Raw genomic sequence first — 144,179 nt, 5'->3', positions numbered from 1 at the left:
GACTGTATGTGCGTTTGTATGTATGTATGTGAGTATATTGTTCACACGGAATCATTTTCTAAGATTAAAATTAATAAACTTATGTATAATGAATACATATGTATTTAAAAATACTTTGTAATAATAATAATAATAATAATAATAATAATAATAATAATAATAATAATAATATAATTTTATTATGTCAGGTTACAAAAATAATATTATTAATAATAATAATAATAATAATAATAATAATAATCATAATAATAATAATAATCATAATAATAATAATAATAATAATAATAATAATAATAATAATAATAATAATAATAATATTATTATTATTATTATTATTATTATTATTATTATTATTATTATTATTAATATTATTTTTGTAACCTGACATAATAAAATATATTGATTAATAAATCAAATATCTATGAAACATAGCAATGCGTATTTTAATTTGGTCCGGAAATTAGGTAAACTTCCGAACGATTTCCGTAATAGTTCGGAGATTTCCGTTGGTCCTGATTTGGTTCGGTCCGGCCAGTCTTTTATACCAAACATACATAACACGTTTTACTTTTTTATGTTGAGAAAGTGATCTTTACCATTTGGATCGTAAATTATCGCGTCGTTTTTCACAAAATTGTATTTTTTATGCAAGTTGAATAAACTCAAGAAGTATTTTTAACTATTTATGTGTGGGTTTCTATAACTCCAACTCCTTCGGCATCATTGGATCATAAACAAATGCATTTGACCGAAAAAACAACAACCCTGATTATATTACAGCTTTGAAAAAGTCCCCGGACCCATCTTACGACAAAAAAGATGAAATAAACTTCAAAGAAAGACAAACAGGGAATGACGACACGAGTAAAGGTACACTTTGTTTATTTCACTATAATCCCGAAACCACTTTGAAAGAAGCAAACGTAATGAAGATTTATTTTGTTCTACAGTCTAAGTAGTAGTAACTCAATTTAAAACTAAAAGCGCCGCAATGCGACGAAACCAGGTTTTTGTTATTGGCAATCAGAAATTATAGTCAATTTATTTGTTGTATGACTTTATCTTTACTTTTATCAAAAAGAGAAGTAACTGAAAATTACTGTTGGCGAAAACCATTTTTCTATTTTTAGTAGCAGTGACCTTGACCTTAGCCCCTCCCCACTCAAAAGCAATTCCAAGCTAGCTCTTCACATAAGCTACCTACACACTAAGTTTCATCAATATCTATCAATGCGAACTTATGTTAATGGGCAGAAACCATTATTCTATTTTTAGTAACAGGCGACCTTGACCTTAGCCCCACCCCCCTCAAAAGCAATCCCAAGCTAGCTCTTCACATAAGGTACCTACACACCAAGTTTCATCAATATATATCAATGCTAACTAAAGTAATTGAACAGAAACCAATGTTTGACGGCCGCCCGCCCGCCCAACGACAACCTCATTCTAATAACCCGGTTTTCGTTGAAAACATGGTTAACTAGGAGAAGGGACATGTACGGCAGCTGTACAATAAATGAATTATAAACATTTTGGAGGGCGTAAAATGTATGTTATGTTGAGTTATTATATATTGTAGGTTTTGTAGAAAGTCATGCAGATTGCTTTGAAGAAAATAGATCCGAGACGGAACCGTCATTTAACACAGGAAGCCAACAATTAGACGCTGAATGGCTCCCGGAGAACGAAAGTATTTTACGGCTTCACTTGGATCAAGGGGTTCGAAAGAAACAACCTCCAAGAAACGGTAGATAGACTAAGTACACACATTTTTAATCAGACATATACATGATAACTGTTATACTTCTTTTCGAGTGTTTAATAATAATTACTATATGTTTTCTTTTAAAATACATGAATTGTGATTTATCATATATTCGACCCATCACGTGTCGTCCTATCATTTTAAAAATGTATTAACTTAGTTCACGACGAATGATGGATTATTTATATAACAGGCTTTGCCGAAAGGTGACTGTTTCCTATTCCTCACTGATAAGCCGCAATAAATGCCGTTTGTGGTTTTGCAGAGTCGTAGGTTACCCGATGAATTAAAGATCTTATTACAAATACGTTTGAAACACTAGTAAATAATGAGATGAAATCAAATTAGAATAAAATCGTATGCAGTAAAATATTGGTAAATGTTCAGCTTTTTAATCGCGAAGTCGCTTTGGAAAATATGACGTGATGATTTAGTTTGTTGATGATAACCTCAGAAAGCGAATGAATTGATGAATAACAGGATGTCTCAAAACATGTTTTCAAGATAATATCTTCCAACGATTACGATAAAAATCTATTTACTCCATTCAAACAAAGATATGTTATAGAACGAAAGAAGAAAAAAATAAGTGTTGCTAATAATATTTATTTCTAGATGTTAGCTTTCGTTTCAAGCCAATCAAATTGACTATCGGACTATAATAAATACAACACTAATTCGTTAAAAAATGCAATTTGGCAACTTTACGGACATGAGGTTATAATATGGTTACCTTGTTTTGGTGTTAATCTAGGAAGCGGAATCGAACATTATTTATTAGTATATCATCTTATACCACAATCATGCTAAATGTGGTTACATGCAGTGAATGCCTTAGTCAAAAGTCAATTTCTTGAACAATCTGACAACACACATTAACTTTTACTTACATAATTATACCTTACATTATACATTATTTATCAGAAAAGAAGACCTAATTATGTCAGAACTTCACTCATCCAAAAGTACGTTGTTCAAAGTAATTTTTCTTCGCGTAGGCGTTGACATTTCATTCGGACTTTATTTCGAAACAATTAAAACAAGATGTTAAAGGGTGAGGCTGTCATGCATAAACATAATGAACGTTAGTGCAGCAAAAACGCCACGTCTTGCAAATGCTGTTTCTCTTTTGTCATTAATTCATTAACATACTATTTTATAACAACAACATGAAAAATAAAAGATTCTAGGACGCACATTTAAATGTATGCATTGATTGAACGTATAGTATAACGTCCCTGGAACTTAATGCTTACATAATATAGAGTACACCATATACCCAATTAATACTTATTAATGTAACATTTTTGCGAGTATATGTTTTGGCAATATTCAATTAAACAAGGTAGAATAACAGGTAGTCCTACGTGTAATCAAGATCCTGACTAAAAGCACACATGTCAAGGGCACATACACTCTAACACATATACATTTTACATTCATAGACCACACACACATCACACACGTACCGAGATATTGTCACAGGTGAAGGTAGAATGAACAAAACGACGCAAAGCACAAGAAAAACCACCGTGTTATTTGTCGGCTTAATTGATACAAATGTGCGTTTCGGCCGAAAACGACCAGTCGAATAATTGTTTTTGAATAAATCAAACTGGCAGACGAACATTTTAAGTGCAACATACATTAAACATTCAATATACATTGGTTTAAAGGCAGATATATCAAAAGGTACCATGTTCTCAACGAGAGACAAACAATGTAGCCAAAGCAACAGTACAGTTATCATACATCTTTATATATTCTTATCAAAAAAACCAATTTTTGAATGAGCTCGTACATAACACGTTTTATTTTGTTATGTTGAGAAAGTGATCTTTACCATTTGGATTGTAAATTATCGCGTCGTTTTTTACAAAATTGTATTTGCTATGCAAGTTGAATAAACTCAAGAAGTATTTTTATCTATTTATGTGTGGGTTTCTATAGCTCCAACAGCAACAGTTAGTAGAGAGTATCGTATTGGAGATATTTATCAATCATATTCTTCGGCATCATTAGATAAAAAAATGCATTTGACTGAAACAAATCCCTGATTATATAACAGCTATGAAAAAGTACCTGGACCCATATTACGACAAAAAAGATGAAATAAACTTCAAAGAAAGACAAGCAGGGAATGACGACACGAGTAAAGGTACACTTTGTTTATTTCACTATAATCCCGAAACCACGTTGAAAGAAGTAAACGTAATGAAGATTTATTTTGTTCTACAATCTAGTAACTCAAATTAAAACAAGACGAAAGGGACACGTACGGCAGCTTGACAATAAATGAAGTATAAAAAAAATTGGAGGGCGTAAAATGTATGTCATGTTGAGTTATTACATATTGTAGGTTTTGAAGAAAGTCATGCAGATTGCTTTGAGGATAATCAATCATCGACGGAACTGTTATTTAACACAGGAAGCCAACAATTAGACGCTGAATGCCTCCCGGACAACGAAAGTATTTTACGGCTACAATGGGATCAAGGGGTTCGAAAGACACAACCTTCAATAAACGGTAGATAGTATACACATGTTAAACAAACATATATATGATAACGGTTATAGGACTTTTCGAGTGTTTAATAATAGTTAATATATGTTTACTTTTAAAATACATGAATTGTGCTTTATCATATATTCGACCCATCACGTGTCGTCCTATCATTTTAAAAAATGTATTAACTTAGTTCAAAATATATTTTGCTTTATATGAAGACGAGAGATGGATCATTATATAACACATTTTACCGAATGGTGCCGGTTTCCATTTTCTCGCCGATAAGCCGCAATAAATGCCGTTTGTGGTTTTGCAGAGCCGTAGGTTACCCGATGAATTAAAGATCTTATTACAGATACGTTTGAAACACTAGTAAATACTGAGATGAAATCAAATTAGAATAAAATCATGCGAGTATGCAGTAAAATATTGGTAAATGTTCAGCTTTTTAATCGCGAAGTCGCTTTGGTGAATATGACGTAATGTGTTGCTGATGACCTCAGAAAGTTAATAAATTGATGAATAACAGGATGTCTCAAAACATGTTTTCAAGATAATATCTTCCAACGATTACGATAGAAATCTATTAACTCTGTTCAATTAAAAATTTGTGAAAGATCAAAAGGAGAATTAAAAAGTGTTAATAATATTTCTTTCTACATGTTAACTTTCATTTCAAGCCGATAAAATTGCCTATCGGACTACAATAAGTACAACGCTTATTCGTTAAAAATTGTAGTTTGGCAACTTAACAGACATGCTATCATAAGTTTGTTCCCTACTGATATTAAGTAAATCAGGGTTGGCTTCACTCGACCTACCCTGCTACATCATTAAGATTTCTTATATTACGTTCATACTACTACTTAAAAAATCGGACGGACATACTTTCGTACCTTTGACCATGTCTGGGTTGTATCTTTAAATTTTTGTTATTGGTAAACGTATTACATGTTGGTATGATATTGATAAAACAAATTTTAAAAAATGCTACGCTGTTGTTTAAGATTTATTATGTTGAGTTTAACAGCCATTCTTTTGTATCTACAGTGTTTACCGATTATTCTTGTAAACGTTCGGCTTCTTTATGTATGTTTGAATGCTATACAAAATAAGTTTTATATTCTTTTATATGCTTTATAAGCATTTATTTGTAAAGCGACTTCGTTTTAGAAATCCAGTTATATTTCTTCTGATTAAAACGATGTTATGCATTGCTAATCTTTATAACGTATGTTATTTTATATTACAGCGTCAAGTGGGTATCACAGTTATATAATGGAACGCGAAGATGGCAAGTTGACAAATATAAGTTTGATAGAAAGTAGGCGGGTTCTTGTTTATTCCACATTTTCGTTTTTCAATTTTTATCTGTAAAATTGAAAGAAGTAAAACTATCACAACTCATTTTTTTGGGGGGAGGAGGGCAAAAACGTTAGCAAAACCACTATCACAACAACAACCACCACCAGCAACTTCACTATCTGAGACCTGATCTTGGTGATTAGCTACCTTCATATACACGGACCGAACTGTTATGAACATATTTAAAACAAATGATTCACATTTCTCATGTCTAAAAATGCACACATAAACTTAAAGAAAGGATTTTTTATCACAGGAGAAAACTACAGGGTACTCCGTCATTTTTTTGGGTAAAATATTAGTTGAAGCACAAGGACCAAACGTTTTGCAACAAGATGTTTCGAACAGTTCAGTTTGATCCAGTCCTTAAATAATGACAATCTTTGGATAATTTTGTTGTGAAAACAAAATAAAATGCGTGTTTCATGTAGTTCATATTGATGTTAAACATTTTATACAAATTTATTAGTACTGACATAGAATTGAATCATTGTATTTGCCTTTATCTATTCTGTTTTCTCTATTTTTTTTCTGGTTTGTGTAACGTAATCTTAACCTTATTTCTACAAACCGGTGTATTTTGCACATATGTATGATTTAAACTACCGAGGATCTTTATTTACGGTTTTTCTAGAAGGTAAAGATTGCTTTGGAAGAGATCAATCGCAAACAAAGCTTCCATAAGCCGCTGACTACTTCATTGACACTGAATGCGTTGTCGGAGGACAATGCTAGCTAGTGACTCGACCAAATACCTCAATAAATGATTGACAACTATTTAAAATTATGCATTCACGTACCAGAACAGTCATATTTCAATGTGTTTACTAACATAATGAGCATTAATTCATAAAGCATATAATATTCACAATAAAAACACACACTTATGAATGCAACATTTTTCTATATCAGATTTGGTAATTTTCAAACGAAAGTATAAGTTTTGAATTCAAAGATTAATACTATAGGCTTATGCAAATACACGGCAGTATTAAGAGGTGCTTAATCAATATAGGATACTTTTATGATATAAATAATGTTTAAAAATAATATCGACTTCACACAATTGGCACACTATACCATGAATGATATGATCTAGGAGTTGATGGTCTGGGCTTGTACATTTTGATAAAAACTAAAACCAATGTATACACATTCATGATTACTTATTAAACTTACAAGAGTTATTCATTTGACATAACACACATGATAACCGTTAAAATATTCCCAATGATGCTATTTAAGACAGCAAATTCCAATGATACAGTAATGCAAAACAGTGAAACCAGTCCCCGATAACTTGGGGATAACTTTTTAAACGAGTTATGATCGACTTATCAAAAACAACTCTCACGTTTGTACGAAGACAACGAGTTGAATTATGAATTATTTTACAGCATCTTATTCCTCTTTTTAGACACGTCTTGTAATGAGAGTTCTCCTGATGACAACAGCATAGATACTGACACAGAAAGTGTAAATGAATATAATGCGGACTATAAGGACCAAATCATTGAACACTACAGTTTTTTGAAGGACAACATTGATGCGGACAGTGCACTGGATGTTTTAGCACCGTTTTTATCAGAAAGAGATATAGAGGATATCAATGCCGTCGGCCCGCGATACAGAAAAGTTGATAAAATGTTGCAAAAATTGACGCGAATTCCATGGGGATTTGACGCATTTCTTGCTTTAATGGAGTCCTTCAAGAAAAATGGCTCTTCATTTATCAATGAAGAACTTCAAAAACAAATTCTCCAGACATGTAAATACCCTTACCATAATTTATATTGTAGGCTTTAAAAAATAATCTCTAATACCATGTATTCATGTTTTTGATTTCTTATTCTTTATTTACTTTTTTATGCTTATTTTATTGCATAAAGCATTTTAAGACACTTTATGTGTGTGTGTTTTTACAACATATGAGTTGCACTTGAATTGGTTTATTATGTTAAAATATGTCATTTTTGTGATTTCTACATATCTGCGATATGTCACATGTTTAATTGTAAAGCGCCCTTGAACGTATTTTTATGGAAAGGGCGCTCAACAAATCTGGTATAATAATAATAATAATAATAATAATAATAATAATAATAATAATAATAATAATAATAATATTCAAATTGTCAGCAATTGTAATTTAAACACTTCCTACTAATATATTAAATAAGATATATTTCCAGTATTAAAGATGCATCTAAAATAAATAAAATGCAAAATACACATATAAAGATGAAATGCATCTGTGACATCGTGGTTGTGATGAAAGATTTACATAATATATACCATTTAACTACTTGCAAACCAAGAAGTCAAACAATGAAAAATAAACCATGCATATAGCCGTAAGAGAAGCACCCAAACGACAACGAATGAGATACACAGACGTATACCAACAGTAAACCGACCACATACGCGTCAAAAAAGCTATATCAATAAATGATGTGGTATAACCACATGGAACGGTCAATGAAATACGGGTTCACTGGCTTCGGAACTTATATAATGAATTGATGAATGAGCTTTTCACTGCGAGCCTGATTTTCTCCTTGTTTAAATAAGTGTATGTTAAACGTTTTAAAACAGTTATTTGCAGATTATCGCTGAACAGATATATTCGACACTTTTTAGTGACGATAGGTTACATTTTCAAATGAACTAATCATACTTCAGTGTTTAAAGCATCTAGCTCACTGACACTTACTATCGAAGAGAAAAGAAAAAAAAATGAGAAGATACAACAAACAGCTGAGGAATGAAATAGACCCGCACTATGCTCATGAATTCTTTTTGATGAGAAAGGCGATTTCAATGGACAAATATGAAGAAATAGAAATCGAAACAACATCAAAACAAAAAATTAAACGATTGCTTGAACATATTGGCAAAAATCTGACAGAATGCTACGACGTGCTTGTAGAGTATCTGACGGAGAAACAACAAAAGGAGACAAAAGACACTACAGTCTCTAACACCAACTGTCTTGCGTTTCTGTTATCAAGGCCATGGGCAGAGGGTATGTAATTATTGGCGAGTGTTTCTCGCGAATACTTTTGACCATTCTACTGATATGTGTTTTCATGATCATATGAAGATGTCTAAGAAAACGTTCTTTAGATCGGAATGGACGTTCGTAAAGGCTCACTTTATAAATAATGCATATTTATAATATCATGACTATTGCAAAAACAATAAAACAGACTATAGTTATGTGCTAGTACGTAACAAGTTACGCTGTTAGAAATACGTTGTCTGAATACTTGGTTAGTGCAAGGTTTGTGGAGTCTGAAAGATTTAATGGTATCTCTTTTTAAGAAACGACACACGTTTCCGTGAAGAGAAAGCCGAAGAAGCCTTCGAAACCTAAGCGCCAAGTAAAACGGGAATATGATCAACGTAGACCTGGGTATCGTAACATAAAACCAGGTATGAATCATTAAACTTTTTAAGCCACAATTAAAAATACTTTGTTCAGCCTTAGCGACCCACATAATGCGGAATTGGGAGGTAGGCATGAATAAATATTGATTATATTTATATACTGTCGTCCTAATTAAACAACTTTCGGGTTGAGGAAATTAAATGAGTCATTGGCATAAAAAAGGCGCCATTAGTCCACACTTATTACCTACCTACCTTCCTATCCAAAAATGAAAAAGTCGGTAATGTGAAGCCGAAAAGGATGTTTTTAATGGTTTCCTAATTTCAAAAAGAGGGCTTTTGCAAATTGTAACAACATCTCATAAGAAGTACTTTTTCTGTTTAAAATATACACAACTAGCTGAAAGTAAAGGAAATATCTTTATTGTTGTTGTTGCTTAAAATAAGGCTGAAGTTATGCATTAGTTATAGACAGAAGAAACTGTCTGCCTTTTTCTTAAATTGTCCAAAATGTTTTTGTATCGATTATCTTTTTCAATGTTTTAATGTTTCAAACAGTATTTAATAACTTTAACGCTTTCCATTGTCATTACTATAATGTTGTTCAGATTAACATATGACTCTTTCTTTGCACTTCATATAAATTCCCCCAATATAAACCCAACGTCATTATAATCCTTTATATATATATTCATTTTAAAACACGGAAAATACGGAATATGACTACTACTGTCCGAATCATACACCACAACTGGTAAAAGTAAAACATTATAGTCTCAGAAATGGTGTTACTTCTTTCAGGAGCAGAGTTCAAGCTTCACATTACATTTGACGAAAATAAGCAGGATTCAGAGGTTTCAGAAAGAGTTGTTGAGTGCTTAAATGAGGCGCGCATTAAGCTCGAAATAAATGACGAACTGATACCATTAACGTCATGCTCGATCAAGTCGTCTTCTTCTGGTTCAATTGTAATTTGGTTCAAGAGGTTAAGACTTCGAGTTCGGAACCTTTGCAAAACAGATCAATTATCATTCATAACAACTATTATTGAAATGATCTTTAACCACAAAGGGGTGTCGGCAGTTATTCCAAGAGAAAATTTTAAGTTTGGCGTGCAGCTTGAATTTCAGACATCTTCAGAAGGTATATTGGGATATTTTATATTTCGAAATATAACATTAGATATGTTGCTGTACATACATAGACTCTGATGAAGTGAATATTTGTTTTACAACACCGTTTTGATGTACTTTATGGACTAAACTTTTACCCAAAAGCCACATGAATTAATGCATGGAACTGTATTTTGTTACAATTGCGTACTTTGCATCTCGTAATGAACCAAAAAGGTTGGATGTATATTTAACCCTACCAGATGCTCGTGAAAATTGTTTAGAATGAAACGGCATGATGCAATAGAGCAAAACAATAATTACTAGAAATGCCTTATTTCAGGATGAAGCATTTTAAGAAAGTCTGTCGCTACCCCGATATCGATAATATACTGAAAATTATAAACACACTGCTTATTCTTTTTTAGAAACGTGTTGTTCAATTGCCATTTCCGAGCTGATACAACGCTTTAGACAATTTCTTATCGAGGAGCTAGACGGACTTAAACTTCTTGCACATTTCAGAGGAAAGTCACTATTGTCAAGTGATGAGGAATGTTTCATCCTGAAACAAACATCCCGACGATCTCGTTCATCTGCAATACTAGATATTTTACTCGGAAAAGGACCTTCGGATCTTGAAGATTTTCGATCCTACCTCGAGGAATATGCAAACAGTATTTATGTACTTATATGGCCCTCAAAGGAGAAAGGTTACCATTTTATTAAAAGTAGCATTATTTTAAAGCTGTAATGAACATGTGTGCTACGCAACATTATGTATGACCGTTTGTGGAAGAAAGAAATAATTTTTCAAAATTGATCTGGATTTTTTTTATATCTAAGAATGTAGAAGTTCAAAAAATCGAGTGGTTTGCACTTTTCCATTTGTATTGTAAAGCGATGGTGGCGTTTATAACATATTTTAGAAACTGAGCGATACATAACATCGTTGGCACTTGACCTTGATCAACGTTACCCAGAACTTATAGAAACAGTGCAACCTTCGATGTTCCTCAAATTCGATAAAGATCTTCATATGCCAAGATCTTTAGTAGATGAGCTACTGAGAAATCCCAACAGAAATGATAGGGCAAAATTGATTCTGCAACATTTTCTATGCCAGAATATGTCAACGAGACGTCAGTTTATTCAAATGCTTTTGTTTTACCACCAACTGAATAGAAGAAATTTGCAGAGACCACAACCACTTCAACAATTAGGTATTTTTAACATCTACCCATCAGTGATATGGTTATATTTCGTTCAATAGCTATAGTTTAAAGTTGATGACTGTATTGTGATTACCGATTGTTTTACGTGTATCTTGCATTTCAGTTTACAAGAAAAGGAATATTACAAAAGTTCGAAGATCGAAGTTAACGAGGGTCCATGCAGCGAGTGACAGATTACCCGTACAACTTGGACAGTTTTGTTTAAAATCAGAAAAGGGTACTTGTTTTCAGCATTTTATTCAATTATTCAGTGTTTTCCTACAGTTCTGTTTGATTTTATAAAGATGTAATACTTTTAATATGTTATTTGATATTGATATCTATATCAATTAAGCATAAAATACGGCGCCATGTGCAAAAAAAACAACAGTATTGAATTATAAATTGTCAGTTAAAACACTATTTGAAGTTGTTATGTTTGCTTTCCTTTCCAATTTCTTTCCTGTCTAATAGCTCAAGAAATACCATGGCAAAACATTGGTTGTGTGGAAACGGGAACTCCCCTCTCTCATGTAGAAAAATCATCGGACAGTGCATGTAAGATGGAATTATATATCGTCAGTTGAAAATCTACTTAAAGTTGATATTCTTGCTTTCCTTTCTAATTTCTAATAGCTTAAGAAATACCATGGCAAAACCTTGTTTGTGTGGAAACGGGAACTCCACTGTCTCATGTAGAAAAATAACCCCACAGTGCATGTTAGATGGAAGTATTATTCGTCAGTTTTATCACTACTTTAAGTTTTGTTTTGCTTTGATTTCATTTTTATTTTCTAATAATACAGACATACCATGGTAAAACAGTGTTTGTGTGGAAACCAAATAAAATTTACTTCTTGTATTCCTTAAACAGGCTACAGACAAAGCACAGCAAAACATGAAAGCCCAGGAAAAAATATAAAGGAAAGCTCTATCAGTTCAACACACATTGTTAGAGACGAATTAGACGTTACAATGACACCTCTTGGTAGGTTTTGCCTAGTATTCTTTGTGTTTTTTCTATTAACGCATTGATATCCTGTGTCGAAGTGGATCATGTATAATCTATGTGATTTAACCCACAGTTTTCTTCACAGTTTAAGCAAACATTCAAATCAAGCTACAAACCATAAGTCTAAGTTTCTATATAGCTTATACACAAAAATCATTTAAAAAGCTTCAGCATTTCAGTACTGGTCATAGATCAGGCCTATATCCTATATAATTAATGAATGTCTCAGGTATTTAATGACCTACTGCTTTGGACTTACATTTACTTACGAAATAGTAAGGACAATATAAAACGTTTTTGAATGTTTTTTTCATAAAACTGCATTCGTTTGCAGAATTTTCTATATGTAATTGATGAAGCAGTCTTAAAGTGTTTATTTTTTCTTAATTTTATTAAAATAATGAAAACTGCACGGGACCATAACCTCCTCATTTCACGACTTCGGTCGAGCCTAGTTAACATTTGTTTCTCCATTACTCACGTATATTAAGATAAAGTTTTATTTTTGTTTCAAGAATGGTGCAATGGATGGTATTAAAATGCAAAACTGCCATATTAACTTCTATCTGACGATATCGACTCCGCCTATGGAATTCTTATGACCAACAAAGAGTTTTGATTGTATTTTACAAATGTATGTTACAAAATAAATCTGTCAATTTATGAGGGACTAGTTTCTGCTAAATTAATACTGACAATTTATTTTCTTATTCGGATATAATAATAGTTGACAAAAATGCATTTTGTGGTTTTATATAACAGTCCAATCTTTCATTCAGTATGAATGAATTATGCGTTCGGAATTAAAACTTTATGGACTGCTACACCTTATGTTAAAATGTTAAAGCACGAATTTTGTGTGTACCAAATATATTCCTCAAGCCTTTACGTAATTTTGTTAGTACGAAGTTGTGTGCTGTATTGCATTCGTCCTTTGACGCCATTGATCAACTAAAATAAGTACTCTAAACGACAACACCACACGAGCTATTTGTCGTATTGTACAAGAATGCGTTTTCTACATTTCGACTAGGTATTCTTTTAGATTTGACAGGCATTATGTATTTTTTATTTTGTCACTGTAGTTTGCTATTCATACGATTATTGGTAGCTTTTTATACTTGATTTTGCATTGGCTATGTACCAATGGAATGAGCTCATTTGTCTTTAAAGAAGACTTAGTTTACATCAGCCTGTGGTTTGGGATCATTAGTCCCTTTATCTGATTTTTGTCATTCGGCAATCATGTTTCATGTTTTAAAATCTAAACGAATACATTTTAACGGAGTGCTAATAGTAATTTGTCTTTTTAGGTATAATAAAATGTATTGTTTAGGTTTGGGATACGATCGCTAATCGTATGAATGTAATACGGATCTGATAGTAGATCTACACTATTATTGAATGTGAATGCAGTTTTGAACATCGATCGTTCTATATATCCACACAATGGCGAAAAAGATATTTAACAATTGTTAAATCATTAAAAGAAATATTAAGATACTTTAACTTTTTGACTTGAAATTAAATTTAATAATCACTTAAAGTTGAGCTCTTATATATAATTGTATACGAAACATTTACTTAAATGTTATTTGATTGTTGTTTGAAATGTGACTATTAATTTAGATAATGTTATAACCAAGTGATGCATTCCAAATAGGAATTTTAATACAAAAGCAATTTAAGTTTCAAATACGCATACTATTTTCGGTATCGAAAATCTTACAATAATGCAGAAAACAGCAACATATATCCAACGATTATAAAATCGTGTACCATATTTGGTAAACGTAGCATCTTTATGTTAATCAGTTTCGAGTTGAACGCTTTCAAACTGCTTTTGTTGTTTTCCGACGGAATGTTATGCAAACGTAAAGGTCAACGTGTACCAGGTCAAGCATTTCGTTAGTAGTTTCAACCAGAGCAGTACTTTTACACGCTCTGACTACTAGCGAATCAACCAATGTCAACTTATTTGATACATAATAAATAGGTTAATTGTTTGCTCCATTGCCAGACCGAAGAGCACCCAAGGCTTCATTTACTTTTGGTGTTTACGAGGCAAAATATGTTGCGATCATACACTTGGACAAACAATTGATCTGTGTATTATATGCCTAAAAATGGTATATTATCCCAACCCTGTACGCGCTGATGTTTGATCTAAGAGAGAGGCCGGGCTATCAGTTCTAAACTATGAATCATATCATGTGTTTCAAGTAGTGATATATCATTTTTTGTCAAGATGAGAAATATCATATTTATGTCACTGATAAATCTCTATAAATCACCGAAACGCATAAATGCATTGTACTATTTGATGCTATCAAATCGATTCGATTATCGAATACTTCAGTTATTTGTGTTACCATGATGAATGTGTATATTCATGTGTTGATGAAGTATAATATATGATATCATTGTATAAAAATGTAAATATATTTATGATGTCCAAGTAAAACAATATGTGTGCTGATTGTTGTTGGTATTATTAGTAAGTAGCTGATCACATACATCCTTGGTAACTTATTATGTAAGGTTTTCAATTAACCGACTACCCCTTTTTATTCGAAAGACAACCGCGCATTATTAAATTTGCAACTAAGTACTCGTTGAATGATATATAAATATTACTTCCAGTGTATGAACGCTCATGCGATTCATCAGGCGATTTCCAAAGCTTATTGTTTGGTATACACAGCATTCAGTTTGGGTCTAGAAATGTGTTTCGCAATATTGCATTTTTATTTCAAGTTGGATAAATCAATGTCTGTGTTACAAGCTTATTCTTTCTAACTTATGCATGAACTTTCAATTCTTCTGTCCTGATTTTCGATACATACCTGGTATCTAGTTTGCACATGTTAAGAAGTAACTTACATGTAGACGTAACTGAGTGATAAGACACTTTTACTTGCAATTCGCTTTTTACGTTACTGTTTCCAGTGAGGTCACCAATAGATATATATTTCTCTGTACTCTGAATTACATGATAATTTAAGTACCTCCTCTAAGCAATACTTACCGAATAGTTTGTCTAAAACGCTATAATTATAGAAATATATGATATCTTTTTTCCCATACAACTACAAATTACTATTGTTTGCTGTTATTCCCATGTACATAATGTTTCAAAGAACTTTGCTGTTTAAAGTGTATGCTTTTATTATTCTAAAGATGTATTCTTGAATGAACTAACCATATACAGTGATATGTCAACTAGCGGAACTGTGCGCGTGTGGACTGGTCGTACAGCCGGGAAAACCATTTAAAGTTATCGTCGTATACAATGCTCTTGTAAATCTTGGCTTTTGTAGTTGTTTTTGGTAAAATAAAAAATGTGTTACCTATTTAAAACTATATGCTCTTATTTCCAGTTCAACAGTTGTTATGTATTGTTTTGTTATGTTTGTTTGTTATTTTTATCGAAAAATAGCTCACTGGGCTAATGATTATTGGCATATACCCGACTATAAATATTGATTTTTGTATATATTCAAATAAATATTACTAAGCGAAAACAATAGTTGGTGATCATTTGATAGCATGCAGATGTCATGACTCATGAAGTCATGGTTGACAATGTTTTAAATAGTGGGATCCCAAGTTTATAATTGATAGAGCTGATAATCTTCCTTATTTGTTGTGCATTTCTATTGTATATCTATTTTGCTTGGTTGTGGAATCCGCTCTGAATTAAGATGCTCTATGTTTGTCGCTCATTTTTTGGTATGGAAATCATTTTCTTAATACTATTGAACAGTGATGTATCTCAATATTAAACATAAGAGAATGCATGTTTAAAAATGAAAAAAAAACAACAACAAACAATTTCGAATCATGCAATGCTTTTTATGTGGAAACAATGAGTTGAAATGGAGATATGACTAATTAAAAAGGTATGTTTGTGATTTTTGGTCAAGGTGTTCTACTGTCCTTTAAGTGGCCAAACATACATTGACTGTTTTTAATTATGTATATCATAAGCGACAAAGCACCGGTAATAAATAACAAAATATATTAGAAACCGTTTATTTTCTTAAACATGATTTATGAACTTATAATGAAGAGCGCTCTGCAGGAGATGGTACCTATGCATTTGAGATATTCTCATTCTTATGGTACTGTTCGCCTTAGATAAAATGAGACTCGGGCACAATTGGAATGTTTAATATTTTAGTAATTAAATGTAACCACTACCTCTAACATACTACGTATTGGAGATTCAGTAAACTAACACATTCATTCATTGAGTAGAATCATTAAAGCATGCTGAAGCAAAAAAATAACTAGAGCTGTCACAGGAGAGACGAATACCCCCAAATGCCGCCTGGACACAGGAATGGCAAAATATCCCATTCAGAGCGGATTCCACAACCAAGCAAAATAGATATACAATAGAAATGCACAACAAATAAGGAAGATTATCAGGTATCATTTTTTGCATGCTGAAGGTTTGAAGTAGCACATCCATTAATGATATCTTATTATATGAAGTGTTAGGATCACAAATTTATAATTGAGAGCAATATTTTAATCAACACTGCGGTAGGCGTTACTATCAATGCGTACAATTCTCACGAGTCTTGGTGTCTTATAGTATTTAATGGCGCTTTTAGATTATATCACTTGGTTTCAACATGTTTTGGTCAGACTAACATGTCAAGTTGAATATTTGTTACATAGCTTTCCAAAACCGTACATTTAAAACATGTATATACAAATATTATACAATGGAAATTTTGGAAATAAGTATGGTTTAGTTGTGAATTTCTTAACTGGAGTTACCAATTACATATCGAGACAGTATTTCTTTAAAACACATGCACACTTCTATTATAGTTTTTTTATTGTATAACTATATGACAAAGTTGCCTCACAGGGAAAAAAGGGTTTGCATATTTTAAAGGTTTAGAATGATTCTAATTGTGTAAACTAAGCATTGTTGTTGATCATTTAATATTTTTCGGATACCACCGCTCGTATTATGTTTGTAAATAATGTGAGACATTTGATATATAATTTGCTCTAACAACAATAATTCATTAAATGTTACCCGTTAGAGTGTCAGCTTTATTGAAATCGTACACTTCCAGCACAAAGTTATGCATATCAGTCGCGGGAATCGAATGCAATTGCTATGTTATCTATCATTTATTCTATCTTACCGTGCAATAAATAACATACGTAGTTTTAGATAACGCTGTAATATGTCCGCAGGGTGTTACTGTGTAGGATATCTTCCCCTCAGATTACGGTTCTGTTATGAGAATAAGTTAAAACAAATAAAACATCCCCAAGTGTACAAGTGCAATTTGAATGTTTGGATACCCTTATTATGTTGGTATACTATCTGATCAACGGGGGAGGGTTGCATAACAGAAGAATTCTCCGTCCTTCTAAAATTGTCATTTTTAATTTGTCAATGGTTTGGGAAAACCACCATCAGAAAACACCATTTGAGACTAAACATAGCCATATCGACTTTCAACATTTAAACCACATATGTATATGATTTCTTAGTTGCGCAAGGCCCTAGTTGGAATTGCAGTCAAAATAACACAATAAGCAACATACTTTTTTATATTCCCGAAATGTTCGATCCTTTATATTTCTCTAAAATAATACAGTGAAAACAAAAAGAATCGCCGGTAGCTTCATATATCTTGCATAACAGCGCAAATTCATTGTAGGAAACCAGAACAACTGTAAATAACCGTCTGGTACGCTTTAAGTTCTCAATAAAGGATTTATTTAAGGTATATTCGATGCTTCCTTAACCTATAAGGTTGAATCTGAGATTTAAACAACAATTCAGTACAACTTGGACAGGTTATTTTGTAATTAAGAGCAGTTTTAAGAAAGTTTTATGAACTAAACAAATATTACTACATTCTTATATCAATATCAACTTAAGACCTAACTGAAATGCCATCACAGAGCAGATAGTTAAGAATACAACATTGGTAGAAATGTGTTTAACCTGATCTTGCGTCATGTGCCATCAACAGTTTTGAGTTAAATGCAAATATTTTTATTATTATTAACTAGTTCACGATTAAAAGGTAGGATAAAATGATTGGTACAATTCTTGCACGAAAAGTGCCATTTTAAAATCGAGGAATGTCTCCATATGGAAATCTTATCAAAAGTATGATAACAACATTTTTCAAATATATTGCAATAACGGAAGGAGCTATGACGAAATGCTTACGTCATTCCTAACCATGCTCAGATATATAACGTTTTCAATATGTTAAATTGTAAGTATATATATTCGAGTGGATATGCAAGTTAGTAGAATTATGTATGCTATTCACATTATTTAACTTTATAAGATTAGTTTCTATTGTTTAGTAAATTTACAACGATTGTAAAACAAATTATTACAACATTATTTTAATCACTCTCGTTGACACGATTTTACGCGCCATATGTTTAAGTGTAGGTACATACTAGAGCGGATATGCAAGTAAGTAATACTTTGTATGCTGTTAACATTATTTACCTTAACAAAATTGGCTTGGTTTTGTAAATTTAAACTTATGTATCTTACAACGATTGTGAAACAACATCATATTAATCACCCTCGATGTTACGCGAGAGTGTGGTCTTGTGTTGAGGGGGAAACCGGGGTACCCGGAGGAAACCTACATGTCTGGCTTAGTGACCATAAAGCAAATTCACATGCGCCCAGGCTGGGAATCGAACCCGGTCGACTAGGTGAGAAGCGAATGCGCTAACCACTCCTCTAACCGAACAACCCATTTGTTTAGTTGAGCAGGACGATATGGATTTAGATTAAAACGAAAGTAATACAATTTTATTGCATGTGTTTCCGTTGTGTATGTGAAGATCTGACCCTCCTCGGGCACGTGTGTAAGCCGGTAACGAGGCTTTGTACCTAAACATGGTAGATAATTCTTCATGCATACCTCAGATTTGATAACTTTTGACAATTTGTAAACCTTTGACAAATGCGTGTATGCGTGCGTCGTTGCTTACTGAAGTCATAACGCTGGTCATAGTTGACGTCAATATGCTTTTTCAAAACATTTCATCTTTACAGCGTTTGGAAACATTTTGTAAATTTGAACACATTGTTTTGAAATGTCCTTATTAAATTGCTTATAAATGTATACTTTTATATTAGGCACTTTTGACCTTGAGACTTGAAGGACAATTATATTTCACATACTAATGGTGTTCAAAAATATAGCTCTTTATATAGCACACAAACAGCACACACAATCCCATTATGCCGGGTGGCGCTGCATGGTCATTGTTATTCATTAATCGTATATACATTTGTTTCCCAATATTTAAAGCTTCCAAAACGTTGGCTCATCCGATGTTCGTTCGTCATGGAATACCCGTTGAAGATCGCAATTTGATTCTTCGAAATTTTCGATATTTAAAAGATGAACTAGATTCTGATGAATTGGTCGAAATGAGAACAAGGCTTGCTCAGTTAATACTGCAAGATATAATAAAATATGCATCTGTTAAAGGCAGGGAACTATTTGTTAGAATTATGGTATACTACGAACAAATACAAGAAACTGTTTTGGAAGAGGAAAGACAACGTGACGTGAAGACAACTGGTATGTTTTTATAGTGCTGCATGATGGCTCTAACAGTTCACCTTTTACTTCGTAAACAGTGTACTCATTTACCCTCTGATCCTTCGCGATCGGTAATTAGGCTTTACTCATTCATTTGAATATATAACTCCGCTTAAGTCGGCTACAGAGGACTCTAACTTTTTCTTTTATATCATAAGAATAATAATCAGTGAGCAACTAAAACTAAATAAATGCTGTGCTCAAACGTTTTATGCTATATGTGAGTCTTTATGAGTACAATCCAAGATTCATTTTGTCATGTCATTAGTTATATAGTTTGTGTGTATGTATTCTCAATGCTGCATCAACCGTACGGTATTATGATTTCGGTACCGTTAATAAAGCCTAGGGTAGATCTTTGCTACTAGAGGAACGAATAGGGGCTTATCCTTAATAAACAGGTTTACATTTACCAATAAAAGTCCAACCTTCATTTAGCTGGAACACCAATATTCATTCTGGACAGGAAAAATATCAGTGATATGTTACGCTACAGACGTGTATAAACACATAAACTTAATAACTAAATGATATATTGCTTTGTTTTGATATCAATTATAAGCTTGCTATCTACACCGTACTTGTATGCAACTTGAAGGTCATGCAACTTGAAGGTCATATATTGTGTGTTTAACAAGTAAACAATTATTAAAGGCATGAGCTTGAAAGTTAACAATCTTATTTATTGGTCTTTATATTAGTTATTTCACGTAGATGTATCTTGTATGTATTGTTTGCATTCTGTTTCATTCGGTAGTTGAAGAGCATTTGAGTAAAGTTTAGTTCTGAAAGTAATAAAACTACTTTTACTATTTGTACAGAAAGAAAAACGTTGGCGTCGACCGATTTCCATGTTGACAGAGAAACTTTCCCAGTAAGCTAGGTTCCTTTCGAATGCGTACTGAAACAGGTAAATGCCACAGTGAATTTCATTCAAGTAAAGTAATATAGATACTATAAAATCAACATGAAAGAAATAATGATTGTAAATAATATTTTAAAACATTCATGGATGAGATCTTTTGATATCATTGTTATCATGTTCCTAGTGCTAGTTTTCCTTTAGAGTAAATATCAAAATAACAACAACATACTTTAACTGTAAAGTGCTTATTATTGTGCTCCTAAATTGTTTGTTCTTTCAGGTGGTTTTCGAAAGCAGTGTCAATCTAATCGATTATTCTGGACTTCTTTATTTGGTCAACGACGAGGGAATATGCCAAACTGAAGAACTGAATTTTGTTAGACTCGCTAGAAATCACAAGATGAATTCCTGTTTTACAATAGAATGGAAACCTATGGGAGAAGCCTAGTTGCGGACCCTGTTTAACATTAACATACTTCAAAGACACTTAACGAAAGACTCGCTTAGTGACTTTACAACACTTCAAATGCATCAAACGATATTAATTATTACATGTCGATTGCTGTTTTAGGCTAGAAATAATATTGAAGACGTAGTTTTCATCACGTGATTTTCTTCCTCAGTTTGTCTACGCTAATGATATAAGACGTAACCGGCAGACAAGACCACTCGGATTCTGTGCTCGGTTGTATTATTTAAACCTTTAAAACATTCTATTATCGAGGTTGTTAAATAGATAAGGGAGTACTGGGTTACGTTCAACGGTTTATCTGTAATAGGTTTGTTAAATAGATGAAGGAAGTCCCGGGTTATGTTCCACAGTTTATTTGTAATGAGGTTGTTACATAGATGTCTGGTCACCTTCTATGGTTTGTTTTCAAGACTTATAACTAATGTGCCCTGAAGTTATATATATATATATATATAACACTTACGAAAAACATTGCAACAAAAGTTCACAACGAAATACACACGACTGTGTCCTAGTGTCATCTGCGACAATAAAACTGTTAAGCGATAACTATTTGAATTTATTACAATATTTATGTGAACAACTGTAGAAACAAGCTCAGAAGCAAATTTTTTAGACACAAACCCGGTTTAATGACACAGGGTAAACCCCATTGACAAAGAACACACAAACAAGAAACATAGAAGAATAGCACAAAACTCCAAAAACAGCACAGTGCATACATACTATATATAAAACCTAGATATATTTATCAATGATTGTTAGGTACCGCTTTGGAACGGTCAGTAAAATGTAAAGTTACTGGGGGTTTAAACCAGTTTACGTGCACAAACCTCACTCTTATCCCAACAATCCTAAATAAAGAAAAAAACGCAAAAAGGATAATCTTATCAAGTATACATTTACTTGAGGAAACTTGACAATGAAACAAAAAAAAACAAACTTATAGGTAAACCCCAGTACTTCAATTATTAGAGATCAAAACTCTATCTGCAGATGGAAGAATACAATTCAGTGCAACTGATGCAAAACCTTATCAAAGGTACGATACAGTCATTTTTTGAAATTATGAGCATCACACACAGCCTACCTTATAAAAAAGGTTTAAAACTGTGTGACCAAAGAGTTTCATAATAAAAAGCATCATTGTAATAAAACTGGGAAAAATAAAGAAAACGTCTTCGATAAAACTATCCAACTTATCACAGTTCGGTAAATAAACAAGCGGGGCTCATTAAGCGGCATGGACAGCCCCTTGTTTCATTTAAAATGGTGTAGAGTAAGAAAAGTTTTCTTTGTTTGAAGTCTTTATTCGAAACAAACTATTGCCTTGTGACGTAACATATATGACGCAATTTATCACGTGGTATACACACACTGTAGAAGGCAAGTACTCTTCAAAGTATTGCCTTATATCAACGGTTTAAATAAAATCCAAGTAATTCATTGAGTCTATCTGCCCAACTACCTGCTGGAAACATTTTAATTTTACGAATTTTCTTTAAAACATCACCATAAAAAGCCATTAGCAATCAGCTAATTAAGACTAATATTGTACTTTGATATAAGAATATGATGTTCATTAACAAAGTTCGAGAAAGTTTTCATTATTTTATAATATCTGAAACCCTGTTTAGAAACCATGCAATATATTGTACACTAGAAATACGGCATTTGAAAGCCATGTTCAAATAATATTACTCAAACTGTAAACTAACAAAGCATTGTCTTTCCTTGAAAAAACCAAAAGCTATTTAGGAAAACACTAAACAAAAATATATTAATACTATAGCTACATTATAAATAGATATGGAAATGACCTTTTCCTTCTTTTAAAACAATCATGTCATTTGACTAATTTAAGGATTAAAACCAGAAAATGCGGAAACTATCCGAGCCTGATTAAATGTAATTACAAACGAAACAGATAATGGTTAAAGGGAAATAATTGGATAGCTCTTGTCAAAGTTTAGGTTAAGCAGGTTAAGTAAATTACTTAAAATTAATTGAAAATCATTAAAAGTTAAAGCCGGCCACAAACATTCCTTCTTTTTTAAATACTCCTGTCATTTTGACGGAATTTTATATGTTTAAATGTTCAATCGTGGCAATTGGTGGAGGTCAAAAGCCACCACTATATATGTACAATGCAACACTTTGTTATATCTCAACTACACAACCTATCTACTATTACAACTAGCCTTGCTACCGAACTTCTTTTCTACCATAGTAATCATCTACCTATGTAGACTTCCTTCTTTTACATTCTAGCACAACTAGACATTTCTTCTATACACTTGAATACATGTATCTTGAAAGCCTGCATTGCATAGCGTAATCACCCACATATATTAAATTTGAAATGATATTATTTTTGTGGAATATTGCATTTAAAATTACTCAACATGATATTTTTACATTAATTGTGTTTACTAATGAATATGTGTTTTTAGTATATCAATACATCGCCATAGATAATAAAGATAGTAATTTGTCCATAAACATATGATTAACAGGAGATTAAATATGGCGGACATTATACACCGGCGATTGTACCTTTTAATGACCTTTTAATGATTTATTAAAGGAGACTCAGGAGTTGATTTTCAGAGCGGGAGGAAGGGTTGGAGAACACTGTCGGGTAGTCGGCATCAAGAGGGGCCCGAAGCGTAATCGTGAAGACACAGGTAGTGTCGAACTGGATTCATTCAAATCATGAGTAATCACAGTAAAATGTTCTATTCACAGTGGGAAAAGCTCAAAACTCTGTGAATAAGGGGTAGAGGCTAGACATGAACATGATAAATGCAAAATTGAGATGCATATTGATAACATATCAACTCTTACCTATAACCTCATAGATCTACGAGCAAGGGATGAACGTTGTTATGATATTATTTATAGAAGATAATCTGCAGATAGAAATTTATTATCAAGAAATAAGACCCCGATGAGTTTTATATAAAACATACAGAAAGGTTAGGTTCCCTACAATGACCCGGTCAGCGTCGAGCTCGTCCGCGTATTGTGACGTTCTGTTCATAAACGGAAATGGACGCGCCATGTGCAATGCAAGATATTTGGGTGGGTCGAGACGTGCCGTTAATAGGGACTTCTTATAGAAATTCAAAATTCAGGTAAAAATTTATGGCCAAAGTTTTAGGGAATAAAAACAATAGTGCCAACAGAGTGCAACTAATGTGTTCCGCCGAACTACTGGTATAAACCAAACTATTATGAACTATTATTCCCGAACTGGCATATTCTGCTAGCAAAACTAATACCTCGACGTTATACGCCTAATTTAACTAGTTAAAGCGCGTCGCCACGGGAGCCGTCTGCGTGTCAAGCTGTAAGTGGCGTTTTGGGTTCGATATCCAGTGAAGAGTCGCGGCAGGTGGGGATCCTGCGTTTACACAGCAACAGGCCAGTTGTAGGCCTTATCCGGAGTATGTTCCACATACAATGTAAATAACATAGTTAGATTTTCTTTCTTGGACATTCAGGGATTTAAACGTAAACGTATCGAATCTGTCGAAAATGATAATGTTGAATTATGAAATCTAAATATTTAGCCTGATGATTATATTGCAGATCGCTTTTTGACAAGACATAATCAAAATTTAAATAATTATTAGAATGGACTGCCGGTGGTATTAACAGTCAGGGATGGAAAAAGCTAAAGGTCGTGTATGCGGTAATTGTCGTCACTTTACTTATGTTAGCAGTAATGGGTCAAGCGTGGTAGTTTATTGCATTGTTATTTTTAAGATAATATTCAGCATATTTTCAACCATGGACCGAATATTTCATCTGTTCATTGTCTTATAGAATGTTCATTGTTAAGTTATTGTTATGTCAAGTTGTGCGCCTGAAAAAGACATGAATGCAGATCATAACTTAGAACATAAAGATCTTTAAAAAAAATAATGATATTGAATTTTTAAACCATGCACAACAAATTTTTAAACCATGCAGAACAAATAAATATCAATACAATAAATGTAGCTTCAAATAGTGAAATAGACATATGTATAGAGACATCATTATGTCATATTGATTGTGTTTATAAACCATTATTTCAATTTTCTTTTTGAGAAATATTTTCAAACACATTCTGACTGTTAAGATTTACATAAAAATACAAATCGTGATGACGCCTTAAGTTCAGATATATTAGCTGATAGAACATACTTCTGTAGCAAATTACTTTAATTAGATATGCATAGGCGTGAGAAAACTACAGATACCATACTTAGAATTATGTAAGCAAGCGTGTATAAGAAAAGTTTAAAATCTTTTAATTATAATGTATGTTGTATAAAAACCAAAGATTTGTCAAAAGCACGTTTAATATTGTGGTATTCAAATATGTTAAAAGAGACAGTTACAAATAAAACACCAAAGAAAATTCATTAGAAACTTTTACTGAATACTTTAAAGCTATAACTAATCATGCGAGAAGAGAAGAATTTTTCAGGCTGATGAAAATGTATTGTTTGTTATTAACGAATTATTAGGAAGTCAAATGAATACTATATTTGCTGAATTAGACATATTATTTACTACCGTTGCTAATGTAAAGGCTTGTTGGAATTGAATCCGGGGAAAAGAGGAGGCCCGGATTAAATGAATCAATGAATACTTGCAATAACTGTAAGAATATTTTGTTTTAGTTTTTATGAATCATTTTGATAAAATAATAGTATTAAGCTAATTTCCGTTGTGAAGATACAGCTGTACTGCTTAACATAGACATCCTCAGCCGAGTGCCTGTCTGTCACTGGGTGTTTCGCCCCTTATCTCGGTACACCCCTTAGATGGCGGGGCAGGTAGTGGTGATAAGTCGCTACCTCGTCTGTGATGGCTTCCAAGTCGGTTCGCTGCGTCGTAGCCAGAACCAACTGGACGCCCTCTCTGCAGCTCTCCCAAGAGCGTGGTCGGCGGTCTTCCTGACTCGTCCCTTGATGCCCACAGCTCCCAGCATTTTCCACACTGACTGATGGAAAGCCTCTGCATCCAACTTCCACTGGGAATAGCCACGTCTTCCAACCCCTCTCTCTACATGTGTCTACCAAGTCTTGGTATTTTCCCTTCTTCAGTTTGTATGCCTCCTCTCATCTCTCTTTCCAGGGTACTGTTAGCTCCACCAGTACAACCAGCTTTGGAGACCTTCACCAAAGAACTATGTCTGGCCGAAGGGTTGTAAATACTGGGGAGAAGGATATTTAGTGCCTTTATACAAGAAATGAAGTGTTAGTGAAATTAGCAATAATCTTGCTGGTGTATGCAGACAATATAGTATTTTTTGCAAATACTCCATTATATATGCAATCCAAATTAGTAAGTAGCGATAAAACAAAGATAGTGTTTTTTGAGAAATGTTTTGACTGCCTAATGATTTGTAATTACGACGTATCGACGGTGGGAATATTGAGATTATTAACATATATTGGTTATTGTTTTTCCCGCCTGGTGGTTCGTTCAAAATACATGCAGAACATTAGCTGACAAAGATCGAAAAGCTATTTTCAAGTTAAAGAGATATTTGTTTCATTTTATTAATATCTCTGTAAAACATATGTTTGATATTTTTGATAAGCTGGTAAAGCTATCTTATTTTATTGATGTGAAGTTTGGTGATTTACAGATGCATTATGTGTAGACTGCATACAGTCTTTATTTTGCAAATCAATATTAAAAGTTAATACATCAGCACAGAATTATTTTGTGTATAACGAGCTGGGAAGATAAGATTTTGTTCAACTACGTTATGTTTCGTTTTTAAAATACTGATTTAAAATGACAGAATGCTCGGATTAAAAATATTAAAAATGTGCATACAATGATGCTAAGAGCCATTGGAATTAGACAAGAAAAGAGACATAAAATGCAATTTTGTGTTCAATAAGGTATGGTTAGTACAAGGTGTTGGTGACAAAAATGTATTATTTAGCTTGATGAAGCAAAAAGGCACAGATAACTTTATTCAAATTCTTAATAGGATACATAAATTACACAGAGCTACGTTTTATAGATTTTACAATAGATTTGAACATACTTAAATATGAAAGATACATACATGCTATGTCACGGCTAAGACTAAGTTCCCATCGTTTACTCATAGAAATAAGAAGATTGTCAAATATACCAAAAAAATACGATCTGAAATTTATGTCAAGTACTTGAGGATGAAACCCTTTTTTTGATAGAATGATTTTTTTTTATAATACTATTAGAGATAGACAAAACAATATTATTGAATTAGTCATACTATGTACAATACTGCACAACTTATGCAGTCCGGTAAGATGAATGCTGTTAATAGGTAATCAGCATTCATTATTATATCTTGTTTTTGAAAAAAATGAGTGCTAGTGTAAACACGACTTAATGTAAGGTAACATTTTGTTTGAATATTAGTACTCTATATAGTAGACTTATATATCAGTTGACACACATTGACCATATTATATCGCTGACAACCATGCATAATTGTACATTCAAGCCTGAATTTTGTATTCCATAAATTATCTCTCTATTCAAAACATTATTCAACATCAGCCGTTCATAATTGTTATTATAAAAGTTATTTGTCCATAATGAGTATGATAGTATAAACGTGCATTCCTTATTAAAATTCATTAACATCATTTTAGTTAAGGTATACTGTTTTAAGTTGTACAGTAAAGATATACTTCATAATTGATAATCAAAGATAATAATTGTATATAAATATTAAATCTCTGATATGATAATGTATAATTACAGTGTATGAATCTGTTCCGCCATACAAGTATACTATTTATATATAAGTCATTGTAGTACATTAATTTCATTACGGGTCAAGTTAAGTATTGTGTGATGTATTTCTATGAATATTTTTTATCTGTTATACAATTCGACGCCTGTTATTGAATAATCACTAGTTTAGTGTTTATATTGTGAGCGCACACGGATCTTATTGACATCATGTGTTACTCATTCATTATCTGGCCTTTATGGACATTACACAAATGATAGTATTGTTCACTTGTTATCATTAACCATCGTTATGATAAAAGAATTTCGGTGTTAACTTTGATTAAGCTGGGTATAAAATTAATAATAATATCACAGTACGTGTCGGATATTCAAACATCGAAAATGTAAATTATGAGTGATGGGGACTAAACACTCTACCAACTGTAAGTGCCTTGTTTTTTTCAATATTATAAATTTTATTACACAGATGCTACTATTTTTTTATTTTTGTTTAAATTTCAAAAATGTGCTATGCAAACATATCTAAATTAGGAAAATGTGTCATTTATATATTATTAGTACTTTGCCGACGCCGAACATTGTCTGTCGACCGGAATTTTTATCGAAGGAGAAGGTTTGTGATGCGCGTTTTGCAGATGAATTCTTATAAAATATAGATGAGATATAGACGATTGCCACAACATCTTTGTTTGAGTCACTCCAATGATTAACGATTCAGTCCATAGAACCAAGACCGTATATTTCATCCTGTTAGTCTGTTTTGCTCTTGAAATATATATGGTTTAACATAAATTTTGTTGACGTCAATTTGAGACTATTTTAAACTCGCTTATCAATGTAATGAACTATTTTTATATTCAAAATGGGATTTTGTCCAGAAATATATTATATTCTAACGCCTTTGATGAATCTCTTTCTTAACAAGACTGACTGAAATCGAAACATTCGTTTATTCTCTTGATAGTAAAAAGTAAAACATAAAATTGTGAAAATCTTACTTTGAATACAAATTAACGAGAACATATACTAATTTTAAATAGTTTATTAGAAAACAAAACTTAAGAAACAAGTTATAAGTTTTTATATTGAACAGTATGTATAACACGACTGCAATTCGGACATTCAAATATGCTTAATAATTCTCTTTGAGATTAACCGAACATAAGCTTCATCGTGTTATTACTTATTCTTATTGTGTCGAATGTAGGTTAATGTAAGGCGTTTCCGAACAAAACCTAGTGAGCTAGTTCACTTCAACAAAGCTTTTCGTCAACATATATTTTCGATTTTCTTCAGTCATCAGCGGCTCACCGCTATCAGAATGCGTTTACGGCCATTAAGCAATCTGATCAGTATGGTTGCCGAGTTCCTGTGCCTAACGTCGTTTAGTTCATTTCATTTATATTTGCAATGAGATCTGGGTAGCATGCAAGGTCACATGAAGTATGTTCGAACTGCTCAGACGTGCATGGACAGCATTAGCCGCCAGAATTTTCAAATTGCTACCATCTTAAATTACGTAACAGCGATTAATGACATCAACGGTGGACTGAGGCAAAAACTTTCGAATAAATACTTAATGCGTGATCTGTACCGAGTCACTATAGAATTACGATGACTGATGTCCGATTGCTCGTTACATTTCGGGTGCTCATCACCGTTTTTTTACAAAATTTACTTTCTTACAAGAATCATCGACCGTTTAACCTATGTTAAACTTCTGCATTCATATTGATACAGTCTAACCCCGTTGGCTCGAACTCGATAGGTCAGCATTCCCGCTAGACTCGAATTCCCCGAGCATCGATGTATTTTCGCGGGTTTCAGGGACTTCGAGCAAACAGGGTTCGACTGTATAATGATATTGGACAGCGTTAAAGAATATCGCTGTTTTCCGCCAATCAAAAATAAAATGAATTTGTTAAATATGACGAAGAAAATGCCGATAAAGTGTCATGTTAATGATAACCTACAAAAAAAAGTATTTATCAAGGCAGCGCTCTTCAAATTGTTGTTATAGGTTATCTATAATTGCTTTAGATCCATACAATGCTGACATTTATATGATTTTGTTGCGAAATACGAATTTATGTAGAAAGCACTTAAGTCACAGGGAGATTCCATGAGCAACCTGTCATCACTCATGAAATATAACTTACACATATACTATGTGGTATTCATTATAAAGTATAATTAAATCAAATCAAAATCTCACTCAGCCGAAAATTAGTTGTTTATATTTATTCGTATGCGCGCTGAAGCTTTATTCGGGTTACATTCGAAACAGTCAAATTAATCTGTTTACTGCATACTAGGAGAGCGTCACGGAAAGTGTAGCGAAATCGCTCTGTCTTGTTAATGTTGTTTTTCTTTTTCATTATTCCTTTCTGTTTACAATTAACATACACGTTCGTCACTGCGAGATTGAAAATAAATTAATGCAATCGATTTGATGATGAATAGTATAACGCCTTCGGCATCCAATGATTGTTTACGACATATCGCCATGTGTTTTGTTGCGAGAGTATGTCTTTTCGTCGATTTTATTTAAACTAGATTTTTTTGTGTTATATGTATTTGACCTGTGGCTTCGACCCTGGGTCATTAAACGGGGTTTATGTTTAAACTTTTGGCTACTGAGCTTGTTTCTGTAGTTTTTCACATAATTATTTCAGGCACTAAAAGTTAAACATGTCTGGTAGTTGTAAATATATATGACTAGTTACATATTTATTGTGTAATGGATTTCTCTTTACAAAAAGTAAACATGTCTAAATGTGTTGTTAAAATGGTAATACAGGTATAATAAATAGTTGAAAGTACAGGGACGAGTCCAGCAGTCAAACCTGTAACCAATGTACTGACTTAATGCACAAGACCAATGGCATATACGATCTTCTAAATAGACACATTACAACACAATGCAACAAACACATAACACAAATACCAAACTATCGTCACGGGTGCAGATATTGACCAAGTATTACAAAACGACGACAAAGGCATCGTTAATTAGCCGAGCTGCATATCGTCTTAATTGATACAGATGTGCGTTTCCGCCCGAAAACTATCGGCGCAATCAATATGAGTTTTTGATAATTCGAACTGAATCAAAAACATTCGAGATCTGAAAGTTGAAAAAAAATAACTAGGCATTTGTTATAAGGCAGAATGATAACAAGATTCACTGAACAGAAAAATGCACCAGTACAGGATACATACATATTGATACATTTTAGTAAAAAAATCCATATATTTTGTGTTCTTGTACATTTTCAAGTCCTTTCTGTATGGTGCGAACATTACCTATAACCTTTGAAAAGTATTCTTTCCGTCGGTTTTCCTAAAACGAGATTTACTTTTTTAACATGTTAATGTGAGTTGAATATACTAAAACACTCTTTTAATCAATTTTTTGTTAGTTTTTATTTCTTCAAACATTTGTGGATAGTTGCTGATTGAGAATATCTATTTAACATACCTTACTACATTGGGATCAAAACAGAATATTTGATTACGTTTGACCGAAAACAAAGTAAAAACAAACAAAATTGCATTACAGCTTTGACAAAGGTCCCGGAACCAACTACGTCGACACAAACCGACAAAAACGAAGATGAAGGTATCTCTAAAGAAAGTCATGATATGCGCGAAAGCGCCTACTTCGGAAGCGGCGACATGGGTGATGATATGGAAGGAGCCCCTTTCGACACGCCTAAAGGTACATTTTCATTGACCACAAGACGTCAACAACCACACATTGAATGGCCCATGGAAAACGAAAGCATTTACCAGAACTAATGTGATCAAGTGTTAAGAAACAGTAGCGAATATACGCATCTCAAGATATACATTTACAGCCCAATGGGTATATGACTATTCGAATGAATGTTGAAATCTTAAGGTGCCAGTACTATTCAGAATTAATTATATGATTTATATTATTTATGTTTATTTATATATTCGTATTTGTACATGAGACAGATTATTTTATCACATTATTGGTATATTTTCTGCCTTTTAATCGAAATGTCAAACTTGTCTTGATGATATCATGATTTTATTTGTTTGAGATGACGCCATCTGTAGTTGAGGTGATGAAAAGAATGGCTTTAACCATATTTTAAAAATATTTGGCTGCAGAATATTTTTCCTTTGGAATCTTGACAAAAGGTTTTAATCAACATAGTCAATGAAAGCATGTGGTTTAAAAATATGTAAAAAAATTATATTATTTTCAATAAATGTTGATGTTACATGGTAAAATGAGATGAGATTGAGTTTGAGATTTAACTTAAGTATTTTTGTGATATTGGGGCCTGAAACCCTGTTTTGGATTTTTTTCCCGTCATAAGTTTGCTATGAGAGCTGAAATATTTGACATCTGTACATATTCTAGCAAATCTTATCGACTGTGCAATATAAACACCATATGATGTCACGTGAACTAGGAACATCGCTATCGAAAGAAGGGTAATTAATTGTTTTAAAATTAAAATCATCACGTTTATCATTTTTATCGTTTATCAAGATTGATAACTCAATACATCTTGTTTATATTTATTCGTGGTGGCTTCGACCCTGGGTCATTAAACTGGGTTTATGTTTAAACTTTTGGCTACTGAGCTTGTTTCTGTAGTTTTTCACATAATTATTTCAGGCACTGAAAGTTAAACACGTCTGGTAGTTGTAAATATATATGACTAGTTACATATTTATTGTGTAATGGATTTCTCTTTACAAAAAGTAAACATGTCTAAATGTGTTGTTAAAATGATAATACAGGTATAATAAATAGTTGAAAGTACAGGGACGAGTCCAGCAGTCAAACCTGTAACCAATATACTGACTTAATGCACAAGACCAATGGCATATACGATCTTATAAATAGACACATTACAACACAACGCAACAAACACATAACACAAATACCTAACTATCGTCACTGGTGCATATATTAATCTAGTATTACAAAACGACGACAAAGGCATCGCCTTTCACCATATTTTAAAGATAGTTTCCTCCAAGGGAACGAAAAAAAAACAGAGCAATTTTACTCCCTAGTTTATACATTTAGTTCCAGCCAATGAAATGGCTGTTGGACTTGATTAAATGCAACGCCTATTTGTAAAAAGTTGCAGTTTCGCAACTTAACAGACATGTCGTCATAATTCGGTTCCCTGATTGATCAAAACATGTACTCGTTTGGAATATATGAATTAAAATGAGGGCTGGTTTCATTAAGAGTAAACACAATATTCTTCAAAATATTGCCTTTATATCCACGGTTTAAATAAAATCCAAGTAAATCATTGAGTCTATCTGCCCAACTACCTGCTGGAAACATTTTATTTTACGAATTTTCTTTAAAACATTACCATAAAAATCGGGATTAGCATTTAGATATTAGAATATAATGACCATTAACAAATTTTGAGAAAGTTTTTCTTAATTTATAATATCTGTAACCCTGTTTTAGATTTTTTTTTCCGTCATAAGTTTAGTATCAGAGAGCCGAAATGTTTGACATATGTACATATTCTAGCAAATCTTATCAACTGTGCAATAAAAACACCATATAATGGTGAACTAGGAACATCACTATCTAAAGAAGGGTAATTAATTGTTTTAAAATCAAAATCATCACTGTTATCATAAAGATTGATACTCAATATATCTTCATTTCGATTAATGCATTGCTTATGTTCATAACGAAATGTATTTGATATTACAGCGTCATGTGGGTATCTCAGCTATACGCAAGAATTCGAAGATGGTAAGTTGACGTACTATTCGATCGAAAGAAACCGGGTTCTCATTGTTTCCACATTTTCGTTTTTCAGCTTTATTTTATGATTATTATTTTTTTTTATAATGTAATCGTGGAGTGAATTGTGATTTTAATAAGCAAAATAACGTAACGTTTGTTGTAAAAAATGATGATGATGGTTGAAAATTATGCTTTGATTTGTTTTTGTGATATCAATTGTGAGACGATTGTTTTTTAAACACGGACCTAACAGTTACGAACAAGTTTATAACAAAGGAGCATTAGTTTTTCAATCATTTACATAATTCAAGCAATTTTTATCATTGGAGAAAGCTACAAAGTGGCGTATTAACTCAAATATTAAATTAAGACAAATTAAAGTCAGTTGCTCGACTCATTTTGAACAGTTCAGTTTTAACCGGTGGAAGCATGATATATTTTGGATGTGTGAAAGCATAATAAAATATGTGTTTCATGTATAACATTTGCACATTACACCTTTTTATACAAATTTATTGAAACGTTAACCTTATTACTACAGACCGGTATATTTAGAAACTTTTATGACAACTTTACTTTTACTGATGTGCTCGATTTAATAGTTACTCTTTTTCAAGAAAAAAAATCACAAAGATTGTTCTGAAGCTGAGCAATCCTAAATAATGCTTCCATAAGCCGCTGACTGCTACGTTAAAAGAGAATGCTTTGTCGGTGGAGAATACGAGCAAGAGGCTCGACCACAAACTTCAAGAAATTGTACTACAATTTCAAATTATACAATAATATCTCATAGCTGTCATATGTTTATTTGTAAGCCAACATTACGAGTATTAATTCATATATAGAAATCTTGTTTTCACAATAAAACATAATAAATCTTTCCTTCACCTAAATGCAAAATATTTCTTTATCAACATAAGTAATACATATATTTAAAAAAAAAATGCTCTTAAATTGAAGGACTTGCCAATTGCTTGGATAATACAAATATACGGAAGTATTTAGGGGCGATAAATTGATATGCAAATATGATAAAAGATACGTTTATGATACAAACAATGTTTTAAAATAAAATTGACTATACAAAATTGGCAAAAGTCCAGATATGTTATTTCAGTTTATAACATGATCGATATGAGTTGAAGGTCTTGGCTCGTACATTTTGATAAAAAGCGTAGATGTGTTCTAATGGTTGAGCAAATGAATTAGACGCAGTGTTTATACATTCATGATTGCTTATTAAACACTTACTTTCTTTGTATAGCGCCATAACCAGTAAGGTTTCAGAAATTCCCATTGATGCCTGGCGGGAAATGCATCATCATATTCCGATTATAAAGTAATGAAAAAGTGAAACCAGTTCAAAATAATTCGGGGATAACTGTTTGAACAAATTCTGATTGGTAACCATAACTTTAAAATTCACTCTCATGTATGTACGAATACAATTATACAATATTTTATGACACCTCATTCTTTATTATAGACACGAGTGATGAGAATTCTTCTGCAGACAACACCATGGATAGTGGCACAGATGAATGTGATGTGGAGTATAGAGGCAAAATAATTGAACACTACCGTTTTTTGAAGGACAACCTTGATGCGGACAGTGCACTAGATGTTTTAGCGCCGTTTTTCTCAGAAAGAGATTTAGAGGATATCAATGCTATCGTACCGCGATACAGAAAAGTTGATAAAATGTTGCAAAAACTATGTCAACTTCCACGGGGATCTGACGCGTTTCATGCTTTAAAGGAATCCTTCGAGACAAATGGCTCTTTATTTATCCTCGAAGAACTTCAGAAACAGGTTCTTTACCCAAGTAATGACCCTTAACATATTTAATATTTTAGGCCTTTTCAATACCATGTTTTCAACATGTCATCAATTGGATTTAAAGACTTACTACTTATATATTAAATAGTATATATTTACAGTAATGAAAAATGCATATGAAAAATATATAATACAAAGTACAGATACTAATGTGCGACGTCATGGTTGGGATGAAAGCTGTCCATAGGTATAACATAAAAAAACTATTACAACTTTTAAACGTTAAAATATAAAACATACTTAAAGCAACTTGAAAGCGCCCAAGAGGCACAGAACGAGAAACACGAACGTACACAAACCGCATATTGGTATTACCACATGGAATCGTCAATGAATCACGAGTTTACTAGCCTCAGACCTTATACTAGTTGTACGCCTAAAACCGCAAACTGATGTGTTTGTCATACCAATTACTTTAACATAGATTTATTAAATTCATTTCTATGTATTTGTCGTAAAGCTTGCTATATTTTATTCTGTAAATTGACAATTGAATAAGTAATTGATCAATGAGCCTTTTCAGTGCGAGACTGATTTTATCTTTGTTTAAATAAGTGTATGTTTAACGTTTCATAACATATATTAGCAGATTGTCGCTGCCTAAATAATACTTACTGTCTTTCGCTTGCTAAAAATATATATTCTACACTTTTAGCGTCGATAGCCTATATTTTCAAGTGAACTTATCATGATTGAATGTTTAAAGCATCTAGCTCACTGACACTTACGACCGAAGAGAAAAGACAAAACATGAGAAAATACAACAAACGGCTGATGAATGAAATAGACCCGAACCATGCTCATGAATTCTTTATGATGAGAAAGGCGATTTCATTGGACAAATATGCAGAAATAGAAGACGAATCAACACCAAATCGAAAAATCAAACAATTGCTTGAACATATTGACGAAAAACTGCCAGAATGCTACGACGTGCTTGTAGCGTATCTGTCAGAGAAACAACAAACAAAGACAAAGGATCTGTTATCAAGGCCATGGGCAGAAGGTATGTTAATACTAGCGAGTGTTTCTGGTGAATACTTCTGATTATTTCACTGGTATGTTTTTATGATTACATGGAATTGTCTACAAAAAAGTATTGAATGAACTAACGTCAAGGCTCACTTTATAATTAATGCATATTTATACTATCATGACTATAGCAAAAACATAAAACAAACTGTAGTTATAAGTTTGTAGGTAACACGTTGCTCTGTTAGAAATACATTATACGGTGTATGAATATTTGGTCAATGCAAGGTCTGTGGAGTCTCGATACTTTGTCTTGTTTTATTTTAGAATCGACAGACGTTTCCGTGAAGAGAAAACCGACAAAGCATTCGAAACCTGAGCGCCTAGTAAAACGGGTATCTAATCAACGTAGACCAGATAGTAACATAAAACCAGGTATGAAACATTACCCTTCTTCAGGCCACAGTTACAAATACTTTTTTCAGCCTTAGCGACCAACATTCTGAGTTTTTGGGAGGTAGGTATGAATAAGTTTTGTTTATCATTATAACGTCTTGATTCCTTGATGGAAAACGACATGGAAACAAACACCATAGAGGCTTTACAACGTTTGTGGTGCTGGTTTTATATGAGTCAGTCGGGTATGGCTTAACAAACTATGTTATTGTAATTATGGCGTCAGTAAGTCTCCATTAGTCCAGAATTTTAACCTACCTACCTACCTACCTCAAAAAGTGGATAAGGAAAAGTGGTGTCCTTATTTCAAAAATAGCGCTATTGTAAATGAAACATAATTCTGTAACAGTTCTCGGTACTTTTATGTTTAAACCATACACAATTAGCTCCGAATCAGCGGATGATGTTATGTGCATAAGTTATAGACAGAAGAAACCTTCTGCCTTTTTCTTAAATTGAATTGATATGTTTTTCTCTTTTAACGTCTTAAATATTTCATACTGTTATTTTTAACTTTAACGCTTCTCATTGTCATAAACATAAAGGTGTTCAGATAAACTACTGACTCATGTTTTTTTTCCTTTTCATAAGGTTTACCCAAGATACAACAAACCACACCACTCTTTAATTTATGATGAACCTTGTTTGATTGATTATTTTTAAACACTGCAAAAGTTCGAGATCTTTTACTGATACATAATATACCATACACCACAACTGGTAAAAGTAGGAAATTATAGTCTCAGGAATAGTGTTACTTCTTTCAGGAACAAACTTTAAACTTCACATTACACTTGACGAAAAGAAGCAGGATTTAGAGGTTTCTAAAAGAGTTGTTGAGGCGTTGAATATAGCGCGCATAAAGCTCGAAATAAATGACGAACTAATACCATTGAAATCATGTTCGATCAAGTTGTCTTCTTCTGGTTCAATTGAGATTTGGTTCAAGAAATTTAGAGGTCAAGTTCGGACCTTTTTCAAAAAAGACCAATTAGCATTTATTACAGATATTATTGAAATGGTTTTTGACCACAAAGGGGTGTCGGCAATTATTCCAAAAGGAAATATGATGTTTCACGTGCAGCTTGAATTGCAGAATTCTTCAGAAGGTATATTCAGCCTTTTTATATTCATAATATCGCATTAGATATGATGCAGTACATACATTGACTCTGATAAATTGAATATTTGTTTAACAACACCCTGATTAATGCACACAACGTATGTTTTGATATACTTTATGTACCAATATATTCACAATAAGTTATGGAATTCACATGCATTAATCCGTTGATCTGTTTTGATAGAAGTGCATCTACTTGATCTTTTATTGAACCATGTAGGTTGCATGGAAATTAAACCTACCAGATGTTACTCGTGAACATTTTGTATATGAAACAGCATGATACAATGGAGCCGAACAAAAATAACTAAAAATGCTTTGCAGTATGAAACATTTTGAGAACGTCTGTTACTACCTCAGGAGAAACAATACACTGAACATTATTAACACACTATATTATGCATATTTCTTTTAGAAACGTGTGCTGTTTCCATTTCCGAACGGATACAATGCTATAGACAGTTTCTTATCGAAGAGCTAGACGGACAAAAACTTCTTGCACATCTTAGAGAAAAGTCACTAGTGTCAATTGATGAGGAACATTTCTTCCTGAAACAAACATCCAGACGAGCTCGTTTATCTGCATTACTAGATATGATACTCGGAAAAGGAACTTCGGAACTTGAAGTATTTCGATCCTACCTCGAGAAATATGCAAACAGTATTTATGTACTTATGTGGCAAACAATGGATAAAGGTTAGCATTTTATTAAAAGTAGCATCACTATAAAACTGTTATGTACTTGTGTATTATGCGACTTTTGGCTCCGTCAATTTGTGTAAGAAAGTAATTCTTTTTCAAATTTGATCTGAAGTTTTATCATGTAAATTTGTATATCTCAGTTTGTATAAGTTAACATTTAATTTACTTGTCACAAGGAGTTTTCGTATATACATTGAATAATTATGAGTGTTTCTGTTCTGATTATATTGTAAAAACGATGGTGGTACATATTTTAGAAACTGAGCGGTACATAACATCGTTGGCACTTGACCTTGATCAACATTACCCAGAACTCATAGACAGGATAGAAGCTTCAATCTTCTTCAAATTCGATGAAGATTTTCATATGCCAAGATTTTTAGTAGATGAGTTACTAAGAAATCCCAACAGAAATGATAGGGCTAAAATGATTCTGCAACATGTACAATGCCAGAATGAGTCTACGAGACGTCAGTTTATTCAAATGCTTTTGTTTTACAACCAACTGAATAGAGGAGATTTGCAGAGACCTCAACGACTTCTAGAATTAGGTACCTTCATAATCTATCCATGAGCGATATGGTTATATTACGTTCAGCAACTATAATATGGAGTTGATATGCGATAACATATTGTTATACATGTAATCGTGCATTTCAGTTCACAAGAAAATGAATATTACAGACATTCGAAAATCAAAGTTAACAAGAGACGTTTCATCGACCGACAGAATACACATACCACTTGGACAATTTTGTTTACAAACAGCAAAGGGTACTTTTTCAGCATTTTTATCCAATTATTCAGTTTCTGCCTACAGTTGTGTTTGATATAATAACGATTATGTACTTTTTATATGTTAATTACAATTGATATAATTTTTAATAAAATTGCAGAAATTTCATAAGCATTACGCATTGTGCAAAGAACCAGTTCTAGCAAAACGGAAACTCAAATTTCTCATTTAGAAAATCAGCTGACAGTGCATGTAAGATGGAATTATTATTCGTCAGTTTAATCACTACTTAAAGTTGTTTTTTGCTACCATTTTCAATTTTTGCTAAGAAACACCATGGAAGAAAACCCCAGTTAAATTGAATACATTATATAACTGTCTTGCTATTTTCCTTAAATAGGCTACACAGGAAGTAAAGAAACACATGAGAGTGCAGGAGACATAAGCTCTAGCAGTACAACATACACTTGTAGTGCGGAATCACATGTTGAAAGTACCCAAGTTGGTAGGTATTGCCTTGTATTAATTGTGTTTGTTTAGACGATTTTCAATTAATGTATTGATATCGGGTAGCAAAGTGGATCAGGTATAAGTTACGTGATTAAACTTTATATTTTCCTTCACATATTAAGCAAGCATTAATATCAAGCTACTACCATTACAATAGGTTTCTACACATCTTATAAACAAAACTCATTTAAAACGTTTGAGGTTGATGCTGACCTACAACTTTGGACTTACCCCCGATAGGAATAAGCCAGATATAGAACAACGAATATAGTTTTTGCATTGTTCATTTTAGTTTTTGTATAACATCTTATGAGTTATTTCACATTTGAAAAAAAACAACAACACCATCTTAACTTGTATATATCTTAAGTATAATAAGATAATGCTTTTTGTTTCATAGATGGCGCAATGCGGGATAGTATTACAATGTATGGACGTCTAAAATCATCTGTTTCTGAAGACATCGACTCCGCTTATGGAAGTTTCAGTTTCAACCAAGCGTTTTGACTATGCTTTACAAATTTTTGTTACAAACTGAATCTTTTTATCATTTTATAGGATGTGTTTCGGTTGACTAGTTTCTGCTTGTACTGAACATTAATGTTCTTATTCGAGTATTACAAAAATATAAATCATGCATGTTTGTATAAAAACAACAGGTATTGCTATCATTCAGTCAATGAAATATCCGATCGGCATCTAATATGTTAAAGCAGGAAGTATGTGTGTTTGAAAAAAAAATACCGAGCGTAAAAATAATATTGTTAGTAAGACTAATCGTGCTGCATTTTATTTCTAATTTAACGTCATTATTCAATTGAAATCAGTACCTGTTATCTAGCTTAATGACATCATCACACGCACTATTTATCGTATTGTTCACTAATTTATTTCTTAACGTTTTTACACAATTTGATAGATCGAGGTATGCAGGGAAAAGGCTACATCATGTGTTACCGGTCCGGATCGAAAGATCCGACTCTCGGATACGTTGCTTTATAAATATGTTTGACTTTTGCCCTGATGATTTCATTAAATAATAACGTTTATTCTCAGGCATGCGTATAATGTAACGGTTTTCGGGTTGACTCTCGTCCTTTTTGTAGTTTGAAACCCAGCGACGATATTTGTATAGCAATTTTGATTTCATTTGTGTCGACGTATCTAGAAATCAGTAGACAAATACTAGTTTGATAAATATAAATTATACTATAATATTTTTTTGGTGCCACTCTATTATTTGGTCATATATATATTAAAAAATGTTTCAAGAAGGACACACGTTTCTACCTTAAAATGATATTTTCTAGATTTTACAAGCTTGTAATTTGTGTTTGTAGTTTGCTATTCAAACGATTTCTGTTAACCTTTGCTATGTTCCAATATGATAAGCTCATTGTGCGTAAAAAGTAAAATCAGTTTACAATTGTGGTTTAGATCATCATTTCTTTTGTAACATTGTCATTTTACAATTATGTAACATGATCTTGAAATCTAAACGTATATATATTTACACTGTGCTGATAGATACTATGTCTTCTTATGCTTACATGGAATTTATTGCGTAGACGTAATAAATACCTTCAATGGATATACTCCTTAACAATGTGGCCACTTTTGACCAATCGGATGGTTAATTTATTTAGAGGTTGATATATATATTATGTATAGTGATGGAACGACAGGAATACTATTTACCTTACATAAAACCTTGAAACTTTGTCCTTTTGGAAGGAATTCGAAAGTATGCCATTCATAGGAACAAACTTGTCTTTTTACGTTACTGTTTCTGGTTATGTTAGCAAAATATATTGGTACCCTGATAACATGATAAATTAAGTTCCTCCTGTTAGCAATACTTCCCAAGGACTTTTTTTAGCACACTATAATAATAGAAATATATGATATCATTTTTCCCATACACGTATACGTTACTAGAGTCTGCTGTAATTCCCATATACATACTGTTCCTTATACGATTGCTGTTTAAAGTGTTTGCTTTGTTCTTATTACAGTGGGTTTCGTGATTGTTTGCGTGAATATATAATATGTTTATCCTTTTTAGATCTTTATGCTCGTATTTCATGTCACCAATTGTTATGTATCTTTATGTCATATACATGTTTTATTTATGTCAGAAAATAGCTCATTGATCTAATGATTATGTGCATAAATGATTCTTGTATTTCCAGATAAAGATTCCTATGCAAAAACCATGTTTTAAGTTTATTATTCGTGGTCTCGATCTAAATTCATTTTATAACAGCATAGTATAAGTTTGACAGTCTCTTAAATATATATATATATATATATATATATATATATATATATATATATATATATATATATATATATATATATATTCACCCTAATGCAATAACTCAATAACTGCATATAGAAATATTGTTAATAAACAATTTTCTAAAAACAGGCTTAAGAATAAAAAGAAATGAGCATACTTTTTTAGTTTTGTTCAATTATACAAGTACATGCTTAAGAGGAATTTTTCTTAAAGATGCACTCTTACTCCCAAATAAGCGCTTCTCCAATAAATTCAATTGTTGTAATTTACCCAAAAGGATAAATAATATCAAAAACAATGGTTCTAATGAAGGACACCTCGTCACCTTCGTGCAAGAACTCAATATCTGCTTTTATTTCTATATGCAGTAATTGAGTTATTGCATTAGGGTGAATTTGAAAGGAAATTTCAGAAAACACGACATTTCTAGCTCATGAGGAGATCACTGTAAATATTTTTGCATTTATAAGTCATTAAATATTTGTGCGTATTCAGCTATTAAATATTCGGTTACAATCTTGTTATCAGTTATCAATATTTTCCATAAATGCAATATTTAGTAAAAGGTTATCACTCAAACTTTATGTTTATTATAAATGTTTATGTATTGATTTTAAATACAAGTGCCACTTAAATTTAATTCAGCAATGACAAAATATTGGGGAATGTTGGGTCTTGTTCTGTGCCGTTTAAGAGGTCAAACATGTGTAAGGAAGACACAGCACATCCTGGTAAGACACCGTTGATAATACAAAGACGGCTAAATTAAAGCCTTTCTGAAGGGGGCACATGTATTGTGTTGGATACTTACAGCTAGACCCGGGCTCAAATAACATATACTATGTTAATGCAAGACACAATTGATCATGTAGCTTCAACTAACAACAAATACGGGTTTGTCGGGTGTAGTGTTAATTTTGTGTGATAGATACACGCTTATTATTATTAATGCGGTGTAGTTTTAGTATTCTTATGAAAGCAATATTATGTGCACTAATTAATTTGACTCATGAGGAGAGGTTTCAGGAGGAGAGCTATTGTTTTTATTCTTCTAACACAAATGATTTGTTAACTGGTAAAAAAAGGAGACATTTGCAATACGGAAGCTTCCATATACTATTCGAATGTTTATTATTTGATTAATCATCAAGGACATTTCCTGATCTTCAAAAGATCACAACAATGCCTGATTCTTTTGAAACTAATTGTTGGGTTTTACATGTTAAAATTTAGTAAAAACGATGAAAATGTCTGAACGTGGTTAATAAAGCAATATGTAGATTAATAACAAAATACATGTAAAGCGTTTTTATATACAAAAAAGATAGATTAACTCCTATTGCAGAGCGATAGAAAGTGGACAGTATTCATGAATTTTAAATATTCTCAATCTTATTGTGTCTTTCCGCCTTAAATATGTGACTCGGGAACCATTCGAATGCTCAATAATTTGGTGATTATATATAAAAAGTACCTCTTACATAGTACGTATTGCAAATACAGTAAACTTGTTGAATAATAATGTCATATTTTTTTTCTTAAAGTGCGCAACTTAAACGCAAAAAATGGAAATATGATAAAAAGGTACGCCTTAATTGGGAATTTCTTAATTGGAGTTGGTTAAAAGCTATTCATAGAAACAGTATTTCTTTGACAAACAAATATTCAATTGTATTATCTGTCTAAATGAAGAACTACGCGGCGATGATTCCTTAAATGAAAAATTAGATGGTTTGATTTGTTATCATTAGATCGATTTCAATTGTAAGTTGTTGACGATTTCATATCATTCATATACCATCACTCATGACGTCATGTGTGACCATGTATCGATTATTGTGATCCCGCGTTTATTATTGAAACCGTGATATTAATTGTGTTGATATATTTCAATATTTGAAGTGTATTTCTTATCTATTTTCCTATGTAGAGACCGATCTTAATTGACATTTATTATATACCACGCTCCATTCGGCATATTGGTACTGATCCCAATATCACACACATGTTTTATCAGTTCTCACCGTCAAGTAACTAGTTAACAGCACAAAATGATTCAAAATCGTTTTTGTTTTAACTCTTTTAAAAACTGCATTTTTCATAGATATTGTTAATAAAAGTATTTGCTCAATATATTCCAAAGGAGAATGGTTCTGGAATACAGAATTGTACTGAAGTTCAATCATTTTTTTTATTTAAAACATAAGGGCATGTTCTGCTCCAAAATTCATTTTTTAATTATATTGTGCGTGATGTTTCTCAATATGAAACTTAAGACAATGCGCTTTAAAAATGTAAAATGTACCAATTTGAAGCAGGCAGAACTTTTATGTGGAATGAATGAGGTGATATTGCGAAAGATGACTAATTATAAATAATTTGTCTTTGTTGTCTTGGATCTTGGTGTTCTTTTGTCGTTGAAGCCGAATATGGGTAAGGACTCCGAGCAAACCCCCCATCCGTTGAGAGGCGGACACCATTGTTATTACAATTTCGACTGATTTAAAATCCCTATTTACAACGGGAATATTTATTGTGGTTAACTACAGACAGCTAATTTATTAACTGGGGTTGAAAATATTTTTAATGCATAACATAAATAGCTTCAACTAGAAAGTCGGTTTTGTCGATCGTAGTGTTAATTTGTAATGGATACTCATTTATTGTAATTAATTCGGTATGGTTTAAGTATTCTAATGAAAGCAATATTGATTGCATCAGGTAACACGACTCCCGAGGAGGCATTTCAAAAGGCAGGCTATTGTATATATTCGTCTAACCAAAACAAATAATGTTAACTCCTAAATATAAAGACATTTGCAATGAGGAAGTTTTCATTTATAAATTGACTGCTTTTCATAATGTTGATAATAACGAACACAAATCTCATCTTCAAATGATGAAACAATACTCGATGGTGTAGAAACTACATGTTTAAAACGGGATGATGTATTTAACATTATTAAATTAAGGGAACAACGATGGATATGTCAAATCTTGGTAAATATAGTAATATAGTAAACACAAAACTATATATATAAGAGAGCGTTTTTGTTCTTAAAAATGTTTCATGAATTACTACTCCATTGGAGCGCAAGGAAGGAGACAGTAAACATGAATTCTAGATTTTTTTCACTCTTACTGGTACTGGACGCCTAAGATTAAATGTTAAATTAACCATTCAAATGCTCAATAATTTGATAATTAGCTATAAATAGCACCTCTAACTTGGTGATAAGATATTAATACTCCCACTAACATATTACGTACAGCAAGTACAGTAAACTTACGACTTCATCCATTGATTGTAATCATTAGAGCATGCTGAAGGTTTTACGTAACACTTCTATTAATAATATCTTTTTATATAAAAGACGGGATCCCAAATTAATAAATGAAAGCATTAGAGGAAATCAGTACTTCAGCAGCTGATAATAAAACGGATATTTTGCATGAGGATTTGTGTCTTATTGTATAATCATAATGGTGATTAAGGTCATATCTCTTGTTTCAACATGTTTTGATCAGAATAACATCAAGTTTAAAAACGATTATATAGCTTACCTAAACTGTACATTAAAAACGAGTATACATTAACAAAATAAAAGGGTAAAATGGAGAAAGGTACGTTTTTATTGTGAATTTCTTATTAATATCTGTTCATAGAGACAGTAATTATTTTACAAACATGTTCAATTGCATTACTTTTCTCATTGCAGATCTACGCGAGGACGATTCCACATTAACATTGGAGGGTAGGTTTTTTATCATTAGAGCGATTTTAATTGTAATTGCTTAGCATAGTTGTTGTTTAATTGATATAGTTCAGATGCCATGACTCATTGAGTCATGTTTGGCAATGAATAAAAAGATGGGATCCCAAGTTTATAATTGAAAGCATGATATTGATAGAGCGGATTACCATTTTGGTTGTGTATTTTTATCTAATTTACTTTGAAATCGATCTAAATTTAGACGTTTTATGTTTCTCGCTCAGGTTTTGCTAAAGAAATCATTTTCTGTATACTGTTGAACAGTGATGTATCTCAATGTTAAACAAAAGATAATGGACTTTTAAAAATGTAATTTCGAATTATGCAATGCATTTTATGTGGAAACAATGAGTTGATATTGAGAAATGACTAAAAGGGTATTTTTGTGTTTTTTGGTCTAGGTGTTCTATTGTCATTAAAACGGCCAAACATACGTTACGACTGCGATCCAGCACGGCGAACACAATTGTTATTATAATTTCGACTGGTTTAAAGTCCCGATCTACAGTGGGACAATGTATTGTGCTTGAATACTTATTGTTTATTATTATTATAAACACATTTGATCATGTAGCTACAACTAGAAAGGACGGTTTGTCGGTTGAAGTGTTAGTTTGTCATTAATACCTCATTTTTGAATATAAATGCGATATGGTGTCCGTATTCAAATGAAAGCAAATTAGATTGAACAAAGTAATAAGACACCCGATGAGGTGTTTCAGAAAGGAAGCTATTGTATATATTCTTCGAACCAAAAAAATATGTTGACTCGTGAAAATAGAGACAGTTGCATTGAGGAAGCTTTTAATCATTAACTGACTGCTTTTCATTACGTAAATCATTTGGGACAAAATACGGTTAGTAAAAAACAAAATATATTGGAAAGGGTTTATATTCTTAAAAATGACTTATGAATTTATAATGTTGAGCGCTCTGCAGGAGATGGTACCTATGAGATTATCTCATTTCCACTGGTACAGTCCGCCTTAGATAAAATGAGACTCGGGAACAATTGGAATGCTTCATATTTTAGTAATTAAATGTAATCAATACCTCTAACGTAATATGTATTGCAAATGCAGTAATCTTACACCTTCATACATTGAATAGAATCATTTCAGCATGCAGTAACACTTCAATTAATGATGGATCCCAAATATTTAATTGAAAATATTTTTGATCACACTTCAGTAGGTGTAACGATCAATGCGTACATTTTTAGGAGTCTGGTAGTCATATAGTATACTGATGTTTCTTTTAGATTATATCACTTGGTTTTGAATTTTAATTTCATAGCCTACAAAAACCGCACATTTAAAACATGTTCAAACTAGCAAAATAAAATGGAAATAATGGAAATTTGTATGGTTTAGTTGGAAATTTCTTAACTTGAGTTAACAATTATATATCGAGACAGTATTTCTTTGGCACACATGCACAATTGTATTATCGTTTTTTATTGCAGAACTACGTGACAAGGTTGCCTCACAGGAAACATTAGAGGGCTTGCATTTTTTAACTTTAGGATGATTTAAATTGTATACGCTAAGCATTGTTGTTGATTATTTGATATTTTCGGATAACACCACTCATATTATGTTTGCAAATAATGTGAGACATTTGATATTTAATTTGCTCTAACAACAATGAGTATAATTCGTTAAAACCTTACCCGGTATAGTAACTGGGGTAGGAGTTCTTCCCCCTGATGACCGTTCTGTTACTAGAATAAGTTAAAACAAAGAAAACATCCCCAAAATTGTACAAGTGCAATTTGAATGTTTAGATACCCTAATTATGTTAGTATACTATCTGATCTAACAGGGGATTGTTGTGCAACCGAAGCAGTCCCCGCCCTTCTAAAAGTGTCGTTATAGATTTTTTTATTTTTCAATGTACTGGGAAAACCCATCAGAAAGCACCATTTGAGACTAAATATAGGCATACCCGCTTTCAAAGTTAAAACCAGATATGTATATAATTTCTAAGTTGCGGCCGGCCCTTGCATTGTGGACTGAAAGGGTTGTATACGTAGGGAAAGGGATTATAAAACAAGATAACAAATAAGAGAAACAAGTAGAAAAAATGGTGACTCCATATTAAATTAATATAATTTAAAGAGTTTATGTACAGAAAAGAAAATATCAAAATAAAACAATAAACTAAATAAAAAAAACTTACTCTCGAAATGTTCAATCCTAAATAATTCTTTGAAAATAATACAGTGCAAACAAAAAGAATCGGCTGGGTCATTTCATATATCTTGCACAACAGCGCCAGTTTATTATAGAAAACGAGAACATCTGAAAATAAATGTCTTGTACGCGTTTGATTCTCAATTAAGGATTCATTTAAGGTATGCGCGATGCTTCCTTAACCTGTAAGGTTGAATCTGAGATTTAAACAACAATTCAGTACAACTTGGACAGGTTTTTACATCTTAAGAGCAATGTTAAGAAATGTTTATGAACTGAAAAAAATATAACTACATTCTTATATCAATATCCACTAGACCTAACTGAAATGCCATCACAAAACAGGCCCCATTTTCTCGAAACATCTTAAGCTTATCAGCATTAGGTACCTTATTTCAATTAGCCAAAATACGTACTTAATTGGATTTCGAGTAATGAAGAATTGTTTATTGTAATTATTTTAAACATAATTCCTTTTTAAAGTCTAAAATCTCTAAAAAATACAATTTGACAAAAACTTATAGGGAAACAAAAATAGTGAGATTAGCTTTATCCTGTATTGTTTTGTGTTTTGCATACTGTAGAACGAAGGTTTTTGGTGAAATGTTGGTGTGTTTCATTAAAGTAATATCAACATTGGTAGAAATGTGTTTAACCTGATCTCGCGTCATGTGCCATCAACAGTTTTAAATTAAATGCAAGTATCTTTTTATTTTTATTATCAACTTTTTCACGATTAAAAGAGATGAAATGATTGGTACAGTTCTTGCACGAATAGTGCCATTTTAAAATCTAGGAATCTCTTCATATGGAAATATATATCAAAACTAACAACATTTTTCATATACATTGCTACAACGGAAGTAGCTGTAACGAAATGCTTACGTCATTTCTTACCATGCTCAGATATATTAAGTTTTCCATATGTTTAATTCTAGGCACATATTCGAGTGGATATTCAAGTAAGTAGAACTACGTATACTATTCACATTATTTACCTTGATAAGATTGGCTTTTATTGCTTAGTAAATTTAAACCTATGTATTTTACAAGTATTATGAAACAAATTATTACATCATTGTATAAATCACTCTCGTTGGCACGATTTTACGCGTTATATGTTTAATTGTAGGTACATATTCGAGTGGATATGCAAGTAGGTAGAATTATGTATGTTATTCACATTATTTACCTTGATAAGATAGGCTTTTATTGTTTAGTAAATTTAAACTTATGTATTTTACAACTATTGTGAAACAAAATTTTACAAAATTATATTGATCACCCATCGTTGGCACAATTTTATGCGAAAATGTGTTCTTGTGTTGTGGGGGAAACCGGAGTACCCCGTGGAAACCCACCTGTCCGGCTTGGTGGTCATAAACCACATGCGCCCAGGCCGGGAATCGAACCCGGTCGCCTAGGTGAGAAGCGAGTGTGCTAACCACTGCTCTAACCAAACAACCATTTTGTTTAGTTGATCAGGACTATTTGGATTTAGAGAAAAACAAAAGTAATAAAATTTTATTGCATGTGTTTCCGTTGTGTATGTGAAGATCTGACCCTCGGGCACGTGCGTAGGCCGGTAACGAGGCTTTGTACCCAAACATAATTGATAATTCTTCCTGCATACCTTAGATTTGATAACTTTTGACTATTTTTAAACCTTTGAACAATACGTGGGTGCGTCGTTGCTTAAGGAAGTCATAACGCTGGTCATAGTTAACGTCATATGCTTTTTCAAACATTTCATCTTTACAGCGTTTGGATGCTTTTGTAATTAGGACTAATAAAAAATTGAACACATTGTTTTGAAATATTATACTTAAATATAAGGTATTTGCGCGCGCTGGTGATACTAATACTAATGGTGTTCAAAAATATAGCTCTTTATATGGCCCAAAACAGCACACAAAATCCCATTATGCCGGTGGTCGCTGCATGATCATTGGTTTTCTTTAAACGTACATTTATAAATATGTTTTCCAATATCTAAAGCTTCCAACACGTAAGCTCCTCCGATGTTCGTTCGTCATGGAATACCCGTTGAAGATCGCAATGTGATTCTTCGAAATGTTAGATATTTGAAAGATGAACTCGATCGTGATGAATTGGTCGACATGTGCTTGACTGAAGGTTTGTTTGACGAAAGAGATGGAGAAGAGCTTGCTGTCATGAGAGCTCGCTATCAAAAGGTGGATATGTTTATGCGAAAGATTTTAAGATGTAAAATACCGGAGGCGTATATGAAACCACGTATGTTTTTAAATGAACTCAACCTGGGATACATCTGTGAGCGTCAGTCAACGTCTTCTCTTGAAGGTGATTGTTTCTTTTGGATGATCTCGATTAAACACGATTTGTTTTAATAAAGTTGACTTGTTAGAGATTAATATTGTTTATTTGTATGTTTGTTTTTAGAATGTGTACCATTATCTGGATAAACAGATATACATGTCAACCTGAAACATCATCAAAGTGCGCTTTTTGAAATGATCGATCCACACAAAGTAGCAGAAACATTGTTGATATACGGAGAGTTATCTCTTGATCAATACGAGGAAATTATTCACCCGACGCTTACTCGACATAAAAGTTGTGTTGCACTTTTAAACTGTATCAAGAACGCATCAGATATTGCACAAACTTACAGCGTGCTGGTTAAAGCGTTAGAAGATGACAGTTATCCGATAGATTTTCTAAAGGAAAGATCGTCGAACAGAAAAGGAATAGGTAAAAACATGTATTCACACAGCAATTTAATGTAGCCATCAATATCGATTTAATTCTTTATTCAAACAAAATAATTTCTGTCGTAGATTTACATGTACAACACTAGTCTTATAAAGAAATATTTTGTTGCAGATTCATTAAAAAACACAGACAAGTTTTGTGCAAAGACACATCAAACATACAGCAGGAACAGAAGACAAACGGACATCTTCTGGCTGTTTCGAAATTGTCCATGGTGAGTTAAATATTAATGATACGAGAACCATAGTTGCATCTATCTGAAACATGTATAAATATATTTAACCTAAAATTGATAAAACGTGTATTTAACTTTTCCGTTAATGCCCTAAATTTTCTAATGAATCATTAAACTTGATCAAGTGTTCTTATTTGTTAAACTATAATATTTGTTCATAACAAATGTGTATAAGTACGCTCATATTTGAAAATCGAAATTTATATGAAAAACTACAGAAAGAAGCACATTAGTCAAGAGTTTAAACACAAGCCCCGTTTATCGGCACAGGGTCAACGCCAAAGACATAGAACACAAAAATCACCAACCAGAAACATAAAAAACAGCACTAAACTCCACAGACAACACTGTACATATATACTTTATGAAACAAATAAAGGGTGTTTATCAAGGATTGTTAGGTACCGCCTTGGAACGGTCAGCAAAATGTAAATTTACTGGGGGTTTAAACTTGTTTGTGTGCACTTTCTTTACTATGAACGGTTTTCTTTTTTTCACCGGTGGTCACATATTTTTTTCAGAAACGGAAACAGTACGAATGACGATAAATATAGAAAACAAAAACTCCGGAAAGGAACAATCAATTGTTGATGCCATTGAACAGTTCGATGTTAAACTGACTATAAACGATCGATTGCTAATTGAAACCAAGTGCTCCTTACTGGAGGCAAAGAAGGGGTCGATCGTTTTTGAGTTAAAAATGAGCAAAAGTGTGTTTCACCAACTGCTTACAAAGCAAAACTTACTCAAATTAGCTACATCTATTACGCAGATAGTATTTACTCACCATGAGGTTTCTGCTTTGATACCAAACATGACGTTTTCGGTCAAGGTACAGTCAGCTCAATCAGAAGAAACAGGTATGATCTTCAAGTTCTTTGTTATAAAGTCTTTACATGTTTCGTTATATTATACTATCCATTCAAATTTTGCATTAAATGTTATGGTACGAGGTATATATTTGGATCTAAATTATACCTATAAGAGTGATAACACTATTACGAGAGTAGCTACAGGAGGATAATGTACCCGCTAATACAAAACATTTCAGATGACGAAAGAAACCCTGATCACGCCAAAACAATTTATTTAAATAAAGAATTCCTGGTGGAGGAAATTGATGTATGGATCTTTATTAACAGCTTGCTTGAGAACGGTATGATATCAAGTGACGAAAAGACCATAATTTGCACGAACTCAAAATCACGACGAGAGCGTACAAGAGCCATGTTGGATATTTTGTTGAAAAAGGATATTGGTGGTATTGATTTATTCCTTGATGACCTCAAGTCAAAAAAGCCTTATGTGTATGCCGTTATTACCGGTGGCCAAAACGAAGGTAAGAAAATCTCATCAAGTGACGCGTGGCGATACAAAGTATTTTGAAAGTGCATTACTGTTCAATTTTGTTTTAATTTGTCGTGAAATCATGTATCGGTATCAGTAAAGTTATTTTCTACGTTATCTCTTTATTTTAAAATTATTAAACATTGATTCGTAGGTAAATGAACATTTCAGTTGTATAGCAGTACATGTATTTTTATTTCCAGATATGACAAAAATCGGTAAAAGCATCGCCGACAATCTTGAGGACTATTACAACGAGTTGAAACGAAACATTTCACCAAGTGTATTTCTTCAATCTTGTAGGCACCTCCTCACTCTGAGTAAATCTGATCTGCAAACACAGAACAGAACAAGGCTTGCTCAGTTAATACTGCAAGATATTATAAAATATGCATCTGCTAAAAACAGGGAACTATTTGTTAGAATTATGGTATACTACGGACAAATACCAGAAACAGTTTTGGAAGAGGCAAGACAACATGACGTCAAGAGGATTGGTATGATTTTATAATTATAGTTTAACCTCAGTGCTGCCTGATGGCTCTAACAGTTCACATTGGACTACGTACACAGTTTATTTATTTACCCTCTGATCCTTCGCGATCGGTTATCAGGCTTTACTCATTCATTTGAATATAGAACTCCGCTTAAGTCGGCTACATCGGGCTCAGACTTTGTCTTTTATATCATTAAAGTCAATGATCAGCAAGCAACTAAAACTAAAAAAATGCTGTGCTGAAACGTTTTAGGCTATATGTGAGACTTTATGAGTTCCAAGAATCCTTTTGTCATGTCATAATTTACTATGCAACATTAATTTGTGGATATATATTCTCAATGCTGCATCAACCGTACGGTATTTTTATGTCGGTACCGTAAATCAAGCCTAGGGTAAATATTTGCTACCAGAGGAACGAATAAGGGCTTATCCTTTATATACTGTTTTACGTTTTACCCGTAATAGTCCAACCTTCATAAAGCTTGAACACCAAAATTAAATCTGGACAGGAACAATATCAGTGATATGCTAAGCTGCAGACGTGTATAAACACATAAACTTAATAACTAAATGAAATTGTTTTGTTTTGATATCAATTTTAAGTTGGCGAACTACACCGTACTTGTATGCAACTTGAAAAGGATATATTGTGTGTTGAACAACTAAATACTTTTTTAAAAGCATGTGAAAGTTAACAATCATATTTATTTGTCTACATACTAGTTATTTCATGTAGATGTATCTTGTATGTATTGTTTGCATACTGTTTCATTTGGTAGTTGAAGAGCATTTGAGTAAATTGTTTTTAAGTTTAGTTTAGAAAGTAATAAAAATACTTTTACTATCTGTACAGTAGCAAAAGCGTTGGCGTCGACCGATTTCCATGTTGACAGAAACTTTCCCAGTAAGCTAGGTTCCTTTCGAATGCGTACTGGAACAGGTAAATGCCACATTGAATTTCATTCAAGTAAAGTAAAATAAATACTATAATATCATAAAGAAAGAAAATAATGATTGTATATAATATTTTAAAACATTCATGGATGAAATATTATGATATCATTGTTATCGTGTTCCTAGTGCTAGTTTTCCTTTTGAGTAAATCAAAATAACAACAACATACTTTTATTGTAAAGTGCTTATTAATGTGATCCTAAATTGTTTGTTCATTTCAGGTGTTTTTCGAAAGCAGTGTCAATTTAATGGATCATTCTGGACTTCTTTATTTGGTCAACGACGAGGGAATATGCCAAACTGAAGAACTGAATATTGTTAGACTCGCTAGAAATCCTAAGATGAATTCCTGTTTTACAATAGAATTGTAAACTACTGGGAGAAACCCAGTTTCGGGCCCTGTTTAATAATAACATGCTTCACAGACCCTTAACGAAAGACTCGCTTAGTGACTTAACAAAACTTCAAATGCATCGAACTATATTCATTATTACATGTCGATTGTTGTTTTAGGCTAAAAATACTATTAAAGCCGTAGTTTCCATCACGTGATGTCCTTCCTCTGTTTGATTGGGCCAACGATATAAAAGCGAAACCGGCAGACAAGACCACTCGGATTCTGTGCACGGTTGTCTTATTTAAACCTTTAAAACATTATATTGTATCGAGGTTGTTAAATAGATGAGGGGGTTTTGGGTTACGTTCTACGGTTTATTTGTAGTGTGGTGACAAAAATAGATGAAGGAAGTCCTGCGTTAGGTTCTACGGTTTATTTATAACGAGATTGTTAAGTAGATGAAGGAAGTACAGGGTTACATTCTACAGTTTATTTGTAATGAGGTTGTTAAGTAGATGAAGGAAGTACTGAGTTACATTCTACAGTTTATTTGTAATGAGGTTGTTAAGTACATAAAGAAAGTCATGGGTTACGTTCAATGTTTTTTGTAATGAGGTTGTTAGGTAGATGAAGGAAGTACTGAGTTACATTCTACAGTTTATTTGTAATGAGGTTGTTAAGTACATAAAGAAAGTCCTGGGTTACGTTCAATGTTTTTTGTAATGAGGTTGTTAGGTATATGAAGGAAGTACTGAGTTACATTCTACAGTTTATTTGTAATGAGGTTGTTAAGTACATAAAGAAAGTCCTGGGTTACGTTCAATGTTTTTTGTAATGAGAGTATTTAAAAGATAAGGGATGTCCTGGGTGACGTTCTACGTGTTATTTAAGGTTGTTACATAGATGTCTGGTTACGTTCTATGGTTTGTTTGAGGTTGTTACATAGATGTCTGGTTACGTTCTATGGTTTGTTTGAGGTTGTTACATAGATGTCTGGTTACATTCTATGGTTTGTTTGAGGTTGTTACATAGATGTCTGGTTACGTTATATGGTTTGTTTGAGGTTGTTACATAGATGTCTGGTTCCTTTCTATAGTTTGTTTTTAAGACCTATAACTAATGTGCCCTGAAGTTTATTAAACAATTAAGTCAATATTCGTCTTGACAACTTGAACTACAGCTATATAGTGTCCTGGTATATATAAACATCGGAAATTAATAGCAAATAGATATATACTCACATTAACAACAATATATATGTATAAAACACTTACGAAACACATCCAACACATGCACAAGTTTACAACAAAATCTACCGATTGTGGATCGACCTAAACACCGTCTCTACCACGACTATGTCCCAGTGCCATCTTCGACAATAAAACTGTTAAACGATAACGATGTGAATTTAGTACAAACCATGCAATACATCATACACTTGAAATAGGGAATATGAAAGCCATGTACAAATAATTTTACTCAAACTGTAAACTAACAAAGCATTGCCCTTTCTTGCAAAAACTAAAAGCTATTTAGGAAAAAAAAATAATCTCAAAATATATTAATACTTTAGCTTTATTATAAATCGATAAGGAAATAACCGACTTCTCCTTCCAAAAAGCCATGTCATTTGACCAATTTAAGTATTAAAACCAGAAAATGCAGAAACTATACGAGTCTGATCGTAAGTAATTACAAACGAAACAGATAATGGTTTAAGGGAAATAATTGGATAGCTCTTGTCAAACTTTAGTATAACAACAACCATATTACTTAAAATTAGTTGAAAATCATTAAATGTTGCAGCCTGTCACAGACTTTCCCTCTTTTTAAAAAAAAAAAATAACTCCTGTCAATTCTACGACATTTCTCAGGTGTAAATGTTAAATCCTGTTAATTGAAACCCAAAACCAGAGCATGTATGTACAATGAAACACTTTGCAATCTCATCCTAAACTGTACTACACAACCTATCTTATAGTATCACTAGCGTTGCTCCCGAACTTATTTTGAAGACTTCCATCTTTTACACTCAAACACAACTTGACTTTTCTTACAAAAACTTCAATAAAGTTATAACGATTTATAGATTAGCATTACATAGCACAATAGTAACAAAAAATCATCAACCACTGCAGATATAAATAGAATAATATTTTACAACTTTTATAATTTCTTATGGTAACAGTGATCTGGAAATTATACATGGCGTTTTAGCTGTTAGTGAATCAGTTTGGGTTTGACATAGGTTTCACGAATTTGTTGTTACAGTTTTAAATAAGATGAAAAGCAGTTTTATCGTCTATCGAAACACCCTCCAGAAGAGATTTCGTTGGTTCGTTCTATCCGAAACCTAGTTCATTTTGAAAAAAACAACGTGGCGAAACCATTTAGTTAAAACAGGCAAACGGCCATCTGCTGTATTATTGTTTTAAAGAAAATCGGCTTTTACGCAGAAGCTCCTACATGTTTTTGAATCTGTACACAAAACCATGCATTTGTTATTTTAAGCAAAACTTTCTGAGCAGGTTTCCAAAGCGCCTTAATCCATGAATACTTATTTGAAAAACTACAGAAATAAGCTCAGTAGCAAAATGTTTAAACATAAACCCGGTTTACTGGCACCGGGTAAACGCCAAAGACATAGAACACAAAAACAAAATATCACAAACAATAAACATGGAAGAACAGCACAAAACTCCACAAACAGCACGGCGCATACATACTATATATAGAAAATAGGTATGTTTATAAATGGCCTTGGAACGGTCAGTAAAATGTAAATTTACTGGGGGTTTAAACTAGTTTACGTGCACAAACCTTACTCTTATCCCAACAATAAAAACGTAAAAAGTAAATCTTATCAAAGTATGCATTAACTTAAGGAAACTTAATAATAAAACAAATAATAATAAACTTATAGGTAAAGTACTTCTATGATTAGAGATCCATTTTCTATCTGCAGACGGAGGAATACAGTTCAGAGCACCTAATGCAAAAACTTTTCAAAGATACGATGCAGTCATTGTTTGAAACTATGAGCATCACAGACAGTCTGTCTTATAAAATAAAAGGTTTAAAGCAACTGTGCACCAGATGATCCATTTGCAAGAAAAAAAAGAAAACTGTCGAAAACAGTTATAAACTTGGTATTTATGTGTACAATTCATTGAAACTTACTAACTGAGGTACCACATAGTTTACAATTTATTTAAGTTTAGTAGTTATTTCGTATTTTTCCATTAAAAATGTTACTGAGTATGTCTACCTAGTAGAATTCATTCCTTATGCGTGATTGGCTAGTCGGTGTTATCACGTGATATTACCGAGTTAGGTGAATAGCTTAATTATGTCACCGAAATAGAGTAAGACGTTGTAGCTCAGTTGAGACAACAATGGAATGCAATTTTGGCGACAAGGGTTCGAACCCGGTTTCCGACACATTTTTACATTTTGTTACTTTTTTTACAATTATGATATCAAAGTGTAACACATTCTATTAAATAATTGTCCTGAGATTCATTACAGAAAAAACCCTCTTTTTTTGGCAATCTCATGTACAGTCCCCAAAATCTGTGTGATCATAGCGTTTTATAATAAAAAGCATCAGTGTACTAAAACTGGGAACAAATAAAGAAAACATTATTAAAAACAAAAGCGACATATATTAGCTAATCTTTTCTTCCAAATGATTACCTATGTAAAATATTTGAAGAAAATGACGTCACATTCCAAACACTCCGAGTCAGCCAAATAAGGTTTTAAATAAAACATGAATTTGCAAAATTTTCATAAAATCAAAGGACTGAAAGCTTAATTATGTAAGGATGCTATATTCAACACTATATTTTGTTTCAGGAATTCATCTTCAAAAACTAGAAGGCAAGTACTCTTCAAAGTATTGCCTTTATATCCACGGTTTAAATAAATTCCAAGTAATTCATTGAGTCTATCTGCCCAACTACCTGCTGGAAATATTTTAATTTTACGAATTTTCTTTAAAACATCACCATATCATATCATAGGGATGAACAATAGTGTTAGCAATCAGCGATTTAAGACTATTGAAGCGATTTGAAACCAAAACTGAAACTAGTTTGGTATCAACAAAGACGCCCCGTTTTGTATTATTTTGGTAAGCATACACGGTTCTTATTGACATCTGATACTCATTCATTGTCATGATACAAGCTTTCGTTTAGTGGGATATTGATGATTAATCGTATTGATCATTTGCTATCTCTACCTACAATAACACTGCAGTATTTCATTCAATCAGGATATTACGTGGAGAAATGGCTTACATCCAAAATTATTTAGTGTGGTTATTATTAGTCTTTTTGGCAATGTTCAAAATAGGTTTAAAAAAATCAAATAGATATTTATCTGATTAAACGGTAAGAAAGATTCAGTGGGTGTCGGATGTTCAAATACCGAAGTTTAAAAAATGTAATATAAGGCATGGGGACAAATCATTCTACCAATAGTGAGTTTTGTTTTATTTTGAATATTTAAATTTTAGAACACATATTTTACTGCTATTAACATGACATTATTTATTCATGTCCTAAAAATACACAATTTATTATCTATTGAATGAAGAAATATGCATCGTATGAAAATTAATGTCAGAAGGTTGTGGCATTGTACTATAGGCTTTTTAGTCACTAATGCCTACGCCGAACACATTATGTCGACCGAAAATTTGATTATATTAATACGGCTTCATTAAATCTATGGTATACGCAACTAACAATTAGAGGGAACATGTTATTTGCCTTAACAAACGTTTACTGACAGTAACTTGTCTTTAATAATAAGTTATAGCATGCAGCATATTTACTAACTTTTAAAGTGGTTATCATTATTTAAAATATTGATAAAATGATTGGTCGTATTTGTTCGTCAGTTTATTCTGTATGTACGCAGCAGGGCATTCTTAAGTGCATGCGCTCTTAAAGCGTGATCAAACTGAAAAAATGCGAGAAATCCTTTATTAGCATCAACACTTTAGATACAGAATATTACATTGAGAACTTCCTATGAGAATGAACTTGTGTATATGCGAGCGAATTTTCATTTTTCGATGTCAATTAAAAAGAAGAATGTTAGACACCGCCAATTTTGACACCTCTAGAATTAAGTCATTGCCTTTTTAATGGTGACCTACATATGAAGGAGATATCAATACAGTACTTAATAAGACTCTCCCAAAGGCAGCTTATGTCGGACTTGTGCCATACCGTCTTAAGAGCCATTTTGTTTTTATCTTTTAATCCCCCTTTGCAAGACATTGAAACCCCCACCTCGATGTTTATGAAATTTTGTGCTGTCTAAGTCAATCGGCGAACTCTAATAGAACGATCGAAAATAATATGCACGTACTTATTGTAATGTCCCGCTACGGAAACCTCTATCTGTTTTGCTTAAAAAAGCTGTTCAACGTTTAGATGACAAACAATAGGTGAACGGTCGCCAAGCGGTTACTGGCCACTCTCCATGTTGATAAAATGTGTGTTTGGTTACTGCAACCATAAGGACGTCACGTATGGATATAATCAACGGAAGTGAAGCAAATTCGCCGCGTCTTGTAAATGTTATTTTTCTTTTAAAAATAAACTTTATATTTTCAATTTACATACCATTTTTTGTAAACAAGATTGAACATAAAGATAATTGGGCGCATATTAACATTTATGTTAATTTCTTTACATATAGAACTTAGTTCCTGGTACCAAATGCTTACATAATATAAAATACACCTTATACCAACTCTGTATAAATTAACTTGTTTTGTGCGATACTATGTCCATGCGATTTTCAATTTATTAGAAAAACAGACACTTGAAGAATATCGGGTCTGGTAATTGTAAATATATATGTCATTTAACATCTTTGCTGTGTTAATTAAAGTTGTTTTTTTCTACACATTTCTTCAAAACCTTTTTAAAATGAAAATGCAGGTACAATTAAACAATGATGACTAAAAGGACAGTAAACGAATGAAAAATACAGGGACAAATGCAGTAGTCTAACATTAAGCCCAGATCCTTTTTAAATACGCAATGATGAAGGATATATAATGGCAAACAGATGGACTCATTACACCACAAGAAAACAAGCAAATTACACACATACAAATATATCATTTAGGTAGAAACCAAGTTTAACGAAAAACGACATTTTTAAGTCTAAAGTCTAGTCTTTTACTATGATCCCGAAATCATTTTAAAGAAGCAAACCCAAATCTAACATTATGTTTCTTCAATCTCAGTAGTTATAATGCCAACAGAAACTGCCCTTATGGTTCATATACGGCAGCAAAACAATTGAGGGATACTAAACTTATTCGATGGCTGAAACAGTTATGTGAAGTTATTCTATTCACTATTGTAGTTTTGGCAGGAGATCAAGCAAATCGATCCGAGACGGAGCTGTCATTTGCCACAAGACGCCAAATATCGGACGCTGAATATCACATAGATTCCGAAAGTATTCTAAGACAACAAAGTGGTCAAGAGGTTCGACAGACCCAGACTTCAAGAAACGGTAGCTAAAATACGCATCGTAAAATATCAAAATAAATCATAATGGTTATATGACTATTCAAATGTTTTCTCAGAGTTTACTTTGAAAACATATTCACATCATTTTACAATTTTGTTAAACGATCTTAATATTTTCTATGAGCACGAGAGGAGGCTTTTTGCCACATGTTTTTCGGTAAATTAAGGAAACATACTGCCTGTTTCACATTTTCCACCAATGAATCACATAAAAACAACATATTTACGAATCCTTTAAAAATATTATAAGACTGAGATGAAATACAACATCATAAGTATTTTTTTCCATTTGGTCGTTACGTCGCAGTTGCCTTGATGACGTCAAGATTTCATGTTTCGGTGATGGCCTCATTTAATTTAATGAATAACAAAACGTATTGAAACATGTTTTAAACATTATGTCTTCCAACGATTAGATGGATACTTATCAACTCTATTCAAATAAAGATATGTGATAAAATGAAAGGAGCAATAATAAGTATTACTAATGAAGCTATATTTTTTATAGACTTAAACTTTAATATCCCGTCAGTGAAAATGTTTATCGGCTTTCAATAAGTACAACGCCTAATCATTAAGAATTGCAGTTTTGCAACTTAACCAGCATGACATCCTAATAAGGTTCCCTGCCTGCTGAAAACATTATATGTGTAGATCATATTAATTTAAATGAGAGCTGGCTTCGCTGGACCTGCTCTTCTTAATCATAAAAATTCCACACTGCTATATGCGTGTTAGTATTTTTTTATAATTAAAACTAGTAGATCAGTTTCTGTAGTATTTCATATAAATGTTAATATTAATTAAACAAATATGCAAAAATGCTCGCAGTTGTTTTTTGGTAATTTATATGTTCAGTTTGACGTCCAATCTGTATGTATCTTCGGTGTTTTCCGACAATTTTCGTTATTGTTCGGCTACTTTATGTATATATGACACACCCAATACAAAATAAATATTCTCTTTAAAATGATTTATTTATAATTATTACCAAAAAATATCTGCGCACTTATTAAGCGATTGACGCATTGCTAATCTTTAAAACGAATCATATCTAATATTACAGTGTCAAGTGGGTATCACAGCTATACAACAGAATTGGAAGATGGTAAGTTGACATATTAGTTGATCGAAAGTTACCTGATTCATGCTAATCATCATCATCATCATCATCATCATCATCATCATCATCATCATCATCATCAACATCATCATCGTCATCATCATCATCATCATCATTACATTATCATCATAATCATCACCATCATCATCATTATCATCATCATCATCATCATCATCATCATCATCATCATCATCATCATCATCATCATCATCATCATCACCATAAACATAAACATAATGTTAATGATAATGATTTAGAATTATGTTTTTACTTTAGTTTTTGTATTATAAATTATAAAACGAAAAATGAAAAAAAAAATCATTAATACGTATACGCCCCTATCTGTTTTGAAAAAGTTTAATACAAACATAAAACAACAACACTACAGGTAGTTGTCCTCAGTCAAAATTTAACTAATGTATTGTTTTAAGGACAAGGCCCAGATATTAAATAGTGAATGCAAAAAATAGTCACTATTTTGCCAATTCATCGCACCATGTTGATTGTGATTTTTGTGTGTGTTCTATGTCTTTGGCGTTTACTCTATTAAAATGGGTTTATGTTTAAACTGACGGCTACTGAGCTTGTTTCTGTAGTTTTTCATATCAATTTTGACTCATTTCTATCAGTTCAGTTTCTAACATTTTGAACGTTTGAACGTGTGAGAGCAATTTCAAATGTGTGTTCCATGTAATGCATATTTACGTAAGACATTATAAACAAACTTTTTGTTTATTTGATGTGCTAGAGTATATACTTCAATAATTTTCAATAAGGTCATAAACATTGCATTGAAGGAGATCAATCGCAAACAATGATTCCATTAGCCGCTGACTGTTTCATTGAACAAAAATGCGTTGCAGGTGGACAATGCGAGCAAGGGGCTCGACCAAAAACCTCAACAAATGGTAAATAACTATTTATGTCTCTAAGCTATCATATTTTAATTTGTTAGCAACAATTCAAGTATTAATAAATATAAGAACATAATTTTCGCACTTAAACATAAAATACTCTTACGTCACCTTAACCTTAATACAATATATCACCTTATCAGCGTAAGTCGTATATCAAAATGATCAGTGTTTAAACATTTAAAGACTTGCCAATTGCATGGGTAAAACAAATATTCGGCAGTATGAAGGGTTGATAAATTGATTTGAAAATTCGATAAATGACACGTTTATTATTTGAATAATGTTTAAAAATAAGCTTGACTTCACACCATTGGCACATGTCCAGATAATGTTATTTCAATCCGTATTTTATCATGATTGATAGGATCTAGGAGTTGACGGTCTTTGCTTATACATTTTGATAAAAACCGTACATGTGTACTTACGATTGTTCAAATGTATATAAAGCAGTGTTTATATATTCATGCTTAACACTAACAAAGGTTATTCATATCATTTTACACACAAAGTAAGGTTTCAAAAATACCCATTGATGATTCTTATGCCTGGCGAAATAAGACAGTTTATTTCCTTAATAAAGTAAATAAAACAGTGCAACCAGCTCCCGATAATAAGGGGATAACAAATTCTGATAATCACCATAACTTTTAAAACAACTCTCACGCTTGTATGAAAAAAGTGCAGTATTTTACTACATATTATTCTTTATTATAGACTCGCTTGATGAGAATTCCCTAGAAGACAGCAGCATTGATAGTGAAACCGAAAATGCGGACTATAAAGACCAAATCATTGAACACTACCGTTTTTTGAAGGACAACCTTGATGCAGACAGTGCACTAGATGTTTTAGTGCCGTTTTTCTCAGAAAGAGATTTAGAGGATATCAATGCTATCGGACCGCGATACAGAAAAGTTGATAAAATGTTGCAAAAACTATTGCGACTTCCACGGGGATCTGACGCGTTCCATGCTTTAAAGGAATCCTTCGAAACAAATGGCAATTCATTTATCAATGACGAACTTCAGAAACAAGTTCATCGCACATGTAATTACCCTAACCATATTTTATATTGTAGGCATTAAAAATCTTCAATCTTCAATACCATGTTTTCAACATTCTAAATATATCTATAAATATATAAGAAACAATGTACATTTACAAATATAAAATGCATATGAGCTGTCACTGTTGTGATGAAAGCTTCCATCATGAATACGATTTAAACAATTAAGTACAAACCATGCTTATAGCCACAAGGGAAGCGCCCAAATGACCGACCGAAAAACACAAAACCGTAAACAGACCACACAAGCGTTAAAATAGCTTTATCAATAAATGATGGTATAACACGTTTGCGTTTGCAATTGAACATATTTCAAAATAAATTCATTCCCTTCCGTTAACGTATGTATTTGTTTTAAGCTTATTAAGCTTCTGTAGTTTGACAATGGAATACTCAATTGATCAATGAGTATTTTCAGTACGATACTTATTTTCTCTTTGTTTAGATAAGTGTATGTTTAACAGTTATCTGTAGATTATCGCTTGCTGAACAAATATATTTTACACTTTTTAGCAACGAAAGGGTAACTTTCCAAATGAACTTATCACACTTTAATGTTTTAAGCATCCCGTTCACTGTCACTTACGACAGAAGAGAAAAGAAAAAAAATGAGAAAGTACAAAACACGTCTGATGGACGAAATAGACCCGCAATATGCGCACGAATTCTTTTTGATGAGAAAGGCGATAACATTGGACGATTATATAGATATAGATGATGAACCAACATCAAAACAAAAACAACAATTGCTTGAACATATTGACAGAAGTTTGCCAAAATGCTTCGACGTGCTTATAGAGTATCTGTTGGAAAAACAACAAAAGGAGACAAAAGACGCTACAGTCTCGAGAACCAACTGTCTTGCGTTTCTCTTATCGAGGCCATGGGCAGAAGGTATGTTAATACCAGAGACTCTTTCTCGCGAATGCTTTTATTAAGATATGCTGTAATGATAAAAATGATAGGTATACTTGGATGAAAATATTCTTAAGATGTGAATTAACTTTCGTCAAGGATTCCTTCATAGATAATGTATATTAATAACATGATGACTACTTCAAAAACATTAAACACACTAAAGATATGATTTAGTACGTAACACATTACTTTCATAGAAATGCGTTATGTCGGTGTATGAAAACATTTGGTCGGTGCAATGGTTGCTGAGTCTGAATGTTTTTATGATACTTTTTAGAAACGACACACACGTCCGTGAGGAGTAAAACGACAAAGAAATCTACTTTTAAACGCCATATAAAACGAGAATCTAATCAACGTAGACCCTGGCTTCGTACCATAAAATCAGGTATGACTCGTTTAAACATCTTCAGACAGCAATAAAAAAATACTTCTTTTGGCCTAAACCGTCATACATACTGGGGTAGGTATGAATAGCTTTCGTTTAACTTTATATCATTACCTCTTAATTCCGTGGTGGAAAACGAAATAGAAAATGAATACCGGAAATGTTTACACAGCTTCCGGTTCTCAAGTATTGTTACGAGTCAGTCGGGAAATGTTTAGACAGCTTCCGGTTGTCAAGTATTGTTATGAGTCAGTCGGGAAATGTTTACAAAGCTTTCGGGCCTCAAGTATTGGTATGAGTCAGTCGGGAAATGTTTACAAAGCTTTCGGGCCTCAAGTATTGTTATGATTCAGTCGGGAAATGTTTACACAGCTTTCGGGTCTCAAGTATTGTTATGAGTCAGTCGGGAAAAGTTTAACAAACAATTTATTCATTGTGGCCTCAATAATGCTCCAATAGACTACAATTATTACTGACATGTACGTACTTTACTATCCAACGATCAAAAAGTGGATAAGGTAAAGTCAAACAAAGAAGTTTTTAATGGTAGCCTTATTTCAAAAAGAGCGCCTTGCAGGATGCAAATGAAACAGCATTTTATCAGAGGGCAAAGTATTTTTGTCTGTGAAATATATACACAATAAGCTGTAGTTATAAATCATATCTTCGTTATCGTTATGGCTCCGAATTAGGGCGTGAAGTTATGCATTAGTTATAGACATAAGTCGATTTCTGTTTTTTTTTTAAATGACCAAATACTTATTTGCTCGATTCTCTTTCTACAATTTGAATGTTTCCCAACGTCACAATGATCCTTAACTTAGTGTGGTCCTTGATTGATGGATTTATGATTGTTTGAAAAACAACGGCGAAATACGTGTGTGTCCGATATCTACTACTGTCCGAACTCTAAACCAAAACTGGTAATGGAAAAAAAAATCTCATAAAGCCTATATCTTCTTTCAGGAGCTGAGTTCAAGCTTCATATCATATTGCCGGATTCAGAAGTTTCAGAAAGAGTTGTTGAGTGCTTAAATGAGGCGCACATTAAGCTCGAATTAAATGACGAACTGATACTATTGAAGTCATGTTCGATCAAGTCGTCTTCTTCTGGTTCAATTGTGATTTGGTTTAAGAAGTTTAGAGATCAGGTCCGCAACCTTTTCGAAACAGATGAATTAGCATTCATAACGAATATAACTGAACTGATTTTTAACCACAGAGCGGTGTCGGCAATTATTCCAAGAGGAAACGTGAAGTTTGACGTACAGCTTGAATTGCACAAGTCTTCAGGTATGTTTTGACATATCATATTTCGATATATCACTAACGACATGTTACTGTGCATACATGAACATTTTGATAACACTTTTATGAACTATAATATTCACACGGCAGCCCAATGATTTACATTTGTGAAACTGATTTTTACAAGTGCATATTATTTATCTGTTACTAAACCATGAACTTTTTGTAACCCGTTCAATTAAAGAAATGCGCGAGTCTAATCTTGCATGGGGATGCCAAGTTGCGTTGAAATATAACCTTATCAGATTGAAACTCGTGAATGTTGGTATGATGAAAGGTCATGATATAAAAGAGCCATACAATAATATTTACATTCGCCTAGTCCTTTGTGTAGATAAAACTTGATGTTTTTTTATTGTATAACACGCATGGTATTATGACCTCATTGTTTATTTAAATATGTCGCTCTAATTGAATAAGCGCGACGTCGTTTAACCACTGATATACGACGTTACAAAATCATCTATTCTTTTATTCAACCGTATCTTGTTTGTTACACTTCTTTAAAAAATATTCAATTGCAGATGATAATGCTAATGTTTAATAAGAGCTAGTATGCTTCATGGTATTTGCTCGCGTGCCCTACTGAGTTCATATAACATATACGCAAGAAAAAATGCGATAAATCCTTCAGTAACGCAAAAATGCCTGATTTAAGTATGAAACATTAAAAGACCGCCTGTTGCTACCTGAATAAATCCAAAACAAGGACAATAAATAAAGATACTATTTCATACATATTACTTTTAGAAAAGATTACTGTTTCCATTTCTGAACGGATACAATGCTATAGACAGTTTCTTATCGAGGAGCTAGACGGACAAAAACTTCTTGCATATCTCAGACAAAGGTCAGATGTTTCAACTGATGAGGAAAGATTCATTATGAAACAAACTTCCCGACGATCCCGTTTGTCAGCAATACTAGACATTGTACTCAGAAAAGAACCTTCAGATCTTGAAGACTTTCGATCCTACCTCGAGAAATATGCAAACAGTATCTATGAACTTATGTGGCCCTCAATCGAGAAAGGTTACCATTTATTAAAAATAATTAATTCTTTAATATTGTTATTTATATGTGTGTTATATGAGTTTTTGCTCCGTCGATTTATGTAAAAATGATATATTTTAAGAACGAGTACTGTAATGCTATTAAGTATATCTAACTTAGTTACCTTTTAAAACTTTATTTAATTGACAACGATTGTGAAGAGAGTTGTATGCTGATAAATTCTAAATATGCGCAAAATAATATCATTAATACATTGTTTGAACTACATTCAAGTGTTCTCGCATTTTTGTTTTTGTGTTTTGCTAGATGTTGATGGTACTATTACTATATTTTAGACACTGAGCGATATGTAACTTCGATGGAAATGGACCTTGATCAGCTTTACCTAGGACTCGTAGACAGAATGCAACCTTCGATTTTCCTCAGATTCGATGAAGATTTTCATATGCCGAGACCTTTAGTGGATGAGTTACTGAGAAATCCCAACAAAATTAATCAGGCAAAAATGATTCTACAACATGTTTTATGCCAGAATAAAACAACGAGACGTCAGTTTGTTCAAATGCTTTTATTTTACCAACAACTAAATAGAGGGGATCTGCAGAGGCCACAACGACCTCTACCATTAGGTATATTTACATATTCACATTATTGTTATTGTATACACTTTGTTCCATAGTTATAGTTTGTGTTGATATGGAAATATTGCCACTACATATTGTCATACCTATGATCTTGTATAACAGTTCACAAGAGAAGGAACACTACACACATTCGAAGAACAAAGTTACCGAGTCTCCATACAGCGCCCGACAGATTACCAATACAACTTGGAAAATTCTGTTTACAGTCATCGAAGGGTAATTTTTCTCAGCATTGAATTATCCTATTTTTTATTCCAGTTATTTAGTCCTTTCTTATAATTGTGTTTGAAATAATTTTGAGTATGTATTGTATATAAATTATTCAAAATTGATATCATTCTACATATTTAACTTCGTAAACACAAGGAAAGTCGATAACCTTGCAGGTGTTTTAAAAACACCACGCTATGTGCAAGTAGCCAGTTCCAGCGACGCAGGAACTCCACTGTCCCATTTAGCAAAATCCTCCTACGGAACGGGTAAGATGGAATTATTACTCGTCAGTTCAATCATTACTTTAAGGTATTTGTGCTGTCCTTTTTATTTCTTATTACTCTAGAAAGATTATGTTGAAACAGTGTATGTGTAGATACTAATTAATCTTTAATGAATGTCTTTTTGTTTCTTAAATAGGCCATACAACAAACATAGAAATACATGGACATGCTTGTGAACTTAAGAAAAGAGGCCCTATAAGGTCAACACACATTTTCAGTGGGGAATTAGATGATACAAGCACACATGTTGATAGGTATTTGAGTTATATTGTGTGTTTTTGTTTAGCTGATTGGTTATAAATGCACTTATATCGAGTGTCGATGAAGTGGATCATATATATATATATATATAATATAATGTAATACACTCCTATATTTTATTATTTCCTTCACATCTTAGTAAACATTCTTATCCAGCTACAAACCATTAGACTTAGTACATAAAACGTATTCACAAATCATTTAAAGTGACGCTTATTCAAAATAAATACATACACATGTAAACTAAACATACATTTTAAGTGATAAAATTTTACTTCTTACCAAATGATGCATTTATGAAAAGTATTAATTACTGAAAACACGATTGTATCCAAGTATTTAAAAGCTGAACACGCAAAGATATTATATGATTGTTGAGTGGTAAAATATTTACTGTGATCTACTATCATCTCATAAGGTAGAAATACCGTGCTTTCCGCACCCTTTTCCAAATTCAACTTGGTATCCTTCATAATAAAAACATTGTTTTCGACATTTATGTGTCTTTATTTGTACATTTGTTTTAATTGTGGTAAATTGTATTTGAGAGTAAAGTGCATCTTTAATTAGCTTCATTATTTTGGTAGCAGTCACAGATCAGACATGCCAGTCCTTAATTGTACGTTTGTGGTTTAAAATGACCCACAGCTTTTGACTTGCTTACGAAAAGAATGAGCATCATATAAAACAACGTTTAATGGTATTTTTTTGCATTTTTGTTTAACTTTAGCTAAACTCGTATGCATAAAAGCAATGTGTTATTCCAATTTTGATTTTACAACATCTCTACATGTCAGTTGTTAAGTTGTTTTAACTTGTCTGCGTTTTTATAACACAATTAAAACAACATGACATCGTTAATATTATTAATGATCCCGATCGAGCTAACTAAACATGTGTTATCTATTGCTAATTGCTATTGTAAATGGTAAAGTATTATGTTTTGGGTTTTACAGATGGCGCAATGCAAGATGGTAATACAAAACGAAAACAATGTCAGAACTCGCTTCCTTCTGACAAAGTCGACTCCGTCTATGGAAGGCTTATGGTGTATCTGCCAATGAAATATCCGATCGGCATTAAAGTTGTATGAAACGCTTCACCTTATACCAAATATTGCTCAAAAAAGAAGGATTTGCAAAGCTTAATAATATTATAAGTGAGTTTAGGCGGGCTGTACTTGTTTTGTCCTTGATGTCAACATTGAACTAACATTAGAATGCGCTATGACGTCAGAGGACAGCATCACACATGTTATTTGATAAAATGTACAATGATGCGTTTTTCTAGGATTATTTTTGCAAAAATATTTACATTAAGGTATGACAGAAAGAACATCATTTGTTTTTGGTTCGTTTAAGACATCCATCCCTCGCAACGTTATAATGTGTTTGGCTGTTGCGTTGATGATTTTCAATTTATCATGTTCATTCTAAAGAGTGCAAACTATAATTTAATATTTTTCGAGTTGGTTGCTCCGCATTCTAGTTATATAAAACCTAGCGACTATATCTTGTTTATTTATTTTGTTTTGATTTGTTTATACGAATGGAGATTGCATAATACAAATTATAGTTTGACAAATATAAATAATACTAAAACATCTTTGAGCTACTGTATGTTATGGCCACATTGGTCTATAGGTTCAAGAATACAGACAAACAATACATCTAATATATACAATCATGTGTCGAATGGTTCTAGATTTACAAGCAATGTTCATCATTTAGATTTTTAATATTGGCTATGTTCCAATGGAATGCAATGGAATGATCTCATCGTGCCTCTAAATAAACATTATTGTTCCGCTGTGTTTTAAGATCATACGTCACCTTGTCTTCCGATTGTGTAAGTCTTTTAAATGTCAATATTATAATATGTTTTAAACGTTTAAATATCTTTACATATCTACATATTTACATTGTGCTGCTAGATACCTGTCTTCTTAAAATAAATGTATTATGTACGCTAAATAAATACCTCAAGGGATCGAGCGGTAATTGAAGGAATGTATTTTGGGTTTTGATAGTAGATTGAAACAACTATGGAATGTTAAGGAGGTCAAGTTGGATAATAAGTTGTTTGGTTAAATTTCAGTATGTTGTTTTTTCTGACTTTTTTATTTGTGCCATTCTTACCATTTATTTCTCTGTATTCTTCGTGTTCCAAAATCATTTCTTCAAATGTATTGTCAAACGCTTTCTTCAATTATGTATTTAATGATTTCTTTGTGTGTTATAAAATATCTTCAAATTATTTATTTGATGATTTCTTCAAAAGTTCATTTTTTATGAAAACAAAATCAATATTGTGATCATTGCTGCAATGCAGATTGCAAAAAAACCCATTTAATTTATATTCATAATGCATTGCCTTTTTCAAGTCAAGGGAATGAAATCTTACAAGAAATGAAATAAGTAGTCGCAAATTATCTGTAGGGAAATAATCAAATGATACTATTTAACTCGAGACGGAAAGAAATGATCAATTTTTTATCAACGTTTTCCACTCTTTCATGGATATGCATGAACTAAACCGCATGATAAAACATCAGTACTTACAAAATAATATTGACTTCAAAAAGGTATTTAAAATGGAATTTTAAACCGACACTGTGATAATGTCATAAAAAGGTGATATCAACTTTAAGGAAATTTATATGGGTCATATTACATTTAGCCAGTTCTGTTCACATGGGTAGGTTCTTCATTAATACTGTCAAATACATTAAAGTTTATCAAAACTTTACTAAATAGTTATATAATACCTAACATAATGACGATCTTTCTTTACCTATATAAGTGACAGTAGGCATTATTTTTAACATCTAGATAGTGACTGACTTTACGGCCCACTGAAGATTATATGTATGTAACAGCTGAGTCGACCTTACTAGACCGTATTATAAGACAAGAATATCGTCCGAATTAAACATTGCTTGATTTACAGAAGGAGATGTCATTCATGTAGGACACCACTTGCTATCTTAGGTACAAATTGCGGTATAATATAAGAAATAGTGCAGATAACCTTGGATCATCTTACGTAATTTTGACCCCCTGTCTGCCCACAAACATTAAAATGACCCCAAAATTCGATTTCGGTCCGTTCAATGTATGTGGGCTGACTGGTTGGACAGTAAAATCTAAGGGTGGTCTTAGTGGTCTTAACTATTTCTGAAATAATTTTGACTGTATAAAATTTTAGTTTTCAATGATGTTATCGGGTTTTTAACATTCTTATAATTATCATTGATGATGTGAATGTGTGCTACAGTTCACTATGTCTTGTTTTAATGAGTAGGTTTGAGTTAACTTGGGAAGGAGCATCTGCGTCATATCAATCAACTTGCAATAATCGTTAAAATTAATCAAGATTTTGTTCTTAAAGGGTCTTTCTCAAGTCTTATAGGGTTGGGAATTTACAATTTTAATTTTGTTATAAATGTGCTAATCGGAACAATAGTAAGTATTCAGTTAATATCAAATTGTAACGATTATAAAAGAAACCCCACTCCTTTTCAATTAAAGCCTCAGCCTTCATTTTCCCGTTAATTTTTCCTATTTTGAAATTTTCTGTATTGAAAGTGCTTGTATATTCTACAGTAAAATCATAATATTTATCTGTCTAGTCCGTCAAGTTTGAAGCATATGACTAAAGAATTCAACAAATGTCTTTGGAATCAGTAACATAAATGATCTATGGAAACATGCCATATAAAAAAACCGAATATCAGAATGTAAATGAACCTTACAATCGCAATTCTTTCAAACAGAGGCATGTTTCAAAACTCTAAAACACATTTACAATCATTCTTATTTGGATTGCAATTAATCGAAATTACCAGCATGGATTCACTGTAAAACAATTGTATTGTTTCTATACAAGCCACTATGTTTATATGTAATTTTCGCAAACAATAAGGAATACAGAGTTAATTTATCCTCCACCTCGACAAAAGGTTATACCATCATTTAAAAAACAACAAAATACTGTACATACGGATTTAAATACTCATTTGTTTGGAAATAAAACATTCTTTTTGCACAAAATTCTCGAAAAACCTCAATCATATTTAAATGCTATTTGACTGATTTGGGATCATTTTAAAGATATGACCTCCTGGTAGTTTACGCACGCTTTTACTTTGAATTTCGAAGGAGCTTGTCATTGACCACTCATCCAACTTCATAGCACTCTTATTGCATTCACATTTTGAGATTAAATGTACAAAAAATGCACATTCAAGCATTTGTGTGTTGGTTACACAAGTTTAAAATATGACTTGACATAAGATAAGCGAGTACCTTTAAAGTACACCTTATGCTGTTCTTTCGAAGTATTGATATCAATTCGTTTATTCCGCATACGACTGTATCTAACATACATATAACAAGTGAAATTGCAATAGCAAAGGATGTTAAGTGTCTTAAAAATGTAAGTATTCTTAGCATGTATTTCATTTAAAGGAAACACAACATTAATTGTCGCATTTAATTGACTTTGTGCATATAACTTGCTTTTTTTAATCGATAGATTAAAAGTATCTGAAGGAATATTGTTCAACACAACGATAGGTATTACTGTATTCGTGTTAAGATAACAAGATTTACCCTAGGGGGAAAAATTTCCCCATGGGATGATTAATCCCAACGAAATATTTTCTCATATTTCCGCGAAACCCACAGATGGAAATTAACTATCGGGTTAAATTCGCCCCATGTCGGAAGTTGAGGTAAATTTGCTCATTAGGGTATATCATCCCATATTAACGCATACAGCGATTTACTACCGCGGACATTTGGAAATACGAAAGGTTTTACAGTAAATGTATGACAAAATGAGAATATAAATATAAATATAGGAAGGAAATTGCTTAAATACAAAACAGCCTACTCTATTAGTCTACGGCAAAGTGTTGTTTTTTTCAAAAGGTGATGAAATGTCTTATTCAATGTTTATGTCGGATGAAACAATTTGTTTTCAAGCTTGACCGTACGATCTTTATTGAGACTCATATATAAATAAGAACTTGTTCAATTTGTAGTATTTAATCATCACAATGAACAACGTCTGAAATACAAAATACAGAAAATCAGTCAACACATTGAAAGCATTAAATTGTTTACATTCGCCTTGGTCACGATATAATGACAATTTCCTTGTTACGTTGTAATTTTCTTAACATGTTATGGTAAAATTGTCTTTTTTATGTCTCATGATATGTAGAATATATCTGTCGACTCAACTTAAACAGTTTTCCATCGCTTGATTTGACGCGTTTTCTAATTTCAGACTCCAAATATCCAAAATGTGGCTAAAAACTGTCGTTACAATGTTACATTTCAGAATTAACCATTTTTTAACAAAAAAAAATACTGGAAAATAATTGTATTAGATATCTTAAGCATTGAGTAAGCAATTTAGTCTTCTTTCTGTAGCTGGTTATTTCATTTAAATTGCATAAAAACTGACGGAGTACTACTAAAATAACTGAACACACCATTTCGTTACCAAAATCTGGCTTTTTCAATTCAGGGATACAAAATGGCCAAAATTTCTTAGCAATATGGTATTTTGTGAAAATATGACCCTCAAATGGAAGAACTACAACTCATTTATCAATAGCAATAAGAAATTTATACATAATACTTACATTACCAAATTTATTATACGCCTATGTATGCACCCAAAAATACAGAAAATTTTGTCCCATCCGTAGACACACATAAAATGCTCAGAATTTGCATATATTAAGCGAAAAGAACCACTTTCCTTAGACAGAAATGTAGCACATATTCAAAACTAGGCAATGGATTATCAAAAACAACTCATTACTTTTGTATTTTCTTCCTTGGGCTGCTAAAATGGTAGATAATTTACAAGCAGTCAAATTCAAAATAATATCATGACATTTATGGTAAAATCTCATTTATTTCTACTAAGAAGGAATAAAGTCAATTCATTTGCCCATAACTGTTTATTTGGCACCTATGCAACGAGCCTGGCTAAAAAGCATTATAAAAGAGTTCTGTCACATTATCAAAGCATTTAAATATACATCACGAATTTTTTTGTTTCAGTATTCCTTGATACCTCCCTGAAAAAAAACTGGAGCTCTAACCTAATGATTTTATTTGAATTATTATAACACCATGACCCTACTGTTATGGAATGTATGTAATTTGGCTATTTGAATACTTTTATTTTTTGCCCTTTGTGAAACAATTTTTGTCATTATATCGTGACCAAGGCGATTGCAGAATTGACTAGGTCGGATATTGCATAGAACACATAATATCAATATCTAAAGATGTAGTAAGAAGTTCAATTCTAGGCCCTTACATATACCTATGATTTAATGTTTGAAGCCCTGTTTAATTTAGCTGCTGGCTTGTACAATGTTTCGTTACAAATGGGGCACTAACTCTCACTTGAGGTTGGATATCTTCCGTACCAACTGTTCCGTACGATGTAGTCTCATTATCGTATATCTCCCCCCAAGTCTTTTGACACACAGTAATTTGAAAAAGACTGAAATATAATGTAATGTCAACAACAAGTGGCACAGTATTGACTTATTCATGATAATATCTAAGATTTGTCGCCCGTTCAAAGACACCAGTTCACAACAACAAACAATAGTTTGAACAACAAAATTAGAACGACGAAGTCGAAATGGCGTATGGCACTGCTTAAAAGTGAGTTAGACGTGTACAGACATTGCAAAATCACTGTGCCATGTTGGCTTTCTTGTTGTACGCCCCGACCGACGGGGTGTTGTAGGTGGCGCCTCTTGGGAGTGTTGATTTTTTATTGGCGACGGAGGCTCTGAAGGGTCAAGGTCTGTCTGTATGTCTTGAGTCGTACAATTATCAAGGGCTTCCTCACTGTGAGAGGAAGAGGCCGGTGGGGAGGGGGTTGTCAAAGGTGGTGGCGTTTGGGCGCTTGTTGTATTTGGTGTGAGTGTGGGCGAGGGATTGTTTTGAACGGATGGTAGACCTTTAAGTGTTTGTAATTGGATACTTTCGGCAGTAGCTAAGTGGCGTGGAATGTGAGGGTATACGGGGACGAATTGTCTAAGAAATTGTCGGTTTCTTAAGGTGACGCGTCCTGACCCGTCTATCCTAACGACATACTGGTCAAATTGGCGTACTTATATAACTGTGCCTGTTTTATCCCATTTGAGTGGGTGTGATCCGACCTGATTTTGGACGCGGACATGGTCTCCGACTCGAAGTGCTGGAAGTCTTCGTGTGTTTTGTTTGAGCCTTTCAAAAGACAACATGTGCCATTTCCTCAGGGCCTCTTCCCTTAAGGAAAGGGTGTCACGTCATGTCTCATGTGGCTGGTAACGACCTGGTGGGATGGGGATAAAGTCACGTATCGGTCGTCCAAATACACACATTGCGGGTAAAAGTTTTGTGTCTCTGTCAGGGGTGTTCCTGTACTGTAACATCGCCCGCTGGAACTGGTCTGTGTCTAGATTACCGTCAGATCGGGTATTATCTATAATAAGCCTTTTAATGCTCTTCACGCCCAACTCAGCGCGGCAATTACTGTGGGGGAAAGTAACAGATGAAATGCGGTGATGGACCCCCCATGTTTGGAGAAAAGTACGGGTTGTGGCAGAGGTGAATTCTGGGCCGCCATCTGTTGAAGTGAGTCAACAAATGAGTGACGTAAGCATGTAACCAGACCCTCTGGGCCGGAAGAAGCCCTCTCAAAAATTGGCCAGTTAGAGTATCGATCTGCCACAACCAAGTAGTAATGACCTTTGTAGTGGAAAAAAATCTGCACATATGCACTGAAATGGATACTCGGGGTATAACAGGGGTGTCGGTGGCGCCTTTGGGTTAGAGGGTGCAATTCTATTGCAGTGTTGACAAGTGGCGCGGATTGAGTAGATGGGAGGGGTCTTACCTGGCCAGAATACAGAAGATTCTGCGCGGACGGTCATGGATGTTACCCCCTGATGTGCTGCATGGAGTGATCGACCGTGTGCAAGTCGTCTTTGAATTGATAATATTCCCGTAGTCCGTCGGGGAATTCTGTACGGCACGCTGGGAGGCCGGACGCGATCAGTTCTACAAGGATGTGCAAGTTGTCATCGCTGGCCGTAGCTGTTCTGACTCTGTCCCAAGTAACTGATCTTGGATTTAGAGAATCGAGGGAGCAAAGTGCTGAGGCCATGACATATGCTTCAATTCATGGGTCTTGGGCGGCACATCGGAGTCCTTTGAGGGGAAAGGCCTGGGCTGTTGTTCCGTAGAAATGGGCTGTCATACTGGCGATGTCGTCTGTAAGTACGAGCTTTTCTGGGAGGCCTGTTGGATAACGGGAGAGGCTTCTGTGGCTCTGTGCTTGGCAACAGGAATGTAGACCATGCGAAATTTGTTTTTTTTTTCGTTTAGATTACGAAGCCTGGAATTAGATATATTCTCTAGCAATCTGTCACCAAATAGCTTGAGGAGTGGCTTGTAGTCAACTGCCACTATAAGGTTGGAACAGCCTAGTACAAAATACCTGGCCTTGTCAAGGGCGTCTGCTACAGCTAGAGCTTCACCCTCTACAGAGGCGTAGCGGGACTCTGCCGCATGGGTGAAACGACTGCCAACCAGTGTCACCTTCCAGCCATTGTTGCAGCAGAATGGTTCTATCTTATGGCATGTACAGTGTTTCTGAAGTAATTCCGATGCCATCTTTTGACTAGTCTGTGGTAAGGCAGGTGGGCCTGTTGGGGTCAAATATCTTGACATCTTCTACAATTTCTGCTGTGATGATCTGCTTTGATTCCTCAAACAGCTTATCGAGTGCGTCAGTCCATTTGAAAGGTGTTTTTGGTTGTAGGAGGTGAAGAAACGGGGCCATTTTGTCTGTCATGCTGAATGCATTTGCCACCTGGTTAACCAGGCCAAACCAAGATCTAAAATCCGTAATGTTTTGGGGTCGAGGGAAGTCAGATATTGCTTGTAAATATCGCTGACATGGGCGGACAGTATCAGGACCTATCTCAAAGCCAGCGAATTCAACAGTTTCCTCTGAAAAGGTAAATTTCTGTGAATTGAGGGTTATACCATTACTACCACATGTATCTAACCAGTGAACCGCTTGATGGAAGCTGTCCTCGATTGTGTCCGACCAAAGCAGCACGTCGTCGACGCACTTGGTTTTGTTGGGGATACCAGATACTAGCTCGTCATATCGTCTTGTGTAGCCGTCCCCAGAGTCATTGTAGCCTTGTGGCGCTGTTTTGTATCTGTAACGTCCCCATGGCATTATGAAGGTTGTCAGGTGGCTGTTTTCCTCCCAGATCGGTACGCTTTGATAGCCATTCCATGCATCAAAGACAGTCTTTACCTTACCGTTTGGGACAGACCGGGCCTGATGGAAAGGTGAAGGGTCGTGGTGAGTCTCCCTTACGGCGTGTACATTAAGGGGCTGCAAGTCCACCGTACGTCGTGGCTCACCATTCTTTTTGGCACATATCACCATTCTGTGACACCATGTCACCGGCTCACCTTTAGGGACAGGTTCTATGACACCGAGGTTGACATCTTGGTCTAAGCCAGCCTTCACTGCTTCGCGCCAGTGTATAGGTACAGGGATTAGAGTATGGAGAACAACGGGCTCTGCTTTCGGGTCCACCATTAGCTTCATTGGCGGACCATGGATTAGAGGCAATGGTTGGTGGGGACATGCATTGAAGGTGCTTGACTTGTAATATTTTAGGAGGAAATTCTTTAGACGGGGTAGATTTTCCTTTGTGCCAGGAAATTTTGGGGGCCGGGGTGGTGGTTGGCGTTTTGGGCATGTGCATGTATTGTCATGGATTGTTGCATCCTGGTCGGGGTGGTGGGATGATTCCTCAGAATCTGTATAGGGGAAGTATTCTGGTATGATGCCAGTGGTGCAAGCTTCACGGCTGAGAAAAGACTTGTCACAGGATTCAATTACATACGTCATTTGTCTAGTTTCAGCGGTCCTATCCCCCTCTTTATGCGCACGGAGGCGGAGGACGGTGACACCTATGATCTTAATACTATTATTTGTTGCTGTGTGCATTTGCATATTGACAGGGATTAGATCAGTGGCCCTTAGGCCGAGGCGTTTAATAACACTGATACCTACAAGACAGCTTTGGCAGCTAGTATCGGCTGAGGCAGGTAGAACCGCTGAAAGCGTACGCGTAGTTTCGAGTTTAAATCCAAGAGCAAAGTAATCATCTTGGGCCACACGTGTTACTACATCCAAAGTTGGTTGGGGTTTCGATTTTCGTTGGATCCATGAATCAGGGGTACTTTCTCATAGCTTCTCAAAAAAAGGACACAGTACTGGTTTCTGCCCAGGAAACGGACTCAAGAGTGATTCTATAAGCTATCAGCTTTCGTCACAATCGAGCTAAAAAATTAGTATAAACCAATCAGAAAGTGTGTCATATGTGTGGTGGTCTATGCGCAAAGAGCGTTCTATGCCTTCATCAGTTATTACACAAGAGTCTGTGATGGTGCATAGTGCATCAAAAGTAGCTGCGTTCATCGAACTTTGAATGTTTGGTATTTTGCTGCTTGCTCCCTCTGCAAAATTGCGGATAGTGTTTTTGTTTTTGACAGCGGTTGCATTGGGTACCATATGCTGGGCATTCGATTTTCCTGATACGATGTGGTGCACTGCTTCTATGGCCTTTTTTTCCACAGTATCCACATACCTCATATTTATCTTTTCTGACAGGTTTGGAGAGTTTTTTGTATGAGCTAGAGACTGCGTCTGCTGGGTGGCTGTCAAGTAGTGAGGATGCAGACCTCTTACCGGCCTCCTTCACGTCAACAAATTGAAATATCTCTTCAAGATTCTTGTTCTGATTTTTGTCCCATAGTAGTTATAACTGGATTTCAGGGTCGACAATACCTCTAATGACAACATCTCTCATTACCTCTTCTGAAAACTTTACCGCGTTTTTACAATCTGGGCACGTAATTAAGAGTTTGTAAATGTTTTCCTGCCCCTTTACACGAGCGCCAAAGCTTCGAATTGTTTAATCTCGGTCTTGCCTCATTGAATGTAGCTTATGCCTCGCGACCATGGTATTTTCTTCCCGCACTGCCAGTTTGCGTATGGCAGCCAAAACTTCTTCTGTAGATTTATCTAACAGTTTACCACCATTGGCTCTGGTGAGGTCCTTTCTTAACGGTTCCTCACAACATTCAAGGAGTTGTAATATTTGGTCACGGCCTTCAACTTTGATTGCTTGCACATAGTCCTGCCATCGTTGCTTAAAATATTCCCAGTCCTCGTTAGTTCCTGCTGCTTTGATGGTTGGTCGTTTTACTCTCTCCACTTAAGCCGTTTTGGATGTTGTCACCATTAGCGTATGTGTGAAGGAGTGGGCGTTTAACAGAGCGGCAACTATCACAGCATCGTGATCGTCAGTTTCAAACTCGCATTCAGGGATTGGGCATTTAACGACAAGCATGTTGGCTAGGCGTCATTCATAAATAAGAACTTGATCTATTTGTAGTATTTAATCATCACAATGAACAACGTCTGAAATACAAAATACAGAAAATCAGTCAACACATTGAAAGCCTTAAATTGTTTACATTGCAAAATTGACTAGGTCAGATATTGCATAGAATACACATAATATCAATATCTAAAGATGTAGCAAGAAGTACAATTCTAGGCCCTTACATATACCTATGATTTAATGTTTGAAGCCCTGTTTAATTTAGCTGCTGGCTTGTACAATGTTTCGTTACAAATGGCATATTTGATTCAAGGGGCACTAACTCTCACTTGAGGTTGGATATTTTCCGTACCAACTGTTCCGTACGATGTAGTCTCATTATCGTATAATATACGTACGAAGTTGGTTTGTTAAAAGTTCAAAATTCATGAATAAATATACCCCTTTCAGCGGATACATTGACGTCTATGAACTTATAATGTTTATTTATAGGTCATGTATTAATACAAGTGTTTACTTTTCTGTTAATATTGTTGCTGATTCTTCAAATCAATATGTTGATTTACGATTTATTTATGAAACATTATGGGAGTGAAATGTCACAATCCCAAAAATGGCTTCTGCTACGTCAGTATGCTCATTTCAGAAGATGAATTTGCTCTCTTATTTATATGCACGTATGATTATATATCATGAACACATTTAATCGTGTGCTTATGTATGACAACAATACGACACAACGCTTCCTTTTGTTATACACATATCGTTCGCTGTGTTTCTGTATAGAGCAAAGTACTCACAGCTATTCTTATTCTATCACCAAAGATACATTTTGTACATCTGGATCAAATATACAATGAAAACGGGAATGTATTTACTATATTCTTTTCAATAATCTTATTTCTCTGTCAGACCTTATTAGAATATAAATACACAGGCTGAGTTAATTTATCATATGAAAGCACGCTTACTTTGACTTGTTTTGTTATGCAGAAAAGTAAATTGCTTTGTTTTAAGTTAATAAGTTTTAAGTGAATAATGTAAGCTTTTTGCATCAATCGAATTTCATGAGTTTTTGATTTTACATATATTTCCATTTAAAATCAGCGTGATATCGTCATTTTTCTCCATATACGCAAAATCATTAAATTTACCTATACATGCCAGTGTTATGATCTTAATTCCATTTTTATTTAATGATTTGTTATCTACCCTTATCCTCGCGCTGCTATAAACGAGTATATGATTAATTATAGTATATTAATTTACATTATTAACTCCCTTTAAATAATCTTCCGTCCGCCATTTAACAACTGCAAACTGCCTTTGTGTATTTCCTAAAATAAAATAAATATTTTGTTTGAGCTTGTTTGCTGCAATTTGTTTCACCAAATGCACTGCCAATGTAGCAGTCGGGTGGCGATTGAACTTTTTTAGCCGAAAGCCACGTTGCAGTTCATGGAATTTTCGTATTCCAACATATTAACCTTTTGACCATCAAATGTTTCAAAGAGTTTGTTATAATATTTTTACAAATGCTACGCTAACGTGGTATGAGAATGAACTTACTTAGAGAATCTTTTAACACTTTTTCCGCAAATTATTACGAACAAATTAATTGATTAGATGTACACTGAATCTCACGTTTGCATGATGAAATATGCATACCATAACAAACATAATCATTTAGAAAAGATTGAAATACATGTATACACAAAATACACTGAGTGTCTTAGTTCAAGATCGAAAAGAGCTGTATTTTTTACCCTTTGATTGAGCAGGGAATCTGAAATAGTTAATGAATAAAACATTGCTAAACATTGCTATGGTATCCACAGCATTCATCGTTTTACATTTTTTTTTCTTTAATAAATGCGTTCAAAAATTGATAACATTATACACATACTTTAAAAATAATTCTATGCAAGGATATACAAAGTATAACGAATTAAATAATTATCGTACAACAATACACAACGCTTTTTCCTATTTGCCTAAGTATATGAATGCACTTTTTGAAATCCAGATCATTCACAATATTGATAACAAGGAATTGTCAGATCTTCCACAGGCAAGGAAGATCACTCACTTAAAATAGTTTTAAAAAGGGCAAAGCAACGCAAATGCCACCGCTCGTCTTTTTTACTTTGTTATAACATTAGTTTGTTAACTGTACAAACAGTTTTAGAAATGTACTCAACATATCTTCAAACTCATCCTAGGTGTCAACAGAGTCACAAAAAATATTGAACACACTATATGAGCACTATTCATATCCATCAATATTTTCTGAATAATTCCCAGAAAAGGTTTGAAAGAATTTTTTACTACTTTGATTTTACCCTACTTCCAAGAGCAAAGAAGATTGCTATTATATATATAAAAAACTATGAATATTTCAGAACACACCTTAAACACTCCTCAGGAACTTTCTCTACAATTGAATAATAATCGTCTATACGGAGAAAAAATAAAATATTTAAAGAACTTTCCAAACTAATCCTGATAAATGCATTCTAAAATATCATAGGAGAAGAGCGTAGTTTACTTGAATAAATCTAGGTCTACTAACAATGAAACTAGACAATGAAAAAATAAAGTACTATTATTGATTGTTTTTTCAGAATTTTGAATTATGGCTGATGTGCTTATGTAGTACTTTGCTGAAATCATTTTACTTCGAATGCCATATCACGAGAATTTGCTTCTTGGACAAACTTGCCCAGATTTCTTTCGGATACGAAAACATTCACAGTGTTCGATTAACGGGGTCGAATTTGCCTCATGTCTACAGGTTTGGTAAAATTGACCCCTTGGGTATGTCTTGCCCTGAGTGGAAACTCGACAATGTATACACCCATAGCCCTCAAACTTGACTTAAAGATCGGGCTTGACCAGTAGAAGACCCCTATTGATTTAAGGGATCATCGGATCCAATGCTAATGTCGCAGTGACCTTAAAGGCAAACTCGAAAATTCCTGCGCCTATGACCATTAAACTTGACATGAAGTTTGGGCCTGACAAGTAGATGACCCCTGTTTCTGTAATGGGTCGCAAAAAAGCTTCTCCCAGTGATATTTTAATAATGCCTAGACCTATGATCATCAAACTTGGCATGGAGGCTTGGCCTGACCAGAACATATCCCCTATTGGTTTTAGGGTTCATCGGGTCAAAGATCACAGTTACCTTGAATGATATAATGTTGTCTGAGAGATAACTCAACCATGCCTGTCCTCTTTACCTTCAAACTTGACATGGAGGCTCGGCCTGACCAGTATAAGAACCCTATTGTTTCTAGGTGTAATCGGGTCAAGGTCACTGTGACATTGAATTCAAAATCATGTTTGTTGTACGACAACAATGCCTGCACCCATGTCCGCCAAACTTAACTTTGGGGTTGGGCCTGACCTGTAAATGATCCCTTTTGACTTAGGGATCATGGTGTCAAAGCTCAAATTCACAGTGACCTTGAGCGTAAAGAGCTTGTCTGTGTGATAACTTGACAATGCCTGCACCCATGGCCCTCAAACATGACATGTTTGACAAACATCTCTTGTTAAAATCAGCGTTGACACTGCTTTTGCGCCTTAGCATATAACAGTAGGCGTGGCTATATGCGCCTGCCAGCTATAACATTTCCCTGTATCATGAAGAGTCGTCTTTAGCAATAACTAACGATTCTTCACAAATGTAAACACTAAATAATTTTAAAATGTATCACCCCTGATTGGCTGAAATTAAAGGGCAAACACTAAAGCTTTAGAGCAAAACGAAACCATCTTATAAACGATCGAACAACAATATATCTAAGGAGTAATTTAGTTTAATACATGTAGAGTATCAGCAATCGAATTAGAACATATTTAAATTAGTTAGATACTTTAAGTATTTTGCTCGTAATTTTTGATAATGTATTGTTTCAGAGGCGAACTATTTGTTTTAAACTATATTAAAACAACCATAATAAGAGGATTCGAAACATTGATCGTTCGACACGCTCGTTGAAATAATGGCGCCAAGTAACTTCGGCTATAGATATGTTAGCATTGGGCCAGTAAACATGATCTGTACTGGAATTGCCTCGACTTCGGCTATACATATGTTAGCATTGGGCTAGTAAAGATGATCTGTACTGGAATTTCCTCGACTTCGGCTATACATATGTAAGCATTGGGCAAGTAAACATGATCTGTACTGGAATTTCCTCGACTTCGGCTATAAATATGTTAGCATTGGGCCAGTAAACATGATCTGTACTGGTCTTCCCTCGATAGGTTTCGTTGAAACAATTTCGAACTTTATTTTAACTTGAGTATTACAATTGATCAACAATCTAAAAAAACAAAAAACAATTTATGTTCATCTGGAGCCGTATTCATCCAGCTTTTTAGTGAATATTTTCAATTTGGTCTAAATTTCGTTATTTTTACAAATATTTTTAAATACCCTCTACTTTTTACCAAATGTATTCATATGCGTTTATTGCTTAGACCATTTTCTTGCTTATTTTCATATTATTTGGTGTAAAACAAAAAAATAAGAATTTTAATTAAACTTAGATAAAGGCAATTTCCAAGTAATGTGATCATTTTCACATTTTTTTCTTGATTAATACAGTCTCTTCTCTATTTCAAGGTCAACAAGTTTCGACCTAGGAGTACTAGTGTTCTTAATCGTTCCGGCTTACGATTTTGCCCCCAATGAATTTGTCGACTATATCCAGATTCCTCCAGAAAAATGCTTCATATCGTCAGATGATTTTAAAACAAAAGTAAGTATTGTTTTGTTTTGTTTGTTTTGAAATAATTGTCCAATGAATTATAAATAAATATGCGCATTATGCAAATTATTTGGACCTTTTTTGGGATGATCTAAATGGATCGTTCATGGAACGAACAATTTGGTTCGTTCATACGACAAACTATTTGTAACATTCTTGGGTCAAACTATTTGTAACGTTCTTGTGACAAACTGTTTGGATCGTTAATGTTACGAACTATTGGAACCGTTCATAGGACAAACTATTTGGATATCTAAATAATATTGATGAGGAATTATAATGCCAATTCAAAATCTGTTTATCATTCCCTTTAACATTCGTTTGCATGCAAGGTTGTTGGAAACTATTATACATCTGCCTATATAATGGCGGCTGGCCTTGCTGGTGGCGTACCGGAACCAAGGAATATTGGAGAAAGGGCGACCTATCTATGGACCATCAAGCCGGACGGAAGAGTACGTCGCTCTTCCGGGTTTTGGTAAGTATCAGTGTTCAATAATTTAACAAATTATAACATCTGCATTCGTCAATCTATATCTGCATATAATTCAAATGCAGGTGAACGACCTGTTTTATGTCAACTATGATAAAGTTGTATGATTTTCGAAAATGTTGTTGTATTTTTGTTTGAATGTATAAAATTAATTACACTTTGTTTTACAGTTGTACGAAAACAAGTTCATACTTTGGTATAAAAACAACATTTGTGATAGGACATTAATGTTTTGTTGTTTTTTAAGGAGCTTCGGATGCAGGGTGATTGATGAATTTTGGCCTCAAGCGTCATGTCGTGCAGCAGAATTTCATCCGATTGGAAGCTGTAATGTATTCATTAAAGATCATCAGTGTCTGGGGAAACAATGATAGTTTTGAGATAAAAAAATATATCCAGTGAGGACATTCTCTCATCCTGTTTTCCCAATATCTTCATGTTATCATTTTCAATAAAAAGTTTGATAGATTATGATTTTGTAATAACAAATCAAGACATATATGTTTACGTTTTCCTGTTGATGAGATATTTTGTCAGCAGAAAGACGTATTTCCCAGTCACTGAGAACACTATATGACAGTAGTTTTGCATTATTATAAGACTATGTTTTATTGGTTTCTAAAACGGCATCCTAATATGTTTTTACACAGGAAATGGATTAATATCAGTTAAAAGCTGTCTTAGCAATCGAGCATACGAGTACATTATCATACAAAATGCTAAATAGGTGATTGAGATTTGTGCCAAAAATACATGTATTATTTTTTAACTAACATGAAATGAAAGTTGAACAAATAGGTTAATTTTAGGTGTTGCAGATAAAAAAGTATTTAAAAATGCAAACTGTTTCTATAATTTCTTACAAAATAAAAATCATTCCAAAATCAAGCAAAACAAACCCGGACTTGCACTTAAAAATAACATCAATCTGAGTATATATATGTTTGATTAATTTGCTTTAATATAAGATATGATACACGCATGATAAAAATGATTTTTTCGCAACGACGCGACACCTGTTCCCAATTTCACTTATAATAAGGGGCATATCACGCTGAAACGTCGTATTTCCACTAGCCGCACGAACAATAATTGTTTATCTTGATAATTGCAAGAACCAGATTTTTCAAAGAATCAAAATTCTTTAAAGTAAGTATATTGCAGAAATAAAACGATTGAAACTGAAAAATTGTTAGCAGAGCTTGATCCTGTATTCAGGGAAAATTTTTGTTTAAGAAAACAAAACTTTGACATAATTTGTTGCATGATTGAGACACTTTCAGCTGTCAACCTGTCAATTCCTACACTGCGATCAGAAGTCTTGATAAGCTGTGACCCTGAAAACTATGTTGTCAGAGTGTTCTGTGACGGAGCTGAAATAATCCCAAAAAGCCGGTGTAACAATAGTGCTGCGTTTGTCCTTATTCGGGTAAATTTGCATTATAATACGGGCATAAAGACCTAAAGACTTGTTTTGTTCAGAACATTCAAACCAGAAAGCTTTTTATTCATTGCTTATATCAGGCACATGGAGGAAAGTAATTGAATATCTTCTGGGTGGAGCCTATCCCCCGTAATCAATGAAAAGGTACATTCCCAAGGACATGTACATTTTAGATCACTTAAGATCATGAGTGTGTAATTATCTAAAATAGTGGTTAGTCCTGGAATTAGCTTCAACATGTTCTTTAAGAAGTCTATCTAATTGGCTGGGTCACCGACTTGCCTTGGGGGTTCAACAAGCTGCGGGATATTGTTCCCATTCCGTGAGGACTTTTGGACAGTGTCCGCCATGCTCGCAAATAGAATTGCACTCATTGATCTAAGATTAAAATAATTTCAAACAAAACAATCATATAAATATCATATATGTGTAAATTATGTAAAGTTCCGGTCGGGACTGAATTTCGTTGCATTCTGTGTCAGAAAGATCAACAATGTCAACATTTCCAAAATATAATTGATCAACAGTTTCCAGTTCTTCAGCCAGATTAAGGTCAACTAACTCGTATCTGATAGTGCTTGCTTAAGATTGTTGGCTGCACATGATTGTTTAATTAATTAAAACGATTGACTGCATCAATTAACTTAAAATTACGTCTGGACATCAGTATTGACATTTTACATTTTTCACAAGTTTGTCTTCCGGTTCGAATCATTTCGCATTTTTAGCAATGAACAACCACCTTTCGTGGTTTATATGTTCATTCCCCTGATGGTTTGAATGTATAAATATGAAAACATTATTTTACTTTTATGTTTTATCCTAGTTTCTGTCAAATTCTCTAGTTTTAAGTCAATTAACTAACGTAAGCCTTCTGATCTAAATATAAGAAACAGTTTACAAAGGGTGATTACGGCAACGAAACGCATGTAGATAGGAAGTAATTTGTTAATAGCTTAAATAAAAAGGTCAATACAACTATTTGAAATGTATGATTTGCGTGACAGTTCAGTGAAAGAAAGGAAACGCTTTAAAACTATTTATTTATTGGCAATAAAAGTTAATTGTGTGACCTCAGGTTTGAAGTTGATTGTCTCAAAAACAAGGTTGCCTCATTTGGAACAACATATTATGTTCAAGTATGTCATCTAGTGAGTAGATTCTCTGCATGCAATCCTATGTAAAACGTTTCTGAACAATACAACTAGCATACAAATGGTAACAAAAACAACACAAAGCTACAACCTATAAACCTTTTAGTTCGTTTTCGCCTTTTAGTTGATTGAGAACGGGATAAAGTAATTAAGGTTAGTCACGTGTATACTATTTGTAAGATACCAAGTGCACTAGAAGTCATTGTATACAAAGATAAAATATGTTTATTACATTTAGTGCATGAGTTTGTTTATGTATTATGTTGATAAAATGGTGAAGGCACTATTTGTCGAAAATCATTACTAATGTATGCATTATTTATGTTGTTAACATGAAGTGTAAAATGTTAAATTCGCTTAATACTTATACTCATTGAAAACAATCGAAATCTTATTCGTATGTCATAATTACATTGTGCATTGAGTAAAACTCATGTGTCAGTTATACTATGTTTATGAAATATATACTACAGTATAGATACAGCTGTTAATACAGTGCACATATCCTTGTTTATCGTTTATTTCATTTACTAATTTCATTTGCTATTTGTGATGATTATATTTAATTCTATAGATACAGTTGACAACGCTATGATACAAATTTACTCGTTTAAGGTTTGCATGATCGCTATATGTAAACGTAAGCAATTTTACTTAATGAATGTGATAACGGGTCTTGTTGGTCTATTTCAAATATATATATATATATATATATATATATATATATATATATATATATATATATATATATATATATATATATATATATATATACATATATCCTCTTAAACCACAAGGCCTATATCCTTGATATATGGTAAAACGCCTATGCAGAGTTTAGTAACTTCCTACTAACAACTACTTTAATGTTCTTCCTCATCAGCCAAGTACCTCTCTCCAAATACTGACTTCATTAACAATCAACTTAATCCATGGCAACACATGGCTTTGTTATGATCTAATGACTTCCTTAGCAACCATTTATGTATTATTTGTTATGTATAACAAACACACTAAGGTTGCAATATATATTCTCACTTAAATGAGTTTTTCAAATGTTGTGACAGAGATGTTTGGTTTCAAATGTTTATTAAGCATGTTAAATCAATTATCCATCCATTTAAAGGGGAAGGGATCTTTTAATATCATTAATTTTAGTACTTGATAAAATGTTAATTTGAATCTTAGTAAAAAAACACAATTACTCTTTTTTAAATATTCTTCTGTGCGAGTTATATAAATGTTTATGTAAACAATATAATTGTACATGTTCATGTAAATATTAGATAGATTGTCAGTTGCATTAAAACAGTACGAACGTTTTCCTTTCACACCTTTTATATCTCACTTGTTAATCGTTACTTTAAACGCTTCAAACAATAATACGTCAAGCCCGTAGGGGCAGTTAGTTCATATAAGTACAACTGTTAAATGTTCACGTTCATAAGAATATTTGTCTTAATGTTGAACCTGCTTGTTGAGTCTGTTTTCTTAGTTGTTTATGGAATGACAATAAGCTTTGACTTCAAACAGGAAAATTACAAACTGTTAAGTTTGAACAATATCAAATTCAAGTTTTTAAACTATGTTCCTGTATTTTAAGCGAAACTCTCATTAAAACAATCTAAACTGTATATTTAGTGACAATGTAATGCAGATATTGAATAGCTCGGGAAATTCAACTTTTGTGTTTAAAGGACCGTCGGGTAGATGACGATGGCGACGGATTATTGGACGAGAATCCAGATTATAGCGGAACAGACTGGTGCAAGATTGACCGGCTCATACGGGCTTGTCTCGGCACAAAGTTGGTGGAATGGCAGTGGCATTCCCTGCGTAAGGAAGGTATTCTGTTTCGGTATTCATTTTCAATGGATTCGCCAAGAAAAAAGTTTGAATTATGACCTGAACGTTGAAAATTGTTGTTTTGAGAGGATAATTGTGTTGCCCGTGTTGAATTAAGATTATTTCAAATATCCAATACTTTAGATGGTTCTATCATGTGGTGTTCAAAAAATCTTTCTAACCATGAACATAAAATATTAATATATGTTTGAAAGAAAATCGGTGAAACAAGGTAAAGTCCAAGATTTTGTTTATAAAACTTATGCATGGTTGAACTGTATTTCAGAATGCCCCCGTCCTCGATAAGAAGTATCGGTCAACAAGCATTACCCGGAAAATTCAGTCATGTTGCATTATTTGCAAACATGTTAACATTCCAGCAAACATGTTTTAATTCTCCTTAGCAAATAAACAGCAAATAAAAAGTGATACTTAACGACTTTCTTTTCCATATGTACGGGTGAAAACTGACAAACGTTTGTGTGTAGCGTTCTTTTTAGGGACAGGATCCTGAATTTATACGGAAGCAGATTCGCCAAAGTAGTGTAGCAATCAGAAAATGACACTGACTAGAACTCTCATTTAACTCCTAAAAGGACCCCCTTCAACCCAACCCATAAAAAACAAGCCTTAATTGCTACATCGTCTTGTTAAGGAAACGGTGATTCTCACTGGAGATAAACGTAATGGCTCCAGTTTCTCGAAATTTCTATAGCATAACGGCTTAAGTAGATTATTACGATTACGTAAAACAGATTCTCTTATGTAATTCAGGTAAAAATAAAATATGATTTATTGTGTTAATCATAAAGGTAATTCCTATTTAAAGTCTAAATACTGATGTAAATATTACGCTCATAAAAAGCAAAGCAAACTAGTGGGCTTAGCTTAATCTTTTTGTAAGAAACTTTAGAAATTTCAAGAAACTGGGGCATGAGATGCTGAAAGTCTGTAACACAGAAGATTGCTTTTTTAATCATTCAATCAAAGTAAGGACGAGCTAAGTAATTGAAACCTATACTCTTTAAGACCATATCGACGTCAACTGTAAGATTCAAGGAAAGGTATCCGTCTCTCAGACCAAAACGTGAACATAAATATTGATTTTTAAACGGAGACTCTAGGTTAGGTACTAGCAGTCAACAATTGTTAATGTTCTTAATTTGTACAGCTTTACTACCGAAGATAACGTTAGTTACCGCAAAGGTCAGTAAAATAGTACACAGGAGACCAACCATCACACAATTTCTTTGGAAATGTATATTGCCAACTGGTGTACAATACCTCAAATTTACACTTGTAGCAACACCATGATCAAACTGATCAGTGCCATGACCACAAATGCATAGCAATCATATTTTCATCTAGTACGCCTTGATCAAATAAACATCACCGTAAACATTCAACTATAAAACACTTTAAACAACAGGGTCAAAACCAACTGTTAATAATTCAATCATTATTTTGTTTACGGTATCAGAATATATGAATTTATAAATGTTTATTGATCCACTTATATTAAGGTTTCATTTAAAGGGGTTTTATGTGCAGAAAATGATTATCCACAATTATACTAACAAAAACATTACAAACAAGCTGTTTGGCTTTGAATGCTGGCAAAATAGTACATGTAAAGCCCGGTGTCAGTGGAAGTATGGATAAATATACAAACTGTTATCACTTTACTATGAAAAATTATCGCCATTAATTACAAGTATTTATTATCAATAGACAGTTCTTGTCATAAAGCCTCCAGATTTAAAATTATTTTTATGGATATATCAGATAGATATGCGGGATAGATTTCATAAAGCAACGTCCAGCTCTGAAAGAGGGCACATAATACGACAATCTAACAACCGGAACTTATCATTATTGATTCATATCTAGATTCACGTCGAGTAAGCAAACATAGTTCAGATATAATATATAACAACAAGAAATCGCATTAGTAAAAGAAACATACCTGTTTATTTATAAATTTATATTGTGGTTACAGATACAGTCAATGAAACACCCACTGGCAATAATACCGTTCACCGATATATCAGCATTATCAATGTCAGATTTATAAATACGTAACAACGACCATGATACAATATAATATCATTCGAAAGTTGATGGTCGTTTTCTTCAAACTGGCGAATGCCTGTGACTATTCCTCTTTTACAAGTATTTCTTAATGATATAAAAACTTCTATTTATTTTCAAACAACATTGCCGAGGTACTGATTTGGAATACCATACCCTGTCCAAATTTGCCATCTATTAAAATGCGCACGTATGCTTATACATTTAATCTCAATAAATATATTTACACCTTGTGTTTTATTATTTGGTATAAAATATTTAAAAAAACAACAGAATAGTTTAAATGGTTGGTATATATTAACTTAGCCTTGACGTCTTACTACGCGGAACAGCCTTAGCTACTCACCTTCCAGTCAGGACTCAACACTATAGGAACACTGTTGTTGCGGAGAAATAAAAATACAGCAGGTAAAATATAAATATGGTTTGGCATCAACACGATACTGCGATAAAATGCGCACAAATGCTAATAAAATTAATTTATAATAAATATATTTACACGTTGTTTTCTTTAGTTTTAGATATAAAATATTTTGAAAAAAATACAGAATAAATAAAACAGGTTTGTGTATATTAACTTAGTCTTGAAGGCTTACTAAGCGTAACAGCCTTAGCTACGCACCTTACAGTGAGGACTCAACATGATACAGGAACATTGTTGTTGCGGAGAAATAAAAATACAGCAAGTAAAATATTAGTATGGCTTGGCATCAACACGACACTGCGACACTGTAGGAGTTGAGCATTTAGAACAAGAAGTATCTTTAAAAAAGGTACTCGGCCGTGGTAAATCAGCGAGTCAAGTAGTGTCCAAACGGTTCGAATGTTCAACATGTAATAGACATTATTTTTTGGTTTAATTACTGTTTAGTAATCCCTGATTCAGTGCAGCTTTTTCAAAATAAATAAATAATAAAAATGCACACCATTACGGAGTATTGCAATGTTTGACTAAACAAGTTTTATTTTTCAATAAAGAAATATATTCACCCCTAAAAACGTAAACACCATGTGATACTGTATATAACAGTGACTGTGTTCTTGAGAACATCCCCTTAGAAAATATTGATCGGCTTGAAGGTAGTAAGCCAGTGTGCTTGTGACTTGCAAATAAATTCTCTTAAAAATATTACAATATCACTTTTCATTAAAAAGCATATTGCAATTTATATTTAACAAACTAATAGAATATAATGAGACATAAAGTAACTCTGCATACTACTTACATGTCACTAGTTCAAATTTTCTTCTTCTTTTTCATCGTCAGCAGTTGGTGAGAAGTATCCCCTAAGTTCTATATCAACAACTAATTTTCAGCACGTTAGCAAGTCAGAAACAATATGAATACTATTCCTAGCGTTTAACCAGTTGTGTTATCTTTAAAAGATGATCTGTCCTACTTTTGTGAAAAATATATTTCGCTTGGAAATAAATTCTTCATCTTGAACTTCAACTTCTTAAACTTCTTAAACAATCAGAGAATCTGAAGAGCTCGTTTCCGATACTCCTTTGTTTTATTTGGCTCATTTTTGAATGACCAATGGCATGTTTTGTTTACCTTTATAATTAGAAAGGAAGGCAAATAGAAATTAAGACAGCCTAACGCCTAAACAAACAGGAAGTAGAATATAGGTTTGCCCTGTCTGGTTTATTTGTGTATTATGCATTGTATGTTGTGGTTGTGTTAACTAGTTAAGTGTTTTGGGGCCATAGTCATTTGCTTCTTTCTAATGGTTTTGCTACTGCTCTTGTCTCCGTGGTTTTCATTGAATTATTGGACATAAAATGATAGCCATAATAGATTTTAAATCAATATTTTAAATGTTTTGTACTGAGTAATTTTTAGTACTATCATTTTTTCATCTTTATCATTCGGTAATGATTAGCACGAATGCAATAATCAAAGTGAAAGCTAAACCATAGAAAGATACTTTCTTTATGTAAAGGCCGTAACTGTATTATTAACTAATTTTAAAGTGTTTTTGTTTATTGTAATATGAACGAACACATGTTTTGTTATAGTTAATTGAAAGATAATACAAAATATCAATGCATAAACTAGTTTAAATAATATTTAGTTGATTACAACATTTTCCAAGTACTAAAAGTTAAGCAAGTAGTATTGTGGCTCGATTGATCGTCAATCAAGGTAAGTTTCTTATCGATATTTTTGTCATTTGCGAGAGTTCGTTAAAGTGACATAGCGCAAAAAAGAATGCATTGTTTTGTCTTTCGATCGGTGTATTGGTCACCATTCATGTTTGCATAGTTTCCAAGAACACTTCGATACAAAAATGTGTCCAGGAATGCAAACGCACGTAGCAATTGTTAAAATGTCAAAGCTTTAGACAAAAAGCCACATTCTTTTCAAATGTATTCCTTTTAATTGCTCAATAACGTTTTTTTATTTGTTTTATGAATATTCTATGCGATGCAAATTGTACAAAATACATTTTCTGAAGTATTTAAAATTTGGCAAACGCACATAGGCATTTTCATGAGTCAAAAGCACGTTGGCATTTTCATGAGGCAAACGCACTTAATCTTTCTAAAATGGCAAACGCACGTTGGCATTTTCATGAGGCAAACGCATGTAGTCTTTCTAAAATGGCAAACGCACATAGGCATTTTATAATAAGGATTTAACGTATTTGTCGTAAGCTTCTTCTATTTCTAATATCCACTACTATTGCGGTAGGATTTTTGAATTTATACATTATTATCTCAATGCTTACGGTCATAAGCATTAGGGAAAGTGAAACGCTTTGTGTAGTTTTATTAAGCTAGATAAGCCATCATTTAAAGATTTAAAAAAGCGTGTGTTTGCATGAGTCATATTTTTTATGAAAATGCCTTTACAGATGATATTCTTTTAACAAACAACAAATTGTGTACTATATATGCGAAGTAATTCAAGTGGCGCTTAATTAATGAATGTCATTGTCTGTTTCAGTGATGTCATTTGTTTACCGCGTTTGTGGAAGTGCGTTGAAAACGGCATCGGGGTTGAAATTGCATGAGCAACGACATGACGGTGTAGGAACATTTACATGATGATAGAAACATTTAACACCACGGAGAGCATGACGCGGCATATGTTAGTGTATTCTATAATAACATTTTTTTTGCATAATATAATTATAGTATTATTGTATATTTAAGCAACTATCTACCAGTCACAAGCTTAGGCGTTTTCATGAAAGGTTAACAAACTTTTGCAATTACAAGTTTTTTTTAAATTCAAATACAAATAGATATACTTTTAATTGCATATATGTTTTATATAGGTGCACCACACATGGATCCGATAAGTAGCTTCTGTGCCCGAAATGCATGCAGGTGTTCACCACACAGACGGACCTAAACAGGCATTGGTGTGGAGAAGATGGCACTACAAGTGTGGAATTTAAATAAAGGGGAAAATAGACCTGAAGGCTCATATGGACGGCCACACTGGCGAGAAATCATACCAGTGCGGTGAATTCCAGAAAAAAAGTATGATATATTTTCTATATTTTGATATAGTGTCTTCATGGTCATAAAAATTACAGTCATGGCCGATATTTTCAATGAAGTAAGATAATTCCACGAAAAACTGAATTTCGCCCGGAGTCATGTTCTTAAACCGTTCTATGCAAACACAGGGTTAATCGTTTGTTCGTGTACAATGTAGATATTTAAAATTCTATCAAATTTAATAGAATAAATACTTCAACTAGGAGTGGGAAAATAAAATTAGCAGAGTTATAGGTTCTCAGGCCCTGATTTCTCGAAACTTCTTAAGCTTAACAGACTTAAGTAGCTTAATTTGTTTGGCAACATTTTTTACTTTAGCCTGATATTGAAAAAAAATACAAATCACTTCAATAAACAGTAAAACATTTTCGAAAAAACATTAATATTTCACAGATTTTAGAAGAACAAAAATAGTGAACTTAGCTAAATAGTGGTTTAACAGACATAGGGATGGGGTTAGTAACTTTCATAACGACCTTCGAATGAATAATAACTCATACATATAGTGGGAACACTTGAAAGTCTGAAACAAATTATATATATATTCAGAGGTTAGTTATGCGATATACGGCGCAAAATATGGTTTTTTGCGCCCCGTATATCCCATATCGGGTCGCCTACTGAACCCGTAACGTATATATCACGTCGACAACCGGAACATTCATCGGAATCGGAAAATAGACGCCATTTTGGTACGATTCAAATTTGGTGACCCAATATGGAAAAATGTATATTAAGGGTCACGCGTGACCAATCCTGGACCAATGACGTTGCGTCATTTATGGTGGGGGGCGTGATATTGCTTTATATGGAGACGATAATCAAACAAATTATTATTGGAGTTCTTAATTATTTGTATTAATAATCATTTTTCGAAACATTCAAAGAAGCAGTTGCCTAGTGTGTTCCTTATATTCTATTTTCTTCTGTTTTATGAAGAAATCGGAGGGTACAACTCGGAATGTTTGGATTAGCTGGTCAGGCAAATAAAGTTTATCCACTGTCTCAATCCTAGTATTAAACGGTATAGGTTTTATTTATAAAAGGCATTCGACATACCACGTCTATTCTTTGTGCTGATACAGTAACCATTCAAAACTCACTGGAATATGCCCTTATACGTACATAACAATGGTTGTTGCGTTAAATGGAATGGTAATATATAGGGGCGGTTCAACGATTTAGCGCTAGGGGTGCGTTACTTAGGGGCATAAGATTCAGTCTTGGGCCCCTCACTCAGAACTGAAATTCAGTTGGTTTATATTTTGGCAGGTAAATTTGGGGGGTACTCACTCAAGACAATTTTTAGTCCGAAATGGTGTTTTGGGGGCGTATTTCATTACCTTTTTCTCCCATGTTGAAATAAAAATAGTAAATTTGGACAATTTTAGGGGAGGGGTTTGCCTATTTTAAAGCTTCATATGTATAAAAACAATCATATTAAACTTATAAGACAAGGATTTTACAGAGTGAGCGAAAAAGTTTATCCTAGCAGTTATGTATATTCATGCATTCACCGACCAATAAATTGTATTTGACAAAGGTGTTGCAGGATTAAACAGAGAACACAAACGAAAATACAAATTATATGCAAACTAAACCCTCATAAAACAGTCAATCTGGATATTAGTATGACCAGGGGACACAAATCTTGTTACTACTTTATAGTTCCAAATTGCAGTTATTCATACTGGGTGAAAATGTTTCAAATATTGCATTTCACTTGACGCTTGGAACGAATAAAAATGTGGCTCAGCATCTTATAAGATTCCAACTGAATAAATGCCCATTCTGCATGTTGTCGCAAAAACTAAAAGCAACAATGTAACAATGAGGAGCGAACTCACGAACCTTTCATTAAATACAAATAAACCACGAATTAAGCAAAAAAGCCAACGGATAATCTATAAATTTAAGTATGGCGAGAATAAAATGCTTAATGTTATCACTTCTACCATGGGTAAACATGCTAATTCTTCGAATGAATCTTTAATATATTATTGTATATCATTCAAAACCACACATAGACTGTGGTCATTAAAACAACATATTCTAACACTATTTTCTAATATTCAATAATGTTTAAATGTCCATGTAGTCTATGACACAATGTAAATGTATAGAATTGACATTTATCAACAAACAGGTAACCAGCTCAACAGTATGTTTTGTCTTCTGAACTAGCCTGGGTCTCAATAGGGTTACCGTTACCTGAAAAAAATAAAGGCCTTTAAATATGTCACATGGTTAAGTTTTACATAACACAATAAGCGCTGTCATTCTCTCGATAGCCAGTATACCGACTAGGGGGATTAAACACGGTGGAGTGCATGAATAATTTTAGAAATATTTAAAATGACTTATGTGTGTTTTTAGCTAAAGACCTTGTGAAAAGAAGGCTGAAACTTATTCAGCTGGCCGATTCATCTGAGTTGGGGTAGAAAGTCGTGGCCGAGTACGAGGTCAATCCTATTGCGTCTAACAGTAATGACGATAAGGGGATAAACAAGGCGGAAGCCAGAGCAGCAGAGGAAGGCTCGGTTAGAGAGCACCAAACGTTCGAACACCAAGAGGTGGCCGTATTCGTACAGGAAACCTGCGCAAGCACCCGAATCCCCAGCGGCTCCTGTAACTCAGCGTCAGGCGGTTCCAGCCAGCGGACAGCGTTCGCGTCCGAGGCTTTGCTTCTTATGTGGAATGCCCGGGCATTGGAAGTCGGAATGTGGCCAGAACAAGCATTACAATAATAAGATAAGTGCTATTAGTTTTGTTTGTAATAAAGACAGTGTTGGCTTCAAAGAGTATGCGGTTGAATTACAGGTTGGTACATTTACAAATAAGGGACATGTAAAAGGGTGTAACGGATCGGAGAGCGTCGATCAGGTATGTACAGATCAGTTTAGTACTGTTTATTCAGATGATGTTAAGGTACAAGAAAATTGAAAAAGCGACGTGGCTCAAATCTCATCGCCAGTAGGTCGTTTAAGGAAATCATTTAAAAAGTGGGAAGAAATTACCGAGGATATATATATTCTGGTACGGAATGGATATAAGCTTCCATTTAAGAGTCTACCTCCACACATTCATTTAAAGAACAAGAAGTCCGCAAGGGATAACCCGGCATTTGTAGAACCAGAAATACGCTCGTTGTTGGCAGAAGTGCACGGACAACCTTGGGTTGTGAACCCATTAACCGTGGCTTACGGCAAGTCTGGTAAACCTAGATTGGCCCTCGACTGTAGGCACATAAATCAATATTTGAATTTATTAAACATCAAGTTTGAGGATATTTCTATTGCTCTACAGATGTTTGACCGGTCAAGTCTTGTTTTCTCGTACGATTTGAGAAGCGCATATCACTATATAGATATTTTAAGTGCAATAGGACATACTTGGACTTCTCATGGTCGTTTGGATCAGAGACAAAGGTCTACAATTCCTTACCATTTGGCATATGTTCTGCCGGGTATATATTTTCCAAAAACTCTTGTTAAGTATCTTAAAGCTTTAGGGCACAGATTCATCATATTTGGCGATGACGGAATCGGTGGTCACGTTGATTTCCACCAGGCGGTTGTCAGCAGTAAGTTTGTCTTACAATGTTTGTTAGATTTAGTGTTTTTGATTGCGAATGAAAAAAGCAACTGGATTCAATCCTTGTTATCAAACTGGCTTGGGCATACATTAGATCAGATTGTATCTTTGAAAAGCGTCATGGGGAAAGAAGTTTGTCGGAAAACAGAATGCTTGCTCCCTAGAAAAAAAGTGGGATTCATATGTGTATGTGAACGGTACGGCTATGGCCGAGGTATTTTTCTGGAAGGTTAATGTTAGAAAATTAAATGCAATTTGCAAAGCATGGAGAGAAGATTGTATTATTGACGTTAACGTCTATTTTGATGCTAGCGCCGTATGCTACGATGGCTTTATTGAATTCTATTGCAAAAGACATGTAGCTTGTACAGGTGAGCTTAATATGATCGAGTCCATTTCATGCAATAGCGTTGGATTACATGATCTAGCAAAAACAACGAGTCATATTTCACCGCTAGTTTTACCCTGTGCAGGTTACAAGGCGCCACTGGGCGACACAAACGGCGAAATAACTAAGGTAAGCGAGACAAAACTGGTGCTCCCGGAATCGAGCAGTAGCAGGTTAACGCTCCAAAATGTATGCAAGGGTCAGCTTTTGCTCCCGGACGTGAGCTGTGGCAATTTAACGCTCCCGGAAGTGGGCGTGTGTTCGCTATTGCTCCCGGAAGTGAGCATTGCGTAGTGAAGTATCCCGGAAATTAGTCTTGGTTATCAAGTCGAGTGATACGACACGGTGCTCCCGGAAGTGAGTTGTTCCCGGTACGAACAACCGAAATCAGAAAGTTGTAGTGTACTTTCGGAGACGAGTTCTAGATTAGATACGCATGGCGAACTCCGGCAGGCAAATTTTTGTTTGACCAATAATGGTACGTTTGTAGATAACACTAGTACTGAGGTGGTCGGTTGTTGGCCTGAAAGCGAGTCCATGCAAAGTTCTAGTTTGACGATTCTGAGAGGTCAGCAAGTAAAGTTTACACAAACAATAAAAGTATATGCTATAGTTTGGCATCAGGAAGCAATATAGACAGTTTGCATAGAACATGCTTAGAGATTTACAATGTTTGTGAAACGCACGATATAAGATTCTGCGTTGACTAGATAGCTAGATCTTGAAATTCTAGGGCGGATCATTTAAGTAAATGCTTAGGTTATGACGATTGGTCTATAAGTGACACGGTATTTCATTATTTGGATAAAATACGGGGACCGCACACAGTTGATAGATTTTATACGCATTATAATAACATATGTTAAAGGTTTAATTCCAAATGTTGGGTTCCTGGTACGGAAGCCGTGAATTGTTTCAAACAATGTTGGTCTTTAGAATATAACTGGCTGGTACCACCACTAGTATGGTGGCAAAATGTATAAAGAAAATGGAAAGTGCATGTGCACTCTGATTATCCCGAGATGGGAGTCGGCTCCATTTTGGCCTTTGTTGATAGAGAAATCTTGCACATTTAAGCAATTTGTTAAAATGATTCACCATCTCCCAGTGATGGGATCCGTTTGTAAAGGCAAAGGCAATAACGGGGTATATGCCAAAGAACCATTAGTTTTCTAATGATGGCCTTGAGGTGACTTTTCGTTTAATCTTTTGTTATAAAGATGTTGATTATGCAACATGGAAAATATGTTTTATTGATTTATTCAAGTGTTGACTTAAGACTTGACCTAAAACGGAAATTCGAGGAGGCAGGGGTGGAAATAAAAACGAGGCACGCGTTGTGGACAGAATTGCAACACACATTCTAGCGTCAAGACCGGACGGGACAGTAGGTAAATATACATCTTTCTTGAAAGCATTTAGAGTTTTTTGTGGTGCTTAAGGATTTTCCACGAACCCTGCACAATCCATTCACGTTGCAATGTTTTTTGTCGAATTTGATAGACTCCTGCAAATCAGATGCAGTTATTTCAGCATCATTTTACGCTGTTAAGTGGTCTCCAACAGATAATTATATTGTGAAAAGCATGTTAGAATGTGCAAAGCGACATAACTCGTAACCTATTGTGAAATTTGATGTTTTGTCTACAGAGCATATTTTAAAACTATGTGACATGTATAAATATTGCACTGATGTAATTTCTTTACGTGATCTGTCATTTATACTTCTTAGTTCCGCAGGATTTTTTAGATTGAGTGAAGTCAGTGAATTGAGATGTAAAGATGTAAGGGTTTTTTTCTGATTATATGATAATAAACGTGCGTTTTAGTAAAACCGACGTGTATCGTGAAGGTAGAGATATATACGTTGCTAAAGGCGTCACTAGCGCGTGCCCCGTGGAAATGTTATCGAAGTCAAACATGTGTTTGTCTTTTGTGCGGAGGAACGTTAAGACGGTATATTACATGTTGAAAATTCGAACCATTCGGGCACTAGTTAACTCGCGTGTTTACTCGCCGGGTACCTCTTTGCAAGAAACTTCTTGTTCTTTATGCTCCCCTCCAACAGTATCGTGTTGAGGCCAAGCCATTTTTATATTTTACTTGCTGTATTTTGATTTCTCCGCAACAACAGTGTTCCAGTATCGTGTTGAATCCTGACTGGAAGGTGTGTAGCTAAGGCTGTTCCACGTAGTAAGCCTTCAAGGCTATGTTAATATACACAAACCTGTTTTAAAAATTCTGTATTTGTACAAAATAGTTTATATCTAATAATAAAGAAAAACAAATGTAAATATATTTATTGAAATTAATTGTATTAGCATTTGTGCGCATATTTTGGATGGAAAATTTAAACAGGGTAAAGGTATTCCAGATGAGTACCACGGCAATTTTGTTTGAAAATACATATACGTATTTACATCATTAAGAAATACGTGTAAAAGAGGAATAGTCACAGGCTTTCGCCTGTTCGAAGAAACGACCATCATGTTTCGAATGATTTTATACTGTGTCGTGGTCGTTGTTCCGCAATTTTAAATCTGGCACGTGTAATGCTGATATATCGGTGAATGGCATTACTGCCAGCGGGTGTTTCATTGACTGTATCAAGTCGGTAACCACAATACAAATTTATCAATAAACAGGTATGTTTCTTTTACTGTTGCGATTACTCGTTGTTATATATTATTTCTGAACTATGTTTGCTTACTCGACGTTAATCCAGAAATGTGTTGATAATGATCAGTTCAGGTTGTTTGATTGTCGTATTCTGTGCACTCGTTCTGTGCTGGGCGTTGCTTTATGAAATCTATCCCGCATATTTATCTGATATATCCATAAACAACAATTTTAAATATGGATGTTTTATAACAAGAACTGTCTAAAACCCCTTTAAATGATACCTTAATATACGTGGATCAATAAGCATTTATAAATTCATATATTTGAGTGTCTGATACCTTAAACAAAATAATGATTAAATTGTTGACAGTTGGTTCGGATTCTGTAGTTTTAAGTGTATTATAGTTAAATGTTGATGGTGATGTTTATCTGATCAAGGCGTTCTAAAAGTTAATATGATTGTTATGCATTCATGGTCATTGCACTAATGATGTATTTCCAAAGAAATTGTGTGATGGTTGGTCTCTTGTGTACTATTTTACTGAACGTTGTGATAACTAGCGTTATCTTCGGCAGTAAGGCGGTACAATTAAGAACTATTAATATTTCAAAAATGATGACTGCTAGTTCCTAACATAGAGTCTCCGTTTAAAAATTAATATTTATGTTCACGTTTTGGTCTGAGAGACGGATACCTTTCCTTGAATTCTACAGTTGACGTCGATATGGTCTAAAAGAGTATAGGTTTCAGTTACTTGGCTCGTCCTTACTGTGATTGAATGGTTTTAAAAGCAGTCTTTTTGTTACAGACGTTCAGCATCTCACACACCCGTTTCTCGAAACTTCTAAAGTTCCTTTCAAAGGATTAAGCTAAACTCTCTAGTTTTCTTTTCCTCCCACCTCAGATAAGTAGATCCAATAATTTAACCATGCTAAAAATTCTTATCTTGCCCACGGGCGAATATAAAATACCCGTATGGAACTCCTTTTTAATGGTGTTGTCTGTAGCGTCATGGAAACATTGTCTTGTGGCAATATCTAGATCGCTAATTGATTATTTCTCGCTTCAAATGTCTCCATAAAACAGTTTTCATGCACCTTTCAAAAAATAATGCTTCACTCTCCTTAGAACTATTTAAAGATCAATTTGACTATTAACATAATCTTAATCACTGCGCGCATATCCATGACAACCACGAATTATTACATATCCATACGCAATTATTTTCACTAAGCACAAAAGGGTACATTTTTTTTTTGTTTAACTGAGGTGGGAGAAAAAGCGTCTACCATAGCCGCTCGTTTAAGATAGGTTGATCCCGACCCTCGATTAGGGTGTATTGCGGAAACTCGGTAAACCTCGTTTCCGCAAAACACCCTACGCGAGGGTCTGAATGATCCTATCTTACACGAGCGGCCATAGAAGATACTGATAGTATATTATTAGCGTAATATTTACATCTTCAAGAGTTATTAGACATGAAATAGAAACTACCTTTATGATTATCACAATAAAGCTTATTATTTTTACCTAAATCACATAAAAGTATGTGTTTTATCTTATCGTAACAAGTTACTTAAGCCGTTAAGCTTTAGAAGTTTCGAGAAATTTTGCCATGACATTTATCTCGAGTGAAAATCATATATTATTCCGACTAAGCATTTATGACTCAATTTATCACGTGGTATACAGACACTGAGTATGAACTGGGGTTACCAGACAACGATGTTTAAACGGACGGTCAAGTATTAGTCATTTGGTCTTTTACTGACCCAGTACGGAAAAGGGGAGGGGGTCTGTAAAGTTTATAGGGGGCGAGGCGTAGTGGGTCAGTAACAGTCCAAATAACTGATTCATTTCATCGACCACCTCTCATCAGCAAAAAGTGGTTTTGAATGAAGAATGGATGAATGTCGGCTATTTTTGTCGACTATTGACTTTACTGACCCACTATAGACATATAGTGGGTCACCATGTGAATTCTCTTATCCAGTGCAAATGTCAGAAACTAGTGGGAGGTGAAATAAAGGACTATACAATCTATAATTGAATGACTCGTCAATTATTGTTCCTAAATGTGACTGAGGGATCTTGTAAAGCAACAACTACAAGAGTGGAGCGAAAACATATACATATATATGTTTATAATCATATATTATTTTTTTCATAGACAAAACTGATACTTTTGGATATGGCATCCGCTTCAGTGGCTAATACGTTTGTCATTATAATAATTAAAATATTCCTGTAATTATTATTTTAATAAGCTTTCAATATAATTTTTAAAGCGACTGACATATAGCCTGAGTATTTGAAATGGTACTCTTAGACTGTATAAATAAAACCACTTGCAAGATGTTTTGTCCAGATATTTTCTAGATTATAAGTATCTTCCATGGCCAAGAGTGTAAGATTCCGACCCGAGCGTAGGTTTTTTTTTTGCGGAAACTCGGTAAACCTCGTTTCCGCAAAAAAACACCCTGCACGAGAGTCAGGATGAACCTTTCTTACAAGAGCAGCTATGGTAGATGCTTTTTCTCCCACCTCAGTTTAACAAAATAAAGTAAAAATGCATTTTTTTACTGGAACTCTTTTGTGCTTAGTGAATATAATTGCGTATTGATATGCGATAATTCGTGGTTGTCGTGGATATGCGCGCAGTGATTCTGATAATGTTAATAGTCAAATCGGTCTTTAAATAGTTCTAAGGAGAGTGAAGCATTATTTCTTGCAAGGTGCGTGAAAACTGTTTTATGGTGACATTTGAAGCGAGAAAAAGTTAATAAGCGTTCTAAATATTGCCACAAGACAAGGTTTCTATGATGCTACAAACGACAAACTTCAACAAGGGAGGTAATTACAATGTGGCGACCATTAAAAAGGAGTTCCATACGGGCATTTTATCTTCGCTCGTGGGCAAGATAAGAATTTCTAGTATGATTAAATTATTGGATTCACTTATCTGAGGTGAGAGAAAATTATTCTCTTAATACATATTGCCCCATTTGTTGGTACAATCGCTAAAGTTTGACGATTCGCTATTTTAACGGTCGCTAAATATCTAAATTACGTCACCTGACGAGTCGCTAAATTTTCAGTAGTTGGTATACATAATGAAATTGTGATATAGCGAAATCGCTAAATTAACGTTACTTCCTGTTACTGTTGGGTTGTGGTTTTACTGGTTCCTGTTCACAAAAGCTGTCGTCTGCAGTTGTAAGCCTGAAAATTGAGAGTAAAAAGAAGGTAAAAAGCGTTAGTTTAAGATACAAGTTATGTGACCTTTTCCTTTTTACGTGCATGTCTTTAACATTATGATTATCGTGTTATGTTATTCTTCTCTGTATAAGATAATGCTTTTGACAAGTGGTTGGCCATAAAAGTTATGATACAGTTGCTTATGATAATAACAATAATAATAATAATAATAATAATAATAATTATAATAATAATAATAATAATAATAATAATAATAATAATAATAATAATAATAATAATAATAATAATAATAATAATATAATAATAATAATAATAATAATAATAATAATGATAATAATAATAATAATAAATAATAATAATAATAAGAATTGGTATTCGCCTGTCCTTATGGATAATGATACTATTTTATCCTCAATGATAAACATGCTTTTAAAATGGTATTTGTGGACTGTTTCAGGAACTGGTGTATGCGATAAAGATGACTTTAAGGGCGAAAAAGATCCCGACAAGAAAGACCAGAACATCGGTACAAATACAGGTACATTAATATTTGGACAAATTGACTAGGGACCGATTTCACGAACATGATAAGAAAAATCCCTTTTCCGGCTCCAATTAGAAAGGAATAATCATAATATATTCAGATAGCTAAGTAGTCCTTTCCATGTCAGTTATATGACTTACAGTGTGTGTATACCACGTGATAAATTACGTCATATATGCTACGTCGGAAGGCATTTTTTTTTATTGAAATAAAGACTTAAATCAAAGATAACTTTTCGCTCATTACACCATTTTAAATGAAACAAGGGCCAGTCTATGCCGCTTAAAGAGCCCCACCTTTGTTTTATAACCGGAGTTTGATAAGGTGATTAGTTTCATCAAACACTTCGACAAACCTGTTTCCAAAAAAAAATGTTTTGACAGTGCTCCGTCAGACGGCCGTATCGTGAAAAGGTTTGTCGAAGAAACTAAACTCTCAATCAAAATTTGGTAGAAGACCGAAGGCGGGGCTCCGTAAGCGGCATAGACTGCGCTATCATTTAAAATGGTAAAGAAAATCAAAAGGTATCATTGTTTTAAGTCTTCAATGGAAGCAAAATATTGCCTTCCCATGTAGCATTTATAACGCATTTATGACGCAATTTATCACGTGGTATACACACACTGACTTAAGTGCCATTGATTAACCGGGCATTACTCGTATGAACCTTTATCACCATAAATTCACAGCCGAAAAACGAAAGAACAATTGTCTTATTTTGATGTGTTACTGTAAACCAACTAACCCAAATTTGAAAACATTGTGAAATCACAGGACTCATTGTTAAAATTAGTTTCCCCAGTGATGCATCTGAAACCACTTTATTATATCTTTTTCATCCTTAGATAACCTAATTGCAGTGAAAAAAAATACAATTCAAGAATTCAAAAAATATTCTGTTTGTAGTGGAGAACAAATACACGTCGACACAGTCAAAGAAAATAGTAACTAATGCCTTAACCACTCTGCCAAAAGGCCTCATATTATAGCTGACGGACATTTTTACCTTAATTCAACACATTTTTAACATCACGAGAAAATTTCCATAAAGTAATCATTCTACAAATTTTAACGGAATCGCGATACTAACGTTTATCAAAAGTGTGGTCTTCAAAGACGATATTTATGCAAGAATAATTTTTTTTGAAGGGTTCCAGCTGTCAGTATCTTAGCTTTAACACTCCTAATGTTTTGCCTCACGTTATTTCGTAATTTTTGTTTTCCGAAAATTAAGTGCTTTTTAAAGACCATAAGCTGTCCCTTTAAATGTGTTTTTAATTGACTCTGTTACAAGCATACCCTCTTTTGATGGCATATAACACTTTTAAAACATCTTTAAAATTATGTTTAAAGCAAGATATGGACTTAAATAATTACACGAGGTTTAAGTGATACTCAGTTGTTTAATGTATTTAATGATGGCTTAATATATAAACCAGAATTTGCACCTTGTTCAAGTGCAAATGCCGACGCAACGAAAGCTATTCTGTTTAAATAACAGCCATACTGATTACGGTAGAACTGAACAATTCATGCTTGAAGCCTAAAATGCGGGCCGTAAAATTCAATGCAATAAATATTCGTCAAAATCATTATTTTGCATTGTTAAATTAATTGAAAATTTCATTGTTACTTTCAAAGTAAACTTATTTATATGACAAAACATTCCAAGCCATGTCATAAACCTTTTTGGCATAGCGTACGCTATTCGCAACGTGGATTGTACCTCTGTTATTCAATACGACTACTTCGCGTATTGTAAAACGATAAAATCATTATTATAGTTATCGTTTGAAGAAAAAGGGTCATTTCAATTAAATATTTGGAATATGAGATCTATTCAAAATGGTGATTTGATTAGTAAAGTACATTGATGACACTATTTAGGCATAGAATTTGCTTGAAATTAATATAAAATGTGGAATACAATTGTTGCAAAACGCGTTTAATTACATATCCAGTCAATATGACTTTTATCACGACAATGTCATTTAATTTAAATCTCATTTTTTTACTGAAATGACTGAACAAAAACCATCTCTTTAAATTTCATTTGTATGTGCTTTTAATCATGATTTAATAGAATATCAATTCCTTTGATATGCATTAACTGTAAAGAATGATCCATCATCAAGGCACAGTGATGTTTAAACAAGTAGTGTGTTTAGATATACTGATAAACCAATATTGGTACTTATTGTTAACAAGAAAAGGAACGGTATTTTGCATTAGTCATATTAAAAAGGTTTCAATTACTAGTACTTAAGGTCAATTCGTAGGCCTATTATTAATCATTGAGCATTTTCATATCATTTATAGTCGACAGATCACTAACGGTGTCACCAACAAATGGATGTAGTTCATCCAGTCAACCAATACTCATGTGATGTCCCAGGGTAGTTCTTTAATTAACCGCTCAATCATTCTTATTAGATCATAAGCAAAGGAAGTGTCCATCTATTGATTGAACTTTTAACTGAATTTATATGACAGTGAACTCTTCAGGATAAATTCCTTCATATGCCAAGCTATTATGTCAGACATTAATACATACATTACACCTATTGACAACTGGTATTTTATATATTAAAGTACCGTAATGGTTTGATATAATACAAGCATGATCAACATGATCTTCGACTCTTTTACGATTTTTTGAAAGATGGGATAAAAATCGCAGACTGTGACAAATCAGTAAAATTCTCCTTTCGTTGTTTTGTCCTCTTGAAGAGACATTCTAACTTTAAGTGAATTACAAATATTGTCGAAAACAATAATACACATGAAACAGACAATTGACAATTGCCATGCTTTTCATGATTTATCATAATTAAAAGCCATACAAAAACAAAGTATGATATATATTAACTATGAGCAACACTATCGTAAATGTCTCTGTGTACGATCGTTTGGAATACGTTAACGAAATGCCAAACATTGGAAAGTATTTGAAAATTGTCATCCGGGCATTACTTCTATATTCAACAATTTTGGGACAGAAAAAAATCTGGAAGATGATTGAATGCTGTGTGTAAAGATAATATATTGCACAAAGTGGGCACCACGAGAATTTTTTTTTTTTATGTGATGAGATATATTCATTTAAATATTGCATGTACACAACCATGTTTTTCTTTTTTAGACTAATCGTTTACGAGAAAATCTAAAATCACAATTATTTCTAGTTTAATTTCATAAACAGTTTTGTTGGCAAGAACAGAAAATATCCGTCACATTAATACCATACAGAAATAGGTCGAGGGTTTATCGAAAACTCAAAATTGATCAATTAATTAAAGGAACGGATTTGATACCAATCGGTTGTATCTGTTGATTTCTCAAAACATTTAAAAGTAACCTACTTGTATATTAGCAATATGCTTATTTTAATTACTTAACCCGACTGAATGACTGAACGGAAATACAAAAGCAATCCGATCAAACATAATTTATCTTCGTGTCTTGTTTTCAGCATTCAGATATATGATGGCAGACCCTGACTTTACGTTCGACTGCTGTGGGGTGATCGAGTCTTGGTGGGCCATGTTCAAAAACGTTGATCCCGACACACGGACTCTATTCTTTCAAGTCTGGCGACCGATTACATGGTCAAAATATCGACTCGTTGGGCAGAATGACGTCTCTGTTTGTATGTCATCCTCTCTGATTTATCTCAGAAATAGGTCTTCAATCTATCGTTTAGGGCAGAATACCGTCTCTGTTTGTATGTCATCCTCTCTGATTTATCTCAGAAATAGGTCTTCAATCTATCGTCTAAGGCGGAATATCGTCTCTGTGTGTATGTTATGCTTTCTAATTTATCTCAGAAATAGGTCGTCAATCTATCGTCTATTGCGGAATATCATCTCGGTTTGTATATCATCCTCTCTGATTCATCTCAGAAATAGTTGGTCGTCAATCTATCGTCTAGGGCAGAATACCGTGATGGTCTCTGTTTATATATATCCTCTCTGATATATCTTAGAAATAGCTATAGGTCATTAATCAATCGTCTAGGGCAGAATGCCGTCTCTGTTTGTATGTCATCCTCTCTGATATATCTCAGAAATAGCCTGGTTGTCAATCAATCGTCTAAGGCGGAATATCGTCTCTGTTTGTATATCATCCTCTCTGATTTATTTCAGAAATAGCCTGTCGTCAATCTATCGTCTGGGGCAGAATGCCGTCTCTGTTTGTATGTCATCCTCTCTGATTTATTTCAGAAATAGCCTGGTCGTCAATCTATCGTCTGGGGCAGAATGCCGTCTCTGTTTGTATGTCATCCTCTCTGATTTATCTCAGAAATAGCCTGGTCGTCAATCAATCGTCTAAGGCGGAATATCGTCTCTGTTTGTATGTCATTCTCTCTGATTTATCCCATAAATAGGTCTTCAATCTATCGTCTATGGCAGAATACCGTCTCTGTTTGTATGTCATCCTCTCTGATTTATTTCAGAAATAGGTCGTCAATCTATCGTCTGGTCGGGCAAACTCCGTCTTAACTTTTATATTATCCTTTCGGATTAATCTCAGACATTATTGATGCAAATATCGGCGTATCGGTCATGGGGCAGTTTCAATAATGGATCTTAATTAGTATTAGTCGTGATTTGAAATTATCTAAGTGTCATAGTTTCATGATTTTGCTTCATGTTTGTGCGAATTTAACCTTAACCAGTTTTGAAAATGAACAGGAAGTTGAGAAAACAAAATGTGTTGCCGTGTAAAGTTTTACAGATTTAAGATAATTCAGGATACGACTCAAATCCTTAATTGAAACGAACCCCTAGATATTTATTTATCCCACCTCAGATAAGTAGATCCAATAATTTAACCATGCTAGAAAGTTTTATCTTGCCCACGGTCGAAGATAAAATGCCCGCATGGAACTCCTTTTTAATGGTCGCCACATTGTAATTACCTCCCTTGTTGAAGACATTCGTCTGTAGCATCATAGAAACCTAGCTTGTCTTATGGCGATATTTAGAATGCTTATTTACTATTTCTCGCTTCAAATGTCACGATAAAAAAGTTTTCACGCAGCTTTTAAGAAATTTTGCTCCACTCTCATCAGAACTATTTAAATACCGATTTGACTATTAACATAATCTGAATCACTGCGGGCATATCCATGACAACCATGAATTATCAAATATCCATACACATTTATTTTCACTACGCACAAAAGGGTTCCACAAAAAATACATTTTTACTAATTTTGTTTAACTGGGGTAGGAGAGAAAGCATCTACCATAATAGCCGCTCGTGTAAGATAGGTTCATCCCGGCCCTCGCGCAGGGTGTTTTGCAGATGCTCGGTAAACCTCGTTTTCGCAAAAAAACTACGCTCGGGTCGGGATGAACCTATCGTACACTCTCGGCCATGGAAGATACTTATATTCTCCCACCTCACATAAGTAGACTCAATAATTGAACCATGCTAGAAATTGTTATCTTGCCTACTGGCGAAGATAAAATGCCCGTATGGAACTCCTTTTTAATGGTCACCACATTGTAATTACCTCCCTTGTTGAAGACATTCGTCTGTAGCATCATGAAAACCTTGTCTTGTGGCAATATTTAGAAAGCTAATTTATTATTTCTCGTTTCAAATGCCATCATAAAAAGTTTTCACGCACCTTTTAAGAAATAATGCTTCACTCCCCTCAGAACTATTTAAAGAGCGATTTGACTACTAACATAATCTTATCACTGCGCGCATATTCATGACAACCACGAATTATCGCATATCCATATGCAATTGTTTTCACTAAGCACAAAAGAGTCCGAGCAAAAAATACATTTTACTTAATTTTGTTTAACTGAGGTGGGAGAAAAACATCTACCATAGATGCTCGTGTAAGATAGGTTCATCCCAAACCTCGAGCAGGGTGTTTTGCGGAAACTCCTTAAACCTCGTTTCCTCAAAACACCCTACGCTCGGGTCGTGATGAATCTATCTTATACGAGCGGCCATGGAAGATACTTATAGTCGGCTGTGAGCTACGAACGATTCCTGACATACGTTAACTTACGACTGGATCGAGGATGATACATTCTAGCTTTAAATACAAATACAAAATAAAGATTTGTCGATGTAAAATTTTTATGTTACTAGTTTTTTACTATATATCAGATTATATAATTAAATTGACGACACGTTAATATTTTCATATCGTGGATGAACAGCTCGGACATTTACGGCACCCTCTCATGTCAGACAATCACAACAATAAACAATTAGTAATGATTGAGTTTTATTCAGTAATTTCCCCATTAATACACCTGGCCTCAATTTCTCGACAAGCCCATATTTGTTTATATAATAATTTGCATAATGATTTACTTCATGAATATTTGTTTTGTATTCAAGATAGGCATTATCTTTATGATAATCACAATAAACCATATTTAATATATCAAAATTCAATTGATGTATGTATTTTGACTGATTGAAATAAGCTACCAAAGCATGTTCGGCTTGAGAAGATTCGAGAAACTGGGGCCAGATGAAGCGGAACGCAAATTTTAATATAAGGTTACATTTTGTTTTGTAACTTGATTTTGTTTGAAAAAAAGATAGTGTTGCTGTAAGATATATGGTGACTGTTCAGCTGTCGACGGTGATCAAACATTGACGATAACATCGGGGAGTAGAATAGCTGTAAAAGATCAGGACCGTATCGGATGGTATGCTAATAGTTACTCCTTAGCGATTTTGCGTTCCAATTTGGAGATACATTTAACCGTGTGTGTATACCACATGATAAATTGCGTCATAAATGCTACGTCGGAAGGCAATATTTTGCTTTGCATGAAGACTTTTAACAAAGATAGCTTTACTAATGTTTTCTTTAAGTTCGCTTTGACATTACGCTATAATCAACTACGTCGAGGCTAGACCCATGATCATGATAATTATACTTGCCTCTTATTCCAACGTACCGCACTAGCTTCTTAAATCTAATCCCCAGGTGGACTGACGGAGACGACTTTATCACCTACAAGGCCGGCGGCGGGGGCGGCGGTAAAGAGGCTGATGATCACCACTATATATGATAACAACCGTTGGGGAAGAAGTGGACTGGATCGGTACCAATGTAATTGATGACCGCACATACGGGATAAGAGCTGAGCTCAACCCGAGTAAGTTGATAACACGGGATTAGATCTCAACCTGAGTAAGTTGATAACACGGGATTAGATCTCAACCTGAGTAAGTTGATAACACGGGAGCAGATCTCCTTTCGAGTTAGTTGATTACACAGGGCGGGTCTCCTTCCAAGTAAGTTAATTACACGGGAGCGGATAAGAGCTGAGCCCAACCCGAGTAAGTTGATTATATGGGAGCAGATCTCCACCCGATTAAGTTGATTACACGAGAGCGGATCTCCTCCCGAGTAAGTTGATTATATGGGAGCAGATCTCCACCCGAGTAAGTTGATTACACGGGAGCGGATCTCCTTCCAAGTATGTTGATTATATGGGAGCAGATCTCCACCCGAGTAAGCTGATTAAATGGGAGCGGATCTCCTCCCGAGTAAGTTGATTATATGGGAGAAGATCTCCACCCGAGTAAGCTGATTACATGGGACCAGATCTTCACCTGAGTAAGTTGGTTACAAAAGAGCGGATCTCCACCAAAATAAGCTGATTAGATGGGAGCGGATCTCCACCAGAGTAAGTTGATTACGTGGGAGCAGATCTCCACCTGAGTAAGTTGATTACATGGGAGCGGATCTCCACCCGAGTAAGTTGATTACACGAGAGCGGATCTCCACCTGAGTAAGTTGATTACATGGGAGCGGATCTCCACCTGAGTAAGTTGATTACACGAGAGCGGATCTCCACCTGAGTAAGTTGATTACATGGGAGCGGATCTCCACCCGAGTAAGTTGATAACATGGGAGTTAATCTCCATCCGAGTGAGTTAATTACATGGAAGCGGATCCCAACCCAAATAAGTTGATTACATGGGAGCAGATCTCCATCTGTGTATGTTGATAAAATGGGAGCGGACCTCCACCAGAGTAAGTTGAATACATGGGAGCGGATCTCCTTCCGAGTAAGAGGGATATATGGGAGCATATCTCCACTAGATTAAGTTGATTACGTGGGAGCAGATCTCCACCTGAGTAAGTTGATTACATGGGAGCTGATCTCCATCCGAGTAAGTTGATTACATGGGAGCAGATCTCCAACAGAGTAAGTTGATTACATGGGAGCGGATCTCCACCCGAGAAAGTTGCTTTTAAGAAAAGAATAAAAGGGTTTTCAAATCGTTGGATCTGTGAGAGTACAGTTTTAATTTTATGACATGATAATAAATTTCTTCTATTACTGCTTTAAGCGCAGATCTAGATAATGTCTTGAAAAAACATTATTCACAATACTTATTAATTTGATTTTCCATATTATGAGTATTCCATGTATTCATAAGCATTGATGATGACTTATTGAAGTTGATTCATCTTCATGATATCCAATCAAAATTATACACAATAAACAATATAACTGATACTTGTTTTATACTTATATTAAATGTTGAAAGAGATACTGATATAAAGATATTGCTTGTAATTGATTTTCATTTAATTACTCTTAATATGTTTGAAAGTTGATTCAGTGTTTAACCTTACAATACTTTTTAAATCCTATAAAGTTACTGGACAAAAAGCAGTAAAATAAAAGTAAACATCAAATGCTGAATACAGAATATTTCACCAATAAATTCATAAACAAAGCAACAGTAGGTCATACCATGCAAGTCTCCACCAACTCAAAATTTGACATACAGCATACAGATTTAATGTCCTTAAACTTTGATTTTATTTTAGTTCTTCTGAATGACAGTGACAACATTCATAAAAATTGTCATGAAACATTACTATTATTAATTATTTGAAAAGTGTAAACTTATATTTCTATGAACACAAGTTAAACAGTATCACGTATGTAATACATGTAGTATTGTTAAAAATCATACACAAGTATTATCAAATTAATTCTCTATTTTATGTATGATTTTTTATTCATTACAACAAAAAATAAAAAATGCATTTCAACAAGCAGTTTTATTTTTTAAATTTTCAGGAAAGATTTTTCATTGTTTTCAATGATCAGGACAATAAAGACATAATAAATAAATTGACCATCTTAATAATAATTAATTGCAACAGAAATTAAAGTATAAACCTCTTTTCAATAAAAAAGATAAATGTCATTATTTGGGAGTGACAGAATACAGACATTGTCCATTTCACTCTTTGTACTCAATGCATTTATAGCAGCTGATTGCTTTTTGTTCACAAAATGACTTGTATTCATGTGAATATGGTACACATACATTTTCAAGTGGGGTTTGATTAAAATAATTCAGAAAAAAACAACTAAAGATTTTTCAGTCAGCTGTACAACAAAAATTTAGAATGATAAGAAGTTTGTCTTAAAGCATTAATATTTTAAGTTTTACTGATTTTTCACAATTTGATAGAGAATTTCACAAGCAGATACAGTGTGATGGGGGCATCCCCCTTCCAATATCTAAGATCAGTTTTGTTTAATTATAGTAGAAAAAGAGTAATAAAATAATATCCCTAAAATGCACCATTTCTATCAAGAAATTGTGAAAATTTCAAACACCACTGCCAACGCTTTTAACCAAATACATTTCTGTTCTGATGGAGGGCCGCAAATTAAATGTTTTTGCCCCTAAATTATGCCTCCCAGTATCAAATACTGAATCCGCCCTTGAATTTCCAATTGTAAATGAAGCCTTTTAGCTAGTATCAACAGCCTGTTGATGACTGTAAAAAGTACAATTTTCTAGTAAAGTCACTGAACCTTATTTTCATGGCCATAAACAAAATTTAGTTTCTAGGTGAACCACAATCAAGATCATAACATTTCTCCTATTTTACAAGTCAATGTTTTACATCGAAGAATAAACTCAGTTCCTAGACAGTTCTGGACCGATATGCAAATGCATACCGGTACACTAGATCAACATTTTTATATGAGTCAATATTTCTAATTGGCAGCGAAAAAAAAACGATGTCGAGGGATGAAAAACCAGCAATGAATTGATAGTTGCCTTATTGCAGCTTGGTTAGCTAAGTGAATAAGAATTCCATGCTAACTTTTGAGTGTTTTTTGGCTAGAGTCCAACACCGGATGCACTGTTCATCCAAGGTTTACTTTGATGTTAAATGCAAGGGTGTCTTGATAAGTCTTTAAATAAAAGGGAGAGGGGTGAAGTTTGTGGGTAATCACATACGAACATGGGGCATCAGTTAGTGTTTTAGTGATCATAGGTTCGAGCCCATCATTGGGCCCACTGTTTCTGACCGATTTACTGTTAACTGTTATTGTGGAGGTCATTCTTTGATAAAATGCAAGTAATCATCAAATCACTCACCTTTATCACTCACAATTTTATCTTCCTACTAGTAAGTAGAGTGCAACTCAGCATTCCATTAGAAATGCTGACTTAAATCAGCCAAATGTAAAGCAATATTATGGAATGCTGGTTGTTCCAATTTTCTTGTGTCAAAAAATCTCCATTTTTTATAACCTGTCCAAGTCCTCGCAAGTACGATTAAATGACACTGCAATAATTGTTTGGTAAATCAATCCGTTTCAACCAGCTGCTCCAAAAAAACGAGCACGGTCGTAAAACTTTAAGATCGTCTGCATTTCATTATCGCTACCTTATTTTGTGCCACTGACTTGTCTGTCATTGACGGTTTCTGAAAGTAGTGTTGCCATGGCCTCCATTTTAAATGGATTATTTTAATCCAAGGGGAGTAACACGTTTATATTTATCGCAAGGATACAGACTGACTTCTTATAAAACACTTCGTATCGCTATTCAAACCGACATCGTAGGTTTTGTAGATTTAATTCTTATATAAATATGTTGGCGATATCAGAAACCCAGAAATATATAACATTTTCCGGGAAATTAAAGCAATGCATTGTGGTAAATGGTGCAATGCATTGTGGTACTCCCTGGGCATGTGCACTTAAATCAAAGGGAGACAACATAGTCTCCACTCATTTCAAGGGCATTAATTCATCTAGCAACCATAGAATGGGCAGAACAGATGCCGGATTCCGTGGTAACGGTAGACCGTAGAAGCAAAATTTTCGCTTTGTATATTAAATTTGAGCGCGTTTAGTAGAAAGAATGAATAAAATTAAGAACTAGAAATTACAGTTCAGTTCACCTTTAACATTCTACAGAAACAGAAAATTAAATATTCGAATCTTGATACTCGAAGTAGAAACATAACAGCAGGACTGACTGAAATGTCCATTGGGGCTGATTGATTGTGACATGTCAATGCCTTCTAGCACTGGCATAACGGTTCTCTAAGATATAACTAATCTTTGTTAAGGAAAGAATTGAATCGAGTAGAATAAGGATTAAGGAATTACATCAGGTTGTCAAGAAAAGACGTAGGTAAATGTAAAATATTGGTCAAAGGCACGAAATTGAAGCATGTGTATATACAACCAGAAATCTTACCTCAAAACAAAACTCTTACTCCAACGACGTAGTATATCGTAGCCATGACTATATAGAAGTGTTTACATGCACTTATGATGATGTAAGATATTATACAGAAGTAGCAATTACTGCATCTACTGCGCGAGGTTTTGAAATTGCGTAATCTATAAATTATGAAAACATTCAATTTCAAGGGTTCGAGTGCAGCCATGTTGAAAAGCCTACTGTGCAATTAGTAGTGTGTGCATGTTGAATAGCGTTGTTGATATGTATTGCATGGTACAGCTGGTTATTATTGATCAAGAAATTCATGTTATTCACAAAAGAAAACAGACAATAATACAACATGTTGCAAATAATGTTATCCCGAACAAATGCGATCACATTAATAGACCATAAAACAACCCTCCAATCATACTTAAACTGTCAATTACGAAGCCTGTTATTGCATTGGTAAACTGTTATAAATACAACCTGTTGTTTCGTTTAGTTCAAGATACTGTCAAAGGGATTATTTCCACGACCAAATACCTATTATATGAAATCCTAGACTGAAAGCTAAATCAATCTCACAAACGGGTCACTAAATTACATTGTCTATTATATTCACCCTAGTTGCAGGGCAATTATTAAACTTGTGCCATAAAAATAAAATAATGAGCTAGATCCTTTCGATCTCAAATGAGCATTTATACATTGTAAGATACATTTGAGATCTTTATGTCTTTAATGCAAGCAACACTCGTTAAAAAATAAAACTATTTGGACAAAAACACTTTAAGCTATGCTTTAGTTTTAATTCGCAATTTGCAACCTTCACATTTAGACAATCAAATATAATTGTTTGCTGCATTTGAATTGGTATACAATCTGTAGCACTATAATTATAGGCAATAATTTCTTCCTCTCTCATTTCGTCTGGAGCAGGGATGATCTAATCAGCATATGCACAGTAATTACATTGCCTTTATTCCGCTGTGCTATTGAACAAATGAACAGGAGGTTACTTGGTATTTTCGTTTGTACTCTGATATATTCCCAACGGTTTTTGAGGTTGAGTACTCATACACCGTGGTATGTTATAAGAGCACGTTCTAACTTCAAGTTGGTGTAAAATCGCCTTATTCGCTAACATTATATATGTTTTATTAATATCTGCTTTTTGAAAACATCGTACCCGTTTGGACGTGGCATGTACTTTTGACGTTGACAATATTTCTCGATTGGTCGACATGATGACATTCTTTGGCATACATTTAAGATACCTATCTTAATCATTTAGTCGTTTTTTTTTGCATTTTTTTTGGCTGCTAGTTACGTCCCTCTGGCTTAATTTATATATCCAATACTTATGTATGGTCGCTCAAATGTTTAACGTGGAATGCTAGTTGGTACTCCAAAATAAACGCCTAATCAGACATTTATGTTGAGAAATTCTTTATTTATATATTGTTTTCATTATCAAATATTACTGCAAAACTATTATACATATCGAAACCACACTGACACAATCAGGTGTTAAAGATATCATACTTTAATATTTGATCGTGTTTATTTTAATATTTGTTTAGTATTCAACATCATGAACTGATTTCAGTGTAAAATATGGAACACATAATCAGATGGCTTACTTTTTGCAAATAGAGTTCTCTTTGATTAATTGTTTTCAACATATCAATTAAGTAATAACCACGACGGGACTTCTCCTTGCCGTTCAACCAGATATGGATAATAAGCAATACAAAAGTTACTATTACCGCTATAATAGTGAACGGGAAACTGTAAGAAAGATTGCCATTGTGCAACAATTAAAGATTATTACTGGACCGGTAATAATTTACATAATCTGGAGCTTGCAGGAAGCAAGATAACGCTGGAAGAGATTTTATACAAAACCAATTCTAAGATAAGGCTATTTATGGTCTTTTATCAATTTAAAGAAAAAAAATAAACATTGAGATTAAAATTAATCGAATTTCTACAATGCATCAAAAACAACAGAGGCTTTTCGATGCAGTTTTGTGGTCTAGAAAATTTACGTTTTCTAAAAGGTCTAAGGTTCTAAAAGAGATGGAAGTTGCAAGTTAGTAAAATCATATTGATACAGTTTGCTTCGCTAAATAATAACTCTCGTCAACGCCAGATTATTGCTCATTCAAACACCTCTATATTCTTACTGAAATAACAACGTTAAGCAATTTAAGTGTTTCATTTTAGTTGTTTGCGAATGAGGTATTTTGAAGTACCAATTGACTTATATACTTTTCTAGAAATTCTATTTTTGTTCCATGTTCTCATAATCACAGCCTTTCTAAGGATGTTATATTTCAGAAATTCGGAACTATAATTTACCATTCCATTAAAGAAACCTTGCTGTCATATTGATGCTGAATTTCAATTCCAGTAATCGGCAAACGCTGTCCTAACTCTCAAACATTGACCAAAACAAATTCATGTTTATTCAAATATTCCCCGAGTTCAGTATATATTTAGATATCTTAATTGAATCGGGAAGATGTTCTGTATCTTTTGAACAAAAATATTTTCATGAACACGTGCATTATGTAATTTAATGTGGTGTCAACGGGATGGAAAAACGTTTATTAGTTTAAACATATTTTATTCATCAACGTATACCACATATTATGAAGACAAACTGAAAACACATGTACAATCTAGAAAAGGATTAGAACGAAAGATAAATATATCTTAAAAAGTTATTCTGCAAACTTTTGCAGAAGTACATATTTAATGACGGACATTTGCACAGCTTACAATGTAGATGACACAATGATATTGATATTGTTGGATTAGATCAGATGGTAGTGTTTAATGTGATTTGGCTTCATTTAAATTTATTAAATGTTTAAAGATATTTTACATACGATGTACACAGACAAGATAGTAATTAAAAGTTAAACATTTTGTGTGATTAACAAAGCTATAATAAGCTTAGTTTATTTTCACGTTTCAAATACAAAAGTCGTTAATTTTGTTTGAGAGCAGAATAAGATAGTAAAGAGGATAAGAATGAAGAAAGAGGGTAGGGTGGTTGGTTTAGAACAACTTCCAGTGCCTTTTCTTCACTGAGCCCTGATTGGTAGTATTAAATAACATGTATACAGAAAGGAGATAATCCTGGAAGGGATTGATATTAGGTAGTATGTGACTGTTACTGGCTGTCAAATCTTTTTGTCATTTGAATAAAGAGGTGAACTGCATCGAACGGTGTCTTATTTTGTTCTTCTGTGAGGGCAGGCAGTGTCATCGTATAGTAAATTGCGAAGCGTTGCGGTAGTCAAAGCCTCCACAGGTATGAGAAGAAGTCTCCTTTGTTCAGTATAAAGGGGATAGATAAGAAGATAATGATAAGTTGTTTTCTGAACTCCACATGTACAAAGGGATGAGGGCACAATATTTTTAACAAAAAGGTGATGGTTCAGTGAACTGCATTCGTTCCGTAAGCGAGTGTGAATGACCTGTAATGGACGTTTCCCATAATAAAACAGAGTATTTGGTTTGGTATTATCCGACTTGAGGTACGCTTTAAACCAGAGACAGTGTCAATGTTTTGTGCTTCAGCTGGGAGACTATTCCATGCTGAGATTGATGAAGGAAGGAATGAATTTATATAGAGTGACGTATGTGTACTAATGCTAGAGATATTGGATGCGTTTCGAAGTGATCTAGTTGATGCTTGACCGACTGTCTGAGGAACCAAACTTGACAGATAATCAGGAGAGAGACCATTTTTCATTTTGTAAAAAAGTAAAAGCTTGTGTTTTTCACGTCTTGTTTCCAAGCTCTTAAAGCCAGATTCATTGTGAAGCAGACGCAGAGAAAAAAGGCAAGTGCAACCAGTAACAATGCGTTCGCATTCGTTTTGAATTTTGTCAAGATCGTTCTTTTCATACTGTGTACAATTATTCCAGATGACATCCGCATACTCCAAGATTGGCTCCTATTCAGTTGATAGCGTAGACGTTTCATGATGTTTACTCTAGACCAAGCTTTTTCTTTAGTATAGTTAATGTGAGTATGCCAATTTCCCTCATTTGAAAGAAAAATACTCAGGTGTTTGCGCGATTCAACAAACGGGATTTCAGTGTCAAACATGTACACAGACGGATGAATGGGTTGGTTTCGTTTTCGAGATATGACCATTGATTCAGATTTGTTGGGATTGAACTTTACAAGCCACTTATCAGCCCAAATATATATTTTGTTTATATCTGTCTGTAGTTTTAAAGCTTCAGTCTGGGGGGTGTCCACTATAACAAATAGACTTGTATCAGGAAATAGGTTGGCATTTGAATCTATCTCGTTTACTATGTCATTTATGTATGTAAGAAATAAATGAGGACCAAAATTGAGCCCTGGGGAACTCCAGCTTTAATTGATTTTAATGCCGAAGTCGCTCCCGGAATAACAACACACTGGCGCCTACTCTATAAGAAATTGGAAAACCAAGACAGTAGGTGACCACAAATGCCTGCCTTCTCGAGTTAATAAAGTAGACCACGATGCCAAACTTTGTCAAATGCTTTACTTATATCAAAAAGACAACACGTACTTCAAGACCATTGTCAAGAGCTCGACAAAAACTATTATATAGGTAGGTAAGCTGATTGACAGTAGAATCATCTGGTAGAAAGCCGGATTGGGATCGAGTAAAAAAGAACACTGGTATCACGAAGAAAGTTGAATACATGTTTAAATATAATTCTTTCAAAGACTTTCTCAATAGTGTTCAAAAAAGAGAGATTGGGTGATAATTTGATAGGTTGGAAGGATCCCCCTTTTTAAAGACAGCACAAACATTTGAATATTTCCAATTGCGGAAAAACACGAGAAGTTAAAGAAGCATGAACAATTCACACAAAGGCTGGCTAAGTTCTGAAGAAGCTTTAAGTAAAATACGATCAATGCCATCAGGTCCAGCTTTACCAACCGAGAGACTACTTATATAGCATCTTTGACTTCGGAAGGTACGATAACAATCGAATCAAGTTTAGCATCATCATTAGTTAAATCAAGTTCAGGTAATACTTGAGTTGAATCGTCGACGTAGGTCTGAAGAAAAAAGAAATCATTAAGGATTTCGGCCTTGCCTTGGTCGTCTGCAACGCACTGACCATCTAATGGGTTAAGTAGTGGAGGAATGCCTCGTGATTTAACCGGTGTGATACATGACTTAAGTGTTTTCCACCAGTCCTTAGAACTGAGTTCACTGGATTTAAGTTTCAAAGCAAGGGAGTCAAAGTATTTCCATTTTGAACTCCGAATTAGAGCAACAACCTCGTTACGCAATTTTCGAAACTTAGTCCAATGTATTGGATTGTTAGAGCGTTTGACCTTTCTAAACGTTTATTTATTTGTATCTATAATTGTTTCAGGCAATTGTCTTGTCTATAACGAAATAGTTTGGACCATATTAACACAAGGTTATTAACATTGTATACATCAAATAAGTGTAATTCGTTGTTTCTGAATTATTTCTAAAGTACAATTCTTTCTTTAGAATATGAAGACTAATCAATGTCAATGCAATACATGAAATGACGTGTTTTTAAAAACATTCTCATGATAATAAATTTGAATTAAGCCAATTTTATATGTGTAAAAACATGTTGAACTGGAGATTGAGAAGTGACTTATACATTATAGAGATACGTTGGTTAAAACTCCGTTTAACGAGTTGCAAATCTCCCTTGCATTGACAATGTTGTATGCACAACCTGTGTTATACTATAACACTATAATCACATGACACGACACACACATGAAACACGAACGAAGGCTCACTTCCATATCACAACATAAGCATACTGGTCGAGTACATCACTTCCGGCCAAGCGCTTCCGTATCTTTGAACAGTGTTAACGAAATTCAAACAAGAATAATGCGTCAAACACGTGAAACGATCTCATATAAGTTTACTGTGTTTCAACATTAATGGCATTTATTCACATGTTATTGACTTTATAAATGCATGTCTTAGGGTTGAGTGATGTCATACTATTTCCTTGAAGCAATGATAGCCTAAAACAGCCAAACAATTCACATCAACACACTGATTGTAATATTTACATATACAACTGTCATATTTTGCGATCCCAAAAGTACTAATTCCCTTTGATTTTTTATACTTATCATTTTTTTTTCTCAATTAACTAATTAAGAATACATAACATAACTTGAATCGCCAATGTAATTACAAAGGAATATGTTCTTTGTAGTACATGAGCGACAGCCGAATTAATGTTTATCATTATACTCTGATTGACAATATCTCAAAAACGGAAATGCACATTTTTTTCACAAATATATTCTGCCCCGCCGAACTATTTACTAAACGAAACGTTTTTATCCCGGCATTTTTCTGTCACAAACAAGTGTAAGAATACCTTTACTTTATTAAATATCGAAACATTTTTTCCAGGAAATTAAAAATTCGATGAAAAGCCATACATATCTTTTCATCCATGTTGAAAATTTTATAAAACAAGAAACGAACAGATATCTCTTTTGGAATGTCTAGCCATTCTTGCCAAAGCTTTCAAGAATTGCAATTGATATTTTGTATGTCCCTTGATTCTGTACTTGTATCACAACCTCTATAACTGATTCCATTTGTAGATATAATTCACACTGTAACGTGCCGACTGATATCACCAAAGGGACTGTAACTATGTTGGAAGCTGCGAATATCGTATTAGCCATGAAAACCTTATATTTTATTCCAGACAAAATTCGCAACATGATATATATTTTTTTCATCGTATAAATTCTTATAACCGTGTTAACTAGCTAGGAATTACTAGAGCTCTTGTGACATTAACATTAGTTTGAAGTCATTTATTTTGCAATGATTGAGTTACAAGTTATAATAACATTTTATTGATCAGATTCGTTGGCACGGTGTTACGCCAAGGTGTGGTATTGTGTTGTTTAGAAAGTTCACCAAGGAAAACCACTGGTTCGGCTTTGTAGCACAAACATTTCCGACAAAAAATACTGTATGTATTTACGAAAATATCCAAAAACCATAGACACCAAAAAAACTGCCTTCACCCTGCTTATAAATAGCAAAAACTAAAAATGTAAATATTTATCACCATACAGTTGGTATTGGTGCAGCTCTATTATTATAAAGATGATATTGAAACTCTTTGAAAATGTCAGTGCTTGTGCGAGTGCGTGTCTCAGTCAGTATATGACATATTGCTGTTTTCGATTTTTTTCTGAGAATTAAAAACAACAACAAGTATTAAGTTCGTGATTTGTCTTCACTTAACACTTGTATTATGCTACATTTCTGCTTTATTTAGAGTTTCTCTCATTACGTGTAAACCAATCCCATAGTAATATATTATTTAAATTGTGAGACGTTGTCTACGTCGCCTATTGAATATATCATTTATATTGTGAGATGCCGTTTGCATCGCCGAGATTGTGTAAGATATTGACCGCATCATCAAGCCTCTATTACAAAGTGAACTAGCTGAAAACGTCATGAAAATCACTCAAACGCGTTAATAGCTACAGATAAAGCAAAGCAGTTTAGAAATATGATTGTTCTTCAATCAAGTTAACAAACAAACTATTAACCACAAACAGCAGTCATACACCTTTAGTCCCTGTAGTTAACATTGCTGTAATGCAATTGACTTTTCAAATTCGTACAATACTTTTGAATATGTTTGCTTTTGAATGTTTTTACATGTGTCGACTGAAATACGTATGGGATGTTATTTCGTTAAACAGCACTTTATCCCAATATAGTACATACAAATGAAAACGAGGCATACATTCTATAGAAACAGAAAAGTAAACATTGGAATCTGCATGTCAAATACATCAAAGTAGAAACATAGCATCAGGGCTGACTGAAAATGTTCATTGGCGATAAAGGATTGAGACATGGCAATGCCCTCTACCAGTGGCAAAACGGTACTCTAAGATATAACTTATCTTTGTTAAGAAAAAAATGAATTGACATAACGAGTAAAATAAAGATGAACTCATTTGGAAACGGTTTTTGAGGTTGAGTACTCATATACCATGGTATGTTTTAGAACACGTTCTAACTTCAAGTTGATGTAAAATCACCTTAACCGTTAGCATTATATATGTTGTTTTTTTCTATTTGCTTTTTGAAAACGTCATCCCAGATCGGACGTGACATTTACTTTGGGCGTTGACAATATTCCTCGATTGGTCGACATGATGACATTGTATGGCGTGCATTTCAAATACCACTCTTATATCATTCAGCCGACTTTCCAATTATTTTGTCTGTGGGTAATGTCCCTCTAGCTGTATTTATTTATAAATCCAATACTTATATATGGTCGCTGAAGTGTTCGATGTGGAATGCTAATATGTACTCCAATCAAACTGCCTAATCAGACTTTATGTTGAGAATTTCCTTACCTATATATTGGTTTCATTGCCAAATATTACTGCAAAACTATTATACATATCGAAACCACACGGAAAAATCAAGTGTTAAGGATATCATACTTTACTATTTGATCGTTTCTATTTTAATATTCGTTTAGTATTCAACATCAGAAACTGATTTCGTTGTAAAATATTAAACACATAATCAGATGGCTTACCTATAGCAAATATAGTTCTATATGATTAATTTGTTTCAAAATATCAATTACGTAATTATCACATAGGGACTTCTCCTTGGCGTTCAATCAGATATGGATAAAAAGCAATGCAAACGTTTCCGTTTGTCGCTTAAATAGCTAACTGGAAACTGTAAAAAGGATTACCATTGTGTAAGAATAAAGTAATGTAAATGAGACGGTAATAATTGACATAATCTGGAGCATGCAGGAAGCAAGATAACGTTGCAAGGAGTTATGATTCAACTCCAATACTAAGGTAAAGCGATTTATGGTCTTTAATCAATTTATACAAAACACAAATATTGCGATTAAAATAAAATGCATTTCCGTATTACCAAGGGAGCTTTCTCGATGCAGTTTTGTGGTATAGAAAATTTACGTTTTCTGTAATCTTAAGGATCTGCAAGAGATGGTAGTAGCAAGTTAGTAATATCAGTAATATCATACTGATATAACAGTCTTCTTTGCTAAATAATAACTACCGTCAACGTCAGGTTTTTGCTCATTAAAACACTTCTTAATCAGACCAAAAATAGGTATATTTGGATATATTAGCATCAATAATTGTGTGTTTGTAGTTATGTTGATCGACTTCTAAATCTTTTATAAAAAGACAGGGTGAAACAATTTTAGTATACAATTATAGTAATTGCAAATGAGCTCTTTTTTGTATTATCAATTGGCCTATATACCGTCATGTCAATATATCGAATTCCATTTTTGTTCCATGTTTTTATAACCACAGCCTTTCTCAGGATGTAATATTTTAAAAATTCAGAAACTTTTCAATAATGATGTCATATTGAGGCTGATTTTTTATACATGAACGCTGTCCTAACTATAAAGCCTTGGATAACAAATTTAGTGTTTATGCAAATATCCCCGTCATATGAATTTAGTTATCTAAATTAAAACGGAAAAGTGTAACTTTTGGACAAAACCTCTTTACGAACACACAACACGTCAGTCGTCCAGCCCCAAATATTCAATACTTAAGTCTTTTCTCAAATTAGAACACATGCACATTATTATATTTATAGAAACGTCAACGGAAAGGAAAACAACTTGATTGGTTAAATTATTTGTATTGTGTAAGGCAATTGTCTATAACAAAGAAATGTACCAAATCAAAACAAGGTCATTAACATTGCGAACAACGAATTAGTGTAATTTGTTATTTCTGAATTATTTGTTAAGTACATATTTTTCTTTCTGAATCAGAATTTGGAGAAATGACCAATATTAATGTTATTAATGTTAATGTAATACCTAATATAATGCACATTTAAAAACAACAACATAATAATAAGTTTGAATCATGCCATTTTGCTTTGTGTAAAAAAACTAGTTGAACTTTAAATTGAGTAATGACTCATGCATTTATAGTGATATGCTGATTAAGACTACTTAAATTACTAACACTAGTCCGTAAAATGAGTTGCCTATCTCACTGGCATGGACAATGTTCTGCACACAACATCTGTTACACTATAATCACGACACATACATTGTATAAAACACAAACGGAGGCACACTTCCATACCACCCCATAAGCATACTGGTCGAGTACCTACATCCGGCCGGTACCTCAATGGGACTGAGGTACCGGCCGGATGTATGTACTCGACAAGTATGCTGATGGTGTGAAATGCAAAGCGTTTCCGTATCTTTGAACAGTTTAAAAGCAAAGCAGACATGTATATTGCGTCAAAACACGTTAAACGATTTCATATGCTTCCTGTATTTCAATATTAACGACAATTTCTTCACATGTTATTACTTTAATAATTTCATAGGAATGAGTGACGTCGTACTATATTCGTGCAGCATTGGTAGCCTAAAACAACCAAACAATTCACAACAACACACTGGTTTCCATATTTACAACTGCTATATTTTGCGATCCCAGAAGCACTAATTCCCTTTGATATTCTACATTATTCTATCACAATTTTCCTCAGTTAACTCATTAAGGTATACATAACTTGAATATAATCGACAATACAATTATAAAGGAATATGTTTCTGTAATACATGAACGACAGCCGAATTAAAGTTTATCAATATACTTTAATAGAAAATATCTGAACCACTGGGATATACAATGTTTCTTCGCTAATCTATTCTGTCTCGCTGAAACATTTACTTAATCCTTAGATAAAAAAAACTACAGATACAAGCTCAGTATCAACAAGTTTCAACATAAACCCGGTTTAATGACACTGGGTAAACGCCAAAGACATATAACAAAAAACAACAAAATTACAAACGAGACACATGGAAGAACAGCATAAATTCCAGAAACAGCACAGTGCATACATAATATATATGAACAAACTAGTTATGTTTATCAAGGATTGTTAGGTTACCTTAACGTTTTTATATTGACTATATTTTCTTTCAAATATACTTGTAAGAAAATTATTCCTTTATATCATACCGAACATATTTCACAGGGAACTCAGTTGAAAAGTCGATTAAAAGCTAAACGCATATGATAATCTTATAACATAAGAAGCGATGAGAGATATATTTTCGAATATCTAGCCATTTTTTTGCCAAAGCTGTCAAGAATTCAAATTGATAATTTGTATGTCCCTTGATTCTGCACTTGTCTCATTACCTCTATAAATGATTCCATTTGCAGATATAATTCACATTGTAACGTGCCGACTGATATCACCAAAGGGCCTGTTACTATGTTGGAAGCTGCGAATATCGTATTAGTAATAAAAATCATGTATAATATTCCACACAAAACTCGTAACATTTTTCAATATATTTTCTTTCTATAATATCTTATAAACATGTGAACAAGGTAGAAGTAACTAGAGCATTTGTAACAGTAACTTAAGTTTAAACTTATTTATTTTACAATGATAAGGATTCAAGTTATAACAACAATATTTTTATCAGACACGATGTGTCACGTGATTGCGGTATTGTGCTGTTTAGTTCCCGGATAATAAAGTTGATTTTTATTACCATACAATTGATGGAGGTGCAGGTCAATTGCTATCAAGATGCTATTGGGCCTATTTCTATTTCGAACTGAACACAAGCCTCGAATGAGAAGAAACAGCGAAGATATTAAAGAAGACAGCATACACTTTCTTATATGATAGATACAAATCCCTATGACCAGAGGGCACAGCAGTTCGATTGTTTCAACTGTTAGAGAAAAATGTGTGTGTTTGTGTGTGTGTGTGTGTGTGTGTGTGTGTGTGTGTGTGTGTGTGCGCGCGCGCGCGTGTGCGTGTGCGTATGTGTGTGTGTGATACGGTCGGATCAATAAAAGTAAGTTGGTAAATGGCCATCAACAAATATTGTATTGTTATGAGATCAGTAAGCAAGTGTTAGATGAAGTGTTGGAAGTCAGTATGACTTTGTAAATTGACGAATATACGACAAGTTGATTATGTCCAACATGCGATCATGAAGACTGAATATTCACTTGATCAATGTTGCTCAAAATGCATCCTGAATGATGCACAAAATGTGGCTACGACGATTTTAAATTCATAGGTAAGCGTAAAGTAGTTAAATGGCTCATATGGGCTCTTTGCTCTTGCTGTTACTCTTCTCCTCCAGGATAAACTTCAAATTATGTTGAGTAATAGACGGAATCAATCACACAAATCAATTAACCAAAGTCTGATCAAATCTTCAAGGCTATGTCCAGCACAATATATTTTACGAGTAGTGATTTCTAGTATATGTACAGATTGCTGTATAAAGTAGAATTTCCTAATACAAGTAAGTGTCATTAATACGCAAGCTTTGTTCTATCTTGTCAGATAAGGTTTGACTTCTATGCCGCGAATAACCGTCAATATTCTGCGGTAGTGGGCTGCTCTATTTTGACTTTCATTGTAGACATGCGATTGTTTAGTAACTAAAGATTATAATCAAATGCAGATTATAAAGATTAAACTTGTATGCTACTCATATGTTCTATAATTTATGTTGTTTTCGTTATAATCATCAAAGTCATAATTAGTCTACTTCTTTAGGATTATATCACTTGTTAACTCATTTAGTAGTTCTAACGACAATATGATATTGTTCCGAATGTTTTAGAAGTAGTTCAACCTCACAACTGCCATAACACTGCATAGATTGGTGTGATTTGAAGCATGCTGTCATTCTTCTATTCATTTATTTAGAGAGCTTGTTGACATGGTTAAGATCACTCTGTAATGCAGTAACAATTCTAGCGCTTTAATTAATTATGGAAAAAAGGACTATTCAAAATTTGGCCGGGTTAAGGTTTTATCAAATCAGAAATCTAGTAGCTGTGAAAGTGGTATTAAGATTTTTATGTGGATAAATTGGTGTGTCTGTTTTAGTTTCTTAAGAATTTAAATTATTCAAGAAACAAGTATTCTTAACTTATGATAGGGACCGACTCTTCACAGAAAACAAAATACACTTATGCCATTGCGCATATTTATGTGCTTAAAGTCATGATCTATGATCCAGAATCAGAAGCATAGTCATAAGGTCTTCTGCTTGACAGACGACCTTAAATGAAAATATAATTTTGGTACAGCTTACCACTAATAAAGCTTAAAGAGAAAGGAAAGTCAAGAGTTGTTATTTTAATGTGTGTCCTTGGAAATCATCTGAAATATAACATCGAAACTGTGTGCATATATCGTCTGTTTGCAATTGTTCTGAAGATAAAAACAGTGCGACAAAATGAAACACAGGCAAATTACGTTAGACATTATCTACAGCAATATGAAGACATTCAAACTAATGGGATTATGTTGATTGAACTGTACAACTCCAAATAGTCAATTTATCATAGTTCCACTCTCAAAAGATTTCTGTAACAATACACAATTTTTGCAAACAAAAATCTTTATTACATTGGCAGAGGGCTTGATATTGAATTAATATGTGCTTGCAAATCCTTTTCTTTACCGGATCTCTCAATCTAGGGTCTTTTTATCTGAGAAAAAAGACAAATTATATGAAGCCCAGGGCAGAATACTAAATCAATAACACGCAATAGCTCTCCAAATACAGTCTCGATGCTGGATCTATCACAACAGATTATTTTTACCCCATATTTCTACTGACTGATCTTTTCGAGTTTCATATGAACACGCATTTAACAAGAAACCATAAGGTTGAACAATTCAGTCTCTTACAATATTGAGTTGAAATACATGACCCTGAGGTTAGGACGGAATAAGGCTTCCAACAACCAATTTACACATTTCACAGGCAATAATATTTTCCAATATCTACACTGGAAACTATCAGTTTATGCAAAACAGTGTTAACTTATGCTAAGCTCTATGCAATAAGAGCACCCGTTTCTTCTCTTTCATTCAACTTTAATAAACTATTGATACTTGAACACAAGCGATATTTCTGTATTTATATCCGGATCAACGGGGGCAGATTACTGTGGTCTTGAGCCAGATGCGGAGCCGTTGCGGCATTCATTGTCAAAAATCAATGCTTGTGTTACCTCCCTTGGTTGTAGAAAAGTTTATGAGGCCTACTTGTGTATGAATTATGTAAACCTTTAAAAATATAGTTGGATCATACAGAGTAGGTTTTTTATTTGTCTTGTTTGCACAAAAACAATCAATTCTCGTTCGACCTATATTTATCAACACAAAATAGCAACAGTTAGTAAGATGGATGCTTTAGCAAGTTATTCACAATTGTACGTAAGATTCTGCACGGTTATTATTAATTATCTGACAATTATGTTTCTCATTCGGCAATACAGTGGTGAAGTAAAATGTGTAGTTATGAAAACTGCAAACGTGTGGTTGATTTTTGTCAAGTACTATAAGTACTTCGTCAGTTGAATCCCGTTTTAAATATAGTCATTTTTAGCTGCATTCAGTATCTATAGCCGTTCACAAAAATTCGAACGGATGTTGATTTTGTTTTGCTTTTTTCAAGGCATATCATATCAATGACCTAGGCGTAAATGTCATCATTTATCGGAAAAGCTATTTTGATGAAAGTGAGGTATGTTTGTAGTTTGTGTTTGTGGTGTTAGTACGAATGTGTATCTGGTCCGTTGTTATTCATATAGATCGTTCGTCTCTCGGTAACACTAAATATTGATTATTTTTAAATGTATGTAGCCTACATAAGGTTATTTCTTGTTGTATTTCGTGTTGTTTGTTAACCCACTAACAACAGAGACTAGTTTTTGAAAAGTCCATGCTATTGTAAACTCTCAAACTATATCTAGCCTTTACAGTATGGCAGTGATCTTATTTTCTTAATAATTTTCATTGGATCAATGCGTCTTTTATTTCAGTAAATGCAATGTTTACAATGGAAATACGCATAGCAACATTATCTAACCATATTAAAATAACAATTATATTAATATACAATATAAGATAATAAAGTCATGTTCAGGCTTTTGGTCCATGCTCTGTTATTGAGTCGTTGTAATATAAAAGACTCAACACTCTTGAAAATAGACCTCGACTAAAGAGAGTTCTAGCCAACGCTGTCTGTGCGGCATGATCATGTTGAAACCGGCCCGAGTACATTAAACAATACTGTATTCTCGGTAATATCGTGACAACGAGGGTGTATACTATGAATTATGCTTGTTTTAGGATAATGAACATTTGTTTGCTATGGAAATAAAACACATGTGCAAGATCGAACTCATATGCACATTTTACCTTTGTTACCTTTATGCCATTAGTAAAATTCATTCATCCTCGGTTATCAATAAAACTTTTCGGACAAAACATTATAAACTTCGCTTGCATTTTAAACCGCTTCACTTTAGCATGTCTATACTAGCATCACATATATATATACATGTTTATCGAAACCATGTGTTAAAACTCAGTTAATACTCGTTATGTGTTCCTCGAGCGTTCAACTGCATTGTTGAAGGGAAAGATGTACACATGCTAAACTTCCATGAAATCAACTGTGCTTGCCCTTTTATCTTTTTTATATTTTGACAATGAAACATAATTAGATGGTGAAATTCGATTTGATACGCCAATACGAAGCGTAATTATGGAAATAAAAACACTTCTTTTTCTCCAACTTCTTACTGTACAGAGATGATGTAATCAGGATATGCACATAAATTATTTTCCTAGATTATACTTTTCTATTGAACAAATTAACAGCAGGTAACTCGGTATGTTTTATAAGAAAAACCCGCTCGCGTTTGTACTATGGTTTGTTATTGATTACTCATTATCCGTTTTTAGCAAAATGCTTTCTAACATCAAGTTGATATTAAATCGCTCAATTCACTATCAGTATATATGTTTTATTTATGAATGTGTTAACAACATACCAGTTAGAGGGAGGACCACAAAATGGAATTATTGGAATCACCGCTTATAACCCCTGATCACTGAAGGGTAATAACTGTTCAATTTTCACATTCTCCTAAATAACTGACACTCATTAGTTTGTTTAAGAATAATTATATTTTCCTTCTTGTAACGTTTTTGTTTAATACTCAACAACATTAATGAATTCAATGTAAAATACTGCATGCAATTGCAAATATACCAAATTCCCTGAGGTTAATTTGTGTTAAAGTATCAATCAAGAAAAAACAAAAACAACATGAAGTAGCTTATCTTGGCCGTTCAATCGGATATGGATAACTAGCAATAACTAATAATGAAAAGGTTTCCGTCAATCGCTAAAAATAGCAAACGGGAAACTAGAATTTACAGCTTGCCATTGTGCAAAAATAAAGGATTGTAAGTGAAACGGTAATAACTTACATAATCTGGAGCATGCAGGAAGCAAGATAACGGGGCAGGAAACTTTGATACAAAACCAATTCTTAGATAAGGCAATTTATAGTCTTTGATCAAATTAAAGAAAACACCAGATTCTGTAAGAGTAGTTTGAATTAAGTAACTGACGTCATATCGGTCCAGCACTTCACATAGCTAAATTATTACTTCCGTCATCGGTAGGCTAATGAAAGCATTTCTATATCAGACCAAAGATAAGTTCGTTATGTTATACTAAAAAGCTGTACCAGCATATTCGATTTTACGATTATTCTTCATTAATTATACGAGGTTAAATTTTAATCTTTTTTTTGTAATTAATTAAATTTAAATTACAACTGAAATAAAATCAAATTAAAATAAATTAAATTTTAAATAAATCAAAATTATAAAACAAATTTAAATAACTTAAAATCTACAATAAATAAGTGTTGGTCTTAGTTCAATTAATATATAAACATATTTTTTATTAAAATAAATTTTAAACATTAATTTCAAATCATATTGAACTATATTAAGAAAACCCACTATCAAATAGTTATTTAGAAACCAATTAAAGAACCAGTGTTGGTACACTTTTATAATAATCTTAAAGCTGTATATGCTTATATCTAAATAGCTGTTCTGTTCTGTTCTGACATAGGTCAGCAGTCTTCATGTTCATGGAAAAATCTCTCGAGTTTATGTGTAGCTTAGCAAATTTTCCTGAAGTATACAACTACATAAATACTCATCCAAAAACATCAGTACAACATTGTATACCAATCTATTCATAAATAATGTCATAAATATATTCATAACAAGCATCGTATACATTAATTAATAGAAACACCAGTAAGCAATTCCTAAATAAGGATGGGCGTCTTGACCAAAGTGTATTGTACTAAGAAGAAAAGCATTCACCTGTATGAAAACTGATATCAAACTCTCTCTCTCAGACCACTTTAAGAAAAGAAAACTGACTTACCTATGATGATAATTGACATACGATCTGGCAATAGCGCTCGGACAAGGTGGGCAATCTAGTATATATTAACTCGCTCTGCCAGTCTGGGCTAAGTCGTATGTTGATGTCAATTTCAGGTAGGAAAAACTATTGTTTATATCATAAATTGTTTTGATGCTTTGCTTAATAATAATTTAATATTTATACTATATTTATGAGAATAATTTAATCAGTAAAAGTTGTGTGTTTTATTGAAAAGGTTTAATATATTTATACTTTTTCTAGATGTAATAATAATTATTTTTAAGCTAAAAAATTGTATTGATAAGAACTGTAAAAACATGAATTACCATGCATAATAATCGTTGTATTATTTATGTTAATATGTAATTGATGATTTGTTAAATATCATGTTTGTGTTGATTGAAATAAAAAGTCGTATGTTGATGTTAATTTCAGCCTTGTTTTTCCGGCCCCAGTTTGGATTGATGATTAATTATGGCACCTCTCACAAGCCATAATCGTTTGTTAAAACCTATATCAAAATAGCTAAGAACCGAGCTATAAACATCGATCTTAATGTCAATCTGAACATTAAGATCAAGTTGTATATTATCATTGAATGACAATGAGGCAGATTGTTCAGAACTTTGTTTGAGTAAACAACATTGTTAGCGCATCGTTGTTAACTATCAAATGGTCACTGCTCGGGAAATATATTGATATACTTGTTATCTGCTCTATTTCTTACACGATTTGAGAAAATCACAGCCCATCTCAGGATGTAATATTTCAGACGATAAGAAATATATTGATATACTTGTTATCTGCTCTATTTCTTACACGATTTGAGAAAATCACAGCCCATCTCAGGATGTAATATTTCAGACGATAAGAAATAAATCGATCATTCAATTTTTAAACAAGTTTCAACAATGCTGTCAAGTTCATGCTGATTTTCAATTCCAGTAATAGCAAACACTGTCCTAGATCTTGAGCATTGACGATGCCAAATTGGATGTTTATGTAAATAACTCCTTGGTTCAATATGAATCTAATTGAATTGGAAAAGGAAACGTTGAAAAAAAACATAAAAACAAGTTGTACAATTTACTTCAAAACGCTGATTTACATACATACCATAAGTTTCCACCTAACACAAGTTAACTGTCATACCACCAATTTCTGGCCCCTTGAACATTTCTTTTGCTATACACAAATTCACATTTTCTCAGTTTACTCATATGCTGTATTTTATATGACTTTAGAATATTATCGTCAATGTAATACTTAAAGAAAATATTTTTGTAATTAGTTTATACACAAACTTCATCCGACAAATGAACTTCTGAGAAGTGAATCGTTAAATGTGACATTATGGCCCAAAAAGTAAACCGACTTAGTCACCTAGGCTAAACAACGAAATAGAGAGCATATATACGTTACTCTTGGTTCTGATTTGCTGTATTGCAAGCAATGAAATTTAAAATGTTTGACAATTATGTTATATTTTACGGAACAAAATAAAAATGATTATAACGTATAACAACTCCCTAGACACGTTATTTATAGAAAAAGATTAGTTTTATTGATATTGATAATTTTATAAAAATACGATGAGAACACTGGTTTGGAAATACAGAATGAATTCCAACAAGTGTGTAAAAACATATTTTACTGAACAAAATAAAAATGATTATAACGTAGAAACAACTCCCTAGACACGTTTTTTAAAGAAAAAAAAAGTTTTATTGATATTGATAATTTTATAAAAATACGATGAGAACACTATTTTGGAAATATGTAGCATTTTTGCCAAAATAATCAAGAATTCCATTTGATAATGTGTGTGTCCCTTGATCCAGCACGTGTCTCCTAAAGTTATTAATTTGGGATATATTATTTACACTGTTACATGCGGAGCGACATCAAAAACGGCCTGTAATCGTGTTTGTAGCTGCGAATATCGCATTTCTCCATCATAAGAAAATACTGTCTTGTTTCCTTAGATAAAAAGGGCAACCTTATTGAATGTATTTTCGTCGTACATTTCTTATAACCATGTATTCTAGCTAGGAATATAATACTAGAAGAAAGTATAGTTTCAGTAACACTAGTTAACACTTATTAATTTAACAACGAATGAACACGTTTGAATATTCCTAATCTATATAAATAGCTCAGAAGTTGTAATACGCACTGCCTTTTAACAGTCTTTGTCATCCCACCTTGAGTGAGCATGCATGTATTCAGTCTAGGTATATTTTCGCTGGATGAAAAGCATTAATTGCCTTTTACCAGTCCCCAATCGTTTTACATATTTGACTGTTGGGCTCAATCCTTTAGTTGATTTTGAAGTACATATTATGTATTTATAATTCATTTAAGTCTCAGCAATGTACATAAAATATACGGTTTGCAATACATATAGTCTTAAACACAAAGAGTATATTGCAAAACGAAATAGAGAGCATATATACGTTACTCTTGGTTCTGATTTGCTGTATTGCAAGCAATGAAATTTAAAATGTTTGACAATTGAAATATTATTTCTTGCGGAATTATTTACTAAACTTAACATCTCTATCCTAGCAGAATGAATTCAAACAAGTGTGTAAAAACATATCAATGGTTGTGTTACCTCCTTTGGTTGTAGAAAGGTTTATGAGGCCTACTTGTGTATGAATTATGTAAACCTTTAAAAATGTTGACAAGATTGTAACAGTGTATTTAATAGAAGAAAGTGCAAACATATTAAATGATAGGTGAATGCTAAAAGATTTACTGTGGTCTACTTTAGTCTCATAAGGTAGAATACTGTGTTTTATGCTTATTTCTTATTAATCTCGGTATCCTTCATAAAACCATTGTTTTCAACATTTATTCATCACTAATTAGACTGTTTTGGAATAATTATACTCTTATTCTTATTACATTTGTGTTTAGTACTCAACAGCATTGACTGATTCAATGTAAACTATTGTATGCATATTCAAGCGGACTACCCATTGCAAATATGCCAAGTCCCCTGAGATTAATTTGTTTCAAAGAATCAATTAAGAAAAACCCATGAAGTAAATTATCTATGCAGTTCAATCGGATATTGATAACTAGCAATAACTAACAATGGAAAGGTTTCCGTCAATCGCTAAAAATAGCAAACGGGTAACTAAAATTTACAGCTTGCCATTCTGCAAGAATAAAGGATTGTAAGTGAAACGGTAATAACTTACATAATCTGGAGCATGCAGGAAGCACGTTAACGGGGCAAGAAGTTTTGATACAAAACCAATTCTTAGATAAGGCGTTTTATAGTCTTTGATCAAATTAAAGAAAATACATACATTGAGATTAAAATTAATAACATTTCCGCAACGCATTAGCAACAGAGCATTTACAAAGCAATTGTGTTTTCTAGAAAGTATACATTTCCTGTTTTTATCAGGACCAGATTCTGAAAGAGATAGAAGTTTAGTAAGTAAATTAAATAAGTGACGTCATATCGGTACAGCACTTTACATTATTACAATTATTTCTCCCGTCATCGGTAGCCTTTCGGTGTATTAAAACATTTCTATATTAGACCAAAAACGGGTTATTATGTTATATTATATAGCTGTACCAGCATGTTCTTTTTTGCGATTATTCTTTATTTTTATTGTAATTGTATATTATCATTAAATGGCAATTAGGCAGATTGTTCAGAACTTTGTTCAAGTAAACATTGTTGTTAGCGCCATCGTTGTTTACTTTCAAATGGTTTCTGCTCTGGAAATGTATTGATATACTTGTTATGTTCTCTAGATCTTACACGATTTGAGAGAATCACAGCCCATCTCAGGATGTAATGTTTCAGACGATAAGAAATATATCGATCATTTAATTTTTAAACAAACTTTTCAACAAAGCTGTCAAGTTCTGGCTGATTTACAATTCCAGTAATAGCAAACGCTGTCCTAGATCTCGAGCATTGACAAAGCCAAATTGGATGTTTATGTAAATAACTTCTTGATTCAATATGAATCTAATTGAATTGGAAAAAAAACGATTGATTAACATAGAAAACAAGTTATTTACTAGTGGACTGAATTTTGATAAACCAAAGTTTGAATATTTGTTTTTTTTCTGCCAAAACCTTATGACAGAAACATTGTACAATCTCACATCCAATAGCAAACGTCTATACAGCAATGAACGCCCGAATATACAAGACTTATGTCTTGTCTCAAATGCGAATGACACTTCATTTTTTTTTATATATATCGACGAAGAAAGGAGTAAAATCTGGTTTTTAAGGTTTTTTTATTTACATTTGTGGAAGGCAATTGTCTGTTACTTATTATGTTGTATCAAAATATGGCCATTCACATTGCAAACTGATCAATATAAATGTAATATATGAGACGATGTGATTTAAAAAAAACTATTAATAATTATTTACATTTAAGTATTTTAGTGTTATTATACTAAAGTTTGATAAAGACTTAAGACTGACACAAAACCATTTAACCAGTTGTATTTTTTACTTGCATTTGCACCTCTTTAATTTACATGTTTTATGCACAAACTTTGTTACACTATAACACTACTTTAACATGACACGACACATACATTGCATGAATCAAGAACGACAATACACTTATCCAATATCACAGCATAAGTAAGGATACTCAAGTCAAGTACCTAAATCATGACCAATAGTCTTTAACCGCTACCGTATCATTAGAATGCTTCAAGACACGTTTGAACCACTTCAATCATGCGTCTTGTATTCGACATTGTTGTTTTTTACTAAAATTTATCATATTCATATAAAACAGCCGAGATAAGTGACGCCATACCTTTAGGAAACCAGCTTTGGGGGCCTAAAAACGGTACAATTTACTTCAATACACTGATTTACGTAAATACCATATGTTTCCACATAACACAAGACAACTGTCTTACCACCAATCTCTGGCCACTTGAACATTTCTATTGCTATACACATATTCACATTTTCTCAGTTTACTCATTTTGTTGTATTTTTTCATATGTCTTTAGAATATAATCGCCAATGCAATAATAAAAGAAAATATTTTTGTAATTAGTTTATACATAAACTTCATCCGACAAACGAACCTCAGAGAAGTGAATCATTTAATGTGATATTATGGCCCAAAAAGTAAACCGAATTGGTCACCTAGGCTGAAAAACGAAATAGAGAGTATATTTACGTTACTCTGGGTTTTGATTTGCTGTATTGCAAGCAATGAACTATAAAATGCATGACAATTATGTTGTTTTTGCGGAACTATTCACTTAACTTAAAGTCTTTATTCTAGCAGAAAGAATTCTAACAAGTGTGTAGAAATATTTTATACTGAACAAAATAAAAATGATTTTCACGAAGAAACAACTCCCTAGGCACGTTATTTAAAGAACAACTTTAGTTGTATTGATATTGATAATTTCATATATAATACGATGATAACACTATTTTTGAAATGTGTAGCATTTTTGCCAAAATAATCAAGAATTCCATTTGATAATGTGTGTGTCCCTTGATCCAGTACTTGTCTCCTAAAGATAATCCTTTGGGATATATTATTCACACTGTTACATGCGGAGCGACATCAAAACGGCTTGTAATCGTGTTTGTAGCTGCGAATATCGCATTTCTCCATCATAAAAAATACTGCCTGGTTTCCTTAGATGACAAGGGCAACCTTATTGAATGTATTTTCGTCGTACAAATTCTTATAACCATGCAATTTAGGTAGGAATATAATACTAGAAAAAAGTATCGTTTCAGTAACACTAGTTAACACTTTAATTTAACAACATATGAACACGTTTGAATATTCCTAATCTAGATACAATAGCTCCGACGTTGTAATACGCACTGCCTTTAACAGAGTCTTTGTCATCCCACCATGAGTGAGCATGCATGTATTTAGTTGATTTTGAAGTACATATTATGTATTTATAATTTATTTAAGTCCAAGCAATGTACATAAAATACAATACATATAGTCTTAAACACAAAGTGTATATTGCAAAACATTTTGAGTTATAGGAGATATAACATAAACATTACACAACTTATTTCATGCCATCCATCTATACAGCGTTAAAACTACAGTAAAAGTTCACAAATCGTCAACACATTAAGAAACGTTTATAATTGTCGTTGGAATATTTTTGTACAAATAAAATAATAATAATACAAGAGTGATATAAATAGGACATTGATAGAATGAGAATGGAAATAAAATAAAATAAAAAACAAACATGTAATAATAGAACATCATAGTACTATAGAATATATAATCATTATTATATTACCATCGTATTTGTACAGTTGAAGCGAACATAGAGGGACGGATTAACTGCCATAGAACCTTGACGGTTAATTATGGCATTGAAGTCAAAAGGTATCTGAAACGAGAATACATCAAATGCGTTGTAATGACACTACATTGCATTATGAAATTCAACTGATCTGCATACAATTTGGAAGTTGATTGGGAATCACTACCAGATCGTGAAATCTATTGTGCTAGAAATAGCCTAGATGACTTGATCAGGCTTAATACTCTGACCGATTGTGTGAATGATTAAGCTTTCTGTCTTGGGCACCATATGGCTAGTGTTTAATCGCTGAAAATGACAGTAACAGAAAGGACTAGGACTCATGAGCTAATATTTTTATTCTTTACCATTCACCAATGGATCATTAGGCGTTTTATAGCCAGATCGTGTAACGCTTAAGAAATATTTCAAGAAACAATGCTGAATTAAATGTGAAGCTTGAATTTATTAACTAGCTGGTTGATGAACATCTATGCTCCAGATTCCTATCTTTTTTGTCGGCCTCTGGAAGGATGGCAACCGGTACTAGTTTATTAAGCTAGCTCCTGGGTTACCAACTGGTCATTTTAAAACAAGCCTTTTGTGTATCTTAACTTTCGACCTGTTGCTCAATGTTGATGGTAAATGTTTATGTGAATTTATAGTGACAGGCGTATTTAAAAGAAACAAACATGTACAACAATTAAATATTTGTTGACAGCTTTTATCAACGTAGGCTAGTTGACCTGAGAGAGCAAAGTGTCTAACCTAGTCAAAAAACACTTTAAACCAATGCATAATAAAAGCATAGCATGCTTTGTGCTTTTTGCTGCATCTAGATCATATTGGGCATGTATCGTTGAATAAGTGCAACTACATTTACAGGTCATAATCTCTATATACACTGAGTACTTAAAATAATGTTTTATGTATATATTATAGGTTTTAATTTATTCATTGTTTTCAAGTAAATGCTAGCGCCAATAACGCTCTTGTTTTAATTTGCACTTATTGATAAATGTTCGGGTTACCCTCTATCCCCCTCCCCCCTACCCCTCTCCCGCAAACATTTTACACTTAGTTAAGGTTCAAGTGAACTGTTGATAAACTGTCAGCTGGAGGTGTTCATTATATTATTTCTTGATAAAGCTTTCATGATGCATGTGTGGTTTGTTTACAGTCTGTGTACGTTTTGTATCTCGAGTATAATGTCTTTGGCGCCAATAACATGTTCATGTAAACAGGGGTTGAATTTGAACAGTTGACCACTAGTATTGTCCTTATAGCTTTCATTGAATCACCAGAAGGCGATAGGTTCCCGGATATTACTAGTTATATTGCCTCATATTGGAAATGTTAAGAGATTGGTTGCTATATGTGAAACAAGCACATATTTTTGAAAAATAAATACGAAAAGTTGATCTTGGTTTACAAAATCATATTTAACTTCCGCTGCTTATTTCATTTTTTTCTATGACATTGGACATGCGCAAAAAGAACCGTTCATAATGTAATCGGGATCTAGGTCATATGTGCAATCAGTGATTTACATCATCCAGGTACGCCTTTGCTAGTGTAAATAGAACGTTTATGACATCTTCAACACCACGAGGAAAACGGTTTTTACGGTTTTGTTTATCCAAACGTATAAGAAGCCATACTCGACATATGAAAAGGCTTATGCAATCAATAGAAGTATATTGCAACATTAAAATAGCTAAAATAGCTGATATGGCTCCGGTTATCAATTGCGTGTTTGTCAAAGCATTTGTAATATAGCATCTTTAGAAGCTGTTTACATATTACATATGTTTGCAATTATATGTATATACAGTGATAAGCCCAAAAGTCGAAACTTAAAAAAAATAAGCGTTGTTTAAGAGGCACAAGGCAGGTGCCCAAACGACAATGCATTATAGAAAAAACATATAAACATTTCATACACCAATAGAGACACCATATAATATTCTGTTAGATATTTCATACAGAATATATAAGCATTGAACAGCAGGCGATCATATTGATGGAAACATACAACTCTAAATAGTCAATCCATCATATGTGCTCTCTCTCTCTCTCTCCCTCAAGCAGAGTCTCCAACATTCGCAATTTTTCAATAACGTACGTCGCATATTATAACATTGACAAAACGATTGATATTAAATTAATTTGTGCCATTTTCTTTGCCGGATCTGTCAATCAATGATCCTTTACCACGTTGAAAGACTACTTATATGGAATCCAGGACAGATAACTAAATCAATAACACAAAACGGCTCACAAAATTAAGTCCGGTGGCTGGTTGTATCACAAAATATTATATTTACTTCATGACTCTACTGAATGAGTCGTTTTAGTCTTATATAGACACGCATGTTACTTTGCCGAAGTTTGTCTTTCGAGGGACGACAGCTCGATTGAGCTACAAAATGACACTTATTTTATTATAATGGACAATTCTTACCTTAATCATGCTGACGCACTGTAAATAATGTTTAACAACATTGCC

At 33.5% G+C, this 144,179-nt stretch overlaps 3 protein-coding genes across 8 annotated transcripts; all 3 read left to right on the top strand.

Annotated features, from left to right (window-relative positions):
- Positions 1–38,187: 38,187 nt before the first annotated feature.
- Positions 38,188–40,732, top strand: LOC128217586 (uncharacterized). The gene is made up of 6 exons (XM_052924856.1): positions 38,188–38,243; positions 38,673–38,954; positions 39,218–39,511; positions 39,621–39,734; positions 40,097–40,201; positions 40,607–40,732. The coding sequence occupies exons 1-6, from the start codon at positions 38,201–38,203 to the stop codon at positions 40,711–40,713; spliced, it is 945 nt and encodes a 314-aa protein (XP_052780816.1). The 5' UTR covers positions 38,188–38,200; the 3' UTR covers positions 40,714–40,732.
- Positions 40,733–45,367: 4,635 nt separating this feature from the next.
- Positions 45,368–71,554, top strand: LOC128238523 (uncharacterized). 5 transcript variants are annotated; one of them, XM_052954550.1, is made up of 15 exons: positions 45,368–45,508; positions 46,228–46,263; positions 60,999–61,151; positions 62,235–62,276; positions 63,155–63,199; positions 63,923–64,255; positions 64,839–65,168; positions 65,470–65,580; positions 66,547–66,873; positions 67,639–67,920; positions 68,238–68,531; positions 68,649–68,762; positions 68,933–69,025; positions 69,180–69,297; positions 70,261–71,554. In XM_052954550.1, exons 1-15 carry the CDS (start codon positions 45,490–45,492, stop codon positions 70,280–70,282), a joined length of 2,319 nt encoding a protein of 772 aa, XP_052810510.1. In that variant the 5' UTR covers positions 45,368–45,489; the 3' UTR covers positions 70,283–71,554. The 5 variants fall into 5 exon arrangements, 4 of the variants coding, with proteins under 4 accessions (XP_052810510.1, XP_052810483.1, XP_052810492.1 ...); XM_052954523.1 differs by having other exon boundaries at positions 63,089–63,199; XM_052954532.1 differs by lacking the exon at positions 45,368–45,508 and adding an exon at positions 46,013–46,132 and having other exon boundaries at positions 63,089–63,199.
- A 2,078-nt stretch (positions 71,555–73,632) lies between these two features.
- Positions 73,633–90,907, top strand: LOC128237757 (uncharacterized). Of its 2 annotated transcripts, none has more exons than XM_052953352.1 (7): positions 73,633–73,741; positions 85,408–85,543; positions 85,885–86,030; positions 86,293–86,372; positions 87,329–87,474; positions 90,341–90,479; positions 90,775–90,907. In XM_052953352.1, exons 1-7 carry the CDS (start codon positions 73,722–73,724, stop codon positions 90,792–90,794), a joined length of 687 nt encoding a protein of 228 aa, XP_052809312.1. In that variant the 5' UTR covers positions 73,633–73,721; the 3' UTR covers positions 90,795–90,907. The 2 variants fall into 2 exon arrangements, with proteins under 2 accessions (XP_052809312.1, XP_052809304.1); XM_052953344.1 differs by having other exon boundaries at positions 90,341–90,488.
- The last annotated feature ends 53,272 nt before the right edge of the window (positions 90,908–144,179 follow it).

This window comes from Mya arenaria, chromosome 1 (assembly GCF_026914265.1).
Source record: "Mya arenaria isolate MELC-2E11 chromosome 1, ASM2691426v1".
NCBI lineage: Eukaryota > Metazoa > Mollusca > Bivalvia > Myida > Myidae > Mya > Mya arenaria.
Note: the sequence above shows the minus strand (reverse complement) of the source record. Positions and strands in the feature narration are given on the sequence as shown.

Coding starts and splice junctions, on each gene's coding strand:
- LOC128238523 (XM_052954523.1), top strand. Junction 65,581..66,546: donor GCTTCGTACCATAAAATCAG/GTATGACTCGTT, acceptor ATCTTCTTTCAG/GAGCTGAGTTCAAGCTTCAT. Junction 69,026..69,179: donor AAAATCCTCCTACGGAACGG/GTAAGATGGAAT, acceptor TTTCTTAAATAG/GCCATACAACAAACATAGAA.
- LOC128217586 (XM_052924856.1), top strand. CDS start 38,201: ATGATGTTTCACGTGCAGCTTGAATTGCAGAATTCTTCAGAAG. Junction 38,955..39,217: donor GTGGCAAACAATGGATAAAG/GTTAGCATTTTA, acceptor TACATATTTTAG/AAACTGAGCGGTACATAACA. Junction 39,735..40,096: donor TTGTTTACAAACAGCAAAGG/GTACTTTTTCAG, acceptor TTCCTTAAATAG/GCTACACAGGAAGTAAAGAA.
- LOC128237757 (XM_052953344.1), top strand. CDS start 73,722: ATGTTAAGTGTCTTAAAAAT. Junction 73,742..85,407: donor ATGTTAAGTGTCTTAAAAAT/GTAAGTATTCTT, acceptor CTCTATTTCAAG/GTCAACAAGTTTCGACCTAG. Junction 87,475..90,340: donor CTGCGTTTGTCCTTATTCGG/GTAAATTTGCAT, acceptor TTGTGTTTAAAG/GACCGTCGGGTAGATGACGA.